Source organism: Pogona vitticeps, chromosome 4 (genome assembly GCF_051106095.1).
Source record: "Pogona vitticeps strain Pit_001003342236 chromosome 4, PviZW2.1, whole genome shotgun sequence".
NCBI lineage: Eukaryota > Metazoa > Chordata > Lepidosauria > Squamata > Agamidae > Pogona > Pogona vitticeps.
The window spans coordinates 64,575,276-64,691,598 of NC_135786.1; the positions used below are offsets into that span (position 1 = coordinate 64,575,276).

General features: G+C 41.5%; 2 protein-coding genes and 2 long non-coding RNA genes across 11 annotated transcripts; 2 read left to right on the plus strand and 2 right to left on the minus strand.

Moving 5' to 3' along the window:
* Positions 1-7,172: 7,172 nt before the first annotated feature.
* Positions 7,173-46,266, minus strand: MKNK1 (MAPK interacting serine/threonine kinase 1). Of its 7 annotated transcripts, none has more exons than XM_072997593.2 (15): positions 46,133-46,228; positions 44,854-44,999; positions 41,638-41,700; positions 37,341-37,437; positions 28,527-28,625; positions 27,504-27,601; positions 25,951-26,030; positions 23,850-23,923; positions 21,939-22,043; positions 19,985-20,040; positions 19,757-19,852; positions 13,320-13,514; positions 11,085-11,249; positions 9,544-9,587; positions 7,173-9,012 (listed from the first exon to the last, which is right to left on the minus strand). In XM_072997593.2, the coding sequence occupies exons 3-15, from the start codon at positions 41,698-41,700 to the stop codon at positions 8,784-8,786; spliced, it is 1,401 nt and encodes a 466-aa protein (XP_072853694.1). In that variant the 5' UTR covers positions 44,854-44,999; positions 46,133-46,228; the 3' UTR covers positions 7,173-8,783. The 7 variants fall into 7 exon arrangements, with proteins under 7 accessions (XP_072853694.1, XP_020663174.1, XP_072853693.1 ...); XM_020807515.3 differs by lacking the exon at positions 46,133-46,228 and adding an exon at positions 45,994-46,106; XM_072997592.2 differs by lacking the exon at positions 44,854-44,999 and having other exon boundaries at positions 46,133-46,266.
* Positions 46,267-46,321: 55 nt separating this feature from the next.
* LOC144589042 (uncharacterized) lies at positions 46,322-62,161 on the plus strand. The gene is made up of 2 exons (XR_013544900.1): positions 46,322-50,008; positions 60,740-62,161. It is a non-coding gene; the product is annotated as an uncharacterized LOC144589042 (long non-coding RNA).
* On the minus strand, positions 61,428-106,267 carry MOB3C (MOB kinase activator 3C). Its single transcript, XM_020807501.3, has 4 exons — positions 105,987-106,267; positions 85,206-85,707; positions 77,413-77,615; positions 61,428-63,126 (listed from the first exon to the last, which is right to left on the minus strand). The coding sequence occupies exons 2-4, from the start codon at positions 85,621-85,623 to the stop codon at positions 63,097-63,099; spliced, it is 651 nt and encodes a 216-aa protein (XP_020663160.1). The 5' UTR covers positions 85,624-85,707; positions 105,987-106,267; the 3' UTR covers positions 61,428-63,096.
* LOC140706629 (uncharacterized) lies at positions 68,823-84,602 on the plus strand. 2 transcript variants are annotated; one of them, XR_013544899.1, is made up of 3 exons: positions 68,823-70,359; positions 71,065-72,207; positions 73,480-84,602. It is a non-coding gene; the product is annotated as an uncharacterized LOC140706629 (long non-coding RNA). The 2 variants fall into 2 exon arrangements; XR_012086384.2 differs by having other exon boundaries at positions 71,065-84,602.
* Positions 106,268-116,323: the final 10,056 nt, after the last annotated feature.

The following is a 116,323-nucleotide window of genomic DNA, read 5'->3' on the forward strand; positions in this document are numbered from 1 at the left end:
ACTGAGAACTGGACAAGGAGAATATTTCCCTGTTGGGCCTTTGATACAATCAGCAATGATTTTTTATGGGCTGTCCCTCTGGGATGTGATAAAGAGAAAACTAAACAAAACTGGCTAAAATTCTGTTGGTGTTCACATAAAGTTTGTGTAACTTGCTGTGGCTAATTGGCGAGGTGACATGTTGCAACTCAGTCATGCCCTGCTGAGCAATTGAGGTGCACCTTGACTAACTTTGTGAACACCAGGTAGGATTCCAGCTCCTGTCTGTGGCCTTCCTGTTATCATGCAACTGTTAGAAGATGATATATCAGTATTTTCCACCTTGTTGTTGGTTTTATCTGCCCTCAAATCACTTCCAACTTAAAGGCAACCCTATACATTTTGCTTTTGCAGACTAAAGACTGCAGCTTCCTTTATTGAGTCAATCCATCCTATATTACATATTTATCATTTCCTTACTGTCTTCATCTTTTCCTAAGATGGTATTTCCAGGTTTGAAAGTTAAATTGTAATTTTACTATTCTGTTCTATTTATGATTGTTCCTTGTCATCTGCTAGTACAGCATGCTTGGCAACTTGTCCTATCTTTAAGGTTATCGTCCCTCAGATTGCAACATTGTATAAAGTATATAAGTCTTCTGTAAATCTTCTTCTTCTGAAAGAGGATCAAGGAAAGGCCAACAGCTCAAGGCTTTCAAATGGGCCGAATGCACATCCTATCCATGTGAGCACTTCCTTTTGTTCAACCTTGGATAAAAGATGCTAAAATAGCACAAGTCTTCAATCCAATCCACTGAAGAACTTCACTTCAAAGAGATGATGCCTGCTCTCTTCATAAAATACCATGGAGGCAGATCACACTGTACTAGGCACAAGAAGAGGGCAGACTATGATGACTACTGTTGTGCAACTGGAATATGTACAAGAGCAGCTGGGGTATATTAGCCACAGTGGGAATGGTGACATCATTCACCAGAGCACTATTTGGCCAGTCTTTTAAGCTTGTTGGGGGAATGCAGCTTGGAAGTTACTTTTAAGAAGAATGGAGATTAATCAGACATGCGGAAGCCATCAGTAAGTTCCCTGGCCTACACACAGTGAAGCCAGCTCCCAAGCTGAAATGTTTGCTGGAGGAACTTCAGGCACTGCTTTGAGCTAGGCAAAACACATCTCATGTGGGGCGCTGGAAGAGAGATTCAACCTCTCTCAACAAAGGTTCCAGTGGAAAACTTAAGAAACTTTACTGGATAACCTAGATCCTCTAAAATATGAATGAGATACTGTATACAATATCACTTCTGCAAGGTAAATGACTAGGATCCACTCTTACAGAACCTGTTTCTACCTTGAGGCACTGACTGCAGGAATAATCCTTTGGTGGTGGAGGCTTCTCCTTCCCTACACCTTCTCCCTCACTGTTACATGGTATAGATGTTAGAAATTAGCCACACTCCTCAGCTGCCTCGTTCATATATAGAGTAGGAGACCTGTTAACAGACAACCTTGCCCCATTAAATGTAGTTTGGCTCTTTGGAATCCAAACTCTGCCAAAGAAATTAGCCTTTGAGACGGAGAAGACAAGACTGCTTCGGACAGAAGGAAAAGCATGGCCTAACTAGTGCCTGGTTTGCCTCTTGATTAACCATTAGATCAGTTAATGAGTTCACTTGCTGAGCAAACACAACATTACTCATATTATTGGAATACTGAACTCGCCCATCCAACTAGACACTCCTAAGAAACAAGCTATTTATTTAATCAAGTCCTTAATGAGCAAGTCTTAGTCTTTAGGCAACGGCTTCTAAAAATAAGTTGCCTTGACTCAAAGCAGTGTGCCCGACAGTGTTATGTTACCTACAGTATGTCAGGCAGGATTACTCAGATACTGCCATTGTACATCTATACACGTCTTGTCTTCTGCTGCTTTTTACATGCTGCTGCAAAGCATGTGGAATTAAAAATGTATTACCAAGTTGTTGATGGCCATTTTGGCTGGGGATTATTCAACAGATATAGAGAGCACCTGGTGGAGAAGACAGACTATAGGACTTGGAGAATGCAGCTACATGGATGGAAGATAGAGCAGCAGTATGAAATGTATACTATGTTATGTCTATGGCAAAATTGCACATATAATCTTTGCATGAGGTTGGACTATATGGTCCATGGGGTCCCTCTCAACTCTGCAGTCTTACAATTCTATGGAAATGTCCAGGTATTTTTTTTACACATACTGTACCTTCCCCCTAAAAGCACTGTGAACTCAGTGAAGTCAAAAAAGAATTGCCTCAAGTGATGCTGCTTCCTTGGAACACATTCATTTCAGTATATTTTATCCCACCTGTCTTCCAAGGAGCTCAAGTTTTCTACTACTACTACTACTACCATCGACAGCCCCATTATCTTCACAAGAACCTTGTAATGTTGATTAAACAAGTGCAAATGTCGTCCAATTACTTTTAGAGTTCAATGGGACAAACTTGGTTTTCCTTGGATGAGCACTGTAGTCAAAACACAGCAAGACTAAAGATAAATTGGATAAATCCACATATTTTGGAGACTGGGAGAATTTTGAACAAAGAAACAGATTATGGGCAGAGGGAGCCGAGTTTAATTTATGAATTAAAATTCAGCAGCCCAGTTCTAACTGTACGTCTGCCCCTTGTAAGTTTCTGCAGATATTACTTCTTTCCTCTGGCAATGTTATGCACATGAGTTAGAAGTGAAACACCTAGTTCAACAGAGATGTGGGCAATGCACAAGGCAACACAGAAAAGGCTGCAGCTTAATATGAGAAATGCTTGAGGACAAGTTCCACACAAAAATGTTAACGGGCAAGTGGCTAGCTTCCACATTGTAGCAGAAGCAAAGTCTGCAGTCATTTTAAAACTTGAGTGTGAAAAAATATTCTGCATAGTGACCTTTGGAGAATTTATGCTACTTTTAGCATCAGCTAATTAGGAAGAGCCTGGAGGCTATGTGACTTGATTAGGAACATGGTTGGTATTTCAAATCACTTTCCACCAAGTTCTTTAAGGAACTTTCTATGTCTGGGAGAAGAAGAAGAAAAATCACAATCACATAACGGGATGAGACACATAGACTTTCTCTATTAAAGGAGAATTGGCATATTGCTGCCAGTACTCTTGAATGAAAAAAGGATATTGCTGACCTAAAAAAATACCCAGACTATTTTTACCCATAACTAAAGCATATCACAATTTTTCCCCTACAAAATAAAGTTTACAGATTAGTTTCTCTATATACTGATCTCTCATTCCACCCACACAGAGATGGGGCAGATTCAGCTGAAGAAGAGGAGGTAGTTTTGTAGTTTTCTTCTCAGCCCTGAGTGCAATGGGTGAAAATGAAGGGATCATTTGTGGCCATCATAGAACCATAGAAAAGTGAAATTGGAAGGGGCCTACAAGGCCATCAAGTCCAACCCCCTGCTCAATGCCTTTATTCTTCATAACAGCCCGAGTAGCCTTGCATTCTGTATTTGGACATAAATTGTTCCTCGGAAGAGCTACTGAAGGGCAGTATATTGAGACCAACCTAGACTTTATTGTATATCGCAAAAGCAACAGCGTCAATATTTAATTTTCTTTATGAGAAACAGCAACAGGGGATTGCAGTTAAAAACAGATCACAGGTTATGAATTCCTGGACCTTTTCCTCTCCATCCATTTTTAATTCAACACCTATTCCTCTCCTGAAGTGTTCTTTTTTCACCCACACAGTCATGATTTCAGCAACCTGGATCCTGTATGATCATACAGAGCAGTGGTTCCCATCCTTGGGTCCCCAGCTGGGCTTGAACTAAATTTTCCAGAAGCCTTCACCACTCGCTGTGCTAGCCAGCATTTCTGGGAACTGTAGTCCAAGGACATCTGCGGGCCCAATGTTGGGAATCACTGATATAGAAGAAAAAGAACACAACTAATACGTGTGAGTTAGCAGTTTGCCTTTGCATTGGATGAAACACAGATATTCACCAGTATCTGCACAAAGCAGTCTACCGTTAATAATGGCAGAATCACACGCCATCAAGTCAATTCAGAATCCTGTTCATCGAGGCATAACATGTTACACAGTGGTAAATGTGCTGGTCAGTCACCCTGGCAATAAGGACTGTGCCAGGTGATTTCACAAATGGTTACACAGTTCCCATTTCAATCAATTGCTCGGTGCACTTTTGGAAGTGCTTTGTAGATAGGGCTTCCATCTTAGCACCACTGTAGCTACCGCAAGCATAACTCAACACTACATGTGCATAGCTCCACAACAGGATTTCAGCCATAACAATCCCCTCTAGCTACACAGAACTCAGAAGTGATTTACCCTTCCCTTCGGCTGGAGGAGTCCTGGGACTTTGCAGCTTGCTTAAAAGTTATACAGGCTAGATCTTTTCATGAGAGGCACAGTGTGGAATTGAACACCCAAACTCTGGCTCCACAGGCAGGAACCCAACTCACAGAGCCAGTAGTCTATTGTAACTACCAATTAAATCTAGTCAATTATCAACAATTTTTGTTGTGTTGTTGTTTCTCTTGGTAGAAGAGTTAATTGTTATGAATGCCTCTTCAAAACAAAAGCTACAGGTTTTTCAGAGCTTTCTTCACACAGTCCCAAATTATTGCAATGTCTCTATTATTGCATTAGTGGAAAACTGAAAGAAATAAATGACACAAGCGAGACATGAACGGGAAGCTTTGAGAGAGAGTGGGCACTAGCATATGCTTCTTCAGAACTGTCAAGCCTTCAGTTGCCATGGTAGCATGTTCCTAAAGAAACCAGATTAGATGTTCATGCTTTAGCACTGGAATGGCCCAAAAGAAAAGCGTTAGCTTTGAGAATTAAACAAATAGGATTTTATTTCCTCTAATCAGCAAGACAGCATCTTTTCTACAAATGATTTAAAAAGTGAGTGTTACTGGAGAGAAAATGAGTGCAAGATCTTTCATTTTCTTTTTATGCTGCCAATATTGTGGTATGAAGAGTTTTCCTAGGGTGTTGTTTAAATTAAATTACTGGATGAATTATCCATTTAAAGATAGCACAGGAAGGGACAGGCTACAGAATTGTTATGCTGTGTGATTATAAGCAACAATGTTTATCTGGTAGGTTAGGCCGCCCTCCCACATGCTTGCTCTCTCTCTCACTCACACACACACACGGGGGGGTGGGGTGGGGGGGTGGCGGTACAAGCAAACAACATTTCTAGCTGCAATTAGGATACAAGTAAAGTTGTGGTGCATCATCATCACAACATTACCAGTACTCTTATGAAGGCTCCAAGAGTGATCATTCGGCAATAAAAAGGTATTTCTCAAGTCTCCAAAAGCCCCAAACCCTTTTCATTTTTGTTTTTATCTTATTATTTCATTATTATTTTTGTAAACCGCCCAGAGTGGCCTTGGTAGCTAGATGGGTGGGACAGACAGACAGACAGATTTTAAAAAAAACTCCACTCTGTGGTGGACTTCCAGCAAAACTGAAAATGTATTAAAATGTATTAAACATGCAGAAATGATTGTCAATAACAATAATAATCCTAGTAATCCTACTCCATTACAAAAATGATCCTCCTATCCCCCCAAAAAAAATTAAAGTGTTTTTTGAGATTCAGTTCATCTGTTTATGATTTATCCCTATACAATTTTTTTCTGTTTCTGTTTTAAATTAGTTAATACTGAAATACAAACACAGACAACAGGGGAAGCAGAAAAAGCAGGAAAAAGCCCTGATGACTGATTGGTAGTATTCCTTATCAAGAATTCAGTCACACCATCCTAAAAACAGATCCATGGTTCCCCCCACCCGCCTCCAAGTGTCTGGATAGCTCCTATTCACACAGCCTGGACAGAATAATCTTAACCCCATGCCTACACAGCAGGAGTGACACACACACCACACCTTTCTGTGATAACTGAAACTTACCGAATGTATATAGGATTGCAGTCTACCTCTCCTCCAAGTAGTCTACAAGAAACAAGAGAATGAAAGGCTACTACAAAGAATGTGCTAAGAGAAGGAGGCATAGCCATTTCAAACCTTATGTACTGCAGGAAGTCTTTTATTCAATTTGTGGCCCTGCATGTTATTAAAAATACTTACTTTCAGAAGTTATGTCTCACTACGCTTGAATGTCTCTGCAGAAAATTCCGTTCATGTAGTAACCAGGTTAAAATGGGTTTTAAGTTCTATTTGATAAACCATAGTAATAATTGTGCATGTCCAGCATCCATACTGTTCAACATCACAGAGCAAAACCAGATATTAAGAGAAATCCATGCTCTAGATTAATTTGCTTTCTTTCTTACACCAAGATATCTTATGTACCAATCAGCCTTGCCAATTAAATCCAACTTTAGCCTCCAGTAACCAGTTACAATACAGTGCATGCTAAATACAAAGGACAAAGTGTGCTATGACAGCAGGCATCTTTCACCACTTGAAGGGCCAACACTACAAGAAATAGTATACATGTGATAAAGGTACCTTCTAGTTTTACAGTGTATTCATTTCAGTTTCTTCTTCTTTGAATGGCATGTCTCTGCTACCTCTCTGTTTTCAACTCCAAGAACGCCAGACTGAACAGGGATCTGTGCAGAGTGCCACTCTGTCCATGGGCAAGCAAAAATCCATTGCATGGTTACCATGGGACCATACAAACAGCCATGATTCAATCCGTATTTAGACCCTTGTATGTTTTATACCACATGACACCCTGTGTTTATTTTCTGTCATTATTTTTAAAACATTAAAAATTGGCTTTTAATCTTCAATTCAGATTGTTTCATCGTTGGTTTAGTCGTTTAGTCGTGTCCGACTCTTCGTGACCCCATTGACCAGAGTACGCCAGGCCCTCCTATATTTATATATCAATATTAGTTTCATTTGCATCTTTTGTTCAGAATGAACTGCTGTGCTATATAGTGTTACCACTGTCCAAATTTAATTTCATGCTAGTGAAACATATTAAAAAGGTATTCTTACTCCCAGTAATTTGCTATGGCATGTATGGCAGCCAAAGATGCTGAAATATTTTTTATGACATGTATTCAGGATGTTCCAAGAAAGTCAGTGTTCCATGTTGATAGAATCCTGGACTTCCAGTTTGCGAAAAGCGAGTACTTGTGTTACTCCACATATCAACAAAGAAACAGTTTAGAAATGAAGTAAGTTTAATTTTAAGTACACAATATTAATATATGTGTCATATAGCTAGGGATATTATTTCCTGAGTTGTCCAAAGCTTTTAAAAACCATGAGCAAAGAAGTGTATGGTAGAGCTGTAACAGCTTAAAGTATGCTTAAAAACTGAAGTACAATTAATAATCCTTCAGACAGTACATTTTTTAAAAAAACAACATAAATCTAGCAGCCATTCTTCACATTCATCACCAGTATGTTCAATAATAATTTTAAAATTGTAAATCTATATATATATATGTTACATTTAAAGACAAAATGTCAAGTTATTCTGCAAGGTAGATTTGGGATAACCATTTATTGGATCTGTTCTGTTCTTTGCTTCAACATTAATACTGATTTTGAAAATCGGATAAAATTTAAATCCTCTTCTTAATTGACAAGGACTCAGAGGTCCTGAAGTGAACAGTTTTAATACTTTCATGAAGGAGGATTTCCAAAGATGCCCAATTGAAATTCAATAGCTGGGATTTTAAATAATCATGTGATACAGCGTGAATCATTCTCAAGCAAGGTCACATTTCAAGAGTAGCCAATCCACAGCAATATATTATATTTCAAAAGGTTTGGCCCAAATCCTATTATTTATGCCTGTTCGTATAATGCCATTGGCATAAATGCTGGTAGCAAAAAGCTTTCTGGAGCTCCCATTTCTGCACAGTCCACCAGTGTTAGATAAGAGCTTTCTAGCAGACCCCACACAGGGGAAGAAGCAATGCTGCACACATCTCTCTCTAGATCTTCAGTGAAAAGGCACACTTCTTTAAGAAATATTTTGTAGAGAATTGAACTAAATATTTAGAGCAATTAAAGATATAATTCCCCTACTTGTTGACCTGGAAATCTGAGCAAAAAGGAAGGCCTTACCAAGGACAGGATGGTTCAGCATCCAGAAGACGGATTCCAAAATGAATCTTTGCAACCAGAATGTTAAGATATACTCTGTCTCAGTGCCAAAAACCTGACTTTTGTGGGCAGAAAAGGAAGACATGGGCCACTACAGACCTTAGCAGTGAGGTGCTTTTCACATATTGAAGTCATATGTGCTGAAATCTATGCTGGTCTAGACCCTAGATTTATAACATCAGAAGTTAGCTCCCCGAGGTAAGAGGCAAAGCCTTTCCTATTTTTTGCATTTTAACTCATATGCTATAATGGAAAAAAGAAAAAAAAAGAAAGGTTAGCAATATTACCTGAAGGATGGCCACAACTAATTATTCTACTTCCCGTAAACAGAGACCTAGAGTTGTGCAGGTAATGGAAGATCCTTCAAGAGCTGGTGAGTTCAGACTCCTTTTTCAGCTACAGAAGTTTATCCTTCTAGTTACAGATAGCTATGTGCAAATGCAACTTATGTGGTTTGTTACAATGGTAGCAGCAGCAAAGGTTCTCTAAAAAACTCATTTAAATCAGCATACATAAAAGCACTTCCAAGGATACTGTCTTTTAAATTACTTCAACACAAGTTTCATTCTAAAATCCTTTCAAACACCGGGATACCGAAGAGTCTCTTTAAAAAGCAGGATACAAAACAGAACCTAACCCTTGACAAAGGGAAATGTGCATCAAAGGGCCGCGTGAGGAGCTGGTTGGAAGCCACTGCTTTTTGTGGCCTGAGCCATGGCTCTGCGTTTGGCAAGGCGGGATTTGGAGGGAGGAGAAAGCTTCATGGAGCACATGGCCTGCATGATGCCCTCTTGCTCTTCGTTGAGTTGATTTTCGTGCTGGGAGAGCTGGCGGTTTAAGGCAATAGCCTCTGCAGTGAAGAGAGTCAGCTCTTTCGTGCTGCTGTTCCTGCCAAAGTGGATTTGGGGGGGGGGGGGAGAGAGAGATCCATTTATATCATGGAGACTAAATATCCCATCGTTGAAAGCAGGAGATGGGCACAATTTGTCTCTCCACTACTTCACTTTTAAATAATCAGGTTATGTTCTGTGATACCAAACTACAGTAAACTAGTCCTGCAGACGTCGTAAACCATCCTCACACAAACGGTTTTTCCAACTAATGCAGTTTGCTAGGTTCCTTGGTCCTCCTCTGATATGACTGTAGTATGAGTGGATACAGTGTGCTCTGTGGGGCATTTCTGTGACCCATAAAACCACTCCAACCACCCCCCCATCTTACAATTTATCGTGTTAGGGACTCCCCCAACCCGAAGCAGATTTTGTTTTGTTTTTTAAATTGTGAATTTGGGGCCTGGGCCAGCCTGCAGAAAGGTCTGGAAGCTCCCAAATCTACCAAAGTTGCTCACATCTGGATCAAATGGCAACTCTCCCACAAAACCCTTCCCACTACTTAAGAAAGATAATCAGAAAGAGTTACCTTTGAAGGACCTGTGGCGTAGGCAGTCCTCTTTCAGAAGCATGCTGGATATGATTAGAATATTACAGTTTAAGCTGAGGGGTTTTTTTTTAAAAAACAAATCTTTACTTAAGTAAAGAATACGTAAATGACACTCATATTTCAGAGTTTACTAATCTGAACACTCCTTTCACAACCAAGCTTTCATATAAATTAGATGGCCATACATGTGGCAGCTACAATGTTCCTATAAATGTATGTATCTTAAACAAGAACAAAAATATGCATGTATAGTTATAGGTGATCACATTAGTCTGTGTAAGCATTGCAGGTAAAATCAAAACAGAAATAAAAAGTAAAAAAAAAACACACACAGAGATGTCGTGGCACCTCAAAGACTATCTTTTATATTTTTTTAATATGCGCTTTCGTGGGCAAGTGTAATGTATAATGCCTGATGAAATGGACTTGTCCACAAAAGCTCACACTAAAAAAATTATACAAGATAGTCTTTGAGATGCCACCATGTTTTTGCTTTTGTTTAACTTTTTATTTCTCTTTTGCTTTTACCAAAAATATTCATGACGCTTTGCATTTCACCTGTATCAATGCTGGGAACACTTGATTCTTCTCAGAGAGAACATACACTCAAAATGGGCTTGTGACCAAACAAACCCAGAAAACCTGAACATCCATGAATGCCTCTGGGAAAACAGGACTAGCTTAAGGTTCTTGTGCTACAGGCTGAAACAGAAAGGTTTCAGGCACCTCAGTATTTAGGGAAGCATTCAACGGGGTTGGGTTTTAACAGTGGTGTAACATGGATTGTCAGCACCCAGGGCACCATGTGGCTGGGTGTGGTCGGAGAAGCCCCTGGGATAGTGTCATGAAGTGTAGCCACTCAAGAAGGAGGCAAGCCAAGGATGTGTAGAGCGCTGGGATGGGATGGGTGCTGAGGGGAGTGCCTACTCCATCAAGGAGGGCAGGGCTCGGCAGGGCAGGAGGGCCAGAGGAGCTGCTGGCGGGGCAGGGCATCCCTCTGTCCTGCCTGCCTATCATTGCACCTTGGCTGTCTGTAGTGACTTCCCTGCCAGGTTCAGTTCTGCTGTTCAAGCTCCCTGTTTGTGGCTCCAAAATGAAGGAGACCGCTGCTCTGCTGGGTAGCCACTGAGCTAGCGACCACCACAGGCCCCTTTCCCAGCAAAACGTTTGATGCCAGGAAGGCCGGCACCTTGGTGGATGATGTGATAGCAGTCAAGAAAGAAAGGGGCAGAGAAAGACACAGGAAGGGACCATCTTGGGCAACGAAGCCCTTCCAACCACCACACCCCTAAGAATTTGATGCCTAGGGCAACCGCCCCTGTGCCGCCCGCCCCCCACTTAAAGCATTTTTAGGAAAAAATGCCATTGGGTTTCCATTCTGGTGACCACTGTTTGGCTCTGGCTTATCTCCAATGAAATCAAAACCCAGGGTGACCTTTTCTCAAGCATCTATTTTATCAAACAGCAGTACAATATAAAAACAGACAGGGAAGCAGGCGTGGAAGAGACAGGCAACTTACACCTTGTACCCATGGATGCTGTAGAACCTGAGCAGCACTGAGCCGTTCTTTGGCATCGCGGACTAACAACTTTGAGATGAGATCTTTGGCATCACTGGAAATATGAGACCAGTCCTTGTCGGGGAATTCGTATTTGCCTTCCTGGATACTCTCGAACAGTTTGTTCTAGCAACAACATATAAATATAGGTGTGATGATATGGGTTATAGAAACCATAAAGTAATTTCTAAATTAGATTTGTAGTCATGAAATTAGCCAGAAAGAATCCATCCTTGGTCTGTGTAATTCTAATGGAGGTTTCCAGATGCTGTTTTCCTTCACAGAAGTCCGTGTTCTTATCTAGTCACCCAGGATACGGAATTCTAAACATTCCATTCCTACTGAAGTCTAAACATCCCAGCGGCTAAACCTAAACAACACCTGTGTTCTCATGAGAATAGAAGGACTAAGAAAGATAGCTTTTTCTTCTTCCTGATTGGCTGTCCACGGGGGGGGGGGGAAGGAAGGAGGGTTTTTTTCCAGCACAGAAGAAAAATGCAGCTTTGCAGAGGGAGAGAAGAGTTCTTTTTCCGTCTCATAGATTTCTAAAAGGAACTTTTTTGCCTTATGGATTATATGGACAATGGTTTCTTAGATGGACATTGGCGTTCCTGAAATTGTTTTAGGATGTAGTTCTACAAGTAGTTAGAGGGGAAGCTATGCTCTTCCTAATTTTTCTTAGATAGCAATTTTATTGTTTTGTTTTTTTTTTAGCTGGAGTTTGTTAGTGTTCTAACTGGATAGTTATGGAAATGTTCCTGATTGTTTTGCTTTTGCAAGAAACTGAATTTCTTTTTAAATCTTTATTTTTCTAATAAAACAATTATACCAAAGATCTTATGTTTGATCTCTTGAACAGACACAAGCTGCTACCAATACTAAACTTAATTGATTTCTTTCAGGCCACGGAATTAACTACCTTGAGTCCAATATTTTCTTGAGTACTGGGAGTTCTAAATGACTCTGGGACTCATGATTATATTTTGGTTTCTCAATGATTTTAAATGGGGATAGATTTGGGAAAGGAGTGTAGTGTGTCTGCCTGGGATGGAACAAGGACTCATTCCATCTCACTTAGGAGAACATTAACTCCGGAACCTCTCTATTCCGAGCTGTCTGTTTCTTCTAGGAGAATGGATATGCTCACCATCTTCACACATTGTTAATTCAGAGTCACAAATGTCACTTTTTAAAAAACAACATGGTCATAGTAGGTCCCCACAGCCCTTCCCGCCCTCCATTTTCCTATAATGCTGCCAATATAGTTTTGAACTGAAATTCCACAGGACTTGAGAAGACAACATAGTCCTCAGAACTTGAAGTAACAGCATGTTTCCCATCCCCAATCAAGGCACATTTGAACATGGGCAATAGACTAACCTGTATTTGGACAGTTCAAATCTGATTCGAGTACATCAATAAAATTAACTTGCAATTCTGTGATTCCATATAGTGCTACTCAACTTATTCCCTTCACAAATCCATACAGCTAGAAACTGAACCTAACACATAAGAGAGCTGGGCTGAAGCCATGGTTAATATATTGGAATGGAACTAAAGAAATCCAGGTTCTGTTTTCCATTGAGCCCTAAAACTCAGTGGATGGTCACTGGGCCAACCACTCTCTCCTGGCTTAGCTGAATTCAAGAGAATCGTCATGAGAACTACATGGGAGGAATCTGGAAATCCATGTAGGCTGTCCTGAGCCCACTTGGAGCAAAGGCAATATATAACTGTAACTAATAAAGAGTAGAGTGGTATTCCGTCTGGGACTATAAGAAAGGATCAAACATCTTTGTTGTTGTTATGTGCTGTCAAGTCAGATCTGACTTACGGTGACCCTAATAGGACTTTCAAGGTAAGTGAGATATTTAAGGAGTGGTTTTATCAGTTCCACTCGAGTTTCCATGGCTCAGTGGGGATTCAAAATCAGGCCTCCTGAGTCCTAGTCTGTCACTCTATCCACTATATCACATTGGGTATGATCATACATTTAGAGCACTGTATTTTCTAGGTGGTCCTACAACAGCCCTCATTCTTCAAGTTAGCAGAATGTCTCAGAGGACTTTGGGAAGCAATTCATGTAGTTCAACTAAACAGGCATTGTGAGCCATAATCCCATCACCTTGTTCCACATATATTCTAGGAGTATGCATGCATGTGCTTTCCTTCAACCCCATATGCTTAGCCGCTTACCTGACAAACACTGCAGACTTCTCCCCTGTCCCAGCCACAGCCTGTGCCACAGTTCCCCACAAATGGTGGATAGCCACTTAGCATGATATACAAAATCACACCCAAGCTCCATAGGTCACAGCGCTTGTCATAGAATGTGGCCTCTTCTGTGAAGACTTCCACCACCTCAGGGGCCATGTACTCGGCAGAACCACACTAGCAAGGCACAGAAATTCATATTAGATGGAAACAGACATGTTCATGGCCAGCTGAAAATGACACAGAAATGGATGAGGCTTTACTTTCAAATGTGTGTTTTAAACCACAGCTAAAACAAAATTTAAAAAACCTGAACATACTACATATCATGTGCTTTTTCTGACGGCAAAAGCCACTGTCATTCTATTACCCAAAACATACAGCTATCTAGAATAATGATCTTTTTCATACCAAGCTAGCAGAGTAGAAACTGAACCAGAAAATCCAAGGCACAACAGCGACCAAGTAAGGGGCAGAAACCAGGAGAGATCTGACCACTTAATGGCTGAAATCCTATTTGTGTAAGTTCTGTAGCATAATGCTGATGCCATCATCAGTGAAAGGCTTTTATTGTTGCTTAGAACCTAAACCTTTCCCTCTTCTGTCTTGGGGTTCCCATGGGCCCAAAGTAATCCCTTTCATCATTGGGGGCTGTGGGATGGTATCAGGAAGTCTTTACTTAAAATCACAGCCACTGATGAGATTTTCAGTAATTAAAGACTCTTAACACACACCTGTCTGTTGGCCCCCAAAAGCTTCTCCACAACAAAAGATCACACAGGAGTATCAGGACCTTAGCTGGTGAATCAGAAATATTGTCTCCCTGCCCCACTTCAAATTTCCATGGAATTTAAACAAACAGGATTTCAGCCAGTGTCATATATGTCCAGAGTGAAGAAAACAAACACTGCCCTGTTAAATTCCCTGACTGGTTGCTGAGTTACTTCTATCCTTATTTCAGATCTGTGAAGGCTTTGTATGACTGAAAGTTATTATGCTGGAGCACGTTCCCAGACTGGAATTCTCCTCCTGGACAAAGGAAGGAAGGAAGGAAAGGGAAAAGGAAAGAATTCCCCACACATAGTCTAAAGATACAGTATTACCACCTTTTGTATCACAAGAAAAAGACGTTTAATGCTCTTGAAATTCAATGATCTAGAAACCATCCACATATACTGTATATAATCTGTGTCACCAGGCCATTAGTTTATAGTACAACTTAAAAATTTATGCCTCTTAAAATACCTTATATTGAAAGAAATAAGAATTAAAATTCTCCATGATTTCATTCGTTTTTAGCAATACTTGCTGTTGCTCAGCAACTCTGTTGTACTGTATTGCCAAGGTTGTGGGAAGCAAATTAACAGTCTCAAACTTATTTGCATGGAGTGTGAAATTTTGCCATGAATAAAAATCCTTGGCTTTACATGTGTTGAACTGGTATTGTATTGTACAATATATGTGACTTTATACTATTGATTTGCCTTTGATGGCTAGTGTTTCCCAGTATATTTTCCCACTTGCCTTCATCTTATATATGCTACACATTTCATAGGCTCATGGAATAATGGCATTGGAAGAAGCCTATTAAGGCCATCGTCCTCACACTCAATGCAGGGATCCAATTCAAAGTATATCTGACAGATGGTTGTCTAATTTTGTCTTGAATGCTTTAGCACGGAAGCATTCACCACCTCTCAAGGTAATTGGTTTCACTGTCATACTGCCCTAACCATTAAGACATTTTTCCTGATATTTAATTGAACTTTCTGCAACTTGAGCCCATTATTATGAGTCCTTCATTCTGGGATAGCTGAAAACAGATCCTGCCCCTCCTTTATGTGAAAACCTTTCAAGTATTTGAAGACTGCTCTTATATCTCCCCCTCTTTTTATTTTTTATTTTTACTCAAGGCTGAATATGCTCAGTTCTTTCAGTCTTTCCTCCTACGGCTTGGTTACCAGACCCCTGATCATCCTTGTCACTCTCCTCTGAACTTGTACCAGTTTGTCTGCATCCTTCTTAAAGTGCAGTGTCCGCAACTGGACACAGTACTAAAGATGAGGCCTAACCAGTGCCCAATAGAGGGGGATGAGTACCTCACAGGATTTGGTGACTATACTTATCTTAAAAAGGTAAGGGTTCCCCTTGACATTTAGTCCAGTCGTGTCCAACTCTAGGGAGCGGAACTCATCCCTGTTTCCAAGCTGTAGAGCCAGCGTTTAGTCCGTAGACAGTTTTCCGTGGTCATGTGGCCAACGTGACTAGACCCAGAAAGCCATTGCCTTCCCACTGAAGTGGTACCTATTTATCTACTTGCATTTTTACATACTTTCAAAGTACTAGGTTGGCAGGAGCTGGGACAAGTGACCGGAGCTCACTCCATCACATGGATTCGATCTTACGACTGGTTGGTCTTCTGACCTTGCAGCACAGAGGCTTCTGCGGCTTAACCCGCAGTGCCATCACATCACTTATCTTAATACTTATCTTAGTACAACCTAAAATAGCATTTGCCTTTTTTACAGCCACATCGCACTGTTGACTCGTATCTAGCTTTTGCTCTACAACAATTTCAAGATCCTTCTCCCTCACAGTATAACTGAGCCAAGTATCCCACATCTTGTAACTGTGTATTTGTCCGCCCCCCACCCCCCGGTGCCAAACTTCCATTCTGTTGTTTTCAGTCCAGTGCTCAAGACTATCAAGATCTTTTTGAATTTTGTTTCTGTCCTCCAGAGCATTAGCTATTTCACTCAATTTTGTGTCATCCACAAATCTGATAAACATTCCCTGCACTCCCTCATCCAAGACATTAATAAAAATGATGAAGAGCACCATATCCAGGACTGAGCCTTGTGGTCCCCACCCCACTTGTTACTCCCCAGTTTGAAAAGGAGCCATTGATAAGCACGAATCTGTAGCAACTGTGTATCCAGCAACTGTGTATCCAGTTGAAAGTTGTCTTAACCAGCCCACATCTAGTTAGTTAGCTAATCCAAGTATTACAGGCTTTGCTAAAGTCAAGATATATTACATTGTTTTCAAGGTGCTTGCAGACTGATCACATTACAATCTCCTCCAGAATTTCCCCTACAACTGATGTCTGGTTGACTGGTCTGTAGTTCCCAGGTTCTCCTTTTTGAAAATATGGACAATATTAACCTTTCTCCAGTCATCTGGCACTTCATGCATCCTCCATTTTTCTGGAAAATAATAGACAGTACTGTAGATTTTAAGAGTTCTTCAGCCAGTTCCTTCAATACTCTTGGATGCAGATCTTCAAGCCTTGAAGATTTGAACTCACTCAAAGTAATAAGCTATTCCATGACTAAAACAAAGTCTTCCCTAAAATACCACATTATGTATGTGGCCACACTCCACTTTTGCCTCCTTTCAAATTAAGAACTCAAGTACAACATGGCTATCTCGTTCCCGTTATTCCCACTTTTTGTAGGAGAAAATGATCGGATGAATTATTTGGCAGGACCATATTTGGCAGAATTTGCCTCTCAACAGGCACAAGGTAAGTGAAATCTCCCATTAGTACTACATTGTGTCTCTTTGAAATTCTTGCTATTTGCTTTTCAAAGTTTTCATCTGTATCTTCTCCTTGACTGAGTGATCAGTAGTAGACTCCACATTCCTTTTATTTTTTTACTCCATTTATTTTAATCCAGATGCTCTCAATGGAACATCCAAACCCAGCCTCCTGTATTTCTGTGCAGGAATATGCATTTTTTATATACAGTATGACTTCCCCTCACTTTCTATTTTTTCTGAACAATTTATATTTTTCCATTCCTGTATTCCAGTCAAGGAGGTGATCAGTTTCAGTTATACTTATCAAACTGTAAATACTCTCCTGAACTGAGATTTCCAGCTTGTTTGCTTCCCATACTCCTGGCATTTGTACATAGACACTGAATATTGTGTGATTTGTAGCCTACTTTCCTCTGTACATTTTTATGACGATTGATATTGGGTGCCATTAGAGCTGCTGGCTCTTTTCCTCTTATTTTGCATAAGCCTTCCTATGTCTTTACCTCCAAGTTTGTGTCTCCTTCTTCCTTCCAATTCAGGTTAGACCCCCCCCCCCCATGAAGATGTTCACATTGTGGCTAAACACATTCTTGCCAGTCCTTGTGAAGTGCCACCCATCACTTCCAGCAGTCCATCTTCCTCACATTGGCACCACCTTCAGAGCCAGTTGTTCAGCTGGAGTATTTCCCTTTCTATTCCTCTTCTTAGTACTGGTAGGACTAACAAGAAGACGAACACAAGTCTTTGAGTCTTCCTACCTGGTGGGACCATGGATCTTCCTTGGTATATTTCGGTTTAAGTCGCACACAGTAGGAAATCTCTTTCTACAACTCATTGCCCTTTTTTTTCTTGAAGGATGTGTGTTCAGTGACTCTGCTTCAGCCTCTCTTATGCCCTCCCACAGGATCTCCTGTTTGCCTTCTTCTGCATGCTGTCTGCCAGACTCCTCCTCTTCTCTCTCTCTTGCTAATCTTTCTGATATACAAATTGTCTCATCTCTCTTAACAGTCAATTTCCAGAGGCTGAGAACATCACAGATGGTTGGGCCAGACAATGTTTAAGAATCTCTTAAACACAGAGATGTGAATCCTAGTGGTGTCTGCATAAGATCTGTATAATTGTGGCCTATTGATGAGGTGTTGGGGTGGAGTTGCATCCTCAGTCACATGCCTGATAGCACCAACTACAACGTATCCTGGCACACTGTCATTTAACCACAATCAGCCTAAGAAGTTATGCAAAAATGAATAGGATTCCAGCCACAGTTTGAAATGGCTCACTGAAATAGGAACCGGGTCATTCATTCATTCATTTTAATTTATATGCCACCCACATTACCCAAAGGCCTCTGGGTAGTATTGCCTTTCAAGTCTGAGGCAATACTGCAATTTACTGGGTTATTCAAATCACTACCAACCCCACCCACCCACTCCTTCTTCATCTTTTGCCCTCCAGATCAAGGTAGCCCATGAAAATTCCTCAGGGGCTACCTTTCTTTCTCCCTCTGAAGTGTACAACACATTAATGGTACTCTATTAAGACATGTATTATTTACCACTAATGAAATCAATGCCATTCACTTCAAGCAAATTCATTTTGCTGCTAGGTTACAAAAAACCCCAAGAATCAATATCTCCTCAAAGGTATTGTGCAACTTTATTATGCTGATAACCTCAATCATTGGTTAGCTTGCGTCTAGCACAACAGTGTGCTGTAGCTCCAACTCTGCACATGCCTCTCAATTAAACTGAGCCTGAACCGCACAGAGAGCTCAGTGGCAGAGCCTATGCATTGTGCACAGAATGTTCACTCCCTGGCATACCAAGTCAGGTTTGGGAAATACTGCTTTGGGAAACCCTAGACATTTGTGCCAGTCAGTACAGACAATAATGAACCAGACAGGCAAGCACTCTGATCAATTACAAGGCAGCTTCCTCTGTAGTGTTAGGTCCTCTTCCAGCATATCCTGGATGCTATGCTATGTACTCTAGTCCCAGGACTAGAGATGGGGGTATTCATACATGAATATCCCCGCACAGTCCACTCACCAATCCACCGCAGACGGCACGATTCTATGATTGGCTCTGCAGTGTGCAATCCACATTCCACTCCTGGCAGGAGGCGGGTGGACAAGCCTCGCTGCAAGATCGAAGAGGGCAAGCGGATCACGTGCTGTGGAGCCATTGGTAGAATCCATGGTGAATCGATGAGTGGACCGTCTGGTCCCACCTATGTGGGGATATCCCCTATCTCTACCCAGGACAAAAGAAAGCCTCCATCAAATACTGCGCAATGCTCAGGTTGTTATACAAACCAGAAAAGAGATTCCATGAGGCACCACCCATCTTTTTAGGAAGCAGGAGGAGAGGAAAAGAAAACCAACAAATGAGACAAGCATACCTCCCGGACAACTCCTATTAAAAGCACACTTCAAAATTCTGGGTATAGTATCATGCATATAGGGATCCAAGCTCAGAAACATTACTTTCTTGGGACTCCAGCTGCCACCTGTGCTGGCTGAAGGATTCTGGGAACTGTAGTCCAAAATTGGAAACTTTCCAAACTCTGGCCAGGACTAGAGCCCGTGGCCACTCCCATCTCCAGAACATGAGGATACTGCTTCGAAGGTGTGCAATGTCTAGTACTTACTTTATGGATTATAAGAACCTCCCTGCAAAATCCTGATAAAAATAAGCAGCCCATAGGATTCCACACTCTGTAATGGGCAAGGGATGATTGCAAATTGAAACACTGATTCAAGGCTGTGCCTTTGTAATGCAACACAAACATCATGCACATATGAGTAACTGGGGGGGGGGCAGGAATTCCATTTGCATAGAATTGCTAACAGCAGGAGGAGACAGCAGTCTACATACTGGAGTAGTCAGCTCAGGAGTGGTGATGGGTGTACATGCACTGTTGAGTTTCACCCCACTTCCAAGGTCAAAGTCACAAATTCTCACTGGGGACACCTGAAATAGGGAAGGGGAAAAAAAGGAGAGAGAATATCAGAGAGACCATTTTTCGTGAACTCTAGCTTTGAGAAGACATTATTATTATTATTATTATTATTTTAAAAAAACAGATTACAAAGCATGAAGTACCTTAGTGGGAGATTCACACAATATGTTTTCAGGTTTTAGGTCTCGATGAGCAATACCTAAGATAAAACACAGGAAGAGGAATGAATTGGATCCTAGGGAGACATGTAAAACAAAGTGAGAAACTTCTCCGGGCTTATAAACAAACCAGACTTCTCAGCTCAGGGCTTACATCAACTACACTGCCTACTGAAGTATAATCTTCAAGCAGTTAACTCAGCCCTAGATAAAATCCTAATTGGACATCAATATATGGGGGTAGACTCCATATCATGGCTTCTTTCCTTGGCCAGCAATGATCATATTTTGGAGGTGGGGAAAGGTCAGTGTTGGACAAATCTATTGTATACCCTCCTCCCATGTGATTGTCCTTTTCTGAGATTTTGAAGTAGCTTACAAAGGAGCTACTTTCTGTCAGCTTCCATGACAACTGGGATTAGCATGGGGGAAATGTTTCTATGAGCAGCTGTTACTATTTACAGGAAATCCTCATCTCTGATAAATAATCTAGTACTGTTCAGATACACAAAACAAGCATCCAAAGCAATTTCTAACAGGTAGCTTACAGAAAAATTTATATATAAAATCTGAGGAAGTTATATATATATAACACTGGGGCTTAATTTTTAATTGCACACTGTTCTTTTTTAGAAGTGCACATAAATATCTATCAGTGTTAGGAAAGCAAAGTGATAAGCCCCTTTCACATAACAATCACACAACAGTCCACATTATGAACAGCAACAGGCAGTATACCCTATCTAGGTTACCTGGGCTTTCTTGCACAATGCCCACTCATGCCTCAAATGTTGTGATCTACAGGCAGAAACTAGTCCCTGTATACTTCCATGAGAACTGGAAATTTGAAGACATAAATGTCCTGTGAGACAGGAAGCTGCACCATATGCTCTCTCTTTAATATGTGATTTCACACATTTAAAGGGCCTACTCCCTTGGCTCAATGCAAGTTAAGAAAATAACTTCTTATAAATCTTGTCTTCCCTGTTGGACTTGAATAAACAATTTAAGTTATCATCTGCGCAACTCAGTATCACTGTTAAAAGTCAATCACTAGGCAAAGTCTGGCCTGAAGCTTTGAAGAAAATATAAAACTTTAAGGCTGTCAAATCTTTAAAATTTAAGAAAAGTATGTTACTTCCTTTTTGTCGCTCTAGCAACACTTTGAACACTGCAGGAGAAAAACATCAGGGTGCCTCACAATGAAAACAACTGGTTTTGTCTTGTTCATATGCAAAGACTCCATCAGTTTCCCCCCCAAAACTAGAAGTGATTTTGATCTCACATATATTTAAATGAGGCAAGACAACAAGTAATATGACAGTCTCTATGCCACTCCTGAACCACAGATAGACCACATTTGTAACAACACTCTTGATATCAATTATTATGGCAGTAATATGCTAAAACCTTAAAAATTTCTTCAAAGCTTACTGAAAGAAAGTCTAGGCTAGATAAGTCATCCCCTATCTGATTTGACCCACCTAACCTAAATACTTTTCCAGATGTCCAGCCTCCTTCATAGAGCACAAAGCTATTTAATTACTATACACAATGGTCATCAGCAAGCCTTAATCTAGCAGTGCATCACTAATCACCATCCCCAAATACCACAAGGTCACTGCAAGTGACACAGACACTGAATCATCATGTTTAAGTCCAGTAACTCACACAGGGAGAGTGTTCATCTTCTTACCACACATAATCAAAGTAGCAGAAAGCCAGCAATAGTAGCACAGAAACCCTTGGGCTAATTTGCATGACTTTCGTGAAAAATAATAATAATAAAAAAAACATGCCCAATAAGACTAAATAATGCAACACTCTGAAGCTCATGCTGATCTTTTACAGACCCAAGTAAACCTTGTCTGGCCTTAAAGCTGTTACCTAATGAGCATGTAAAATAAAGTGTTCGGGTTTTGTTGTTGTTGTTTTTTACCTTTTGTGTGAAGGAAATCCAGAGCAGAGGCAATGTCTCTCACCACCCTGCTGGCTTCTCTCTCATTAAAGTGCTTTTGCTTTTGTATGTGGGCTAGGATAGAACCTGCAGATAAAAAGGGCAAGTAGGCACTTTGCTTTTAAACACACACACACACACACCATGAAAAGGAAAAAGGCAGACAGGAATACTTGAAATCAAACCATTCTAGACAGAACACATCAGACAAAAAATGTAGTGGGAACAGATGTATTACATTCAAACTGCATGCCTCTTATTTCAACACAAACAGGGCCAAAGGTAATTACTGTAGAAAAATTGCTATAATAACCAACAATTTTACAGCTTGGTAACAGTCTGAAAAAAGTACAGCTTGAATTATGCATGTTTATTCACAGCACATTCCTGGTTCCATGGGACCTACTTCAAAAGTTAATATCAGATTATGGCCTTAGGAATGAGTGAAAAAAATCCAAACTTTCACTGGGAGGGTCCAATGTTTTTTTTCCAAAAAGCTTTCTAAGATTGATTTGGCACAATCCCCCTCATGCCCCAGCTGTACATTCATGACCTCTTAACCAGAAAGTATTTATGATTTCTCGCTGCATCACAGCGGCCTGAAAAATTTGTTCCTGAATGTCTTGCCTCTATAATTCTGTCCATTTCCCAAAAAGAAACACTCAAGAGCAGCTGGACATTACTGCCATTCACCTGTTTGGGGGGAGAGGCTGTAGGAGAGTGGCAGAGTACAGGTACCAGCTTCAATCCCCACCATCTTCAAGTAGGGTTGAAAAACCCACTGGTTTGAAAACCCAGAGAGCTGCTGCCATTCAGTGTAGCTAATACTGGGCTGGATGGACTTCATTTCTTCCCATTGTAAGCTTTGTTTTTTAGGCAGAAGATTATATTGTAGAACCAAAGATATACTAAATCTATATGCCCATTTTTTCCAGCTTAAAATAACCCCTAAGACCATGTGTTCCAGCATCATCACCATCATCATGTAGAGGCTATCTCCAGCCTCAGAATGTCATAACATCTGAACAGGTGAAGTAGTATTTATTTAGAGTAGACCCCCCCTCTCATAACTGCATAGTCGATATGAAGCCTGCAGTGCACATGCACACTTACCTCTTCCTCTTGCACTTCCCCCCTCCCTCTCTTTAATAGGTACCCTCATATCCATGGTTTCAGGTCTCTGTGGCTGATCCTGGACAGATCACCCATGAATAAGAGGGAGTGGGGACAGCTACTGTATATTGGTTGCTTTGTGGTTCCAATATATACCTGGCCACAACTGCTAGGTATTCAGTATACTGCAGTGGTGAGGGGTCCCTTCTGTCCTTTGCTGACTGTAACATTCGTTGTATTTTTGCCGCAAGGACTGGTGATCACTACATACAAAAGACCAGCTAACGATACCCATCAATCACAGTGACAGATAATCTCCCCTCCTTATCACAACAATACACCCACAACAAAAACACACTGATCACCATAATCACTGATCTCCTGAAAAGGACAAAAGCTGATCCCACAGCTATAAATACTCAACTCCCAAACAAACTGCACCAGAGCACAGAGTGCTACTCTTGTCCTCTGAAGATGCCTGCCACAGAGACTGGTGAAACATTAGGAAGAACAACCTTCAGAACACGACCAAAGAGCCTGAAAAACCCACAACAACCATTAGATCCCGGTTGTGAAAGCTTTCGTGAATACACTACTGTATATTGTTTCTACTTGTAAGGTTTGATATTTTTACTACTGCAGAAAAATAGCTCTCTTGATTTTTTTAAAAAATCTTCTGTCTTTCACCATGCTTTTTTGTGTCAGAGATTTGAAGCTGTTAAAGTAATACAGTGTCAAACTAATAACAAAAATATGGCAACAATTTATAACAATGTATACCTCCACGCAACTTTTCAAAGACAAGATAGTACCTTCCAGTATCTTCAAAAAATTCTATTAATTCCAAAATGTTCCTTAAGAAAGACAAAGGGGTGGGGGTGAAGAACAAGTTATATGAAATTGTTTTTCAATATATTATAATATATGAGATATATTTATCATCGTACATGACACCTACGTATGCTTTGAAGGAAACACTATGAAAACCTCATAAAGAAGGATAAAAACAATCAATATGTATATTGTTTACCTATTAAATCTCTGGCTTATGTGAACTCAGTTTTTTTAGTTCCACAACTGAAAACGCATTTCAATTTACCTGGGCTATTTACAGATATTATACTAAAAGGAAACTGAAAAAGTAGTAAACCTCTAACTCTGTAATCCATCTAAAAATATCCTGTTTCCTTGAGGTGCAAAACATGAATGACATATTGCCACTTTCCCCCAAATAATTTAATTTCTTAATGGATATAATGTTTAAAAGCCTTTAAAAACACATCACCAGAATCTGGTCTACTTTGCTACATTGTAATAGGTGCTGAAGCACACCAGATTCATAAATCATTAGGAAAAAACTTCAAACCTCACACATGTGGATATTCACTAAAACAGCCAATTAACTTTTCTGTTGCCTTAGGCAAATAGGAATTCAGCTTTTGTCTAAAACAGGGCTGGGGAACCTCTGATCCTTCCATGTCTTTCACTACAGTTTGGATGATCTCTCATTGCTGAAGATTGTGGCTGGAGATATGGGAACTGATATCCAAAACAGCTAGAGAGTCAAAGGTTCCCAAATCCTTGATCTAAAGGATCAGTCACTTCTTTTAATGATTCCAGAACACATCAATCAAAACTAATATACAAGGGCACTCAATGTAAGCAACCAGACAGGTATCCCAGATATTTTAACAAAGCAATTTTCTGTACTAAATCACAGTGCAAATGTTAGCACAAATTTCTCAAACTAGAGCACCTCTAAAACTATGGAGATGAAAGGAACCTGAACTCTCATCTAGCCCAGTGGTTCCCAACCTTGGGTCTCCATATGTTCTTGGACTAAAAATCAGAGAAGCCTTCACCACTAGCTGTGCTAGCCAAGACATCTGGAAATTGTAGTCCAAGAATGTCTGGAGACCCAAGATTGAGAAACAATGTTCTAGCTCACTCTCCTTTTCTCTCCTTTATAGACATGTGCCAGTTTATAGATATCTTTCTTAAACAGTGGTGCACAGAACTGGACATAGCATAGCAACTGCAATCTAACCAAAGTAAAATTCAAAGGTGTTTTGGTGCAGAGAAACCATTCGTATACTTCTGTTGATACAGCTGTTGTGTTTTTGTTCTGTGATATAGTAAGTCACTTCCAACTTATGACAACCCTATGAATTATTGACCTCCAAAGATCAGGTCACAATAGTCCTGCTCATGTCCTACAAACTCAAGGCTGTGGCTTCCTCAAGGCCACTTCATGTTCGACCTCCTTCTTTTCCTGCTGGCTTCAGTTTTTCCCAGAAGCAGACTAATAAGACTCCCAAATCTCACTGTCAAGCCAAGTGCCGCCCATTCTATATAAATGTATGGGTCACGTGACTATTGATTCTAACCCACTAATGGAGCGGGGTATATACAGTGGTGCCCCGCAAGACGATATTAATTCATTCTGCACAAATCGCTGTTTTGCGAAAACATTGTCTTGCAAAATGCGGTTCCCCATTGGAATGCATTGAAATCCATTTAATGTGTTCCAATGGGGAAAATCGTTGTCGTTTTGCAAAAATCACCCATAGGAAAACTGTTTTGTGAAGTGCTGATCAGCTGTCAAAATTGCTGTCTTGCGAAAAACGGTCCCGAAAACACCCGTTTTGCAAAGCGCAGATTCAGCTGTCAAAATTGTCGTCTTGCAAAAAATGGTCCTCCCCAAAAAAGTCTTGCAAAGCATGGACCGAAACATCATCCAGCGAAAATCACCCATAGGAAACACCGTTTTGCGAAGCGCTATAGCGATCACAAAAACTCACAGGTCAGACTCTGTGTGGTGGAATCATGTAACATCAACAATTCACAATTATGTTGTTCAAGAAGGCAAGAATGAACTAACCTGTTACCCTGACATTGATACAATGTTTCCACTTCTCGGAACACTCGACTTCGACTGTGTCCAGTGTTTTTTTCAATTATCTGTTATAAAAACTAAAAGTCAGCTCTAAAAACCAAGTATACTGCTGAGCAACTATTAGCAGTATTTTTAATTTTCAAAAATGCATACATATTCAAAGTGAATACAACATTTAGTGGTGTTTATGACATTTGTTAATGATCTCATGCTCTTTATTTGGACACGGCACCTTTACGAAGCCCACCAGCACCGATGTCCTGGAGGTCCTTTCCACACATACCCCAGAACCAACGTGGTCCACTTATCGGTCCTCAGCATCCAGATGCCCAGCAGCGGTGACAATGCGTCAGTCACAGATGTAGTCCTGCTGGGCTTCCCCGCCTCTCCCCTCAGTCAGCTGCTCAGCAGCTGAGTGGGGAGACTCATCTTCCCACCTCCTTGCTGGAGCAGTCGGCTGCAGGGAGAGGTTGGGCAGCACCAGCGGGATCATGTCCATAACTGGTGTGATGTTGCCACTGCCGGGTGCCTGCATGCCCAATAAGTGGACCGAGCTGGTTCTGGGGGACAGAGAAGAACCGCTGGGACACCTGTGCTGGCAGGCTTCATTTTCATTTCCCTGAGAGATGAATATGAAGCTCTCATGTCTACTCTTACTTCATGAAACGATTATTGCTAAGAGATGATTACATGCACAGGCAACGTCTGGGATGTGTACAGATTAACAGCATCAACACATAGCACCTCTGCAACCCCCATTTTGAAAAGACCATTCCAAAGCACATTGTCCAAGAAAATCACCCTCTGGGGGTGGGTGCAGGGGGCAACTGTGTTTGAAGGGGCCTTGTAGCCCCCTCGTCACAACTCCTCAATCTTCATAGTATTTAAAAAGTATATTTTGAGCCACAAGAGATCCCAATGGGACTTTGCAGTTTATAAAAGATCCTGACTTATGTGAAAACATCGGAGGATGGAGGGAGAACACAAGAGAAGCTAGGGTGGATAAAAATCAATAATCTTAAAACTCAAATTCATTTAAATCACACTTTAAATTTTAAAAATTGTTTTTTTAAAAAAAAATTTAAATTGCAAAAAACAAAATCTGCTTTTTAAAATTTAAATCAAATCCATCCAGGGAACAGGCATGGCCAGGAGACCTCACTCAGACAGTTCCAATATCAGACACCATATGTCCCTGTTCACCAGTTGCTGAGAAACACACATGGAAGGATGCTACTGCATTCATGTTCTGCTTATGGGTTGCTACAGGCATCTAGTTGGCCACTATAGGAATGAATTACTAGACTAGCTAGGACTTTGTTCTGAGCCACCACAGTTATTCTTAAGAGATAAGGCTGACTGCCAACTCTCTGTACCATGGTTCATAGGACTGGAAATTCTATGTATTTCCAGGCTAGGAATTCAGTAAAAATATCTAAAATTCATATTTTACTTCAGTCCAGAGAAAACATCAATGATATGACCAGGCCGTAAAGAGCTCAAATGACCCGCAGGAACCCCAGGGCATTTTTACTTACTTTAACTGCATATTCCTTCCCATTTTGCAAGCTAACTGCTCCTTGTACCTTGGCATAGGAGCCTTCCCCAAGCAGCTCCGCAGTGAGTTTGTACAAATCTGCCCAGGAAAGAAGCCGTCATATAGAAATTATTAGAAGACACTTCAGCAAACTGCAAGAATAAGCTACTGAGCCAATGATTGTCCCCGATAATTAGATAAAATCAACTGTTTCCTTGCTAATAAACAGAGATGAAACCGCAGCTTCAGTTTTAAGACTCTGTTTTTGAAGTCAAAAGCATGGGAGTGAAGTTCAAAACCTTGTCCACATTAAAATATTAACTCCAGAAAGCCGGCAATCCTATCTACTTTATCTCATAAATTAATTTAAACAGATAAAAGCCAAGTATTTCAAGCTTACTGAATCTTATTCTCTAGGCTACAGTGCAAGCAATTTCATGGGATTGCCATAAAACATCTACAGCTCAGTCCTCTCAAGGAAAGGAAAATTTCAATTCATTTCTTTGAGTTAAAACACAGGGGACAATACACGCACAGAGAGAGAGGTATCAATGAATTCACTATGCTCACTGCAACCAAATTCAATGCCTGTTTAGTTCAAGAACAAGCCCCAGTGAATTGAAAAGCGTAAGCTGTACAGCCTTAAATGCTGACTGTTCCTCTCCTGAAATCAGTCTGAAATAATCCCAGTGAAACAGAAGTGGAATTCCTTATAAATAAAAGAACACGGATTTAAATAATTTATATACCTTGCTGCTCTTGAAAGAAATGTCAAGGATATAATGCAACAAAGTATTTATATTGTGGATAAACCTAGTCAACCTCTCTGTAGTATCTCTAATTGTTACCAACAGCTATTGTGTCTTTTCTGTTAAATGTTTAATGAATTGTATGTATAGTGTAAGAGACACTGAACACAACAGATGTTCACTCTCTACCAAACTGTAACACTATTGAATTGCTTAAACTGAAGCAACTGAGCAGTATAAAAAAAGAGGGGGGGGGAGCAAAATGTGAAACCCACCTTCAAACCTTCCAGGAAAATGGTCTGTAGCTCTGGTCCTCTTTTTCTTTTTCCTTTTGTTATTATCTGATATGGGAAGAGGCTGGCTGCTCACCATTGCTATGTAGCAGAAAAGTACAATAAACAAACTACCATTACATTTACTATATATAAGGAAAGAAACTGTATGTCTTCAGAGTCTTAAACACTCTCATGTTCAGAAGCTTCATTTATCTTCCTAATTCCTAAGCTTTAACACTCACCCAGTACTGATACATAATTTATTATTTATTTATTTAAAATATTTTTTTTTAACCCGTGTTTCTCTTTTAAAAAAGCTTTAAGGCAGTTTATATCATTAAAAGACAATATTAAAGCTAACAGCAGCGAGTGTACAAATACTAAAAAAGGATAAAACAAAATACCATATTAAAAAAAACATAAGCAACACCAGAACACATCCAAAGCAGTAAGGTACAAACATCTATTTAAAAGCCGCACTCAGGCAGCCAGCCACTCAGGGAAAGCTTGACTGAAGAGAAAGGTCTTCACCTGCTTGCAGAAGGACAGCAAAAAGGGGGCCAGTCTGGCCTACTGTGGGATCGAATTCCAGAGTCTGGGAGCAGCAACAGAGAAAGCCCTCTCCTGTGTACCCCCCCCCCAAGCGCACCTGTGAAGGCAGTGGGACCAAGAGAAAGGCTTCCCCTGAGGAGCTTAACACTCAAGCAGGTTCATAAAGGAAGATGTGGTCTTTTAGATAGCTTGGGCCCAAACCATTCAGGGTTTTATAGGTTGGAACCAGTACTTTGAATTCAACCTGGAAATGGACTGGCAGCTAGTGGAGCTCTTGGGGGGGGGAGGAGATGTGATCCCTGTGACCAACCCCAGGTTTTCTGACACTTTCCACAGACAGCCCCATGTAGAGTGCATTACAATAATCTAGCTGGGATATAACTAAGGCATGTATCATTGTGACCAATTCTTATACAGGAATAGGCTCAGCTGACACACTAGTTTTAGTGTGTCACCACCAATTTTTGGAGCAAAAATTAATATAAGACCCTGTCTTATTTTTTGGGGGGGGGGACACGGTATGTAGGAAAAAGAAACCAAGGCAAGAAATTATAGTGATCTATTAAGTACTTTCCTGCTGTGGCAATTACTTTATGAATGAAGCTGGGCAGGACTATCCATACTGTTTTAAAAGTCTCCAGTACAGCATTGTAATGAGGGTGAAAGAGGAGAGTGCAAAAAACGGTCTGAAGCTCAACATCAAAAAAACTAAGATCATGGCCACTGGTCCCATCACCTCCTGGGAAATTGAAGGGGAAGATATGGAGGCAGTGACAGATTTTACTTTCTTGGGCTGCTTGATCACTGCAGATGGAGACAGCAGCCACGAAATTAAAAGACGCCTGCTTCTTGGGAGAAAAGTGATGATAAACCTTGACAGCATCCTAAAAAGCAGAGACATCACCTTGCCAACAAAAGACTGCATAGTCAAAGCTATGGTTTTCCCTGTAGTGATGTACGGAAGTGAGAGCTGGACCATAAAGAAGGGTGACTGCCGAAGAATTGATGCTTTTGAATTGTGGTGCTGGAGGAGGCTCTTGAGAATCCCCTGGACTGCAAGGAGAACAAACCTATCCATTCTAAAGGAAATCAAGCCTGAGTGCTCACTGGAAGGACAGATCCCGAAGCTGAGGCTCCAATACTTTGGACATCTCATGAGAAGAGAAGACTCCCTGGAAAAGACGCTGATGTTAAGAAAGTGTGAAGGCAAGAGGAGAAGGGGACGACAGAGGATGAGATGGCTGGACAATGTCATCAAAACTACCAGCATGAATTTGACACAACTCTGGGAGGCAGTGGAAGACAGGAGAGCCTGGCGTGCTCTGGTCCATGGGGGTCACGAAGAGTCGGACACGACTAACTGACTAAATGACGACAAGTACACCATACCTGCCAACAGGTAAGGCTTCCACAAAACAGTCTACCAGCCGGTTCATAGTAAGAGTAACATTAACTCCTCCTGACTTCAATTGTTAGTATCAAAATTGGATGATCTTTGTACAAATATGGCGAAACAGAAGAATTGTGAGAACAATGTCATAGAATATTACAAGGTAGAAGTTTGCTTAAAGTGTGTTTGAAGCACATGGCATTCACCTGAAATGAGGGGAGCATGACAGCCCCACCCATTCCGTTGTTACTTTAATCAGCACTGCAACAGTTGGGGATGGGGGGGGGTGCGGATTTCTCTGTCCAGGCAGTCTCTCCATACAAGCCAGAAACTGGTGCTGAGCTCACAGGGAGAGGCTACCAAGACAGGACAGCCTCCTGCTCTTTAAACTATGGCATTTCAGTGATTTCTGCCTTTTGTAGGTACTACAGGAATAGCAACAAATGCAGCACTGATCCATTCACCTCAGTCCAATAACAGAAAGAGGGGTGCAGGATTCATACTTGCTGAAATGACAGCAGGAACGCCACTTTCCTACCACATTCACCTTTAGCTATGTACTATGTACTTTTATTTACTTCCAGATAAAAGTCTTACTGGCTGAAATCCAGTAGAAAGGTGCATCTAGAACAGGTCCACTGAATCATTTACAGAGATGATGACTTACCAAATCCCCACTGATTCAATGAGCCTACTCAAACTGCAACTTACTGTTAGATTTCAGCCAGTAAATATGTGACTAAACTGCCACACCCATAGAATTTTACTGGGCAGGAGATCTAGCTGTCATCTTTCATTTGAAACACAAACACACACACAGAGTCCTCACCAGGAAAAAAAAATGAGATGAGGAGGGGAAAAAGATGGCATGGCTGCACAGTGCCTTTTGATCAGCAGTAGTAGGGTTCTTCAGTCTGGACACCCTCCCAATTCACCATTATATGAATCAATGGTGATTAATGCTAAATTAGTTCCCTCTTAACTAGGATTTCAGAAGATAGCACAGCTAAAAGGTAAAACACATGCTTTGCATTTTTTAAAAGGTGCCAGATGCCTTTCCTGGCATCTCCAGAAAGAGTTCAGAAAACATCCCTGCCAGAAAACCTGGCAAGCCAACACCAGTCATTTAGGGACCAGGGTGGAAACTGTGCAGCCTATGGAGTCCAACAGAGAAATCCAATTTCTAAAAAATACTTTCCCATAAACGAAAGGTGCCCCTAAGGGTGATGGCGAAGGATTCTTGCACTGCAGACAGAGTATAATTTTCTACAAACAGAGTATAATATATTGCCCATTATTGTTCTACAATCTCCAATTTGCTTACCCTCATGCAAAGAGGTATTGGCCACTTTTCTGTAGATGTTCCCAAAAAATACACTCGGTGAATGTAATAGGCCATAGGACTCTGGTCTGTAACGCTCCTCTAAAACAAGGTGTGCCTCTTGCATATGTTTTAGCAAAATACTTGTTTTCCAAAGTTCAGATGTGACCATCCAATCAATTTTGTTTTCCTTTGGTTGGGGCCACCAGGTGAAAAAAGGACCCAGGCTGCCACAGGGCTTGCACTAGATAGACTAATTGGCCTAAGGCAGCTTCCTTACTTTTAGCTACGGTGAAGGGAATATGTGTGCGGTGTAGAGCAAACTCATCCTATGGAAAAGGAAGTTCACAAAGTGGCACCTCTGTGCCAATCTCAGATCCTCACACAATGATTGAGAACATTACAGCTGCATATGGCCTTCAAACAAAAGGGTGTGTGTGCCTTATGTTCAAGTTATTGCTTAGAACAGTGGTTCTCAACCTTGGGTCCCTAGATGTCCTTGGACTAAACTCCCAGAAACCTTTACCATTAGCTGTGCTGGCTAGGATTTCTAGGAGCTCCAGTCCAAGGTTGGGAACCGCTGGATTAGAACCAAAAAAGCATCAATATCTTTATAATTTACATCAGTGGTTCCCTTGCATTTTACAAGACTGGCAATTTGCATGATTAGCCAGTATACATTCTGATGTGTGATTAAAGGTCTAAACTACTAATTATTCGTGCTCACAGACTGACTTCACAGATTTAAACTAATAAATTCCTGTTTATAACACCAGCTCCACAGTGTGCAGAAAGACAAACACAACATGTAATGCAGAAATGTAAGCATCATCATGTCTTATCTAAACAAACACTACTAAACTATTCAAACTTCACACCTCTGTAGAAAAGCAGAGAATATAATAATTATTTTAAATCAATTTGCAAATGCTCAAGAAAACGTCTATCAGTATAGTTTAAATATAAAGAAATTCTTAGGAAAATGGCTACGTGAGCCAGAAGCAGGATTATCTGTCTGATACTGGTCCTTCTGTTTTCTATGAGACACCAAATAAAACCAAGAGTTCACAGTGTCTGCAGTATTTACATTTTCAAACAAGAAACAAAAAAAATGTTATCTCTCTTAACAACCTTCTCAACTTGTAAGTTAAAAGCTTATTATATTATAACTCTGATAGGTCCATAGGTTTTATTTTCAGAAGAGGAGAGAGCTTTCCCAGAATAAATTAAACCATTTAATGTAATTGGCCATAGATTTTGGATTTTTTTTGTATCTAAAGTGGTAAATTAATATGTCTTTCAAAACCTCCTCCAGAGAATATATTTATGCGCTCTACCAACCAGCAGACAGCAAAGCATATGGTATCTATCGCCTGGAGAAATGACTGGGACAGAATTCTATCAATTTCTTTCCTGTCTAACAGAGCAGAGGTTAAAGACTTTTCTTTCACACTAGAAAATAACTTCAGTCTTTGACATCTCCAACGTATGTGCAGGCAAGCATACAAGAGGTGTTATTTTACCTGATTACACCGCCTGTGGTCTGCAATCAGAAATGCAAGGCCTATCCTTACATGACCTATAAAGTTCTAAGGATACCTTCCCAGCCACAATCATGTTGTCACCGTACATTATTACTGTATGCAAGACAGCAATCAAATGCGGCAGAACACAAATGTTCTAGTTGTAACCAATATATGCACCAACGTGATAATAAACTATAATTTGCACACAATGACATTAAAGGGGCCTGGGGACAGCTCCACGTTAGGACAGGTTTACATTATTTTATGAAACCAAAATAGCAATAACCCTGAAAGCCTTTTGAATCCCATCTTTGCCGATCCATTCTAAGGTACTTCTAGAAGGTTGTTGGAGGTTTTCTGGGCTGTCTGGCTGTGTTCCAAACGTTTTGCCAGTTTCTGTGGCCAGCATCTTCAAAGGACAGGAGTTAGAACTCTGTCTGTGTTCTGGTGTAGTGTGTGGGATAGTTGAGTATTTGTAACTGTGGGATCAGCTTTTTGTCCTTTTCAGGAGACTGGGTGATTATGGTGATTGTAGTGTTTTTTGTTATGGGTGTATTGTTGCAATAAGGGGGGAGATGGTCTGTCACTGTGATTGATGGGTGTTCTTAACTAGTCTACTCCTGTCCTCTGAAGATTCTTGTTCTCTGAAGATGCCAGCCACAGAGACTGGCAAAACGTTAGGAAGAAAAACCTTCAGAACACAGCCAAACAGCCCAAAAAACCTACAACAACCATCAGATCCTGGCCATGAAAGCCTTCAAGAATATTTTTAGAAGCACAGCCACATCATCATTACCACCATCCGGCCTACTATTACAGTGGTGCCTCGCTAGACAATGATAATCCGTTCCACTGAAATTGCTGTTTAGCGAAATCATTGTCTAGCGAAAAGTATTTCCCTATTGGAATGCACTGAAACCTGTTTAATGCGTTCCAATGGGGAAGAATCGTCATTGTCTAGCGAAGATCGGCCATAGGAAAGCTGCTTTGCGAACTGCCAATCAGCTGTTTAAATAGCTGTCTTACAAAGCTTAGGTCCCGAAAACACCCGTTTTGTGAGTGCAGAGGGAGCTGTAAAAATCATTGTGTAGCAAAAATTGGTTTGCGAAGCAGGGACCAAACATTGTCCAGTAAAATTCCCCATAGAAATCACTGTTTTGCGAATCGCTATAGCGATCGCAAAAAGTAAATGTCTAGCGAAAAAACTGTCATGCAGGATAACTGTCTAGCGAGACACCGCTGTATTTATATTCTGCCTTTCCACTACTAGATAGTTCTAAAAGTAGTTTACACATCAAACAATAAAACAGTAACAGTAAAAAGTTTCAATCATAATATCCTTAAAACCAAATAAAATAAATAGGACCATAAAATCATTCAAATCAATAAATCTACAGTTAAAATCATCACAATAAGTTAAACTCTATCAAAAGGAAGTTTAAAAAGAGGCATCTTCATTCTTTCCCAAGAAGAATGGAAATGTATTTGCAAAGGCTTTCACGGCTGGGATCTAATGGTTGTTATGGGTTTTTCGGGCTCTTTGGCCGTGTTCTGAAGGTGCTGTCTTCTGAAGATGCTGGCCACAGGGACTGGCAAAACGATAGGAACAACCTTCAGAACACAGCCAAAGAGCCTGAAAAAAACCACAACAACCATAAGAATGAAAACTGTTCATAGTTCAAAGAGCAATGCATTCTATAATCTGGGAGCATCATATAAAATATTTTCTGGTTTACCTATCAAGCAACCTGCTATAGCATTTAGTGTCCTCCGGGAGTCTGAAGATGTTAATATCCATACAGGTTCACAACAAGACAGGTGATCCATCAGACAGACAGGGCCTAAGACTTTTTAGAACTCTGAAGGTTTAAAATTAGCATGTTGAATTGTGTCTGGCAAACAACTGGCAACTAATGCCAGTCTTTAAACACATAGTTGCCAACTTTGAGTCCCCAGAGGTGAATTAAAACTCCCATAAGCCTTCATTATTAGCTGTGTTGGCCAAGACCTCTGGGAGTTGTAATCCAAGAACTTATGGGGACCCACTTTGAGAACCACAGAATTAAACATAGGAATTACAGTACATGCATGATACTGATATTATGTACTCGTCAGAGCCCAACTGTTACAGAATTCTGCACTAATTGAAGACCCCAGGCTCTCTTCTAAGATATCCCAATATGTAACATGTTGAATTAATTCAGACATGGTGTAACTACAGCATGGACAAGTGTTGCCAAGTCAGGTTGTACAAAGGCATTCCTTGTCGCCGCTGCTAGCTGGGAACTCGGGGACAATGCAGAGACCAGGAATACTCCCACATTTTGAGGCAGACCTGACAGGGGAATGCCATTCCCAAACTCTAGCCCCTAAGGTACAACAGCCACTGCAGTGAAAAGAGTGAGTCTTGTGGCATCTTCAAGATGTAATATTCAAGATATCACAATTACAAGATATTCAATTTACTACTTTAGTAAAAATAATCACTTTTTTCAGACTCAGGGCTTGTGTATCCCTTTTAATACTCAGGGCTTGTGTATCCCTTTTAATACCATATTCCTATGCCCTAAATTTTAAGGGTCCCTCACATTCTCAAGGAACCAGTGCTTGTTAAATGAGGCACTGCTTCCATTTGTAAGAAAGACTAAGGAAATTTGTAAAATGGCAATTGTGAGACTCTGAAGTTACTTTGTCATCTCCAGGGTGAGACAAATGGAGATTTAAAACAGATTTCTTGTTTAACCATATTTATTCAGTTTGAACATTTTTTTTTGGTAATGTTCACATAAATGTATGCAATGACTAATCAACTTGTACCATTTTGAAGAAAGAAGGTGTTCCAACAGAATTAACAGCAAAAACCCAGAAGTCCTGATGAGGCGATCATTATTGCACAAATTGTGGTTATACACCAAAGTAAGGAATACTGGCTTATTGATTATGATCAGTATGCTGGTGCATAGGACCTGATTGCTCCTAATTGTAGAGGAAACATCAGAACAAACTAGAGCTTAGGAATGTATTTTCCCCATGTAATCCAAACCACAGTGTCTTTTCTTCTCTACTTCTCTCTCAAGAAACCAAAAAGAGAGAATCCAGGGTTTAGTTTACATTTGTTTCTCTGATTTGTAGGGAGAGGAATAAACCAGAGACGAGAAAGCACTCACATTCTGGCAAGAATGATCAACAAACCATAAAGCAAAGCTTCTTGGTTTATTTAGCTGATCCCACCACATACAGAAAACAATCAGGCTTCAGCCAGCATGCAGCAGCATAATTGATTAGCCAGGGTTTCTGCAGTTCCCTCGCAGATCATGTCACATATCTGTGGCCAATCTCTCGCCTCTTTTGGCAAAATGTGAGAGATAGACTTCACGAGGACTTCCAGGTCCTGCATGTTCAGAGACAGGTCTGCTCATTCACAGCGGAACTGCAATAGTTTCTGTTTTGAGAGCCACAAGTAGCAGAAGAGAACTGTGTCATTAGCGCAATCAAAGATAACATGCCTTTTAAATCTAGACCTTCCACAAGACTAATGGATTGGTTCATTGCTGAAGACAATTCAACGCTGGCCTGTTTTGTAGTCTGACAAGAAAAGACATATTCGACACTATAATAGGTAACAGACTCTATTATAATTAGATATTACTTTCCCACATGATGTAGAAATATAAAAGCTGTAAGAATGTCACAAACATGCCATTGAAGCTTAGCAATATTTATATAGAATTAACAGGCACTGATGTTTGAGGAATAAAGAGTTCAGGTAACAAGGGGAAAATGTCCAGTGTACATGAAAGGTTGTAAAAGCATAGCATAATGATAAAAATTAAATGAGGAAATATTGGTTAACTGCTAATACTGATACAAGGTCCCATCCTTACCCATAAGGGCAAGTTATCTTAAGGTGACTGGAACAGAGTGCAGTGTCACCCTTGTGCCTGGCAGGAATCCACAATGTTGTCCTTTGAGATATTTTAGAGGCAAGATCACCACAGACACAGATGCAAACTGAAAGCAGATACCTGATTTATGTTGGACTGACTTCCCTGAAAAGAGGGCTGGTGTCTCCTGACAATACGTTTCACCCACAAACAGGCTTGATAGAGGATTACTTTGTGACTGAAAGTACAAAACTTTATTTAGTTTTGCAAGTTAGCACCAAAAACAATAACAAACAACAGCACAGTGTCCCATATAAGGAGCTACAACAGAAGTCAAAATGCCTGACAGCTTATTTGTGAACATTACAAGTATTTATACAGTTAATACACACAATTAACCACTCCCACACAGACTGAGCATTCCCCCAAAGGAAGGGCACAAATGCTAAAGTGCAACGTGAACACTTCTTTTCTAGCCAAGCAATGTTCTCAGTCGATTGTTGTGGGGTTTTTGGGCTCTTTGGCCGTGTTCTGAAGGTTGTTCTTCCTGATGTTTCACCAGTCTCTGTGGCCGGCATCTTCAGAGGACAGGAGTAGGAACTCTGTCCATGCTCGAGTTAGAGTTCCTACTCCAGTCCTCTGAAGATGCCGGCCACAGAGACTGGTGAAACATCAGAAAGAACAACCTTCAGAACATGGCCAAAGAGCCCGAAAAACCCACAACAACCATCAGATCCTTTCTGTGAAAGCCTTCAAGAACGCAATGTTCTCAGTCCCTTATTCCTCCATTTTCATTGCATGTAAAGTAAGTGAAGAAAATTTCTTTAGGAATAATAACAACTGTGTGGGTTTTTTTAAAATGAGGAAATCATTATTATCCTTATGTACCTGTATTAAAGAATATGTACAGCAGTAATGTATATACCACTGTATATAACACTTGGCATGCTAATTTTATTTAATGGGGTAGGCCTCAATACTTTTCAGCAAGGTGTTTAAGATTCATTCTATATCTTTTCTCAAACTGTTCATGAAACTCTTTCTGTATTACCAGTTTTATGTGGAATTTGACTCTTTGCCTATTAAAAAAATTGAAATCTACCAGGGAAAGGACATATTTATTACATGCATTTGTAACAAATATATGTACTGCATTTTCCATGCTCAAGAGAGCCTACAAATTATTCAGCAGTTTTACATTAAATTGGTTAGGGCTTGTTTATGTATATTCCACATTTTTCCCCTGAGGCGACTGTTCAAATATACATACTTCATATTTCATCCTGACAAAACCTACTTGAAAGCCTGTTCAACAGCACAAGCTATTTTTCTCTGTGAATACCCTGAGTCTCTTCTCATAAATTCTTAGGGAAAGCTCAAAATGGATTTTATTCACCGTTTTTCAGTATGGTGCCCCCCAGATGATTTGAAGTACAATTCCAGGACACTTAACCTCTGGCCACAGGCTGATGGAAGTCCATATCCAAAACACAGTGGAAGGCAACAAGTTAAGTAAACTGGGGGGGGGGGAGCTTAGACTGACCTTGTGGATAAACCTCCTGAAGTTACTAAAAAAAAGGTGACTTAATTTGCCCCAAATCCCAGATATATCTAATAGCGTGGTCAAAGGAGGAAGAACCAACTATGATTAACCTCCACTAACTGAATGGGATTCTTCCCTATAAAAAATTATAGGCACATATATATTTACAAATTCCTTTTTATTTATATATTGGTTTTGTATTTTGTGTTTTGTGTTGTAAGCCGCCTAGAGTGGTCAATATGACCAGATAGGCGGGGTATAAATGGAATAAATAAATTAAATAAATAAATAAATTTAGCAACAGGTGTTTATTCAAAGCTGTGTGAGTGGGTAGCATTTTGTGCCTTATAGAATATTGTATTTTTAGACTGTTTTTCTAGCATTCATTTCTATTTATTATGTTAGTTAGGCCTGATACCAGTTTTGTTTACTGCTATTATGGATTTCTCTCTGTACATGCTCTACATTGCTCTGAAACTGCTTTCTGTAGTAAAAAGCAAAACAAATTTAATAAGTAATAATAGTAAAATATTTCTACAACACAGAGAGAACTTTCTGGCACAGAAGCACAAATACTTCTTCCTCTCTTTTTTTAATGAAGTAGAAAAATGATGAGCAATCAAATGGGTCTGTTCTCTTTGACAGTAACTCATGCCTTTGTCTCGGTGTTGCAATTGTTCTGTTGACTCTAATTTTTTTTCTTTGCTGCAATAGACTGGCTTGGAGGATCAATAGAGGATGAACAGTAAGATCAGAAAAGAGCCCAGTTCCAAGAGGGCAGTTTGGAAGAGAACAAAAGTCCTACAAGGATCTGAATGTCACTGCAAAAAATTAGCAGTGGCCACACTGGATGGGGATTTTGAGACTAAAGCTCAGAAGATTTAGGTTTCCAAGCTCTAAACAGAAATCCGACCCAAGATGGATTTCATGCACGGAAAGGATTTTTATTTCATACATATATACGTATGTAGGTTGAAATCCTGCTTGGACAGCTATACTGCGCAAGGCCAAGGACCTCATGAGCCACAGAGGTTTTGCAGAACTAAAAATGTCCAACCACAGAATCCCTTATGCTGTGGGGAAGCCATGGGGTTGGGGGACTACAGGATGGGGGAAACCTTCAATTTAAAAAAAACTGGGGTGAATTTACCAGCAGCAACGATTTTTGGAAATTAAATAACCTCACATACATAAACCCATCCTCCAGTCCCCAACCTCCATAATAAAGGGGATTCAATGGGAGCCTCAGGACCTTCAGGGCAGGATTGGACTTCTTAAATTATTTTTTTTTAAAATCACCATGGCTGATAACATCATCAGCCCTATATACAACATCGCTGAGCAAACAGGATTTCAGTCAGCGTCAACCTTCCTCCCCTCTTAAACGTAGACACTTTAAAAAAGGAAACAGTTGGAAAATCAGACTCCTTTTTGGGAACCTGTGAGTCACTCACATATCTGGTAAGGGGCTAATTCGCCCTACCTACATGTGCAAACTATTACACATAGTGCAAGAACAGCACAAAGGCTTCCCTGCCTCACATCTAATAGTGCATCCTCTGATTCTTGGAGCATCTATTAAAACACTGAAAATTATTTTCTGCCATCCAATACAAAGTTATTCTCTCTACTTTTTTGCTAGCCTAAAAAGCATCCATGCCATTAGATTTAATTGCCTTACAAGCTGGAAAGTACACTGGTACAATTTTACTTAGTTAGAAAATCTATGGAATAGGAAAGCAAGTGGCAGTGGAGGTAGCATTGGAGATAACATGACATAAGTTCCAAGGCACCAGGAATCCTGAAAGAAATCAGCTAATATAATACCACTGCCATAGTCACACCAAAAGTGTGTACTGTGAACAAGATGCAATAACTCTTCTCTTTCTTGGCTCTGCTCTAGCAAAACTGTAGCTGGAGTAGGACATCACATTTGAAACACACATGAAACTGCACAAAATAGAACTTTGACAAATAAGACTTTAAAAGGAAGAACAAACAAACTGAGATTTTCATTACATGTTGTCAAATCACATCTGATTTCTGGCAGTCTTAATAGGGCTCTCAAGTTATGCGAAACGTGTAAGGGGTGGTTTTACCATTGCCCCCTTCCTGAGTTTTAGTGGCCAAGTGAGGATTTAAATCCAAACCTCCAGAGTTCTAGTCCATCACTCTATCCATTATATCATGATGGTTCTCTGATTTTATGTAGCTCAGAGAAAATACAACCAAGCAAGGAGCTGGAATTTGTTTGCTGTGATAATCCATTTTTAAGGACTGAGACTGAAACTGTAGTCCCTTGTTTCAGCAGAACACTGCAGGGGTGGAAGTATTTGCAACAAAGTTGGAAGAGAGCAACAGGTCACTTTACTTCATTTCCTACATCTGTAGACTGCTTTTCAACTACACCACTCTCCTAGCCAGTTTAAAGTAAAGCCTTTCTTTAGAAATGGTACATTCTCCTGTGCTGGAAGAGAAACCGGGGTTAGCCAGAAACACTGTTGGCCTGGCTAAAGGGAATTCAGTTGTCTGGGCAACTGCATTAAGCAATGGCTTGCTAAAGTCTGTCAGTCAACAAAGATCACGGCAAAGCCCAATAGAAGGTGTGTCTAGGGCTGGGGGTATGAGACAAGTTGGGTGGAATCCCTGCTTATAAACTTCAACAATACTTGAGGGTTCTTCGCGCCTCTGGCATACATTGGTCACACCATGTCTGGAAGGATGAAACAATCTGCAGGAAGTGTTTAACGAGACACAGTTCTCCCTAAACTGAATTACAGTATAAATTTACAATAAACAGATGTTAGGATTTGTGACAGAAATGCATCGAAGTACATAAATGAAGAATGTCAAATAGCTTATGGAAAAAAAAAACTGGGTATTTTTCCACCTTACCTTAATGGAGCAAGGAAAACTCTTCAGTTCAGAGGCCGTATCCTGCCTCACCCCATAAGACATCTGGAAAGAGTGAAACTGGATTGTTTCTAAATGTTAAAACAACAACAATGCAGCTGAAATTCTCAAGAGTTTTTTTAATCACATTTCTTTGGAATATATGATAACTGTGAGTCACTCCACGAGAAAACCTGAACTATTTTAGAAGAGCAATTATCTTTGCTCATGAAACAGTTACTGAAATTAACCTCTAACACATCATTAGTAGGGACTGCTCAGGACTGATTTTAACCTGCTGGAAATAATTGCATGGAGAAATCAGAAAAAAATTGATTTGTCACTAGTTCTCACAGAGAAGATACCTCCCTCCCAGAAAATCATAGGCCAATTAGCTTACTATGAGTGATTGGGAAATTATATGCAAAATATCTATTAAACAAACTAACCTCTTGGACTGACAATCAATCTATTCTTGGCCCTAAGCAAGCTGGTTTTAAGAAAGGCAAGTCCACAACTGACAATTGCTTGATACTCTAGCACCTTATTAATAAAGCATGAAAATATGCTAATGCCAAACTTTATGTGGCCTTCCTTGATTTAAAGGGAGTTTCAAACTGGAAAATTTGGTCATTGATAAAAGACTGCTTCTCCTCATAAACTCTTTCGAAGGGGAGAAAGTAACCAAACAGGTCCCAACTAACAAGGCAGTGAAACAAGGCTGCATCCTGGCTCTCTTACCTTTCTATGAATGATCTCGCACCCTTTTTTGACAAACTTTAATGTCTACCCTCCCAAATTGGGAACTCGTCCCAACCCGATATTACTCTATGTAGATGATGCAGTCATCATCCTCTGCACTCGCCCTGGCCTAAAATGCCTGATTAATGGATGTGCAGAATATCTGAGCAAAAATAAAATGCAATTAAATTATAATAAATAAAAAATACTGATTTTTGCCAAAACGTGGAAACAATGTCAATGGAAATCACATAGAACAGGTTAAACAGTATAAATACTTATGTGTTCTTTTTCATCATAAGCACTCTTAGATCCTCCATCGAAAAATGGCTTTAAGTGTGGCTATCTATTCAGCGTTTTTATTACAATTCAGGAAATCAGTTTGTCCCAGCAGCATTGCAAGTTTTCAAGTCCAAAATTATTCCACAAGCCGTCTATGGTTTCCCAGTTTGGGAAAGTACTATGGATTGATCGACTGAACAGCTACAATCCTCCTCCTTACGCAGAGCATTAGGATTACCAAGATGTGTGCCCTACTCAGTGCTCTGTCTGGAGTCCAGACTATCTTTAATACAAACTGTAGCTTGTTTGAGATTATTCAAATTTTGGTTAAGTATCTATTACACTTCAAATATGGAGAATTTATTATACAGTGGTGCCTTGACTTATGAATGCCTTGACCTACAAACATTTTGACTTATGAACAGCTCCGTTTGCAAAATTTTGTTTTGACTTGCGAACGGAGCTTTGACCTACAGACAAAAAAAGGCAGGGCAGAAGGGTGGGAAATTCAAACTGTTGGTGGCAAAGAGGCTGCTTCTTTCTAGCTCTTTCACCCAAATGGTTCGGGAAAGGGGTGCAGCAGTGGCAGGAGTAGCCCAGCGTTGAGAGGCTTGAGCCTGGCTGGGGTGCTTTGGCCGCTGGCCTCCCGGGTGCGGCAGACACAGCGGTGGCCCAGTGTTGGGAGGCTTGAGCCTGGCCAGGGTGCTTCGGCTGCTTGCTTCCCAGCTGGCCTCTGTCATTTTTAGACCACAACTGCCATAGCACCCTAACCAGCATAGTCACTGGCCATGAAGAGACCTAACTATCCTTTTTGTTGTTGTTCTCTGAGAATTATACTTCCTCTGATTTTCTTATTAATACTTCAAAAATACAGGAATGGGCATTTGTGATCCTCCAGGTTTTTTGTTTGTTTGTTTGTTTGTTTGTTTGTTTGTTTGTTTTGGTCAGCAACTCCCTGATCCCTATTCTAGCTAGGGCCAGTGAGAATCTAGGCCAAAAACATCAAGGGAACAGTTGTTTCCATTCTCGGCAGTGACGAGTCTACCACACAGTCCATCTGAAATTAGTAAGGATTCCATTAGAGAAGCTGTTTTAAAATATCTAAGGAATTGGATTTGTCCACAAAAGCTCACATTAAGATATAGCAGCTAGTTTTTAAAGTGCCACAACATTTTGCCTTCTCTATTTCTTATTTTATTTTTGCCTGATGTGCTTCAAAGTTTATACTCTGCATTTCAATGCCAAATTTAAACTTACAAATAAGTTATAAATGAGCAAAATAAAATTATTTTAAAAAATAATTCTGCAAGCAAAGTTCTGAACTTAAAATCAGTTACTGTGATATTTTGGTTTTTATTACCTAGAACTAATATATAAAGCATTGAGAGATTTTTATGCTGCCTTTCTCCCTGCGAAGGAACTCAAGCAGATTATTAAAGAGAAACCAACTAAAAAAGCAATAAATTATTGCAATAAAAATTAAACATACAGCAGTACTGAAACAGTTAAAAACACTTTAAAACAAATGTAAAATAACTATAAGATGCAAAAATCAAAATCAACCTTGAGAAACATTCTCTCTTCATTAGACCACGACATGTCCAAGACACGGCTTTATTCAATTACCTTTCTAGCAGAAGAGTGAACACTAGAATTGTATGTATTTCTAAGTTAATAAACAGGAATGAGTATATTAATCATTAAGCAGTCTGTGAAACAGATCCTGGAAAAGCAACACATTTACTCCTATGTAAGTCTTAACAAGAGCTTAGCTACTTGCGTACTGCCCCCCCTCTAAACCAGAGGCTAAGAAATAGAAACTCCTTATACATCTGAATGTATTACAATAGAGCATCTAAAGCAATATGTACACATGTGCACAAAAGTTGTTTCAAGTTCTCCCAGAATTTCTACTCTTGTTCTGTAGCCAATTAAGAGGGGCAGTCTGGCCTAAGCACTTTTAGGTTATAAGTGAGAACTCATTTTGTGACAATGTAACAAGTGCAACAAAGGGGCAGAGAGACAGACTTCCCTATTTGAAAAAATCTATATGGTAGATTAGTATTTGAATGCAAACACCCGAATATGCAGAAACCTTTTTTTACTGATGGAAATATGCCCTTTGAAAGGCACAGAATGACATCCGAGAGATGCTGATTAGGAACTTTTAAATTAGTTTACAGTACTTTTTTTAACCTTATATGGCCATCCAGGTAAAAAAAGTTGCAGTTCAGAGATAAGAGCCAGTGGCCTCCTCAAGATGTAAAGCAATCTCCCCACTCTGATGACTTCTAAACCTTTTGGGATCACAACTCCTCCAATGCAGGCTTCTGAAGGCTGGTCTGAAGTGGACAAACAAGAAGAAAGGCCAGAAAACTACATGCTCAATGGGACATTTCTACAGGCAACAGAGTGCTGATGTAGACCCAGCCCTCCCCACCACAGAAATTTTTCACTGCAGCACCACTGCTCCCAATTCCAGAAGCCCAGGTGTGGAAAATGCTTCAACTTCCAAGTGTTATCTACTACTCCAGAGCAACCAGTAGAATAAGCATGAGTCACAGTCAACTTTGGAGGTGAAGAAGCTTTGGCTTTCCACATGTTTTTTCATCAGTTCTCAGAACATACATCCCTGGCCTTCTGTTCCTGTGCTCTTGTTAAAACAACTACAACTGCAGGATGCAGAAGAATTCCCATAAAAATAAGGAATCCTGCATATCAGTTGGTCTTTCCTTCTTATATTGTCTATTATTAGTATCTAAGCTTAGCAAATGAACACCAGCCCCAGCCTACAGAAATCCACACCACGTTTGATAGCCCACAGAAATGCCTTGCTTCCCTGCACACTTTGATGGGTTATTGGAACAGATTTTCTGACTCTCATGTGAATTCATGACCCCTGAAGACAATCAATGCCAGGGTGTTACCACGCTAATATCCAAGGCACTGCACTTACTGCACGAGATGTAAAAGGCGGATGAAGGGAAACGCTTCCAATCTATCCACATCTTCTCAAAAGCAACACGGCACACACACACCCCAGTTAAAATTAATCAACAATTAACTTCTCAATCCAGAAAATGTGTGTGGGGGGGTGTTTCATCTGTGTCACTGCCCAGCAGAAGTCAGGAACATATAAAGTATAAAGAATGAGTGCCCCAAACACGTGCCGAGTTCCTTTTCTTCACCATCCAGTAATCCCAGTTTGGCCACCCACACACATGATTTCTGTTCAGGAGGGAGCTCAAGTTAACTCAAAGACACTTCTCTTCTAACCATGCAGCCTTGGGTGCTCCCTTCTCCCTACATAGCCTATGCCCTCCATACAGTACTTACCCGGCCGCTCACATAAGAGGCCCTTGCCTCCCCAGCAGGCAGACAGAGAGTTCCCCCTCCCCCGTGGTCGGTCTCCCTCCCGCCTCCGCCGGCACCTTCCTCCCAGCAGCTTTCCCCCCCCCCCACGCCTTTCACCCACCTCCGAGCGCGTCCCTCCCCCACACGGACGGAACTCCCAGCCAGTCACAGCCCGACGCGCGCTCCGCGGAGGAACAGCCTATGGGCGATTGCGTCACCGAAGAGCTCCCGCCCCCCCCCCGGAGCCTTTTCAAAAGAGTTTAAAAGGCAAGATGAGCGCATGCTCCCTGGAATGCACGCTCCCTGGGAAAATGAAACAGGGGGGAAGACCAGTTTTGTGCACTTTAAAAAGTAGGCGCACATGCGCAAAAGTAGCGCTGACGCGAAGGAGGAAGAACCGTCCGCTTTCTCCCCCACCGGAGCAGAAGTCTGGGGAAAGCGGCGAGTTTATTACACGGTAGCAGGAAAGGAGAACTGTTGCGCTTGCAAATACTCGGCTGTGACACCTTAAATACTAACATTTTCTGTTAAGATGTGCTTTCATGCATTACAGTCCGGTTCCCCGCCTAGACAGACTCGTGTCCGTGCCTAAAGAACTGGAGTGCACAGTAGTCCACGAATGCTCGCCCTGAAATATAGCTGCGAGGCTTAAAAGCGGCACATTAATGTTGCGTTCGTTTTTGTTCCACGCACCGAAGCTGACCCGCGTGGCCACTTCTTTCAAAGCAGTCGTTGAAATTAATCAGAACGGGATACGGAGGGCAAGGTAACAAGAGTCAGAGTAACACGTGAAAAGAGCATCTATGATAGCTTCTTAGTTGAACAATACCGAAGTTGTGTCTGTAACACAATGAGGAGGTGTTGGTTCTCTCTCCCGCCCCCTTAGTTTGTCGGGGTCAATTGGGACTTCAGAAATGATTCGTTTGTTTGGAAATTGGTTTTCTTCACTCTCAGCTGTAGTGAGAAGGTTTTTTAATCAGAAACACCTTACAAGGAGAAAAAGATGAAGACTACTGTCATTGGCTGCATGAGGCAGCGAGAGAGCGTGGGAAGAAGTGGAGTGAAACCCAAAGATACGATCAACAGCCCATTGATAAAGTAGCCGCAGAGTACACAATACAAAAAAGGAAACAAACCAGGGAAGCATCTGCCAGAGGTACTTAGTCACTTGTGCAAGTGTGGGTGCAACTTGCTTCGTTTGCAACACTGATAAAATGAGGGGAGCTGCTTAAAATATTGCTTTACATTTTCCTTTAAAAAGAAGTCATGAAATACTAAATTCCAATGCTAGCAAATAGCATCAGTATTACTGCAGAAGAACTGTCCTCAACTGAAAATTGTTTGGAAGCTTTTGGCTGGAGTATCCATAAGCCCAACCAGCCACTGGAGTGGTCAGTGAGCGGTTTTTTCTCTCCCCTTTTTATGGCCAGCTATGCAACTTACTTAAGATCAGTGTTGCAGTTATGTGCAGTCAAAATTGCTTTCAAGTGATGCTGACTGTAACCAACCTTCACCCAGGCTAATCACATTTAAACTGCCCGTATTTTTAATAGGCTTTCCTTTAGCCCAAAATGCATGATCCCAAGCGGTTTTGATAATGAAACATGTAAGATGATCTTTATTATAACGTAATAGCTGGTGAAACTAAACAGAGTACAGCTTAGGTTTACACTGAGTTACATGCTAGCTCTCAAACATCCAACCTCCTTTTTCCCAGATACAAAGTAATTCTTTCAAGTTCCAGCCCACTCTTAAAAAAATACAACCTCCTTCCTAAAAATACAGTTTAACTCTCACTCATTCTTTTCATCTGTTCTTCACTCTACCTCCTGCAGGCTCTTCGTGATTGGCTCACCACCTGCATTCTTCCAGCCAATCACCTTCTGTTACTAGGTGGAAATGGTAAGGTTTCCATCATTCTGACACTATGAATCAAGTCTTGTAGATCAGGCTACTCATTTTCACTTCTCCAGAGAGATGAAACTTGATTTGATCTAGCAGCCAATTATTTGTTTTCCTGGTGGTCTGTAGGTGCCATAGAACTGTTCTCCAACACCATGTTTTGAATTAAACCTCCACCATTGGCTTTTTTTTTTAATCATTCAGCTTTCACATCCTTACACAGTAATTTGGAATATCATATTATTGATTATCTTGATGTTGGTCTTCAGTGACAAAATCTCTAGCATCATATTAATTTTCCTGGGGCAAGGGATTATATTGCCCAAACAGAGGGAACTTTTTGTCACGATGCGTTATGTTCAATAGAAATTAAGGGATGCTGTGCAAAATAACTCCCCAATGAATCATATTCATAGCATTTAGTCAGAACAGTTCAAAATACACTGAAGTATCCATCCTGTGAAAACCTGCATTGTATCCCAGCTGTTTATCTGAGAAGAGATAAGCACCACTTGTTTAATTACAGATGAAGCAAGCAGTTTCATGTTTTCTCTTTGAGTCAGAGTGGAATGCGCAAATGTCATGAGTGGGGGGGGGGATTGGCTTCTATGAGTCTGCCTTGATTGCCATCTACAGAAGTCATTACTTTGTGGAACTTTTCACTTCACTGGTCTCAAGGTAAAATAAATATAAGGGGAAACTGAACAAGATTGAGGTCAGTTAGTACATATGAAAAATTGTTGGGGTTTTCTTAAAATGCATAAGCCAAATAATGTAGTGTCAGATGTCATTGTGTTTTGTTTTGGGGTTTGTTTTGTTTTACTTTGTTTTTTTGCATGATAGATACTTTTTGGATGTCATTTTATATTCTGTGAAGCTAAAGGTTAGCAGGTTATAGCTGCTTTATATGGCCACTCCATTTACTGTTGGCTGTTTCATTTTCTGAAGCCCCAATTGACCTCGACAAACAGGAGATAAGTGCTGAAACTGTTCTTTTCAAGCAGTGCAGTAGCATTCCAAACAGCAATTTATGCTCTTTGTGAATTATTTAGACTACCTACCTGTTTGTCATGCTCAGAGTAGTTGTAAGAACAGGCTATTATACTGCTCAGTGTAGGAAGAGAATGGCCCAGGTCTCACAGCATGGTAACCCTAGACTTTGTTTTAATCAAGGAGGCATGTGTACTGGTGTGTGTGTGGCACAATCACTCCCACTTGTATTCTCCAGAAGTGGTTTAACAAGGCACAGAATCTCCATCTAGTTTTGTTTTGCAAACAAAAATGTGGTCCTACAGAAGTTGGTGGAGTGTAACTCCCATCAGCTTTAGCCAAGATAGTCAATGGCAAGAAGAGCTGGGAGTTGTAATCCAGCAATATCTGGAAGCTACAGGTTACACACCTCCTGATTTAGAAAGATGCTCAAACCAGGAATTCAAAATGGCTCCTCTTCTAATGGGCCAGAGTCCACATTCCCTCTAATTTTCAGCCCTGCTGGGTGGAACTGCACCCCCTACATGGGCTTCTGCCTTGACTGGAACCAGAGGGGCTGGAAATACCCGTTGTGGGTGCATAGAGGAGGAGGTGCCGCACTTTGTACTCATGCAGTCCATGCACTTTGGAGGGAACCTTGATCAGAGTCATAGGTCAGGGCTGTTTCTTGGCTTACAAGTCTGCTTAATTGGAAGAATGGAGGTTCCAGTTTGGATCTCATGTTGAAGAGACCAAGCATAGATCATCCCCGACTTGTCTAGGCAGGAAGAGCCACATGACCAGTGACTGAACAATGTGCACTAACACACTAATCGACATGCTTGGTTGCTTATAGTACACCAGAAGAGTATTTTAAAAATCTGGCTTATTATGATATCCCAACCTGAGGCAGTTGTAGCACAAGCACTCCCATCTCCTGAAGTGAGAAGAGAAGGGATGGCCACCCGCCATCTCCCAAAATGACTGGAAACACTCACTAAGAGGAGACAGATGACAGCAGTGGTGAGAAAGACAGTGGCAACAAGTGCACTTGGGACACTGCTGAAGAGACGTGGAAAGAGCAATTACTCAGAAGGGCCCTTTGTACTCTACTGTGGCTCCATAGGTAAGCCAGGTTTTCGATATCACAGATATTTTTATTTTTACTTATTTCTTTTATTCATTGTTCCTTTGACACCATGGAGTGGCTAGGGCTATTCTGGTACAATAGAGGCTGCTTCTTCTTCTTCTTCTTCTTCTTCTTCTTCTGCTGCTTCTTCTTCTTCTTCTTCTTCTTCTTCTTCTTCTTCTTCTTCTTCTTCTTCTTCTTCTTCTTCTTCTTCTTCTTCTTCTTCTTCTTCTTCTTCAATGGCATCAGGAGAGTGTGCCTCTGGTGGCCTGCCTTTTCTTCTTCCTTGTCTCAGCCAAGAAGTGACGTAAGCAGTAGAGGTGTGAGGAAGCAGCTCCAGTTTTGCTGCCCCTGCACTTACGGCCTGATGCCACCACCTCAACATAGTTAAGGGCATCATCAGCCCTAACTCAATATATTACGTCTAGCAAGATTGTTTAGAACGATTTGAACTCTAAGGTGGGGAGCATGTATTAAGAAATATTCGTGAGGTATTCTGTTAAAGTTCATCTACTACAACACAATTCTAAGCCTGCTTGCAAGAAGTACATGAGGGCTATAAGTGGGGTATCTCAAGGGTCAGGCCTGGGTCCGGTGCTATTCAACATTTTTATTAATAACGTGGACGAGTCATTAATATGGGAGTTCATGTAGGGAATGATTAATAAATGTGTGTATGACATGGAATTGGGTGGAATAGCTAATACCTTGGAAGAAAGGAACAAAATTCAAAAAGATCCTGACAGGCTTGAGCAGTGGGTTGAAAATGACAAAATAAAATTTAGCAGGGATAATAAAGGTCTACACCTTAAAAAAAGAAACAAAATGTATGATTACAATATTGGCTCAGTAATGCAAGAGGGATCTTGGAATTATTGTAGACCACGAGCTGAATATGAGCCATCAGTGTGATACAGCTGTAAAAAACGCAAATGCTATTTTAGGCTGCATTAATAGAAGTATAGTTTTCAAATCCCACGAGGTGCTAGTCTCCCTCTATTCAGCACTAGTTTGGCCTCATCTTGAGCACTGTGTCCAGTTTTGGGAACCACAATTTGGAATAATGTAGACAAGCTGGAATAAGTCCAGAGGAGGGCAACAAGGATGATCAAGGGACTGGAAAGACTGAAAGAATTGAGCATGTTTAGCCTTGAGAAAAGAAGACTGGGGGTGGGGGAAGTACAACAGCACTTTTCAAACACTTGAAATGTCAGAGGAAGGGCAGGATCTGTTCTTAATCATTCTAGAGTGCTGGACAGGCAATAATGGGTTCAGATTACAGGATGCTAGATTTTGGTTGAATATCCTATATGTTAGAGCAGTATGACAGTGGGTCAATTATCTCTGGAGGAGCTAAGCGCTGCAACACTGGAGGCATTCAAGAGACCATTAGAGGCTGACTACATGGTCTGTTTAGCCCACAGTTCGAAGCACTGCACTGATAGGTTTGTGTGCTCTTAAGGATAGTGTCCAGACAACATCTTTGCTAGAGTGCACCAGCCCACCCCAGAGCATTCTTACTCACACGATACTGGCTACCGTCAAGAGGTTTCTACTTTTCAGGTATGGTTAGGATTGCTGTGTCTTGGATTGGTCCCATCAGGTATGATCTCTGGAACTGGTCCAAAGCAAGCCGTCCTCTTTCAATTTGCCAATATTAAGCCCCTTCATTATAAGATATTAGTAAATAAATCAATTCTCCTGCTTGACAGAAAGTAAGGCAAATTAAAATAATTCTTTTGACTGTATGTACACTATTGCCAATGCATTTACATCATTGTAAATGATGTAATGTTATTTTTAAAGAAAATTCTTTGCCTCATCTTAAAAGACCAGTCAAGAAACCACCTGTAGTCAAATTTATGGCAGTGACTTTGGCTGCAGGCAATTTATTGACCAGCCATTTAAGAAAGCAAAGCAAAGTGTATTGCTTATATACCACCCCAAAGTACTTAAAGCATTCTCTGGGAAGTTTACAATTTTAATTATATAGGCTATACATTGTGCCTTCTCCCCTCCCCAAACACAGCAGGCTGGGTACTCAATTTACCAGCCTTGCAAGGCTGAGTCAACTTCAAACCAGTTTGCTTATTAAGCAACTTCATAATATTGGCAGAAACCATCTCCATGTGAACAGTTAGGTTTTATTAGATTGTTCTAGTCAAGCCTGACCATTCCCAAGTGTCCTACATTAGCTTGCTCCCTGCTGCAAGTTTAGCTGTACCCTTAAATAACCATCGTTCAGATATACTTTCCATTGAGCAGGGCAATGGACTCAATGATTTTATAGGCCCTTTCCATCTCCATGATTCAATAATTATATGACTTGGATTCCTGCATTTAACAGCGGGTTGGATTTGATGCTTTATTAGGCCCCCTCCAACTCCATTATTCCATGATTCTGAGAACTGCTTTTTACATTTTTTAAAAACAAGATGAAAACAAATGCTTTTTTGTACTTTAATTCTATTCTGCTTCCAAGCATGTTATTTTGTAGAGTTCAAGTTATGCTTCTAGGCAATGATTATATTAATTTTCAAGTAGAAGAGCAATAAAAAGAGATTGTGGTTTGACATTATGCCCTCTACTGTGCACTATAAAATAACAGATTTTTCCATAGTACTTTATTTGATGTGCTCTGCTAATAACAGCTTTTAAAAATAAATGTCTTGCTCAAAACACATGTTAAAGATGTATCACACCACAACGTCACTGACAAAGGAACTCAGAAGAGACATGAAATCTCTTTTCAATATTAATTCGTTTGTTTGCTTTTATTGCACAAACATGAAGAATAAGCATTTCGCTATCTATTTGATAAAATCCTGCAGCCTTCCTTTCTCTTTCTTCCAACGTATGGAATTAAGCAAATATAAATTTGACATTTCTAAATAGAAGGCAGAGAAATCTAGAGGCCTGTAAGAAGTTGGCTGAGGGCAAGGCCAGCTGGAAATTTTCTGGGCTGTGGGGCAGATGTGATCATGGTGAGCTCTGCCTGGTTGTAGCCTGGTCTAAAAAGACTCATCTAAGTAGGAGATTCTAGTTAGCAATGTGGCAGGAGACAATATTACACAGAAGGGTTGAGAAAGAGGGTCTTTCCTTCATGGAGGTGCAATATGAATTGCATCATTTGCCCACACAGAGACACACACATAGCCTGGTTGCCCCAAAGTTATGTCAGTGTAGCAAACAATACAGTGGACCCTTGACTTACAGACGGCTTGACTTACAGACTTTTTGAGTTACAGACTTCTCTGGCCACAAAATTTAGGTTTGACTTGCAGCCTGAGAATTGACTTACAGACCAGAAAAAAAACAAATTGGAACAAAAACGGCCTGTTACGGGATTAATCAGTTTTCAATGCATTGTAGGTCAATGGAGACTTGACCTACAGACTTTTTGACCTGCAGCCACCGTTCCAATACGGATTAATTCCGTAAGTCAAGGGTCCACTGTACAGAAATGCAACTTTTTGATTGTCTTCTGCTTTGGTGTTTCCCATAGATGCCAGTATATCTACCTATGAGGTTGGGGAAGCACTGGACTCCATTATTATTTAGCTTAGAGTCCTAAGAATTGTCAGTCAATTGTCAGTCCCCCACCACCACCACCACCACCTTAGATGTTTAGTATTATGGATGTTTAATAGATTGGTCATATTTTTGTCTCTATAATAAAGACTGATCCTGTAAACAGCTCCGGGTTTTATTTTTATTTTGTTACTGTTGTGTTAATGTTTATAAAGACAAAAAAAAAAACACAAGTATTTAGCTAGATTTGGATTAGAAAACCATTAACCAGAAAGCAGGCTTCTGGTTATTAATCTTACGGCTCATCCAGACCAGGCAAGTGGCTTGGATTGATGTGGGTTGGAACTGTGTTTCTTTTCCCTCATAAATTTGAGATTATTCACTCCAAGCTACCATGCCTGTTTTAATTTCTCCTTGAATGTAATCCAGTTACTGTACTTCTGTGTTAAGTTTCCACATAACACATTCCTTCTCTTTCTCCTCCCACCTCATCCACTTCCTTTCCTCTCATGCCATCCCCATTCTCCACTCTGTCTGCACCCCTTCTCTCTGTCTGTCCCTTGATGTTGCCCGATTTGTTAGTGGAAGTTTCCATTTCGTGAAAAACGGAGTGCTGGTTTCTTCTTAACATGGAGAAAAGTCTGCCAAGTTTGAAGGGAAGTTTAGAACCATTAGCTGCTTTTTTTCTTGCAGAGTAAGAGAGCCTGTTACCCTGATCCCACCATGCATGAAAAGAGGGTGAGAGGCAACTGTGTTGGGAACAACACTCCTACACCTACCCACTCCTTTAGAGAAAGAGTAAGAGATGGTTCTGCCTCCTATTGAGGACACTCCAATACATGACACCAAAGCTGATGCTAGGAAAGTTCTAATTGTACACATCCCTATATGCCTGGCTTGTTCAAGAGGAAGGAACAGAATGGGATAACAGATCTGGAATGGGCTGAACAAAACAATACAAAACAAGACTAGTTCCCAAATGAGAGGAAACGATCTGGCAACAAAAGGAAAGAGGAAGGGATTAATTCAAGTTTTAACTAACAGGATATAGATAGGTTAAACTAATCTGAATCAATGGGCAACAGAAGTTCAGTCCAAATCTGGAGGGCTCCAAGTTGTCCTCCCCATCTTAAATTATATACAGTACTTTCCAGCCACTCTACCATACTGTGGATATTTTAGGCAGCACTAAGAGCTGTTTGATCTGCTCTCTGGCCATTGTATTCTTTAGCTCTGGAAAATAGTGCTGTGAGAGATGGCAACCAACCATGTGTAAAGGAAAAGCAGCCTTTACACACATCCTGTATCCCAACGGGACTTGGGCCTTTACATTTGTCTTGTGCAGTATTGAAACAATTGTCAAGCAACCCACTCTTGCTTACAGATGAAAACTGGCATATTGTTTAAGGAATAATTTATTTATATACTTTTCATTGTTGATTACTAGAAAGATGTCTCTGTGTGTATGTGTGTGTGGGAGAAAGAAATGTGCAAATCAAACGGTCCCCCCCCCCCAATCACTCAAAGAGGTTATCTTCTTACCACCATCTTTTCCTTGCATATCAAAGAACTGTCAAAAGTTCAGAGAGGCTTTAATGGCAGCAAGGCATCTGCAGTTCCAGATAAAAGGTGCAAACAAAATAACCTGATCAGCGTAAGAATTTCATAAATAAAGTCTCAGTTGGAAGGCGTGGAATGTGAAGAAGAAAATGGTTTTCAATCAATATTCTGACAGTAATTCAGTGCAATTTAGAAAGATTAATTTGGAAATAAGGATAGAGCCAATTGTCTTCACGACTGAGATGTGTCTACAAAAGGAAAGAATTTTTTTCCCCAATACGTTTTTCACACACACACCTGGCAATGATAGACAACTGTTTTTTCTCTCTTTTTAATATTTGCATACATATCGTTCCTTGCTTTAATATTGCCTTTTAAGATTCCTCTTTATACTCATTGTTCATAGCTTTATATATTGTCTTTTAATGATGTTAGCCCCCATTGTATGCTCATTGTCCTAAATTTTAAATATTGCCTTTCAATGATGTAAACCACCTTGGCCTTTTCAAGGAGAAAGGTGGGGAATAAATAAATACTGCAAAAAACATGAAATTGTAATCTAACTCAGTGGTTCTTAACCTTTGTTACTCAGATGCTTTTGAACTGCAACTCCCAGAAACCCCAGTCAGCACGGCTGGTGGTGAAGGCTTCTGGGAGTTGCAGTCCAAAACTCCTGAGTAACCCAAGGTTAAGAACCAGTGATCTAACTTCCTAAAAATGAAAAAAGGATTATCTTCATCCAAAGACATATTGAAATTCATCCAATAAGATTACATCTAGATTGCAGTGATCTAAATTATGGTCTGCATAGATATAGAACACACTATTTGTCAGGAGATAAACTGTGTTTTACAGTTATTGTGGAAGAAAACAATATTTAGCACCATTTCTTTCTTTCCAAACTTTAATATTCCCAAAAAAACCTAATTAGGGGGACACTAACCATGAACTCCTTATAAAGAAAAGATGTATCTCCACCCCAGAATATTTCTATATCATTGTCATTTCCTTTATAAAGACTGTGTGCAACTACACAGTGAGAGAAATGCCAGTTAACTCACAGTGAAATCACACCAGGGAATTCATGCTTCCTTGAGTCTCTTTGCATTAAGTGATCGGGTGGGAAGAGAGAAGGAAAGCCCTGTCTGCAGCTTGTTTGCACTTCTAATGTAGCCCTGCAAGAGGCATGGGCACAAGGGAACTATGGACAGGGGGTGGAGAAAACTTCAGGCCATTTTGTCTTTTCTTTTGCATCATGGTTAAAGGGAAAAATGTGAACCAGCCCATCCCAATCCCAGAGCATTTCCTACATTTTCCCCCAGTGTCATTGCCCCTTAATAAGCTACTCATGTGTTGCAAGATACCCATATTCAGGCGAGCTCTAGGGTACAGGGACCATAATATATTTTCAGAGGTATTCAGAGGTATATATAGGAAAAAACAACACTTGCTGGTTTGTTGTTCAAGGAATTACTGACCCCATATAAGGAAAGGCACCTTCAAGGGACAGGGTGGCTGTAGAAGGTCTTCAGTCATAGACCTCAGTTGATTGCACATACTTCCTTTTCCAAAACCAGAAATGCCTTTTCTGGACAAAGTCTGTTCTGAGGCCCCACAAAGTGCAGCCACCTCCATAATTTAAAAAATGGATAATTGTGCCCCAAGAGGTTTCAAGAGGAATGTATAGGACTCTTTGGAAACAGTAATGTAATGCACCTAACCTAAATCCTACAAATTGGAACAATTCATCTGTTATTTACCTAATAGAAAAAATGAAACAAATACTGTACTGTACACCAGGCTGGCAAATAGTATCATATTTATTCACTTAATTGTTGCTGGTATTTGGCCATGAAGGAAGATTGGGGATTTTAGGACAGCAGACTTATTAAAAGCTTTATCAAACCTACCTATATATGAAAAGGTAAAATGTCCCTTCAGCTAGGGAGAGGGGGGCTTAAGTCAACCCAGAAAGCAGTGGAACTAACACCAAGTGTGGCTTGCAGCAAAAATATGTTACCCTGTAAATATATATGAGACACTTTAAAACTGGAAGGTAGAAGGCTAATAATGATAGCCAGGGATTTGCATCACAATAATATGATCTAAGCTGTCATTTATCTTAGGGGAGTTCCTCTACTTTCTATTTGCTAATTTAATTAGTACTCCTAATCCCTCAAAGCCTTTTCTCTTCCTGTCTACCCAGTTTGCTAACTTGTAAGAAAATATTTAATCAACTGAGAAATTCCTTGTTATAGGATACATTACAGCTCTCTTCTGGCCATTTCTCATTTAAGTCAGCAAGTGTCTGCTTAAATTCAGAACTGGAATGTGAATTTATGTCTCTGTTAAGGATAGATTATTGAATTTTCGTCTTGTAAAACAAAAGGCACAGACCATTTTTCCCCCAATCAGGATTTATTATGCAGCTCTCTTACAGTGGGGCTTTCTGGGCATGTTGTAATTAAAACAGTTATTTTGACAGCAACTTCAGATGTTCACCTGAAATCAACACCCAAAGAAATGTCATTTGCATGCATTTATCTTTTTCTATTTCTAGTGTAATATGTCACATTTCAGCATGCTACAGCATGTACAAATCACTGTGAAAGTAATGCATGTTCTTTTTCAATGAGGTGTGCGTGTGTGGCTCTTATATTGGAAGCATGAAAAAGGAATGCACAAACTGTTTCCTTTTTTTAAAAAAAATACTTCCTAAGCAAAATAGTTTTCAATTCTTTATAGTTCAGATGTAAATCTAGTAGATTTCTTTCACGAATATGCCCAGACTCTAACTAGCTATGGGAGGTTTACAACACAGTCTTGCTTAGGAAAGCCCCGAAGTCACATTGGCCTAAATTGAATTAGTATTTCCATGTAGGGTACACCCATAGAATCAAGTGAGATTGATGTAAGTGTAGACTCACCAACTTAGCAGTTGATTCAGTGGGTATGCTCTAGGTGGGAGTACAAATAGACTGTGGAATTTAGTGTTGATCTGTGGTGTCAAGTCAGTTCTAACCTATAGTGGCTCTATACATCAGTGACCTCCAAAAGCTCTAATAGCTCAGCTCAGCTCTTGGAAACTCAAAGCCAGGGCTTCCTTCATTCCATAAATCCACCTCTAATATCTTTCTTTTCCTGCTACAGTCAACATTTTTTAACATCATCATCATCATCATCATCATCATCATCATCATCATCATCATCATCATCATCATCATCATCATCATCATTATTATTATTATTGGTCAGCATTGTCTTCTGATCTGTCAAAAGTATGATAGCCTCTGTTTAATCATTTTTGTTTCTAGCGAGAGTTCAGAATTAATTTGATCTTGCACTCACGTATTTGTCTTTCTGGTAATATACTGTATCTATATAGCAATGCAAGTGTAAAACTGCATCAGTGAAGATCAAGGCCAAGATCATGCTAAGTTATAAGTTATTCTCTACATCTAGATGTGAAAGCAAGACATTGAAGAAAGTTTGCTTCCACATTACATTTCAAATGAATAAGTTTTTTCTCTGTTGGCTTTCTCCACTGTCTTGCTTTCACATCTATATATAGTGATTACGAATAACTTAGCATGGATGATGTTGGCCTTGATCTTAAGTGATGCATTGTTATACTTGGGGATCTTTTCTGGTTCCTTCAGGTTGCCCTTCCAAGTCTCAGTCTTCTTGTGATTCTTTGGCTGTGGTCCTGGTTTCACTGATAATTGAACCAAGGTCTTGAAAATCTTGTAACAATTGCAATTTTTCATTGTCAAAATTACAGTTCTATATTAATTCTTAAGATACATTTTTTTCTTCTTAATATGCAACTGCTGTTCTGACTTCGCACTTTCTTTTTTCTCCCTTAATCATGAATCCTAACATTTCCAGTCATTGCTTCTTTTTGCCAGTACTATGATGCCATCTGCATCTCTTAAATTATTAATATTTCTTCCACCAATTTTCACTCCTTCATGTGAATCTAACCCAACTTTCCAAAGGATATATTCTGCATACAGATGGAACAGACAGGGAGATAAAATATACCCCTATCTCATACCTTTCCCTTTCAGAAACCATATTGGTTACTCATCAAAAGATGAGTTCTTTTAGAATGATCCATTAGTTTTCATGATCCACACAGTCAAAGACTTTGCTGTAATACTCCCAGGTTAAGGGTGTGCACAAGAGCAGCATTAGAAAACCTGGACTGTAGTGTGTGTTTTAAATTGTCTAGTTAATGGAGGAGAGAGTGAGATGACATTTTCTCATTTGATTCACTGGCATGGTTAAACAGCTGAAAAAGCCTCAGAAAATCTGCCAATTACTGTTGTAGGCCTTATCACAGAATCATAGAAAAGTGAAGTTGGAAGGGGCCTACAAGGCCATCAGATCCACCCCCTGCTCAGTACAGAAATACAATCGAAACATATCTGCCAGGTGATTATCTAAGTTTTTCTAGAATGCCTCCAGTGTTGGAGCACTCACCAATTCCTGAGGTAACTGGTTCTACCTATAAATAAGTACATTTTTTGAAACCGTAAGTACTGAAACTTATGGATGAGAATCCAATTGAAGAAAAGCTGTGAACGTTAAGACCAGCCATGCAAGCAGTTTCCTTCACATATATATGATCAATTGTGCTACTATATTGGAAGACCTGGCAGGAGACAGAAAGCCTGAGAAAATGGTAATATTGAGGGTGTGCCATTTGGCTTTTCTGGACACCAACTCTCAGAATTATCTTAGAATCCCGCAGGCAGAATTCCAGGAGTTCCAGCCTACTGACCCATACCTGCTGACACCTCTATTTTGCTCATTTGGAGCAGGGCTTACTTCCTCTCATGAATGTATAAAATAGGAAGCTGCCATGGTGGTTCCTGGGAGTGGTAGTCTCACTGCCCTTTAGACACTATAGAGGGTTCCTCCCAAAATAGTACCACTCCCAGGAAGCACCAAGGCAGCGTCCTTTGTACATTCACAACAGAAAGCAAGGTTGGAGTTAGGCTATGCAGCCATGAAGCAAAACGTAGGTGACAATAGCTATGGGTCAGTGGGCTGGAACTCCCAGAATTTTTTATGGAGAATTCTTGGATAATTTGGGGAGTTGAAATCACACACACACGCACCCTAAAAATATAAGTGGCATATCCCTATTGTGTATACACTTGCTCTTTCACAACTGCATAAGAGAATAAGACTCTACCCATAAATGGCAGCTGCTACCTCAGTAGAAAAACATTCTGCCTTTTCTCCTCAAACAAAACCTGTTGCAACACATATATGTAGAATCTAAGCCCTAGATTTGGAGCATTTATTGGACTACTGTTCACAAAATTCCACAGCCAGTATGGCAAGTTCGTCTTTTTTATTTTTACAAAACTGTGTTTGTTCACTGAAGAATTTATACAATCAGTTGCCTAAGGGAGTGACTTGTGCAGTGTTTTCTGCTGTTCCCTTTGATAATTATTCTGTTGACTATAAACAGTGCTAATCGAAAGTAAATCTGATCTTTTGGCAGGAATATGTGGCATATTTTGTTCAGCTAATGAGGCTTGTGTTTATTTGTAATGTTTCCACTCACATTATTTTGTCTTGCTTTTGACTTGTGTGATTGACTTGTGTGTATTGGTCCTTTAGGGTTTCATTGTTATGTGTGTCCAAATGACATAACTGGTGGAGGTATATCGTACTTCTTTTGCCTGCCTTCTGCTTGCACTGGTAAGGACAACAACTGCAATGCAATTTATAAATTGTATTTTTTGTAAAAATCTCCTAGTTTCGTGGTGTAATGCTAAACTTATAGAGCACCAACTCAAATCTTTACCATGTTTTGTCAGTTCAGTGCCATTTCACTTGCTAAATATATAAAAAAGGATATAAATTGGTGTAAAAGGTGTGTAGGTAAGAGAGTAGTAATAACACCAAAGAAGGGCGTGAGAGAAGAGGTAATGTGTTGACACTTAAGACACATTCCTGAGGTAACTAAACATTTCTGTGTGAATTGTGGCATTGATAGAGATGTTCTCATCAACTTGAGACAAACTTCTTTTTGGTCACACCCATAGTTTCTTGAACTAAATGATGATCCTACAAGAAACAGAAACACCCAGAAATCCCACAGCCTATGCTGAAGCATTTATAGAATATATAGAAATCAGCACATACTACATCAGATATGTCTGCCAAATATTCCCTAAATAGGAACTGGGTAGATATGTGGAACTCAAACTATTCAGTAGACCAGTTCAGCCTTATAAACAAGTGCTTTTAAGTACCCTAACATTACCCAATAAACAAAAGAGAATAAAATCAGACCCAGTTAACCTTTTTTGGAAAAAAAAATGCATGTTTTAATGTAATCTAAAAAGTACATTATTAAAAAAAATTAAAATGTATAGAGTTACACAGTTATTGTGATGAAGCTTTTTAGGTGACTAAACAATTTGGACAAATCCACGAAGCAAAAAAATTACAAAGAGCTACAAATGAAAACATCTTAATGCTTCTACTTTTATTAAAAATAATAGCAGAAAATTTCTTCTACTAAGATCTTTTTTGCCCTTTGTTTATATGGAAAAAAGGCATATTTGTGCATGCTTCCAGATGGAGCCTCAGTTTCTAGTCAGGACATTGCTTGGTTATTCCATCTTTTTATTCACATGAAAGAAAAATGGTTGAAGATGCAGTGGTTAAAACAGGATGGTTACAAATGGAAGACGATGCCTGGAAAGAGCGCCTCGATTCACACCCAGAAGCGCTGAGACTAAATTATTGCCTCACATACAAAGTAAGTGCTTATTCTGGAAAAACATGGTATGTCTTTCCATATACAAATAAGTGCTTACCCAAATCTATGCAATTTTAGTATTGAAGCTTCATAGTCTGAAAAAGTAAAACAATCCAAGGTATAAATATTGAAGAGAAAGTATAAAACCTTAACTTAATAAACTAGTAAAACTTATCCATGTTTGTGGCTCAGATTAAAAGAAAGAAAGAAAGAAAGAAAGAAAGAAAGAAAGAAAGAAAGAAAGAAAGAAAGAAAGAAAGAAAGAATCACTCACTATATCTTATTTCAAAATGAAGACAGCAGCTGTGAGCAAGTGAATTCCGAGAATGATAGAAAGGAGGTGATGGCTCAGTGACAAAGCACAGACTTTGAAAGCAGAATATTCCAGAATCAACCCCTGATGCCTCCAGAATCTGAGCTGGACTGGAAAAAAATCCTTCTAGATGACACCTTGAGGGGGCATTGGTTCTACTACTGTGATGGATTGTGCAGGGATAGATGGGCCATTGATCTGACTTGCTAAGATAGCTCACACTTACCATAATAGAATTTAAAGAGAGCTAAACTATTTCAGAATTCATTGAAGGAAGAAACTTAACTTGCTTTGTGGTTTTAAAAGGTTAAGGAAGTGTTGATTGTTTTGTGATGCTGATTACCACATTGGCACCAGTGTTTCTGTCTCCCCTAGGTTAGCATTTGATCTGGCTCATTGTTTTAGGTAAACTGAAGCTATTTGTTCTGCTGACACATTACTGGAAGGTTCATATTCTGTTTTGGACATACTAAACTGCTGGCTTAATAGGTATGAGACTAATGACTAGATGCCTTACAGGTGATTTTCTTCTGCTTGGAATGCCTTCATCATTTATCTTCTGTAATAGTAGTAGGCATCCTTCAGTCTTGAGAGACTATGGTAACGTGCTCTGTATGTTAATTCCTCCTTTAGCTTGTGAAACAATGTGGGTCTCAGAAGAATGAAGTTAAAACAAAAGTCAAGAGACAGGGGAAAAAGCCAAGGTGAAGGTGACGGACAGATGAACAAAGCTGTTGGAGTTCATATGAACTATTTCCAAAAGCACTGAGGATGTAGTCACAAGCGCAGGAAGCCCCTTGCATTCCTAGCCACAAGTCGCTGGATCATCATCTTGTCCATCAAAGAACCATTCGTCCAGAACCATGATCATGCTGCAGTGATAAGCAAGAGACTCTAATGGCAAATCCTTTCTGTCATTTCCTTCTGCAAGAAAAACAAAATTACACAGGTAAATAAATAACTAAAATAAATAAATGACTAGAACTACATACATGGATAATTATGGAACACTTGTAGCAATGGAGCCTTCAAGAAAATGATTCAATGTGGTGCCCAGTGTATCTTTGGAATCTTTTACCACGTAGTGACTTTTACACTTGACAAATCAGAGATAGGCCAGCCACTTGCTCAGTCAGTGCAAAATGAACAGGGTGGCTGCAAGGGCCTTTTTGCTATGGTATAATTTGGGATGTCTGGTCTCTGTCACTTTAATTATACTGTACTGTATATTGTGTGCAAAAGTGAAAACTGCTTACTTTAATGGCAGGTATCTTGCCTTCCTATTGTATATGGCACATTAGGCTTTGAGTGAGTGCAGTGTAAAAAAACAGCTTTGTTTTCTATCCTCTTACAAAGCAGTATGTTGTACTTCAAACCTACCCACCATCTTTGAGATGTTGAGGCTTCTAGGAGTATTTGTGTAATCTTTCTTTTAGCCTCTTAAGGATGTCTTTAAACAACAGATGGAATTTGCTTGAGCAAGCAACTATGCCTTCCCTCCAGATATGATATATAATTGATTTGCTATTGGCGAAGTACAGGGATCCCCAAATGCCAAAAGTGCACAATAAACAATGAATCACAGAATGGGACTCATATTTAAAAAAAAAAAAAAGTAAAAGAAGCCAATTTAAACTGCTTTCACTTACCATTTCTCAACTTTCAATGCTCATTTCCTCCATATGATTTCATTCTTTCATGAAAATCATTTTTCATTATCATTTTTGTATATATATGAGGTACAATAATTAGCATTTATTACATAAGTATAGTGTAATGTAGTGGATAGAGTGACAGACTAGGACTCAAATCCTCACGACAGAAACTTTTTGGTGGGGATGAAACTGGGAATAGATCTCCTTAAATGGCTCGCTGACCCTAAAAGCCCTGTTAGGGTCGCTTTACGCAATTTCTGACTTGATGGCACATCTTACACACACACACACACATATATATACACATCGAGAGAGAGCGTTTCAGATACCATTGGGAGCTACTGCTACCATGTACAGTATATCAGTGATGCAAAGCTAAACATTATTCTCTTCCAACAGGACTCTTATTTCAGGATCACCTTCTACTGACATAAGCAATCCCTTTATCAGTAAAAGGAACTTTTGGATCCAAAACCGTGTTTTTATCCCCATAATGGGAATGAGATGGGAGGCTAAGCAAAGTGGGTTGGCTTTGGCTACCTATGTACATTTATGGCTAAGGAGCAATTTGAACCAGGAGCAGTTGGGCTCCCAGTCTGATTTAAAACAGATCTGGTGGATGCTGCCAAAACTATAGTACACATACAAGTTTATACTGTGTATATATGCTATGGAAAATGTACATTGATACATTATTTATTCCAATATTATGGATATATCCATTGCTTTAAAAGAAAATTCGTCCATCCCAGATCATTGGTTTCATCATGTTTCTGGTCATTTGGTAAGAAATTTGAGGCAGTGCCAGTGTTCTCCCACCCTTCTTTTGACAATGTTAACGTCTAAATTGACTGCAGCTTTAAAAAGCCTGAGGGCTTTAGGTCTGAAGGAAATCAGCTGCTGAAGTGAGACATAGGCAGCAAAAGTAGGGCAAATCTTCTCTGCATTTTAAAGTTGCCTTGGTGATAAACAAAAGGGTCAAAAGAAGCTGATATCCACAAAGGTTTGTGCTGGATCTAAAAATCCAATTTCCACTTCTTCACTGTTTTCTGGTAGCAAGAGAAAGCGTAACACAATGTATGATGGGATGGGGGGGATGAAGGCAACATCCTAGCAAATTATAGCAAATATATAGTGTTTACCTCTGAAGTGAAGGGCTGCTGAAATTACATTCAAGAAGCCAGTGTTCATGTAAGATTTGCATAATTTGCCTCAATTATCAAGGTGTCAGGACACATCTCGGTTCACAGTTGGGCACATGACCAGATGCACGAGTGAGATGCACCCCAGGACTTTTGTCAGTTAGCTATCATTAGCCATGGTCAGTCAGGCAAACCTCAGATAGACACTGATAAGATTCTGGCCAAACATATAGGATGCAGGATGAAACTTTTATTGTTGGTGAATGATTATGTGAAGAACCTCTTCCTGATTTTTGAACCAGAAATATGGGGAAAAGTAACTTTTTTTTTACCACAGCTCCCAGGGTCTCATAACCGAAATGGCCATGCTGACTATGGAGATTCTGGAACTTTTAGTCCAAAATGGCAGCTTTTACCAATGCCAATTCAAACAGTGTGAAGAAGAACAGGTATGGAGTGTACGTAGAAGGAGGCCTGCACAATGAATCCACCCCAAACAGATCAGAAGCATTGAAGGCCACATTTTTTTTTTCTTTCCTCCTTTCTTCTTTTTCTTCTTTTTGTCTGGCATGGAGTGGGAGGCCGGCTTGCCCAGCGAGGGGCCTTTTAATATCCCGGTGGTCATGGGTAGAGGGCGATATGGCGCTGGCACAGCCCCTGCTCGTGTTAGTAGAACAGCGAACAGATGTCTGAAGGCTGTTCGCTGTTCTGAGGCTGTGACCAACCCCCAATATCGAGGTAACCAGTTCAGCCAACCTTCCACTCTAACCCTGGTGCTGTTGAATGCCAGGTCTGTATCGAATAAACCCCAGTTGATTCATGATCTTATCCTGGAGGAGGATGCAGACCTGGCATGTATAACCGAGACGTGGCTCAATGGGGAGGGTGGTCCTCCCCTAGCTCTCATCTGCCCGCCCGGTTATGATGTCCAGCACCAGGGTAGACTGGAAGGACGGGGAGGGGGAGTTGCCATTGTTTATAAATCCAGCTTGGAGGTTACCAGGCGCTCCTCGGTGGTGAGGCCGGGTCTAGAGGCGCTCCACGTGTCGATAGGGGCCAGGGATGGAATTGGGATTTTGCTGGGCTACCGCGCTCCCTGCGACCCAGCCACCTCCCTTCCGGAGCTGGCCGACTTTGTCTCTGCGGCACTGTTGGCTTCCCCAAGGCTTTTGGCCTTGGGTGATTTCAACGTGCATGCGGAGGCAGAGGTTACTGGGCCAGCTCTTGAGTTCCTGGAAACCATGGCTTCCTTGAACATGTCCCAGCATGTCAACGGCCCCACCCACGTGGGTGGCCATACTCTGGACCTGGTCTTTTCCTCCAATTGGGGCGAGAGTGGTCTGATGGTGGCGGACCTGGTGTCAGTCCCCTTGTCATGGTCAGATCACCACCTGATTAAATGTAACCTCACAGTGGCCCTCCCCCTCTGCAGGGAGCAGGGGCCTGTTTTAATGGCCCACCCTCGAAGACTACTGGATCCGATAGGTTTTCAGGATGTCATGAGAGGGATTACGGCTGAACTGGCTAGTGCTCCTGTCGACGTCCTGGTGGACAGCTGATCTACCGCTGCCACCAGGGCAGTAGACATGATCGCGCCCAAACGCCCTCTCCGGCGCAGAACTCGTCCGGCGCCCTGGTTTAACCAGGAGCTCCGGGCGATGAAGCGAATAAGGAGAAGGCTAGAACGTAGATGGAGGAAGAATCCGACGGATAATAATTGGATAGCTGTCAAGGTCGCAACTAACCTTTACCTGAATAAGGTGAAGGCTGCATGTAGATCATACTTCGCTAACCGGATAAGCGAAGCATCCAATCAGCAGGCGGAGCTCTTCCGTATAGTGCGCGACCTATCCGGAGTTGGCCCGGGAGATGGGCCTCCCCCTAGTTTTTCTCCGGACCAATTTGCAGCATTTTTTAAATCTAAAGTGGAGGCCATCCGCCGGGAGCTCTCTCCCTTTTTGAACGCAGCGAATCGAGCTGAGATGTCCAGCGCTCCGTCTTGCCCGGTTATTTTCGATTCTTTTCAGCCGGTAACGCCTGACTCTGTGACCAGGGTGCTTGACCGCTGTCGGGCCACCACCTCCTCCTTGGACCCTTGCCCGGCCTGGCTAATCAAAGCAGCCAGGCCGAAAACAACCGAATGGGCCACAGCAATAATAAATGGGTCTTTCCTTGAGGGCAGGTTTCCGCCTGCCCTCAAGGAGACACTCATTAGGCCCATTCGAAAGAAACTCAATTTGGCGACGGACGAAATTGGCAATTATAGGCCCGTCGCCAATATTTCTTTCATGAGCAAAGTGGTGGAGAGGGTGGTGGCAGACCAGCTTCAGGCTCTCCTGGATGAAACAGATGCCCTGGATCCATTCCAGTCGGGCTTCAGGCCGCGCCACGGTACAGAGACGGCATTGGTCGCCCTGTATGATGATCTGCTGAGGGAGGCTGACAGGGGCAAAACGTCTCTGTTGGTACTCCTCGATATTTCGGCAGCCTTCGATACCGTCGACCACGGTATCCTCCTGGGGAGACTCTCTGAGTTGGGAATCGGTGGCCTGGCGTTAGCCTGGCTCCGTTCCTTCTTGGAGGATCGTCCCCAGAGAGTTCAGCTTGGGGAGAGTGTCTCGGCCCCGTGGAGCTCCAATTGTGGGGTTCCACAGGGGTCGATTATCTCCCCAATGCTATTTAACATCTACATGAGGCCGCTAGCTGGGATCATCAGGGGGTGTGGAGCATCGTGTCACCAGTATGCTGATGACACCCAGCTCTACATCTCCTTTTTACCAACTGCAGGTGATGCCGTCCTGTCCCTCCAGCGCTGCCTGGGGACCGTACTGGAATGGATGCAGGAGAACGGCCTGAGGCTGAACCCGGACAAGACGGAAGTCCTGAGGGTGGGGCCCCCCGTGGTTGGTGGCTTGGTCGACTCCCTCTCGTTCGGGGGGGCGACCTTGACTCCGGTGAGTGGGGTCCGCAGCTTGGGCATACACCTGGACCCGACGCTTACCATGGAAACACAGGTAGCGTCGGTGGTCCGCTCCGCCTTCTTCCATCTTTGGCGGATTGCCAAGCTGCGGCCCTATCTCAACACGGGGGCCCTCACTACCTTAGTGCATGCGCTTGTAATCTCAAGATTAGATCACTGCAACGCGCTCTACGTGGGGCTACCTTTGAGGCTGATACGGAAACTTCAGATGGTGCAGAATGCAGCAGCCAGACTTCTCACTGGAGGGAGAAAATACCATCATATCTCTCCCATTCTGGCTAGACTGCATTGGCTGCCCATCCGTTTCCGTATCGACTTCAAAGTCTTAATGCTCACATATAAGGCCCTATACGGTTTGGGACCTCGATATCTGGCGGAACGCCTTCACCTCACCAAGTTCTACCCGGATCACCCGCGCGAGCCAGGAGGTGAGGTTGAGGGGCCTGACGCCGAGGGAGGCCCGAAGGGAGAAGACACGAAACCGGGCCTTCTCGGCGGTGGCTCCTCACCTTTGGAACAATCTCCCTCCTGAGATTCGCGCGGCCCCCACCCTGGGCACATTTAAAACCCAGCTAAAAACATGGCTTTATGTTAAGGCCTTCCCTCCTGCCAGTATTTAATCTTACTTAATTTATTTTTCCTCTTTATTTGTCATGTACGATTTATGTTATGTTTATGTTATCTTTGTTAATTGATATTTTTTATTTTATGTTTTTATAATTGTATTAATACTGTTGTTAGCCGCTCAGAGTGGTATAGATGTATCAGATGGGCGGGATATAAATCAAATAAATAAAATAAATAAAATAAAATAAATAAAAAAATTATGAATACACTATGGGGCCACATGATCTGCCAGCTCATTACTCCTATTTAAGAAAAAGTGTGACAACTCAACATTATGTCACCCTTTGGGGCAGCAGTTTTGAACATCTGAAGAGTGCAGCTGTGCGTAAAGGAGCAGGCTTCATTCTTTATGGCCAAGGTAACTGGGATCAAATTTAGAGCTTGGAAGAAGTTAGTTTTCTGGACTTCCAACTCCCAGAACCTCCTAGCCAGCATGGCTCTTGGCCAAATTAGCTTGTAGACTCTGGATACAGCAGTCCAAAAAACTAACTCCCAAGTTCTGGTTGAACTGCTCACCTCTTTGACAGTTAGGGTGCCCTGCTGCCACTTACCCACGAAGAAACTGCAGGTGGATGGTGTAATGTCTACAGCATTCTTACACAGAAATGCACACCATTCACCATGGCAGCAGGGACTCTTCTAGTGTGTATGCGTGATGACCTTTCACTCTGCTTCTTGACTAGTTGTAAAGATTTAGGATTAAGTTTTTAAGGTGAAGAACTAGCATGAACCCTCTGGCTGATAGAAGTTACCAATAAGTAGGCAGCTTCAAATAATCACTTCTCACTGCAGCCAGCAACTTTCATCCCTGTTCACCCAGATCTGTGCCCATGACAAACCACGCTACTCGAACTGTTGTTGTGCTGTGTGCTGCCGTTTTGCTCGCTGACAGAAATGTTTGAAACATGAAGGGAGCAAAGGCAAGCAAAATTAAATCTTGCAGTAATTCGAAACAACGATTCTTTCAAATGCTGTGCATCATCACAAAAGGAGAGAGAGAGCCATCATCATAATCAGAACTGAGTCCAGCCCCTGTCAAGGAGGCCCAGTGAAGAATCCAACTCTCAACCTCTGGCTCCACAGGAAGATACTTAAATCACCAAGTTATCCAGAAGTTCAATAAAGCAGTCATGTCAACTGACCCCAAATCGCATAATCAGAATTGGTTATTCTGTGTTTGAGAATGTTTAAACTCGGGGGAGGGGGAGGGGGAGGCAAGATGTGGTCTGTATGTGGCTCTCATGGTCCTTTTTTTTTCCCAGGCCCCCTTCAGCCCCCCAGCCCCTCCACACCCACCAAGTAGCTTTGTCCTTTGCAGAGGCTTAGCAAGAAATTTTGCCATATTTTTAAGGGCCCCAAACACCATGGGGGCTCCTCATACCCCCATTTAAACATCATTTTAAAAAATAGTTATATTTCTGGTCACTAAAAGGCAAAAGGGAGCTCTTGCAGTTTAAAAAGTCGCTTTAAGTTAAACTTTCAGTTAACAGAACCATATTGCAGTACCTTTTATAATATATAAGCCCTGTTTTAACATGTTAAAATGAATAGTAATAATAAAAACATGCAAATTAACCCCTTTAACTCTGCCCCTTAGGAATGGAGCCCTCAAGGTGTCAGCAATTCTGAAAAACAGCTCTCAGCCCCAGTGAAATCACCCAGGAGATACCAATAGCCTGAGAAGTGGAAGAAGATGAGTGGGCACAGTCTTGAACATACTGAATCTAAGTTAGCCCTATCCCAGTCAGAAAAGGTAATTTTTGTTCACATTAAATGAAGTCTCAAGCCAGAGCCTGCTGTGGACCTTTTATCACTATCAGCCAGAAGTTATGATCACAAAGCCTGGGGGCGGGGAGACTGAAATGAAAACATTGCATACAGGATTGTTTGTGATTAGGACACAAGAGAGAGAATTTTTGCATTTTCAATAAATTTAATGACACGGAACATGGATGCCCTTCGTTCTTCTGTTCGCTGCCTCTATTCATGGATTCATCTCCCACTCATTTTTAAGGAAAATGGTGTGAGTGTGACAGCAGGTGCGGTGTTTGTGTGTGTAAACCTGTGGTAGAGATGGGGATACTCAGAAACATATGGATATCCCCGTCACAGGTGCACCTAATGAGGACCTGGCCCTCAGAACCGGCCTGGCCACTCATGCGCTGCCGTGCCACCAGTATCCCGCTGTTCCCACAAAGCACGGAAGTAGCTCCGTCATCGCCTGGCTCACTGGCCAGTCCATGCAGGCGGCAGGAGGACAAGTCTCCCTACCTGGCTGCTAAGATGGTGGAGCTACCTCCGTGATTGGTGGGAAGAGCAGGATGCTGGCAGCGCAGAAATGTTTGGTCTGCAAACTATAGAGGTCACAGTTACTTGTGAAAACCTAGCTGTTTTAGAGCTGCCAGCTTAATTCTCATTTCACATTCATTCATTTTGCTCCATGTGCTTTATTCGGCAGTTTAAGACTCTGGAGAAGATGCTATCCATCTGCAGATGCAGTGTGTGTCAAGATAACCTCCTCATCCATTGGATGCTCCTAAAGCAAAGGGCAACATCCTTCATGGAGAAGAGAACTCTTGCAAACAACAAAGGCAACAGCCATGTCTCAGAATCTCAGAAAGTCTATCTACAGAAGCTCCAAAACATCTCATCCTGCTGTATACTGTTTTCTAAGGTCTTCTTCAAGCTGAAAAAAAAAACTTCACATACCAAGAACAAGTGGTTCCATACATAGCCACACCTTAAAAGTATATTTTGCTCAAGATTCCCTTCACACTGGGAATGAAGCTTTAGTTAAAAGTGTGGGAAAAATCACCAGTGCTTAGAGTATTTATTCTTGAATATTTTGAGATGCATTTTATATGCATCTCAAAATATTCAAGAATAAATACTCTAAGCACTGGCGATTTTTCCCACACTTTTAACTAAAGCTTCATTCCCAGCGTGATGTAGTGGATAGAATGAAAGACTAGGACTCTAAGAACAGGGTCTGAATTCCTGCTCGGCCATGGAAATTGACTGGGGGGGGGGGGGACTGAAACTGATAAAACTTTGCCTTCAGTAGCTCACTGACCTTGAAAACCCTATTAGGGGTGCTATAAGTCAGTTCTGACTTGATAGCAAGAATTCTCTCTCTCTCTCTCTCTCTCTCTCTCTCTCTCTCTCTCTCTTTCTTACTCACTCACTCTCTCTCTCTCTCTCTCTCTCACACACACACACACCCACCCACCCCCACACACACACGAATTCTAGTAACCCACCTTGGGTCCTTTTAAGGAGAAAGGCAGGGTAAAATACTTTAAATAAATATTACATAAATATGTCTTGGCCTCTGTCCTGTGTCTCGTCTTGTTCTTTCTGCAGATTCATTCTCATATGTAAGTGCAGGCTTTTTCTTTTCCTGCCTTCTAGCATATTGAAGCTCTCTCTCTCTCTCTCAGGCACCATCTCCAAATGCCATTGTACCATCCTTCATACAGTCATAACACTTCAGAATTATTCAGAGGCTCTTTTGATTGAAAATATTTCTAACAGTTATAAAACCACAGCAAAAACCATCAGAGAGATGGATATGAGTGGATGCAGCCACAGCAAAGAGTGGGTGAGGGCCACAGCACTATATAGCTGTTTCTGTCCATACTACTACATTCCCCCCTCTTTTTTCTCTCCCCCCCCCCCCCGGTTAGCTGGTCGATTCTGGGAAACTTAGAGCCCAGAAAGAGTTATTTCAAGGCCTGGCAAGTTTCCTACTGCAACTAAAGTTCTAAATGGCTCCAGTTTGTTAGCACATCCTTAGAGACTGCCTGATGTGCCTTGTTCAAAGGCTTGACATCTGAGGACAGGGCTGCATTTTGCCATCCAAGATGAAGACAGAACACATGCAAAGATGATGCAGGCATTTTCCAAAGAGCATAAATAGGTCCAGTTTGAGTAATCTGAATTACTATATTAGAGCCTCAGTGATTTTCTTACATGGAAAAAAAATTAGATATGGAAACTTAAGTGAAAATGAGTCTTGGAATTCTGCTCATATTTCATTTTATGCCAGAGGCTTCTAACACTTTTCTCCCACTTCAGCTTCCAATTTCCCTATCTTCACTCTTTTCTCTAACTTTTGGGAGGTACTTCTGCACTTTTCATTTCCTCCGATTTTTCTCTTGACACACACAAGGAGGCCTTTTTTAAAATATCAAACAACACTGATTATGCTGAGAAATCATTATTTCTTTCCCAGAAATAATCTAAGACTTCATTGGTGTCACTGCTTCCTGCAACCATGTGTTACCTTGGTAAAACAAATTATTGTTTTCTTGAGAGACCTGTCTCTAAAATTAGTCTTAAGCCAACAGAGTTAAGCCGTTCAGTTTTAAACAGCCAAGAATAAAAAGGGACGTCACCCACAGCTGAGGTACAAACAAAGACGCAAAGGCTGCAATAAAATATTCTCAGCAAATGTGGAGAGGGGCATTCTGTGCAATTCAAGGATTTTTGCAAATTATACGAACACTTTGCATAATGCCGGCAGGTATACAGGAAAAAATAATGAACTTTCCAAGTCACAGCACTATTTTGAGACATGAAGTAAATGCTCATACTCAGCCCTTCCTTTTAGTTGTAATATTTGTGTGGGTAGAAACATAGTTCCCATGTTTACTAGGAGCAACAGCTTAAGTTTTACTCAGGGATGTTGGGAAGTCTTTGGGTCAGAGTCCCGAATCTCTATCCAAATCTTTGGTACCAAATCCCAAGTCCATGTCCCTCTTAAAAGGGCCAAACAACCATTCTCTCTCTCTCTCTCTCTCTCTCTCTCTCTCTCTCTCTCTCTCTCTCTCTCTCTCTCTCTCTCTCTCTCTCTCTCTCTCTCTCTTGGTAGATTATGTGGAATATTGAGGGAAAGGGAGTGCAGACATTAAATCAAGGTGGCCACAGATTTCTGAAGATTTCTTGTCTCTCTTAAGTTCTACCAGTCATTTAAGTGGCAGAGCTTCCTTTCATGAAGATCAACTACAGGTATTTCTTTCCACAGTCACAAAAGGCTACTAAGAAACATGACATTTCATTCAGGTTTTCAAAGATGAGATTGCAGAGAAATCAGGATTCAACAATTCACTGGACAGTAAAAATTTTTTTCTAATTTCTACACTACTGTTGAGGCATAAGAAGCTGCCACATCCTGTTCCCTGCAAGCTTTTTTTTTGGCCGTCTTGATAATGTATTGTTTTGGAATTAATCGTTATAATTGTTACTGTATTTTTTATGATTTTATACATGTTATATCAATGTGTTTTTATCTTTGTAAGCCGCCCCGAGTAGACATTGTCTAGAGGGGCAGGGTAAAAAATCTAATCAATAAATAAAAATAAATAAATAAATAGAAAAGAACCTGCCAGAGCCAGGAGAAAAGGAGAGGCACTAATAAGAACTGTATCCTGAATCTAGGTGAACATCCAGAAGAAGAATCAAGCCCTAAGGAAACAATTACAGCACCATCATTACTCAAAAATAAATCCCACTATATCCAAAGGGACTTAATAATAATCATCATATACTGCAAAGTCAATTCTGACTTATGGTGACCATTTTCTGGGTTTTCCAGGTAGACCATACTCAGAAGGGTTGACTGTTCCCTCCTTCTTAGAGCACCCTGGGACTGTGCAGCTTGCCCAACACTACACAGGCTGGGTCTACCTGTAGGAGCCACAGTGGGGACTCAAACTCCAACTTCTGGTTCCACAGCCTGATACCTAAACCACTGAGCTATTCAATCAGCATAGAGGGGCTTAGTCTCAAAGATGTACACTTCTGATGGCAACCCAAGTCTCCCATTATTGTCGGAAAGAAGTGAGCTGAGGTGGAATGACTAGATAAAGAAAGACAGGAAGATTCCTGTATAGCTGTGTTGTGACAGCTGCAATTTTGACAACTGCAGCTGGTTATGGAGGCATAAACTACAAATGAATCAAAACCTTTAATATTTCTCTTTTACTGACAGCCAGATCAGTTACAGAAAGGATGGGTTTTGTTTCCTAATTTTGCAGAACAGAGATCCAACTCGGAGGTGGGGTGTTCTTTCAGATAACAGGAAATAGTCTTGTGCAGCTGTTCTAGGCAGTGGAGAGCACCTTCCTCATACCTGTGACTTCTAATAACACCTGATAGTATTGGCCCTTTTGAGCATTTCATCTCAGCATTTATGGATGACAACCTGCCAGAGTTAACAGAAGCTATTTCATTATCCATGCTCCCAGCCATGCACCATGATCTCATCATGACTCAAGACAGGGAGAGGGTGGATTTCGTTATTGTGTTATGCATCTTCTGTTCTCAGTTTCACAGTTGATGTGTTAGAGAGAGGCAGAGCCCCATATCTGAATCGGGTTGGATTGTTTCCCCATTGACAGCTTTTTATGGGCAAGGTAACATCATCAGGTCCACAAATAAAGCAGGAGCTAGTCCACAGGATGGTTGAATCCAAGATGTTCCTCCTACCTACCTTTTCCATCACAGAGAAGGAGAGAGAGAAATAGGGTCATCTCAGTCCACTGATGTCTGCAAACACAAGCTAGAGAAGTGGCCAGCCCAGTGTGCCACCTCCATGACTAGGAAGGAGAACAGCATATGGACAATCTGTTGTTATCCTGAATCACTGACTGGAACAGGGATTTATCTCATCTGCCACCAGAGCCTATACAAGGCAGGACCTCTGCAGGCCAGATTAAGCCCAGTGGGCACAGATTTCACATTGCCCTTCTTTAAACACACTTGTTTAATATAAGCAATTTTGAAGCTGCCAGGAGAGGAATAAGAATCAACTCTTCATGTTATTCTATACCATTATTAGAAATTAAAACAAATCTCTGTCTTTAAAAGTAATCACTTGAGGCCCCTTGGTTCGAAAACAGCCAGCCAACACTAACTGAGAGTTATTACCACTTTGCAAGGATGTCCATGGAGAAACTTCCTTTTGTTAGTTCTTATTATCTCTTAAGAGAAAGGAGGAGCGCATTAGATTAGTATAGATTTTTTAAATTATTATTCTCACACTCTTTGGCTTCCTTAGCATTAATTACCTTTCATGGTCAGATGAGGCTATTGTACTTAGGACATACCAAGAGTCTCTGGAAAAGACAATAATGTCACTTCGAGTGCAAAGTGGTAAGATGGAAGGCAGTCAGGAAAGAGATGAGATGGGTTAATTCAATAAAGGAAGCCATGGCTCATTAGAGCTCTTTGAAAGACCTGAGCAGGGCTTTCAATGACAGGACTTTTTTGAGATTGCCACAACCTAGAAGCCATATGATAAGACATCACAACAACAGAGTCGACTGAAATAGAACTGCTCTTATGGATGTGAAATGTTACATCCATTTCCCCATCCTAGCTAGGAGGTGGCTAATTCCGACTAACATAAATGGATCCTCAGGTTAGAAAGATCTGGATTTCAGCTATGGCAGTCTTGATTGTCAAGCCTGCATCCAGTCCTCAAAGGGATTCATCCTGAGTTTCCTTCAAATTTATCACACCACTCATTTGCAGCATCTATGTAATAAACTGCTGGGAATTGACACAGCTCCCTAATTAACTATAGGTAATCATATGCAGATGCTGCTGATCCATGGTCATGGCCGTTGATTATTGTTGTGTAGGTATGGATCATGTTTTGCTTGGACAACTATCATCTTTTCAATAATCCCTTCAGTCACCTTTTGGCGAGGAGATGAGACAAGGCCTTCTCATCAGATGCTCCAGGCTATGGATTTCCTTTCCTAAGAAGCTTAGGTTGGCCCCTCCCTGTTGCTTTTCTGCCAGCAGGCAATTTCATTTTTATTTCAACAGGCCTTATGTGTTGTCTATTGGCCTTTTTAATGGTGGCTGTCCTGGTTGTTGTAATTCTAATGGTTTTGAAATTATCTATATTAACTTAGCATGTATTTTAATGTAATAATGAATAGGATTCTATTCTGTACTGACTGGCACACAGCTCTGTCTTCCAACATCTTGCTGCCACCTCTGTTGCCCAGCTCAAGTACCTGGTTCTGTCTAACGGCAGCTTAGCCTTGATAGCAACCCACATTTTTCTATTGCTTGTGTGCCAAGCAAAGTTAATGTAACTGTATAAATTAACAATTGTGTAGCTTTGCTGAGCTAGAAACCTGACAAGCCACAAAAACAAAGACAGCTTCATTATTTCTGCATACTTCAGGGAAATTTCCAGATGGGAACTCCTAGAGGTGCCACTCAGGACATATTACACACTTATTCTTTCAGTCTATAACAGATGTTCTGTGTTAAGAAAAATTTAAAAAGAACAGAGAAGCAACAGGAAACTCTTAGATTATTACAAATGGAAGAAGATGATATGTGGACATCCCGTTAAATTCCATGAGTGAGACAGAGCATAAAATGAAAGGACCATCTCCAGGAATCCATGAGGACTCAGCAGGGAAGGGAGAACATACATATAACTAAAACAGTATATGAAGGAACGAACAGATGACTCAAAATAGGACATAAGGGTTTTTGACCTTTGTTGGTCAAAACCACAAAACATTTCACTGCTTGAGACAGAGCAACCAGTGGCACTCCAAACAGCAGGGAATCTCTTTCAAGCCTTTCGAATGTGATACCCACTAGGGCTCAGAGAGGTGGAAGGGCAGGAAATGCAGCAAAAAAGCACTCTGATTTTCCAAGAAGGACAAGGGGCATCTGCAGCTCTGCTAAAGATATTTGCCTTAACTCTCCCATACGTGTACTAAAGGGGCTTCTTGCTCAGAGGTGAGGAGCACGGCAATATCTATGTTCTTACCAGAGGTTCCAGCTCTCTTTGGTCGACCAAACTGAACTCACTGATGAAGTAGTAAAAGTGCTTGTAGCAGGTGTTGACGTGAGCTTCTGCACCCATGCTGATGATGCTGTCAAAATGGTGGATGTAGACGTGGACAAAGACCCTGAAGAGGCGAGTGAGGATCTTTGTACAGACTTGCTGGAAATTCTTGGGGAAAGGAACACCTGCCAGATGGAAGAAAGCAAGGTTTAGATTGGAAGCATCCAGCATTACATTAAGCATCTACTTAGGTCAGTCCATCTGTGCCACTTTAACAAGAGTGCTGATTCACAAGCAGGAACAACTGCCAGATGCCTTCCATTACACATAGCTTCGCTACTGTGTTTGAGTTATCACCTTATATCTGTTCCACATGCACTTAGGTAGGCTACACTTTAGATATTATCTGCTAGGGTAGGGCTGGGGAACTTATACTCCCCTCCCTTATGTTGATGAACTACTCCAATCACCCTTCACTACTGGACAAGATGGCAAGGATAGATGGGGCCTGGAGTCAAACCACACATCTGAAGGTCTGCTTCTCATCTATGTGTGAGGGGCTGCAACTTAGGTGGACTATCAATTTGTTAAAAGTTGGCATACAAGGTGATTCTGGAAGCTGGACAGCTGTCTTCCACAATGATTGCGACATAGGGCACTGTTTTATATGGAACAGGCTATCCACAGTAGACACCTCATCTTCCATCATGATGGGTAGCGGACTCCTACCCTCCATGTTTACCTGCATATAACTAGAGATGAGATTTTCTGAATGTCAAGCTCTGTCACTGAACTATGAACTCCATCAGTTTTATGACCAGGATTTTAGTTCTTAATCATAGGTATATTATTATCCATAGTTGACCATAGACTTTAGGAATGTCAGTACTAAAACCTACAGAATGAAAAGCATCCTTGGCATTTCTATGGGATCTGTATTTAACATGACAGATGTGGTTTCAAATTGGCAATGCTGTACCTCCAGAGGGAGCTAGAGGACATCTTTAGCAAGGGATGGCACTGCACACTCTTCACTCTGGGCCTTGACCCGGATGACAAGAAGGGATAAGATTAGGAAATTTCATATTCTCATGATGAGCGCAGTTTACTTGCAGTGAGTAGCAGGAAAGGAATGAAACAGAGTCTAAACGGTCTACCATATGTGCTTCATTGTTGTCTGCACTGCAGAGATGAAAAGGAATGCCATAAATATGGAAATAATCCCATGGCTGGATTTTATTTTCAAGCAGGTTTGAAAATGTTGCTGATTTCTACCACTGCTCTGTCAAGAGAGTGGCAGCTGCTCTTGGACCTGTATCTTACACGTTCAGCTTCGGAACGCAGAATGTTATTCTGAACCTTGTCAGCATGTGCAAACAGTAAACACATTTTATATTATCAACCACCAAATTTTCTGTCCCTGTTGTTCACTGTTGCTTTTGTGCTGCATTTTCCTTACACATCACATGGATTTTAGAAGAAGCCTAGCAAATCAATTAATATGCCCTATTTAATGAAGCCTGGGTTGTTAGCAAGGTAACATCTAAATGGAATTGTACCTGTAGAATACAACAAACAAAGAGACACAGATGTTCTAATGTGTGGGATGTTAACAAGTGCTGCTGCTATGCGTCTGGAGCAATAACATGTGGGTGTACATGAATGAGAGAGACTGCAGCAGAATCTGCGAACTTAAAGAACCTCAGAAAGGGTGGCTCTGGGTGGCCTAAATTATGGCGTGACAGAGCAAGGATTGCTCTTCCTTTGAGGATACTGATTTAAAACATTTTGTATTGAAGGTGGAAAAAACAATGAATGCTCACTAGTGATGAAATTCACTGCCAGAACTAGAATGACTTATTTAATTTCATGCATCTAGAGCTGGCTTTTGAAAATTAGAAAGTATTCATTGCTCAGTGGTTTAGATGTCTGGCTATGGAGCCAAAGGCTGGAAGTTCAATTCCACCGCCCCCGCCCCCGCCTTCTTGACGGGGGCCGGACTCAATGATCCACAGGGTTCCTTCCAGCTCTGCAGTTACAAGAGGATGAATGTGACGGTTCTCCAGTTGTACAAGACTTTCAGCCACTTGTAGTCATAGGGGAAAAAAAAGATCTGAAGGTGTGGCCAGATGGGCATTTAGCCTGAGATTTGGATCACTGTGGGGCCAGGGCAGTACATTCATTTTTACAGCAACCACACATGATTGCTGGAACAAACCAAATTTCCCCCAAAACATGCCTACCTTTCTGGCCCCTATCGGGGCTCCTCCTTTTTTGGTGTGAGAGGATCGCTCTAGTGTGTGATTACAGTACTGCAAAAGGACCAAAAGCAGACCTTCCTATTAATTTGCCAACATCATGAAGTGGCTTTGATAATGCAGTCACTTCAGGATACCGTCAAATTAATTATTTCTTGGCTCCGTGGAAGGGGTAAGGGGGGGGGAAACCTTAAGTGTGTATTGGGCAGTGAATATTCTCTGCACCACTCTTTTTTTTTCCTTTGGAAGATTTTGTTTGCTTTTCTTGTAAAGGTCTGGTTGAGTGTCTGCCTCATTGAGCTGTGTGGTAGGTGGGATCTTTAAGAGGAAAATAAACTTTCAGGAACATTATTTCAATTTGTCTTTTTAAAAAATATACATATATACGCAATTAACAACAGTGAGTGCTTCTCTCCAGGACTAATAGCAAAGACAGGAAAAAATTCCATGCTTGAACAACTGGAACAATTCCATGCTTGAACAAAAGCTCCCAGCAGTTGCACTGGGTGGTGGTGGTGTTGAAAGCTGCCATCCAAAACAGAATCTTTCCCCATCTCTAGTTCATAGAAGGCACCATGAGCAAGATCCAGTGTGGTCATCAGGACCGTGACATGACAGGAAATGGTTAAGTGGCCCTTTTCCTCATCCTGTCATGCCAGTGAGAATCTCCCTCCGCATGTTCCATAAACTTTGTTTAAAGCACTTACTGTGGTTACTAAATATACTCCTCATGTCACATCAACTGTGGCCTCGTAGCATAATGATGGAAAAGAACTGAACAGAACGTTGTATACTGCCGAAAAAGCATAATAAGCATAATAATCCTCAGCTTTTCCCAAGAGCAACATTAATAATGTCTTCTTGTCCCTCTTCTATCAGCAACAGAATGTCTTTGTGTCTGTTCTGTCTCTTAATGCTACAGCTCCAAACAATGATGTGGTGCTGCATCCATACCAATTGTGCTTCTTCCACCCACCAGTTCTCCTTCTCCCAGCACCTCTTAACCCATTGAACGAGATTTATTTAAGCCCCAAAATCTGAGAGAGCTCTAGTATGTAATTCCTCCAGATTTTCTATTCTGGTTCATTATTAAGAGTCTGAAAACTAATTCTACCACACAAAATGAAAACAAGAAGCCAAACTATCAACAGGAGACTAGCAGACAGGAACTGTGAACAGCAGTAACAGGACTGAAGATTGCACACTTCTCCCAGCCAGGAAGTATGGTGGAAATCTGATAAGCAAGACATCCTCTTTTCATGTAACCTCAAACTTTCGAAGGCTGTCTGGCCACTGACTACAGTTCTGCTGAGCAGATTTATCTCAGGTGCTGTTTCTAGAATCTACTCAGCATGGTGTGTGGATGATGTAGGACTCACTCTGTGTGCTTGTAAGGGGGGGAGGTCAGTTCCATGAAAAGAGGAAACGTTGTGTTGGCAGAAAATTCAGCCTGTTGATTTAGTTAAATGTTCCTGTAACATTTGATACCATGGCCCACAATAACTGATAATTCAGGACCAAGAAGAAAGATTACAGACATCCTAGCAGAGGCTGCCCAATTTTGCCCCAGAGTGAGAGGGTTGCTTTGGGGAATAAATGTTAGGTTGTCATACATGGGCAGCAAGTAGTTATTTACTGTGCTGTTCCTGTATTTTACTGCCAGAGATGGTTTGATGTGTTTGTGGGATTTCCTGCCTGTGGTGCCACAATACTTTGGCTCATTCTAGGTGCCATGAACCTTGGCACCCGAAGGGCGGGTAGGTGGGACTAACGGATGAAGTGCTTCAGGCAGCAAAACTGCCCTGCCCAAAGTTCAGTCACATATACACCACACAGTCACCTATCTGTATTGTACAGAAGAATAACCTTCTGGACTACAACTCCCAGAATTTGCCAGGCAGCACAATCAACTGGGTATGGCACTCTGGGATTTGAAGTCACAAACCCAGCAACTTTTCCAGTTTGTGCCTGAGCCATAGAGGAGGGCTGGGCAAGTTCCAGGAGTCTAGAGGAAAAGATTCGACCCTGGAATGCACTGTGGGCTGTATTAGCTTCCCAAAAATGAACACAGAAACAGCTACAAGTTATAGCTTTGTGAAACCAAGGGGAGAGGAATATAAGGCACGGAGGAACAAGGTTACCTGGGGTTTATAGGAACAGAAGACCAACAACATCTAGAAGACTAAGCCATATTTTAAAAAGAATTGAAGATAACATAATATTTTTGTCTCACTCTCTATCTGGTCTATCAGAATCTGCCAAAGGTTTAACAATGAAATTCAATGATCTAAAACAAACCTCATACAATTAAGATGATAATTGGATGAATGTGCTTATGTTAGTTAACCATTTATTTTGCTTGTAGAATTATATAAATCACCTTTTTAGACTCAGAAGCTCATTTTATTTGTAACTTTTTAGTGATCCAACATATTTATTGCCTAACCCAGATCTTAGCTTACCTAAGGTCCTCATAACTTCTCATGGCTAATTGTGACTAAATTATGAAGTGTTCCAGTGCATCTCAGTCATGCAGTTGAGCACATGACCAGGCACACGACCAAGACACATCCTGGTACCTTATCAATTAATCACAATCAGCTGTGGGAACTTATGCAAACCCAATGCAAATATTAGTAGGAATGTGGCCTATGAATGAGTCACATGACTATTTTTTGTTAACTATTAAACAAGTGGCTCATTCACACAGTTGTGTTGTCCCTGGATGTTCTGGGGTTGTTCTGAGTCATTTTGGCATCGTATTTGCTGCAGATCTGAATAAATCATCTGAGCAATAACATGGACGAGCATTTACAAGGATATACTAGGTCATATTGGTACAATTTGCCCACACAAAGGCAAAATAGCTCCCATGCATCTCATTTCCAATATTGACTGCCTTCCCCTTTTGCCTATCTTCTCCACCTTCGTTCTGCTCAATGTGACGTTCCTCCCTACCCCCTTCTTTTACCTACTAACTCTTCTCAAGCCATCTCTTTCTTAGCTGTTCACCTATGTCACCATAAGAGATCACCAATATTTCTCTTTTAATTTTTTGACCTTGAGTTTTTACACTACGTTGTTTAATCAATGCCAGCGATTGGCATAAAAAAACCACATCCCTAAGCAGTGAAATGTTCAGGTGTATGGGGACCAGTTGGTGGGAGGAAGGAACTGGGGAAAGGTTGTTGCCTGTTAAGAAATCATAACAAAAAGGAGAAAAACAAAACAAATAGGGGTGGAGGGTCAGTGATTTTCTGTAGGATTTTGTGCTATTACAGTATTGAAAGTGCCATAGCACTAAATCTATAATGTGGAGAGAGAGAGAGAGAGAGAGAGAGAAGTCAAGCCAAGCCAAGCCAAGAGCAGAACAGCTGACATCCCAAGGAAATCAAAGAAACAGATGGAAGTAGCACTAGGGTGCTTAAGCGATGGAGACTGACCAGCAAAACACACCCATAAGGAAACATCATCTAATGATATGTGCCCAGAAGTACCCATAACAACTCAGTACTAGGGTCCATATGGGCAGATGCAATTCAGAGCACCACAGAATGAACCTACATCACCATCCAGCAGTGTTGTAACAAACCACAGAATGCAAAGGGTGCCCTATTTTTTTGTCCCATTTTGACTCTGTTGCTATCAGTTGCAGCCCTGAGTTACGCAAACAGTGGAAATATGCCAGCATTATGGTGTTAAACTAAAACTCCATATGGATACACTTTAAGAGCAACAATGATCTGTTTTCCATTTTAGGGAACATTAGCAACCACCTCTTGCAAAGCTGTGACACACAAAGAAGACAAATGTTGAACCCTATTGCTTCCTTCACCTCTTCCCGTCTCCTAAATTGAATAACATCCAGCCTGCCAAAGAGTTCTGAAGGACCCAAAAGGTTGCTTTTAAAAAGGAGGATCGACTGACAAAGATACTGCCCAGCTCCGTTTACTGTCTCTCTGTAACTTTTCTAATATATGGAGTAGGGCAATAAAATACACCAGAGGATGGCATTCAGTTTTGAACATTCTGGCTGCCATCTGGCTTGAAGACAGATGTTTGCAAAGCACCACTTAACCTGACAAGCCAATCAGCAGAAGTGATGTATTAATAAGAACAAATAAATTACAGGACAGCATGCTGAAGGATTTTTCTTTCCAAGCTAAGGTTTCTCTGATACATTCAAACTAAGCCTGCTAATGGAATTCCTTCATATTCATCACTATAAGACAACTGAAAGAAGGGGCGATAATTCTGAACAATTGCTGTTATAGAATGATTTTTTTTTTTACATCCCGCTAGACGCAGCTATGGTTAACTGCCTCTTCCTATAAATAACTGTATGAAGTGGTGTATGTGTGTGTGTGTGTGTATGTGTGTGAACAAACACAATGGGAGTGGCACAAAACAGCTGCCAATTGTCACATACTATTAATTCTGGAAGGAGATGGGGGAGGAGGGGGGCGTAGAGATGACACAACCAAGCATTTACAAAGCTGGCCAGCTGTGAAAACAACCAAAAACATGCTATGTCAAAGCATTTGTTCCTTTACAATGGGAAAATAATCCAATAGTAACTCAAGCCACTCCTCCTGCAATCTCTTTGTATTCTGAGGAAATGCATTTTGAATAGAAGCAGAACATAAGAAATAATTGGTGGCTAGTACAATCCTTTTCACATTTCCTCTGAAACAAGTGTTTGGAAAGTTAAGTCCAGTAAGCGGGTTTAGGGCTGCAGCCTAAATCTTTCTAATGAATGAATGAAGTTCACTCATTTCTGATGTTCAATGGAAAGGAATGCCGTTCAGTGTTTTTGGGGTAATCATCTCATCTGATTTTGCACTGCTGGCAGCTAGCATGACTAACTCGAGGCAATGAGCATCTCTGCTGGCAACGTCCTGCCTCCTGCCTATGGCAAGCACTGAATAAAAAAAGAGGCTTCTTCTTTATGTGAGTCAGAGAAACTGAGTGCCTTCAGATAAGGACTACTGGTGAGGCTATCAATGTGTTCAGTAGGACTTACTCCCAAATAAGGATAAACTACTTGGATTTAGTATTGATCAGAGCTTTAAAAAAATTACTTTTTCAGACTGCAACTCCCAGAAACTCAGAACTATTGTCCCTGTGGCTAGACCAGTGGTTCCCAACCTCGGGTCCCCAGACTACAACTACGACTCCTAAAAATTCTGGCCCACACAGCTAATGGTGAAAGCTACTGGGAGTTCTAGTCCAAGAACATCTGGGGACCCAAAGTTGGGAACCTCTGGGCTATAGGATTCTATGAGTCATAAATGGAATAAAAACAAATTTTCCAGAGCTCAGGTGCAGATTCATGGTGATGATCACAGGCCTTGGACTGGCCTCATATTGCTAGAAATAGTCAGTGACTGGAGGTATGCAGATTTGTATTCTTGAACTACAGCACCCAGAATACCCCAGGTAGCTGTGGATACAGACACACATATTGCCAGATTTGGCAGAAGGCAGTCTCTTAGGCAGCAAACATAGTACACTTACCTATCCTGGTAGGAAAGATGTCCTCATTATTAATTAGTTTCTCAATCCAGTCCATCAGCATGCACATGTACTGGGGTGCCGACAGCTTAGTAGGCCTCTTGAATCGGTGATCGTCTTGCCATCGGTACTCATACTTGGGCCCACCTGACATGATAGGGCAGGTCTTTTCAGTACAGAACTCTGACATGGTCCCATAGATCAGGTTTATCCTGTTGAAGAAGTCCACAAGATGCACTGCAATCCAGTCATTGATGTTCTCTCCTGGAGGTAGCTGGACCACAGCCTTCAGGTCTAGTCCTGATTTGAGAGAAGCCTGGGCTTTCTTATACAGCTCAAATCGCTGGGTGCCTGGCTCAAATTTCTTCCGAGGACGAAATGTTTTGTCTTTGTTAAAAACTTGCTTAAGGCATAAAGCCATTCTGGCCACAGATGAGCCAGAATGGCTATGGCAATCGTGTTTGCCAATGGTGAAAATCCCAAGCAGAAAATTCAAGGACAGCTTCTGAAAGATAAAACAGCCACAAAGCATTCAAATCAGGCATTTTGACAAAACCCACCTTGCTAATTTGAGATGCTTGGAAATTGAGAAAAAAACAATTTGGAAATAGAGACCAAAGAACAAAGTCCAAGCTGCATGCAAAATGAGCAGTGGTGTCTCTATAAGTAATCTTTATGCAGTACCCATCCACTGGCATCGTTCTACATCCTAGTTTCAACTAATGTCCCCCTGCTAAAAGTGACAGCACAACAACGATTTAGCTAGAACTGAATTCTTAGAGAATAGCTAAAGAGGGTTACAATTCAAGTATATTATAACGAACTATGGATATATACATTTTGCTTGCCCCTCTTGTTAACGTATTAAGTTCAGCACTGCACTTTGTATTCTTGAGCAAAAGCCATGAGTAAGAAACAACAATCTATTATGATTTTTATATTGCATATTTGTCCCATTGTATCTCTAAGGGGCTTCAAGTAGCAGCAACGTGTTTCCTCCTCTATATTCCTCACAACAACTCTCAGAGTCCAGGGTTGCTGTGTAAGCTGCATTCCCATTCCCTGGAATTTCAGGGCCAAAATCAGGGATCAAAGTGCAGGTCCTTGTGATGTCACAAAAGCTGTAATCAGCCACCATAATCTTCAGAGCACATCTGTAAGTCATGACAAACAAACCTTTTGATAACCATGAATTAGTTAAGATGAAAATTGCATTGCAGACAACCAAACAAACCAGGGCTTGCCACCCCTCCTTTCTGGTTTGTTTTACTCCAACTCTTTTTTTTTTGGTTAGTTCCTGCATCAGGATAGGCAGCTGAGGAAACAAGATAGGGACAAGCCAAGGTGGTGAATGAAGATACTAGGGCCATAATTAAAACAAGGCAAAGTTGAGAAACCAACATCAAAACATTCATCCTAAATACGGTTTGTAGCTTGTTAATAAAATATGGCTTGTTATAGCCAATGCAGGTTCACCAACCACACCAACGTGGGTTTCAACAAACTATGGCTTCTCATGATGTAGGTCTCAAAGTAACCTTTGCTTCTAAACCAAAGGTTTTACATCACTGACACCACTCCCCAGCAAAATAAAAAGGCAACAACAAGGTCATTCTTTATCCATTAATGCTTCAAGGCTACTGCAACAGGACAACTGAAAAAAACCCTTATCTAGCCATTGCACAGACGCTGCTTTAAAGTAGTAATGTGACACCCCAACACAATTCCGCAAATATGGACATATCACTGCCAGGAAGGGAGGGATTTCCTCAGCAGCTGTTCCATTTTCAGCCCGAGAAAAAAATATTCCTTTTTGCTTTGTGACTTGGCCATTCCCTCCACATCTACTGGGAATACAGATGTTTGGCAGTTCACATAGCTGTGTGGCTATCACTTTTGATATGCTTATTTCCAATGAATTCTATATTTGAAAAAAGACTCTTGGATCTCACATGTACTTGATTCCTCACTAGGAGTCACTGGGGAGGAGCTGAATATGTTTTGAGCCATGGGAAAACATACGGGATAAGGGCCAGGGGTAGCTTGTGCTCGGCTGACATTCCAAATGTCAGTAGGAAAATGGTGGCACTGCATGCAACAACTCTGTACTTCAAGGAGCAGAAATATGAGGCAATTTCTCCCTCTGGCAACATTTCAGAGCAATGTACAGAAGGGGCCATATCTTATTATGAGAAAAGAATTTCCTATTGCGATTTCTCATTTCACTCTTCTTCCTTAAAAAACACAGCTACACTAGACATACATGTACAAATATACACACTCATATTAATCACTCAGTGAGTCAGAGCACCTGGCTCACCAGGGGTCAGCAGCTTAATTTTCCACTCTGCCTTATAAGAGCCAACTTATGTGGTCTTGGGCACTGTAACGTGGCTGAGCCACTCTGAGGTCACCTCCTACTCAGGCCTCTCAGAATGCCCACCACGCCACTAAACACTCTTGCTGCCACCAACCTTTCCTTTAAATAAAAAGGACAAGGGTTTCTTTCAAAAATAAAACTTGGTTTATTGATTACAAAAAAATAAAATATGAGAATCACAGAAAGATAATCACTTTATAAATCACTTTCTTATTTTAAATCAACCACATAGACATTCCCTCACTGACACTCAGGCACGCAGGCCTCTTTCTCTCTCACACCAGATCTCTCCAGATCTCACTCTCTCACTCAATCAATCTCTCCTCACACACTCTTCACCCCCCTTTTTATAACAGCTCCTCCCCTTCAGTTCCACCCTCAGTCACACCATTGGCTGATGATTTACTGCCCAGCTGTGACGGACAGGTGAGGTCATGGCTGCCCCCAGAATGAGGGTTTGGTTAGGGTTTAGGTTTGGGTATAGACTACATTGCTAGGAAGTGTTTAGTCCCAAAAGAGTAAGGCCACCAGTCAATTTCACAGAACTAAGCTAAACGGACCTTTACTATTTACAGTACTCCTGTTTACTTCCACAGAGAGCTTGGAAAAAAATCCTTTAGGGGATTACAGTCAACATGACCTCTGTCCATGGTGGTTGGGGTATTACAGCCAGTTCAGGGTATCTTTTCCAAGCTGGGTTGTTCCAATAGCTTGGAAGCTGCTTCCCCATGGTTTGGTCATAGGATGCTGTGGTAATGTAGGTGAGGAAAGGTAATACTAACATGGGAAAAAGTCACAACAGATTTCACTTCCTGATGTGGTTCCTCTTTTCGAGTTTTACCACAATAAGACAGTAATAAACTGTGAGAAAGTGACTGTGGTGGTAGATAGTTCCCAAGTACTGCTAAATAAGTGTATCATCAAGCATTCATAGGACGGAACTACATGTCACTTGAACAGAGCCATAAGTACCAATGTTGGCACCTGGTGATTCACTGCCCTATTGGCTGAGCTTGAGTCATGTGTGATTGTCATATATAGGGAGAGGAAAGAAGAATGGGGAGGGATGTCTGGGTCTGAGTGTGCAACGGCCATAGCAGTTCCATGCTGATTCTGCCTGTGTTGTGCCTGGGCAGGAGCTGACAGAGGTGGTGCACCCATTTGGAGCATGGGGGTTTGTATGCTGCCAGCAGTAAATGCCAACAGATGGACGTCCTCCACTCCAGCAGCAAATTTTTGTGCCTTCTCAGTTCCAGGGCCCTGGATCAAAGCCTCAGTCACTCTGCTCTAGATATGGCTGTGGTAGTGAAGACAAGGGGCAGGTGTGTGTCCTTTCAGCTGAACGTGTGGCCTTTCTAGAGTATCTGGATCATCCCTGTTAGATTATATATAAGAGACACTGGTTGGAGCGCTATCAGCTATGCCCTCAGTGTCTTTGTTGTGTACTTGGAGATAATATAACAAGCAGCCTCTTACTTTTATAAAAAAATATCTTTAAGATAAGATTCTGTTGTCTTAGAGTGGATCATAATAGTATTTTGTGTAGTGAAGTGTGCTTCTTCCAGAAACACAGTTCTCAAGAGTTATCTGTCAAAAAGCATTGTGCAGCAATTCCTCCTTTTCTGTTTTTGCTTGTTTATCTGTGTTTGTGTCTGTTTGTAGTCAGGATCAAATATGGATGAAGCAGTGGAGAACAGTTTGATACAAGTGGAAGACAACCCATTATCTGAAGTCCTGTTATTCTGTGAATTCACAGGAAATGTCCCCCTGGAAACACCCACAGCTTCAGGATTTGAACAAGGAAAAAAGATCTTCTGCAGATCAGCTTTCTCTTGTACACAAAAATCTGCATTCAGAATATCAGCAGAGAGAGCTCTCAAACACCAACATACAAGACCGTTTATCTGGAGGAGAGCCATAGGCACCCAATTCAGCTATGTTATTTCAGTGCTGTCCTTGAGAGTATGCTCATTTGAACACTATTTCTGGGCTTGCTCTAGCAGAAAACATGTGTTTCCATATTCTCTCAGGTTCAATAAAGGTGATAATTGTTAAGAACAGATTCTTAAACCACTTTTGAAAGGTGTAAATAGTTACAATCTTTGTTTCAGTAGTGCTTGGTGCATTGCACTTCTCCATCAATGATCCTATTGAATAAAAAAGAGTGTACAAAAATGTACAGTGGTACCTCACTAGATGACGACCTCTTAAAACGATGAATCTGCATGACGATGAGGTTTTGCAATCGCTATAACGATTCGCAAAACAGTGATTCCAATCGGCGATTTTTACTGGACGATGATTTGGTCCGTGCTTCACAGACCGTTTTTTCACAAGACGACGATTTTTATAGCTGACCAGCAGCTTTGCAAAATGGCTTCCCTATGTTTTCAGGACTGATGCTTCACAGGACAGCCATTTTAACAGCTGATTGGCGCTTCGCAAAATGGCTGCCCTGTGGGTGATCTTCGCAGGACGATGATGTATTTTCCCCATTGGAATGCATTAAACAGTTTTCAATGCATTCCAATGAGGAAACGCATGATGATGATTTCGCTAAACAGCGATTTCTATGGAACGGATTATCATCGTCATGTGGGGCACCACTGTATACAGTCTGGCATGACCAGTGCATACCTATTTATATTGCTGCATATATCTATGACAGGAAGGCATGACACATCATGGATTCATAATGCATGCAAATACAACCACAAACATGGGGGGGATTTTGTAACAAGAGGACCCAGAATAAGCTTTTCCCTAATAGATATAATACCTATGTCAGAAAATAGTTTCATCTGATGAAAATGGTTTCCTCATGGCTTCCCAACAGGCTTTTATTATAATTAGCATTTTCTAGAACTGAGAACAAAGGTTCAGAAGGAGCAACCTGCCGAAGGGTGTCATCTCTGAGATTAAGAAAAGAAAAGGTAAAGAATGCAGTTGATCCAGTCCGTCATTAGGCCCTTCTTTCTTTGGCCACAGAAATAAAGGAGTAAAAGCAACAGGCAGAGGCAAGAATCTACTGTAGGAAGGTTTTCAGATATCACGAGAACTTGGAGTTTTTGTATTTCAGAAAAGTGTCTGCTAGATTGATCTTTCTTGTATTAATGTGTAGTATTTCAATATTTATTACTGCCAGTACAGATAGACTTTCTGAAAGGATGACTTCTGAGAATTTAGGATACAACTAGTGCAGCAAAACAAATGCAAACTAGGAAACACCAAACCAATCAGTAAAATAAACAACTACATGAAAATAACAAAACAGTACCTTAATTAAATACAGAAACATTCATTCATACATTCATTCGTTCGTTCGTTCGTTCGTTCGTTCGTTCGTTCGTTTATGCTAGAAGGAAGGAAGGAAGGAAGGAAGGAAGCAAGCAAGCAAGCAAGCAAGCAAGCAAGCAAGCAAGCAATGAAGCAAGGAAGCAAGGAAGCAAGGAAGCAAGGAAGGAGAATGAGCATACCCACTGGAACCAGTACTAGAGGCAATCCAGGACAGCTACACTCACATGCAGTGCTGCCCATGTAAAGAAGGAAGTAATGATCGGTCAATGCCCCCAGTAGATGTCCTGCAACACAGTATGTACAACAGAACACATTTTCCTCTCCCTGTGAATAGCAGCTACGTACATGTGGAGCTTATTCCATTCAGGATCATAGTGAAGCAAAAGAGCCAAAGCCTTGCTCCCATGGCATAGATCCAGTTTCCCATAATCAAGCCACACGTTGGAGATTCTGTTTTTGAAAATACCTTTTCATTTAGACAGATTTTTTTTACTTATTAGACCACTGAAATCTAATGGAGGGCCTTTTTTCCTTCTTATTGAGCTTATAAATGATTTTAAAATTACTTTAATTTGTTGCTGTTATACTGTATACTGTCAACACTACACTGGGTATCACTTTAATTTAGTGTCTCTTCAATAGCGTTCCTTTGACATAACTTATTCACATCTTAATATTATTGCTATGCACTGTCAAGTTGGAAATGACTTAAAGCCATACTAACAGGGCATTCAAGGTAAGTGAGATATTTAAGGGGTGGTTTTACCAGTTCCACTCCCCCAATGAAGTTGCACAGCTAAGTGAGAATTCAAACTCAGGCCTCCTGAGTCCCAGTCTGTCCATGAAACGTTGCCGGGTATCCATGTTGTACTACTCTTACTTATTATGTTCAATTTAGATAACTGTTTTTTATTTACCTTGTGAGCTACCATGAATCTTGCAAAGGAGGAAGTCCGGACAAGTCTGGGTTTTCTTCTCAGACAAAAAAACCCAGACCTTTATTCTTTGTAGAAAGATTTTTTAAAAGCTTAGTGGTCTCTCTCTCTCTCTCTCTCTCTCTCTCTCTCTCAAATCAATAAAATAAACAAGTAAATTAAAAAAACCTATACAAAGGATCTGTGGCTTATATCACATGTTGTCTGGTTAAGCTCTTCATGCATTCATTTAACATAGATGATTATTCCATTAATAAACTGTTTTCTTTTAGAATATTTATCACCATTGGGAATTATCTTTGTTATCGTTTTCCAAGTGCCAGATAATGAGAGCATATTTTTGGAATACACAGATATCCTCAGGGGGACAGTGATGGCCAGCCAACAGCTTTTAAAGCTCCAGTAGCAACTGAGCTAAATCATTCAGCTGATTTTCCTCACAGTGATCTCTGCCATTCTTGTACTGAAGGACTGAACAGACAGGATGAGCAGTGAGAGATCCATGGTGTGCGCTCTCTCTCTCTCTCTCTCTCTCTCTCTCTCTCATACACACACACACACACACACACACACACAGAGAGAGAGAGAGAGAGAGAGAGAGAGACATTAAAGCAGCATTTTAAAGCAGTCTCCAGTATTGATGAAAATAGCTTGAGCTGCTTTAACACTCTGTAGCCCTTCAAAACTGCTTGCAGATCCCACTTTGGAGGAAGCAGGAAATACAGCATGAACTCAATCTTGCTGTAAAATGTACCAGTCAGCGTGCATTGAATCATGATCTACACCAAATGGGTCAAAGATAGGTCAACTTAACACCAACTTCATCATTCTATAGTAAGACCTTGAGCACAACAAGGTTTGAACAGAGGTCTTTTTTTCTTTTTAAATTAAAAAAGGGGCTTTTAAACTCTATCAAAGAGGTTTTATTTAGTACTTTTTTAAATGCTTAATATATTTAATCGCTATAATTTATTATGTTTTAATTAGTTTTAATATATTTTTTAAAAATCTTTGTATATCACCTTGAGTTCCTCTGCTGGGAGAAAAGTTGGGTATAAATTAAATTAAATTTGGGCCCTTCCAGAGGGATTCTTTACCACTTGAATAAATATATACTTCTAAGCCAATGTAAGTATATCACAGAAGTGAGTACACCCCCTCACATTTCATAAATATTTTAGTATGTCTTTTCATGTGACAACACTGAAGAAATGACACTGTGAGTATACAGTGAGTATACAGCTTGTATAATAGTATAAATGTGCTGTCCCCTCAAAATAGTGCAACACAGAGTCATTGATGTCTAAACCACTGGCAACAAAAGTAGACACTCCAGAATTTGAGCCCTAGATAATTGCCCAACTGCATCTGTAGTTGAATCAAACCTGCTTAATTCAGTATGTTCTGTAGCTAGACATACAGGTTATACCCACAGATTCCAAACTCAATCCCTGGCCTAAAATCCTGGGCAGCTGGTGCAAGTTGGTGAGAATAACACTGTCCAACAGACCAACTTCCTATAACACAGCTTCCTGTGATGTGCACTAAAAGAAGACAACTATTCCTCATTTTGTTTCTGTCAAAGACTTTAGTCCCATTCATACTTATCTGGAGTGCAAGCCTGATTGGGCACCAAAGGAACTTACTTAGTTGTTGCACATACCATTACACTGTACCTTCTAGTTGTTGGGAGGTCTGGAATACTGTGAGAACTGGGAAACTGCCTGACAGTGTGACTACTTTTAAGTTGGGCTAGTGAACACTTGTCTAATTGAGAGGCAAATGACTCTGGGGCAGATGTTTGGAAAGGAAGAGGAAGTAAATCATAAGCTTCTGTGGTTCTCTGTCTGCTCTGCTGGGCTATTATGGAGATGGGTGCCCTGCCGGTCAGAGGTTCAGTCTTGATACTTCTGCTGGATCTGCCTGATCCTTTCCTCTAATGTAATGGTTCCCAACTTTGGATCCCCAGAGGTTCTTAGACAACAACTAGAAATCCTGGCCAGCACAGCTAGTGGTGAAGACTTATGGGAGTTTTAGTTTAAGAACATCTGGAGGTCCAAGGTTGGGAACTACTGGTCTAATGCCACTGTCCAGCCAAAGTGACTATTTTGCCTCTGAGTCACTGTGAGCAAAACTGGACTGCAGGCCACAATGAGGACTGTTTAAAAGGCAGTGGCGTGCGGCTATATTGAGTTGAGTGCAATTGCTGAAGATTGGAGGGGAATTGGTATTATTCCATACAAGACATGCCTTTAAAATCAGGAATGAATGGGAAAGGAAACATGGTTTTAATTGAAAAATGGAAGGCTTTGTATTCATAATAGCCCCAACACTATGGAACCACATCTCTCTTTAACAGAGGAATACCCCTTTTATGGGGGAAGGGATTTAATTTGTTCTCAGACAAAAAAACCCAGACGTTTATACTTTGTAGAAAGATTTTTTAAAAAAACCTTTGGGTAGTGTGGGTGGCATATAAATTAAATAAATAAATTAAATAAATAAATTAAATAAATAAATCTTAGTGCCCTCTCTCTCTCTCCTCTCTCTCTCTCTCTCTCTCTCTTACTTTATTTTAGTTGATTGTAATCTTTTGTCTTCCCCTTCTAGCCACAGTCTAGAATTTTCAGATATTTTAAACATGGACAAAATGTTCAGAATGGCTTACTTGGTTTAAGGCATGGAACAGAATTTAGCCCTCGATTCTCCTCTGAGTGCCAGCAGAGCACAGTTTTGGAACAGGCAACCTGTGGGGAATATTTCTCTGAGCATGTGCAAAATGCCTTGCCTTCACTGCTGTGTAACTCAGATGCCTCCTGTGTCTGAGGTTTAAAGACAGAAGCTGAGGCTTCCAGTAGACACAAGATGGCATTTGTTGCTAACTATTTTTCATGTTTCCATCCAGACAAGGCTTTTATTGGCCAGTAATTATCCTGCCTCATTCATGAAAATGTAGATGGCTCCAGAGGATGTTTTCCTTAATATGTGTATCTCTTGTGTTTCCCCAACACTTCTTCCATTTACACTTTTTAAAGCAGAAAAAAAAAGTCAATAATACGGGAGAGGTAATCATATATTACTACTGGATTGGTAGTGCTTGGAACCCACCATCTCGAAGCATGCTTATTCCATAACAAAAGAGAAGAAGGCAGTTGTAGTGATTTGGATGAAGACTTAAATACACCTTAAGGAATATCGTCTTAAAGTATGCTAGTGTTGTGAGAACTGGTGTGTAAGATCAGAACTCAGAATATGTGGGTTCAAATTCTGACTTAGGCAAAAGCTCACCAGGTAGCCTTGGACCAGTCATACACTCTCAGCTTCACCTTCCTTATAGGGTTTTTGAGCCACGTATGCTCCCGTGAACTCCCAGTTTCTGACTCTGAAGCCAGATACCTAATGCACTGAGCTGTGCAGCTGTGGGCAAAGCTGCACAATCCCAGGGCGCCCCCAGAAGAAGGGAATGGTAAACCACTTCTGAGTACTCTCCACCTAGAAAACTCTGAAAAGGGTCACCATAAGTCAGACTGACTTGATGACAGACAATTGATGATGATTATGATGCCCTGAAATTACTGGAGACAATATACAGTAAATGTAATAAATAATGAAGCATAATGTATAAGAAGCAATATCTGTGTACCAGTTGCACCTCCATTTATTATGATCTCTGGGGTTAGGAATAAATATGAACAGGAAGCTAAGTTACAGTATATCACAGAAGTGAGTACACCCTCTCACATTTCATAAATATTTTAGTATATCTTTTCACGTGGAACACTGAAGAAATGACACTTGGCTACAATGTAAAGCAGTGAGTATACAGCTTGTGCAACAGTGTAAATGTGCTGTCCCCTCAAACTAACGCAACACACAGCCATTAATGTCTAAACCGCTGGCAACAAAAGTGAGTACACCCCTAAGTGACAATGTCCAAATTGGGCACAATGTGTCAATATTTTGTGTGGCCACCATTATTTTCCAGCACTGTCTTAACCCTCTTGAGCATAGAGTTCACCAGAGCTTCACAGGTTGCCATTGGAGTTTTCTTCCACTCCTCCATGATGACATCGAAGAGCTGGTGGATGTTCGGGACCTTGCACACCTCCACCTTCCATTTCAGGATGCCCCAGAGAACCTCAATAAATAGGGTTGAGGTCTGGAGACATGCTTGGCCAGTCCATCACCTTTACCCTCAGCTTCTTTAGCAAGACAGTGGTCATTTTGGAGGTGTGTTTGGGGGTCGTTATCATGTTGGAATACTACCCTACAGCCGAGTCTCCAAAGGGAGGGGATCATGTTCTGCTTCAGTATGTCACAATACATGTTGACATTCATGGTTCCCTGAATAACCTGTAGCTCCCCAGTGCCGGCAGCACTCATGCAGCCCCAGACCACGACACTCCCACCACCATGCTTGACTGTAGGCACGACACACTTCTCTTTGTACTCCTCAGCTGGTTGCCACCACACATGCTTGACACCATCTGAACCAAGTAAGTTTATCTTGGTCTCACTGGACCACAGGACATGGTTCCGGAAATCCATGTCCTTAGTCTGCTTGTCTGTAGCAAACCGTATGTGGGCTTTCTTGTGCATCATCTTTAGAAGAGGCTTCCTTCTGGGATAACAGCCCTGGAGACCAATTTGATGGAGTGTGTGGCATATGGTCTGAGTACTGACAAGCTGATCCCCCACCCCTTCAACCTCTGCAGCAACGCTGGCAGCACTCATACATCTATCTCCCAAAGGCAATCTCTCGATATGATGCTGAGCACAGGCACTCAACTTCTTTGGTCGACCATGGCGAGGCCTGTTCTGAGTGGAACCTGTCCTGTTAAACTGCTTTATGGTCTTGGCAACCATGCTACAGCTCAGTTTCAGGGTTTTGGAAATCTTCTTATATCCTAGGCCATCTTTATGTAGAGCAACAATTTGGTTTTTCAGATCCTCAGTGTATTACCATGGTGCCATGTGGAACTTCCAGTGACCAGTCTGAGAGACTGAGAATGATAACACCTGCTCCTCCTTCACACCTGAGACACTAACAGGTCTCATGACACCAGGGAGGGAAAACGGCTACTCAGTTTGGACATTGTCACTTAGGGGTGTACGCACTTTGGTCATTTCAATGTGATGACAGAGGTGGCCCCTGCCTACATGTTGCAAGAGCTATAGAGACAGCTTGGTAGCTCTCAAGTTTGGAAAGATCCTTTGCCGTCTAAGAGCAGAAGAGTAAGCGATTCATTATTAAATGTGCATGTGACATTGTGTAGCTATAAAGGAAAGGATGTGAAGAAGTGACATGTTTCAAAATAATCAGTCATTGGGGATTTAATATATAGCCTTCCTTAACAAAGCACCCCTCCAACTGTTTAGGATTCTAATGCCTATGATCTCCAGTCCCCTAGCTTATTAAGTGTGTGAAGAGAGGGTGATGGGAACTGAAGTCCAACACACTCAGAGAGTGCCAAGGTAGAGAAAGCTGATCACTGTCATGCTTCTCAAAGTAGCGCTCATGGGGGCATGTGACAAAATGTCAAGGCATCGGAATCCACTGAGGTCTGCAATAGGCTGTGCTTAGCAAATTCTGAACTGATCTTTGTTCCCAGGAATAATGATTGCCACCAGTATGAAATTACTTTCCGTCTTCACCCCTCCCTACCACCTCCTTTGTTTTACAGCACAGAATGTAGGACCTGGCTATAACCTACTAACCGGATAAGGGGGATAGATGTGAGGCAGGAAGTAGCTGCTGCCTTTCTTGCTGGCTTCTTGTTGTTGTTTTTGCTGCTGTGCATTATGAATGGACACTTCCTGTTCTTTTTCCCTCCCTGTGCCTATGGAGATGTAAACAGACTGTGGGAAGATATTCTGGGATTTAGGATCTCACTATATCTGCAACAGCATCTACATAGATCCATATAATTGTAAGGCCCCAGTCCAGTGCCAAAGATGGTTACAAAGAGACCATGATAGAAGCTGAAGCTACTTTGGTGTTGGAAAGCCATGATTCAGGTAGATGTTTGTTCTTCAGAAATCAGATTTCAAGGGAATCCCTGAAAACCAGTCACAAAATACTGCAAATTGATGAAAGAAGTTGAACATTCTTACTAAATAATCAGATATTTTCAACAGTTAAGGAACAATATCTTCTAATCACAGTTATCTATAATGTTACTTTCAGCTCCCAAACCCATCTGCAATGACATTGTGTACCAGGAGAAGGCTGACAAATATGGAAGGATTCACGAACTAAGCTATGACATTCCTGAAGAATGAATAAGCTATGTTACCTCTGTTATGCACCTAGGACAAGAAAGAATGCTGGGTTGGAAAACAAAAATCCCCATCCAAATCACCACTCAGCCACAACACTTTATGGTCTTAGATACATTATCTCAATTTTATGTCAGGAAAGCCAGAAGGCAACAAGAAATGCAAAAAGCTTTTCAAATTCTGGAGAAATACTTGATAATTAACCCTTACACGTGGGGTAGAAAGAACTAGCTACTGGAATTCCAACAAGTAAGTAGATCAGCAAAACCAGAATGTTTCAAGTAATTACAGTCAGCTAGGAGAATAAACAAGCAAATTTAAGTGCATGGTTATCACAGGCATCAGAGATTAGAACTGCCGGGTACCTGCTGAGGCACATACTTAGCAGGAGTACTCTTGATACCTCTCTGGCCCTGTCCTTCTTTCCTCTTGATATTTCAGTCCACATTCCCTGGTCCTCTCCAAGATGACTGAAATACCAAAGGAACAGATATTCTTCACTTCTGCTTGTCATGCGTTCTCCTTCTGGTTATGAAATAGGGGCTGGATGTTACCAGATGGAAGGGGTAACTGAATGAGTAGTGGCCAGAAACTTAGCCCATCTCACTCAAGAACACTTTGAAACCTGGATTTGCACTTTTAACCTGGTGAAGTGGGGATAACAACTGCTGCAGTGCAGGCGTAACATAGCACCATTTATAAAAGAGGCGAAGCAGAGGTGGTAGTACTATGGTACGGGCACATTTGTATGCACCCATTTTAACACCTAGGATGCACCTTTTACATGAACCACAAGAATCTGGGAATAGGCAACAAAAACTGGTTTGCTAAAAATAACCTGAAATATTAGGTCTTTGGCTACATGGGGACCAGAATACAGGCTCAGATAAAAGACTGTTGATTTTCCAAAGCATGGCAATTTCTGTCTCTTGACTTTTATCCACTTTATCGAGTGCTTTAACCTTTGCATACATTCATAACACTCTCAAAGAAGAAGATGAAGAAAATGGCCATTTCTATGATGAGTTGCTGTACATCAGAAAAGATTTACAGCAGCTCATCATAGAAACTGGGCCATTTTCTCTGTATGTGTTTTATATAAACTTGGTAAACTGATTCCCACCCATTCACTGAAATCAAACATTTTGTTCTCACTTTGCAGGTACAACACTGCTTTTGCTTTTAAATTCATCATGACTTCTCATGCAGGCCTTGTAAATGTTGCTTTTTTGCACTAGGACAGCAGATATCAGTAGCCATGATGACTGGGAAATTTAGTTGGGTTGTAATCCACAAACTAATTTTTCCTCCATTTGCTATAGCAGTTCGAAGGTATTGGCTTTCTTAGGTTCACAAACCGTATGTTCTTATTCCTCCCTATAAACATCTAGCTGACAAGCAGATTTAGGGAGGAATTCATACAAACAAGTTTAAACAATAACCACCTTCATGTAACATGAGTGTGTGAAACTGATAATACAAGCAACAGGCTGGAGTATCATATCATTTTAAGGCATTCTGATGAACCAAAAGAAGCTTATTATTTATTTAAAATATTTTTACCCCAGCTTTCTCCTCAAAAGGACCCAAGGCAACTACTCTGTTATGAGATCACGGCAGCAGAGATGTTCTGTACCCAAAACAGCCAGAATGACACACTAGACGTTTCTCATCATTTCAGCTGTGGGTTTTGTTTTTTCTTAGGTTTAAAGATAATCTTAATAATCTTAGAACTGCAAAACTAGAAGGGACCTTATAGATCATCAAGTTCAGCCCCTGTCAAGGAGGCACAGTGGGGAATTGAACCGGTGACCTCTTTGAGCTATCCAGCAGTACAAATGATAAGGTGGCTGCTTTCCGTACCATTCTGCTTCTCAGTTAAAAATCCCTTTCTAATGCGAGGAAGAATTAGCTCAGATTTTTATATTCATAGTGACGATCCGCACTGAGCATTTTGTTCATCTTTCCTTCCACCCATGATATCAATACTACATCCTAGTGCCAGGGAACTCAGAAGGCGACTGCATGATGAATGTGAGGACTGTAAACACATTTGGACATGTCATGGTTAATGACAGCATCCTGTCAGCTGATCCTTCCATCATTATTTTGCTTCTGGCAAGAAGGAAGAAAAAGAATCCTGGTGTCCACATGATCCAAAACTGAAACTAGTGTCAACAGAGTCAAAGTGGAACAGAAACCATCAAAGACTGCTTAAAATTCAATCAGTCAATCTGTATTGTACAGTCACAGTCAACAACATTCTTAGAAATGAATTTGAATGTTTAAGAATAACTTACTCAGCCTGAAACTGGGCAATCTCTAACTAAAAGAAGCTTTGCCTCTTTCAGCTCCTGCAAAAATATGCTACTGCCTCTGGGCCAGATTCATCCCACTGTTCAGACAGATCCCCCCACCTGTGGTTCTTATCAGTTTCTTCTTAGAACCATCTCTCTCCGAACTTAATAATACCACCAGAGAGATCACTGTATGCTGCGTTTAATATTGAAATAACAGTTCTAAGAGAGCAGGCAAGGCAGGGAAGAATCCAGAAGACAAGTGTTAACATTCTAGTATCAAATATTATTGATGTATCAAATGTTATTGATCAGACATTATTGATTATTAGATTCAAACAGAAAAACACACCCTTAATTCCAGCAAGAACTCTAAATGTTAAGTACCATTTAACATCAACAATTAAATACTGTCATGTAATCAATGCCACTACACACCACCAACTACAGTTCTGATTTCAAATATCAACTGTCAACTATGTCAGATATCAAGTCAGCTAAAATGATGCTGGTTTTTCAATAATAATGACAGATGAGGATTTAGAAGAAGGTTGGCATGCAAACTTCATACCAGTTTTAGTACCAAATAGTGGTGACTACTTGAAGACGAAAAAAGCATCTCTGTCCACTGAAGTTATCCATGTAAAATTGTTCCTTTGGAAGTGCTGGCTGTGCTTTGTTTCTCTTTGCCCAAGTGAAATTTACAGTGAAAAGACCGGCTTTCTGGAGATCATTTTCCTAGCTACCTCAATACTGAAATATGGAAAATTCCTGGAAAAGAAGTCAACTATGCTTGCTTGGCGGGTAATCTTGAAAAAGGAGTGACAGGAAAATAACATAATCAAGGCAAAGAACAGAAAGTAATTCTAGCAAGAAATTATTGTGAAATTCTGGCATTGTGAGAAACCTTAGGCCATTCTCTCTCTCTCTCTCTCTCTCTCTCTCTCACACACACACACACACACACACAAAGATAATAGAGAAATTCCTACAGCCATTTTGTGATTTTTATATCATGACAATTAGCACTATTGATTCTCTGGAAATAGGAAGTGAAAGATTTTATGGCCTAAATTCAAAAGCTAGTACCAAACTGAATGAAACATCTGCTGGATGGTGTGTGGTGCATAGCCACCTATGCAAATCCCATTGAACCTGCTCTGGTTGGGATTAGTGACTGGATTGATCCAATGCCCTCATCTGATTACCAGAGAAATTTCAGAATAGGCCACAGATGTATTCTCGAAGGCTTTCATGGCCAGGATCCAATGGTTGTTGTAGGTTTTCTGGGCTGTTTGGACATGTTCTTAAGGTTTTTCTTCCTAACACTTTGCCAGTCTCTGTGGTTGGCATCTTCAGAGGACAGGAGACAGAACTATGCCTGTGCTCTCTGTTCTGACCCCTGTCCTCTGAAGATGCTGGCCACAGAGACTGGCAAAGTGTTAGGGAGAAAAACCTTAAGAACACAGCCAAACAGCCCAGAAAACCTATAACAACCATAGGCCACAGAATTCATTTTCTCATCTCACAGGTATTCAAATAACCCCCCTCAGGTATTAAAAGCAAATATGGAAGAGGTTGCACAAGCTTGCCCCAACCCCCAATTCTGAGCCCTACAGCTACATATTTAGGGACTAAGTGGAGCAAAAATATACCTTGCTGGCCTTTGTGTGAAGAATATCTCTTCATGTGAAGGAATTCTGAGTGGGCCAGGATTTTCCTCCCTGTCAAAACATTGCACGTGTATATGATGGTACATGCACAGAAACACTTCATACACTCATTGACACACTGTTGGGAATGACAGCTGGTTGATATGACCCACTGGTGGTGAGAGGGCCATGTGTATGCACCCTAGTCTAATTTGATCCTACCATGAACATTTGATTTAAGCCAATATCCACCACAGCACAGTAGCTACCACTGCAGCAGTATGCTTTCATTTTAGTTAAGAAACATAGCAGCCTCCTCACGAGTCAGGAATGGTGAAGGTTCTCCATGCTTTGAAAGGGCAACTGGGTCACCACTCTCTGAAACTACACAGTTCCTTGCCATTTCCCTCGCACCCTTGTGTTAAGTACTGGTTTCTGCATAGAGAAAGCCCACACAAGCAATCATATTCCCAGATCAAAAACCCATTCCCCAAAATAAGTTCCGTGCCTCGGAGAACTCCTGTAAAGTTCAGACTAAATACCTGAATGGAATCACTACTGTCATGAAACTGAGATCACTGAACTCCACCGCTATGCAGGTGCTGAAAGAGGATGAGGTGTGTACATGATGAGCAGTGGTTAAACTGCAGTACTGCAGCCAAAACTCTGTTCACAACCTGAGTTCAATCCCACACAGTCAGCTCAAGGTTCACTCAGCCTTCCATCATTCCCAAGTTGGTAGATGGAGTACCCAGCTTGCTGGGAGGGGCAGCGGCAAATGTATCCTTCATAATTAAATGCCCAGAGAGTGCCTTAAGCACTATGAGGTGGTATATAAACTTTATTGAGGATTTCTGGTTGCCAGAGCTTCATAAAGCAGTCCCTTTTTTTGGATACAAATCCCAGACTCCCCCAGAAAAGCATGGTCAGAGGCATCTCTGGTTACACTGCAGATCTCTACAGATTTTACATAAAAATGAGAAAAGGTACAGTACATACAAGTGTGTTTAACTGAGTGCACTTGGGAAGAAGTCACAGTCAAGAAACTTGATTTACTGCAGAAGCTTTGTGAACATATATGCAAAAGGAACTTATAAGCCCCTTTTCAGAGCTTTGTGCCATGTGTCATAGTGACTGGAGCACTGAATCAGGATGAGGGAGACCTAAATTCTAGTCCCCACTTGGCCATTGAAACACAACGGATGTGACCTTGGGAGTAGCCAAACTCTTTCAAACTTTCAAGGTTATAGTGAAGTTAAATTGAGGAGGAGAGCTCAACAAATATATATTTATTATAAGTACCTGTATAAGAAATAAACAAATACTCTATGCAGGGCATTCTCTACGGGGCCTGGCCTACCTCACTGAAGTAGCTGCAGAGAAGACGGGGGGGGGGGGGGAGGGAGTGCATTTTCAACACTTACAGAGTTCTGCAGGCATGACTAATGACAACTGTGCTTTATTTTTCAGGCTGCAGCAAGAACTGTGTCCCGTGACATGTGAAATTGGCTCCAGGGAAGAGCTGGAAATGGTTGCTCCGTCCCCCACCTCGGTTCCATATCGCCAGCTGTGGGCAGCCGGTCACCAGTCAAGAGATGACCCTGAGCACATACTCGTTTTAATGCGCTTTGAATAAGGCTTAATGAACTTTGAGCAACCTAACACCAAGACATGTCCAAAGCAACCGTGGGGGGGGGGAGAGGGAGAGAGATTTAAACAGACAAAAAAAAAAAAAAAAAAGGTTGGGGGTGGATTCAGACCTCACTGTACTGCAACTTCCAGGCAAAATGACTCAAATTCTGCTGTTCACTCGAAACAGCCGGAACATAGCCTGTTTTTCGGCAACACCACTTTAGGGAGATATTCAGTTCTAACATCTTAGGAACATTTAATCAAATGTAAGCCACACTGGTAGGGCTGACGTGGATAGGAAGGGTGGCTAAAATGTCATGTGGCCCAAATGATTCCTTCTAGGGCTCTGTTTAAGAAAGTAGACTATCTAAAGAAACCTTTCTCTGCAAATCAGCAGTAACAGGTGGCAAATGAGCCCCCGCTTGGGACTTTCTCAACAACCCCTGCCCCCCCCCCATGATTCTCTGAGCAAAGGGAATGAAGCCTAGATAGCCCCAAGGAGCTCTACTCCTTCATACCACATGTGGGAAAAGGTTGTGCTATGATTCCTCCCTAGTACGATCTTCTTACTATGTATGGGTGTGAAATCTGGATAGGAGAGCAAACTGACCGGGGGGGGGGGGGATCGCTTTGTTTGAAATGCAGTGCTGGAGGAGAGCTTTGTGGATACCCCAAACAGCCGGAAAGATGAGCATGTGGGTCAGGTGGCTTCATTTTTGGAGCAAAAATGTTGAAACCAAGGCTGTTCTACTTTGGACACACCATGAGAAGGCAGGATTCTTCAGAAAACTCAATAATCCTGGGACAGGTGGGAGGCAGCAGGAAAAGAGGTAGCCCAAATAGGAGATACACTGACTCCTGAAAGGACGCCACAGGCTTCAGTTTACAAGAGCTGAGCAGAGCAGTTGAAGACAGGCCATTCTGGAGAGGGCTGGTTCATAGGGTGGCCATGAGTTGGAAGTGGCTTGACAGCATATAACAATAGCAGGTCCTTCTGTTCATGCTCAGAGGCACTCCTCTGTAACATAGCAGGGATCAGGAAGAGGTGATCTTTCCCATGACGGCCAAATGCCTACCATATTAGCTCCAGCGTGAGCTGAGAGTAAATAGATACAGTATTTAGATAACACACACCCCTGGCCATCACAAGCCCTGAACAGAATGGCCTGCTCAAGAGCAAGCCCCGCTAAACTGACCAGGGAAAATATGTGTATGGGAGGGCAGCTTAGATCGATCCAGCCTCAAACGCCACCTGCAGTGACTTCAGCGATTCACCAGATCACCCTAACGACACACACACACACACACACACACACACACACACACACACACACACACACACACACACACACACACACACACACACACACACACACACACACACACACACACACACACACACACACACACACACACACACACACACACACACACACACACACACACACGGGGTTTGTCTAGCCAGGCTCCTCTCACCCGCAGCTCCCGTTTCCAACGCCCGCATAATGATGCGATGGTTCTATCAGCCTACAAGGATTGCTGGGCGCCGGGCGCTTCCTTCGTGGCGTTGCCAAGTGGCAATTGGCAGTCACCCAACACCAACAAGAGCCAGGCGCGCGGACAAACTCGCGGGGCGTGGGTCTGGCTGCCTTCCGCCCCCCCACACACACACACCCCTTCCCCTCCTTGCTCCGGGAAGCGACTCGGTCCCCACTCGCTTCTTCCAGCCGGAACAGGTTCCAGCAGCGGCGGACGCGGCAAACTCTTTGCAAACCTCTTGGCCGAGCCCGGCCTCGAGGCTCCCTTTCCCGAGGGGGCGGCGCAGAGCGCACAGGCCAGCCGCCCGCGGGCCTTTGGGGAGAAACAAACCGAAGCTGGCCCGCAAGGCTGGGCAAGGGGGGGGGGGCGCGGCGGCCGTTCGGCTGAAGCGATTCAACCCGACTGAGGGAAAGTTCACTCTCTTTTCCGCAGCTACAGCGCCCAGCATGTGCCCAGACACCATGGCCGCAGCGGCCGGGGAATGCGGGGCGTCGGAGTCCGGGGGGGTGGGGTGGGGAGAGGAAGAATAACTTTCTTCCGCTCGGCTCGCAATCTGAATCGCTTCAGCCCTGACCGTCTCTTTTGGTTCGGGAGCCCCACTTCCTGGACAGATTCTGGGTGCTGTAGTTTGCTAAAAAGAAAAAGAGAGAGAGAGAGAGAAAGAAACTTTTCCCCATCTCTGATCCCGAGAACTTGGCTGCCGCTTGGCCGCGCTCTTCTCCAACTTGTCGGTGAAAGGAAATACCGGGTGGGCGGCGAGAGACCCTACTCACCCGCCTTGGGTCCGGAGCAGATCCGAATTAAACCTGCTCCCTCGGCAGCCCCTGAAACGGCGAAAAGAGCGGATCCCTTTCCTCCGGAGTATTGACCGAGGAAAAGCAGGGGTCGAGAATCCCACATAGGCACCCCCGGCCAAGGTTTTTATGAAAGAAACTCGGGCTGTTCTTTTTCTGCCTCCCCCCCCCCGTGATGTCACATCCTGAGTGTGTGTCTAGAGGAGGACCACAGCTGTCCCTGGCGTAGCGTGCCAGCTCGTTCCTTTCACCCTCCCCGCCTCCCCCGACCCCGGCCCGACACGCCTCTTGCACGAGTGTAGGGGGCCTTGTTGCTTTGTGGAAGATTCTCGCTCGGAAAACCCTCCCGCTGCCTCTTCCGCTTTCACACTCTCTCACTGGGGCGCGCGCGCGCGGACACACACACACACACACACACACACACACGCACAATGTCAACTCTCTTCTCGCCTGGCTCCGGATTAAAAGCGGGTTTTGCGGCGGCGCACGAGGGATTCCATCCCGAAAGAGCGGCCGGGAGACTTGATTTCAGATCGCAGCCAGGGCGCCTCCTGCTCACCCCCTCCTGGGTTTCAGATCGTGATCCCAGCCTTTCTCTGTGCAAACGGCCCCAGGGAAGAAAGGGTCACCGGAGTCAGTCGGAGGAAGCGGATTATTTATTAAATAAATAAAGGACACGCGCGCGCCCAACCAAATGCGAGTCCCCGCCGCCGCCCCCAAAAGACAAGAGGATGGGTTTCTTCTGCACCGCAGAACAGAGGGGATCGGGACATGCTGCTACTATAATGGAGATGGAGTCCATGCAGGGTCACCTCCAGGTTTCGCCCTTGGCCCGGAGCTGTGCAGGGGAACCATCTTCTTGCCATCCTCATCATCAGGCATTCAGCTACCCCTACCCCCATCCACCAGACTCAATCCTATGGGCAAAGACAAGTGACATCTGCCCCTTTTTCCTTTCATCACTCTTCACACCTTTGGGAAAGCAGAGGGCTAAGACTTCTCCAAGGAGGGAGGGGGGGTAGAGTCTGACAGGTGGCAAAGGACCACGCTAAGACCTTGGCCTTAACAGGTAGTTGCCCAGCAGCCACTTGCTCTGGGCCATGACTGAGCCCACTGACCTCATTGGAACGCAGAGGAATGCATGTGCTTTGGCACACCGCGTGCCTTCTTAGGCACGCCTACACACAAGTAAACGCCACAATAATCAGTGGGATTTGATTCCAGGAAAGTGTGTCTGGGATTGCACCCTAACTGTGATTTGAAGCCCTTCTTGTTCTGCTTCTGTGCACTTGCATCTGTTTTATTTCTGCAGGAAACAGACCCCGCCCCCTCCTGGTCCATCTACTTTAGTGTTGCTTGCACTGACCACAGGTGGGCACAGCCAGGGGAAGATTTCAGGAGTTGCATAACTCCAGAATCATCGCTTTGCCAAACTCTAGTCAGCAGGTTTGGGGGCTCAACGAGAGACTTTCCCAGCCCTAATTAGAGATGTGTGTTATGTGTCGTCAAGGCACATCCAACTTACAGTGACCCACATGAGGTTTTGAAGGTGAGATATTATGTTACTTATTTCCATTTATTCAAAATATTTTTGTCCCGCCTTTCTCCTTAAAAAAAGACCCAAGGTGGCTTATTAAATAAACTAAATTTCCACCTCTCTCCAATGAATTTCCATGGCTGAACGGGGTTTCAGACTCCCAATTTCTTGAGTTCTAGGACATCACTCTGTCCACTGCACTCGGCTGGGTACCATACCTTATCTAGAGATACTGTAGATAAACATTAACATTGTGTGCCATAAAGTCAATTCTGACTTATGTCAACCTTTTCCAGGATTGTCTAGGTAGAGAATATTCAGAAGGGGCTTACCATTCCCTTCTTCTGGGGGTGTCCTGGGACCGTGCCGCTTGCCCAAGGCCACAGTGTTTGGCTCTCATCACAGGAGGCACAGTGGGGAATCAAAATCCCAATCTCTGGCTCTGCAGCCGGATACCCAAACCACTGAGTTATCCAGCAGTTCTCATTACTTTACATGTTCTAGAATTCCAGCTGCCCCCACCATTTCACTACAGTACTGAATTCATTGTCTGTCACATTCACACCATTTGGAACTTGTTGGTGGTGGGTCTGCCCCTTGTGACATGAGACAAGCATTCTCCCCCCCCCCCGATCTTGGGCCATGGCTCTAAAATCTTGGACACTGATGAAGAGCATGGGGGGATGGGCATACTGATGTTCTTATTGTGATGATTTGCTGTTCTTCGTGGGCCATTTCCCTCTCCTGTTCCTTTCTTCTTGGGGGAGTGGTTCTCAGGCAATCTAAATCAGCACAGCTTTTTTAAAAAATTTATTATGACAATCAACATTATCTGAGGATTTTTTCTGAACACCATTAGCAGTAATGTATGGAACAGCAGCAGTCCTTTGCAGCCTCCTCAGGCTATTGCTCCTGCCCTTTAAATCTGCCATGGATTGCCTTTCAACCATCTCATAGCTTCCCAGTATTTGAACTTACAGTGAAAAAAAGCACAGAAGGCTCTATCTGACATGGCATCTCTGCCTGTGTGACCAAAAGATCAGTTATTTATTTATTTAGAATATTTAAATGTATTCAGAATATTTAAATCTCAGTGGATAGAAAGGCACTGGTTAAACCATTAATTAAATATCTCACTATCTGTTAGGGTTACTGTGAGGCAGTTCAAAATTGACGGCACTCACACACACACACCTTCCTTCATAAAAGATATCTAGTGCTAAAATAGAATCACTGGACAACACTAAACCTGAGTGCAGAAGTACAAAGCAGTCTGACTCATTTAAAATACTTGGAACCTGGAAAATTTTGGCCTGGCCTGGCACAGATATGATTGTAAGGCCGGTGTCAGTCACCCTGTACAAGAGGTGCAGCAACAGAGAAGGCCACCTTCCCTGGTTGTCATGTGTGGAGAACCTCCCTGCAGATGCCACAGAGGGGACAGGCTGGTATAGGACAGGCTAATGCATAACAGAGAACTTGGAAACAACATTCTTGTGCTATAGTTCTCGGAGGGTCTCAGCCATTAGTTATGTGGCCGAGGGGATCTGAAGAGTTGCAGTCCATAAATGTAACTTCTTCAAGCTCTGGTAAATGAGCAACAGAGACCCATTTTCCGGGAGTGGGTGGCTGCCTCATCTCCAAAATCAAAACACTTCTTTCTCTTCTATGTTTGGATGCACTCCCTGAAGGACCTTGAGAAGAACAGATTGCCAATTCTATTTGCAGAACAGTTAACACAACTAGCGTTTCTAGTTATATCCACACAAGCTGCCAGGAGCAAGATTTGAAAAGACACACCAACACTTAACTACATTATTTTTACAGAGATTGAGCAAAGTGCGAGGATCATAGATACATGCAAGATACCTACAACAAGATGATTATGAGAAATGTGGCAGGGGACAATGATCTGTAAATATGGCTCAAGGATGAATTTCAGCCTCAGCATGCGGATCTGAAATCCAATACCCAAAGAAGAGTCAGCTGGGCCCTTTCGCGTCTTCCAGGCCTGCAAACATGAGGTAGATCATAAGCATTTTATCTGTGAAGATTCTCAGTCATCCAGGTGTGGTTACCTGGAAGTTGAGTCGTGGCAACTGGACTTCTTTCTTGTTAGGTTGAAATGTTTCGCTACTCATCCAAGACTGAAGAAGCTACTTGGATGAGTAGCGAAATGTTTCAACCTAAGAAGGAATGATCCTTAAAATTATTTTTTGAAGATAAATATATGTTAGTCTTCACATCTAAGTAACTGAGGTGCTGCTCATTCCCCTAGAAAGTAACTTCACAGCTGCTCATTACATTATTTGTTATTTCAAAAGTAGCTATGCTGCTTCTGTCTACTTACTTCCAAGCTCTGCTTCATTTACAGAATTTAACTGAGGGGTCCAGACATCACTGTATTTTACATATAACTCTCTTGAGTTTTCCCAAAGCCTCTTGGGTCTCATTTCTTTCCATGCTTTCAAAGGAAAAGACAGAATAGGTGCCCAGTGAGTGTCTTTCAACTAGCAGTGCAAGGGGCAGATGATCTGGAAGACTGGCTGCTTCTCTGCTCCCTTTTTGCCCTATTTCCATCTATAGTGCATTTGTCAGGTCAGCAGCATCCGATTCGCTAAGGTTTCAGGAACTAAACTTGGGTGCCTGGTTTACTGGTTCATTTCATGTACTGTATCAAGAAAGCATCGTTTTCACTATTTTTAGCTGGAGATGACCTATATTTGTCAGAACCAAGCAACAAAGGAGATGGTAACTCATTTCTAAGCGGTGGCACCTCCGCTTGCATCTGTGACTTCATTTGCTTGAATGTTCTTCCATGCCAATAAAAATGGGCATCTCCATGTCGTTTGGGGATGGTGGGAGTTGTAGTCCAACATATGTGAAGGGCACCAGGTCAGGAAAGGCAGATTTAAAGCACTGAGTTGTATTGTTTTATTTTATTTTTTTAAAATTTCCAAAACAAATACAAGAATATAAAATACTTACTAATACAATCTAAAACACAGTGCACCCCCGTACCCACAGGACCTTTTGGAGAAATACATTATTATGAACCTCCTTTCCAAAATTGTATTGTTTGTTGCTTAGAGGCTTTCCCCTTTCCTTTCACTAATACAAATTCAATAAATCTACCCCAAATAGCATAAAAATATTTAAACTCATTTCCCCTCTTTTCATCTTAAGTTCATTAGTCAATTTGTCATTTAACGCAATGTCCCATCCTTTGTTATACCAATCTTCTAATTTAATATCATATTTGTTTTTCAAGTATCTAGCTATTAATATTCTAGCACTTGTCATAAAATTAGAAATCACTTCCTTTGAGCAATAAGCTGCCTAGAGTGGTCTTAACTGACTAGATAGGCGGGATATAAATAAAATAAAATAAAATAAAATAAAATAAAATAAAATCATCATCATCATCATCATCATCATCATCATCATCATCATCATCAAGAAGTTCTATCTTATCAAAAATTGACAGCAAAGCAATTTTAGAATTAAGTTTGATATCTTTTCCAAATATATCACATACTTCCTTAAAATCAATTTCTAAAATTTCTAAATCAATTTACACTCCCACCACATATGATAATACGAGCCAATTTCTTCATAACATTTCCAACAGGCCTTAGAATAGTCTGAATTTATTATGTTCAATTTCTCCGGAGTCATGTACTACCTTAAACTAATTTTTTTAAAAAAATTCCTTTATTCTTACTGACATTAATCTTAAAACTCTCATCTTCCAAATTTTTGTCCAATCCTCTGTTTTAATTTCTGTCTTTAAATCGTGTTCCCAAATTGATTTCAAACCTTCTATTTCAGTCTCTTTTTCCTCTTGTTCCAAAATTAGGTTATATATTCTACTTACTACTCCCTTCCTCAAAACATCTTTCTGCATGTCTTCATGTGATGATAGAAATTGTCCATACTTAGTACATTCTCTACATTTGCCATTAGTCTTCAACCATTCATTTGTCCAACTATCTAACTGGATATAATTATACCATAATTTATTTGTTTTAAGTTTATCTATAATCTGATTCTTCAATCTCATTTTAATCATCCAATGACATTTATGAAAAAAAACTTTGGAACATCTAAATCTAGAGGTGTGGCAATCATAATTTTTAAAAATTGTGAATTTACAATGAAACAGGCAGCTATATATTCTTCTTCTTAATTTGTTGACTCCATCTTCTGACTGATGAGTCTCTTGCAAAAAGGCAATGCCCACCTTATTTTTCTTCAATAAAGCTTCTATTCTCTTCTTTTCACTATTGAGCCCAGGCCTTTCACGTTTAAAGTGGCTAGTCTTATTCTCTTGCCCATTTCAGTTCAAAGTCTCTCCTCCAACCCATCCCCCCAACAAACAAACAATAACACACTAAAAATTAAACTCAACATAACCCAGACATATAATGCTTTGCCCCTACCAACCCACTGAACATTTATCTTTTTCCCCACCCCACCATATTCCCCCGTTATAACTTCTAGCGAGGGCACAAGGTGGGTGGGGGATGCCACCATTCTCCGGCAGAATTGCAACCAGAACCTCGCCTCTGCTCTTTTTATCAAATTTTTGCATTTCTTCTTAATATTTGATAACACTGAATATTTGATAACACTTAATATTTGATAACACTTCTCCACCCCCCTCTGTCCCCTGTAATTATAAGTAAACAAACAATTAAAATCCAGAATTATTAATAATGTTAGTTTTATTGTTAATGTTGCCATCTATTATTAATATAATCAGTATAGTTAATACTGTACTAAAAATTAGAAAGTGAAAAAAAATTGATATAAATGAATGAAGGAAAGAGAGAAAAAAAAGTAAAAGTAAAAAACAATAAAAGATTTAGAAGTGTGGGGGGGGGGGAGACAGCAGGTGGTCCACCTTCAAACCCTTCAGGAATCTGGTCCTTTCTTCTTCAACCTTCTGTTTTTTTGCTGGAAGTCGGAGTTAACTCTTGACCTCCATCTTCCTCCTGCCAGAGTTTTCCATGCCATCAACATGTCTTTACCTTCTTCACATGAGTAGATTTTAAACACAACCTCATCTTTCCAAATTTTCCAAAAAACAAAAAACAAAAAACACACACACACAGGATGATCCCATTGGTATTTGAGATTATTTTTGATCAATATTGCTGTAACAGGTTTCATAGATTTTCTCCAGTTTCAAGAGTCACTGCTTAAATCTTGGAAAAATCTGCAACTTAGTGCCTCTGTAGCACTGAGCTGTAAATGGACAGCTTGAAGGCCTGTGGGGCCTTTAAAATAAATCTTTGTATAATAGACAGAATTTTGTCTATTCAACCTGTTTGCTGATGATGATGCCATTTTGTCTGCCTGGTTGTTGTTTTTTTAAATGGGCCTTCTTTTCTTCTTCTTTTTTAATAGAGGAGCAGTCACCTGAGTCCCTCTAACAGTCTGAAATGAGACAACCCCATGTAACCTCATCAACCATGTTCAGGAGAAAGAAGCCTTCTAATGGCCAGGTTTACTATTAAGTAGAAGGTGTCTTCTTTAAAGAGATGGAGTGTGACTGTGGGAGTTGCAAAAATCTTTCAGGGGAGAAAGATTTATAATCTAGTTATGCTCTTTTCACTAACATACTGGTTATTTTCAGATTTTGATTAACTTTGAATTATCTAGAGGGAGGAGGAGAATGTCAGGCCGGACTCCAGAGTCCATGCTACAAAATACATAGTGATTTTTGCCTGGTTGAAAACCCAAACACTGTGGCTTTTAACAGCTTGTTCCCACCAGTGCCAAATTCAGCTCATTTGCTGCTGCTTCTGTTCTGTGCGCAAGAGAGCACACTTCAATCAGATCACATTGCCCTTTGAGAACAATCAAAGCAAATTCGCCTCTGCATCTGGCAGTGTTTCCTTTCAGACCTGGCATTTGCCAAGACTTTATTTCATTCATTTCCATTCAAATGGGTAGAGTTTTTTTTTTTTTGTTCCTTTCCCACCACAGGGATGTGGAAACATGTCACCTCTTCAGCTTAATATGAACAGCTGGCTCAAGAATTCTAACCAGGAAAGCTAATGGGGGGGGGGAATGGTAAGACGGGAGGGAGGGGGTTGTTTTAACCCTTAAAATATTTTTCACATTAACATACAGGAATATGTTATTTATTTGTACAAAATTTCTAAGCCACTTCCCCCCCCCCCCATAAGGCAGGTCATAGATGGTTCCAAAGATAAACTGTTCTTTTTCAGAAAAAGAGCCTTGCCTTACAAAGTATAGGATAACACGTGCTAAGAAATACCCCACAGGAAAATGTAGAAGATGTTGGACAAGTGTGACTTTTCATGCCACCAATGAAAATTCATAGCATTTGCACATTTGACACATTTCTCTGTTGGTTCGGCACTTAGGCTGGTCAAGAAGAAACTGGATGCCTAAGATGTATGGAGGCTGCTGTGGAGGAGGACTAGGAAAGCAGAGATGAGCAGGTGGTCCATGAGGATCTATTTGCTGGTGGATCTCCGATATGCTACGGTACCACCAGGGATGTTTCTGGGTCCAGTAAGGCAAATGGGGGCACTGTCCTACATCCAGCATTAGTCATCTTCAACCAGCCCGCTTTGCCTGGCTCCTCACCAGCCTGTGCTCTCCCCAACTGAACTCCCAGACTCATCACACTGGGGGGGGGGCTGCTCACTCAAACATAAGAAACACATGTGGGGTGTGGGTGTGCTTTGCCTCTGGCTGTCACTTCCCACCACTGGCTGCAGCAGCTTCTGATTCACCAATCAAAATGTTCATGGGTTCTCACAGAGTCCATATCAGCAAGGGGTTCAACCTCACTGTGATTCAGCAGTGGCAGTGATATAAAGAGTTTCTTTATCCTTTCCCTAGATTAGATTAGAATGTACTTTGGCCAAGAGTAGAATTTTTAGTGACAAAAGGGTTTCTGTGCTTATTTCTTCCAATGATCATGAATCCTTTGGCTGAGTGTGTGCATAGAGACATCCTGTTGTTCCATCTTAAGTGTGTGGGCACTCAGGTGAGACACTGTTTTGCACCCAGTTCTTCGGGCTTCTAGTAAAAAGCAGGCCGATCCCATTGTTATCAACGTACCCTCTAACTTTCAGCTCTGCTGGGTGTGGCTCCGCCTGTCTCACACGTGACTTTGCTCCTGTGTGCGCATGTGACTCTGGCCACCCCCTTCCCATACTGGATTCCATCGTGACCCAACGCTAGCACTGCGCAGAGGAGGAAGACAGCTGCGCGGAGGGAGGCAGAGCTTAGAAGGAACCTTGGTTCTGGTGCTTGCCCACGTATGTGATAAGGAAGATGGCTCTACAGCCCTTCAGCCTGTCAATTTACATCTCAGTCCTTTAAATTTTCCTTTCCTGACCTGGTGCCTTCCATACATGCTGGACTACAGCTCCCACCCACTTCCAAACAACACAGAATTGGCTTGAAGACAGGTTGCTTTTAAAAATAATTTGTGTGAATTCTTTCTGTACCTGTACATTTCCCCCAGCAATGAAGTCTGTAACTTCCAGATGCTTACCTAGCTGACACATTTCAACAGACAGCAAGGTATGGACGTTGTTATGCTATCAAGGCATGAATTGTTGTGCAGTGTTTCTAACCATGCTGCAGCAAGCCAAAACTATCTTGCTAGCAAACTGCTTGCAAAAAGGATTCTCACTTGTCCCACACTGCCTCCCTCCCCACCTTTTCTATTCCAGGGTTGACATTTGTATATCTACTGTGTAAAAAAGCAACACCAATATAGAAAAGATGAGGAATATGTCAGCACGAAAGAGAGACTGAAACAAATATCTAATTAGGGGTAGGCAATCCTGCCCTCTAGTGTTTGGTCCTGTACCATGCATTCAGTTTGAAGCTTTCTAAAGATTCTAAAGCCTCATTTCTCCGCAAATTCTTCCATTACATTACAATATTCAGACTACAAGGACTTAAAAGTTATACTCCTCCCCCCCCCCACACACTTTCAACATCCCTCCTCACTTTCTTGTTTAAACTCTTGCACGATGAAGCAACAGTAACCTCTAAAGCTCACACATCTCTTTGTACCTTTCCAGAGTGTCATAATAAAAACTTGTCTTACAGCTTGTCTTGCTAATAAAAGTATCACATTGGGATGTAGTTTTGAAATGGTAAAATGTGTTTTTTGGATTGATATGGTGGAGCCTGAGCTGTGGTCCAAAGAAGATCCTTGTTCCGTGATTCATAACCTTACTTTGAAATATGCACATCATGATAATGCTTTAAAAATCATACCATTATTAGATGCTTGTTTGTTGTCTTCTACACCCAGTGACAGATTTTACTTTCTTGGGCTCCATGATCACTGCAGATGGTGACAGTAGCCACGAAATTAAGACACCTGCTTCTTGGGAGGAAAGCAATGAAAAACCTAGACAGCATCTTGAAAAGCAGAGACATCACCTTGCCGACAAAGGTCCGCAGAGTCAAAACTATGGTTTTTCCAGTAGCTATGTATGGAAGTGAGATCTGGACCATAAGGGTCCAATACTTCGGCCACCTCATGAGAAGACTCCCTGGAAATGACCCTGATGTTGGGGAAATGTGAAGGCAAGAGGAGAAGGGGACGACAGAGGATGAGATGGTTGGACAGTGTCATCGAAGCTACCAACATGAATTTGACCAAACTCTGGGAGGCAGTGGAAGACAGGAGGGCCTGGCGTGCTCTGGCCCATGGGGTCACAAAGAGTCGGACACGACTTAACGACTAAACAACAACACACAGTATATGGTT

Coding starts and splice junctions, on each gene's coding strand:
- MOB3C (XM_020807501.3), bottom strand. CDS start 85,623: ATGGCTTTATGCCTTAAGCAAGTTTTTAACAAAGACAAAACATTTCGT. Junction 77,616..85,205: donor CATCTTTCCTACCAGGATAG/GTAAGTGTACTA, acceptor TCCATCTGGCAG/GTGTTCCTTTCCCCAAGAAT. Junction 63,127..77,412: donor AAAGAGAGCTGGAACCTCTG/GTAAGAACATAG, acceptor TTTTTCTTGCAG/AAGGAAATGACAGAAAGGAT.
- MKNK1 (XM_072997592.2), bottom strand. CDS start 41,700: ATGTCTTATGGGGTGAGGCAGGATACGGCCTCTGAACTGAAGAGTTTT. Junction 37,438..41,637: donor GTTTTCCTTGCTCCATTAAG/GTAAGGTGGAAA, acceptor TTGTACTTTCAG/TCACAAAGTAATCCTCTATC. Junction 22,044..23,849: donor CTTTGAAAAGTTGCGTGGAG/GTATACATTGTT, acceptor TTTTATCTGCAG/GTTCTATCCTAGCCCACATA.